Raw genomic sequence first — 144,179 nt, 5'->3', positions numbered from 1 at the left:
AGTGACCATTCAAAGTTACAATGTCACTAAAAAAAGTGACTTATGACCATTTTTCACACTTATGACTTGCAGCATCCTCACAGTCATGAGAGGCCAGGCGAGGAGATGCGTGCCTCGATGTGAGTGATATTGAGTTGGCCACGCCCAGCCAATAACATGGCCACCAAGCCACGTTCACCCAGTCACATGACCACCAAGCCACGCCTACCAACTAAGCCAAACCCACAGAACCAGTTATAAAAAATTTGAATCCCACCCCTGCTTAGTCTGAAGGATGAAACTCGGTATATGTTTGTAAGATCCAGTGGGTTGGACTAGAAGGCCTCCAAGGTCCCTTCCAGCCCTAGAATTCAAATGATAGTGATCTATCCTAGGTCATAGAAAGTGTGTTCCTCTACTTAAAAAGATGTCCAGGAGTAACCCTTTCCTTGAAGAGGTGTTGAGTTGGAGCCTGAAGACAATGAAACTGATAAGGAGGAAGTTGAATGTGACTCTGAGGACAACAGAACTGATAACGAGGAAGCAGAGTCTGTACAGTGAAATTGGTAAGAAGGAAGCTGAAACATCAGGAGATTAGATAGAACATCTAATATACATCATACATGGTCATTGAGCTATTGACCTGCAGGGTAGCACAGGCAGTACTATATCTCATTTTTATTTTGACTAGTTTTTGAGCTTGGCTCCACATCATTGGCAGGACCTTTAAAAAAAATCCGCATCTTGTCCTCTGCAGAAATGCTATCTTCAAATGGACTGTCCTCCATAAAGTGAGACTCTAGGTTGCCTAATAATAATACTAATATAGGAAGATGAAGTTAAAGTTGACCCTGAAGTGATTTAACGAATAGAAACATGACAAATGAAAAGTGTGAGTTGCAGCTAAGAAGATAGTTTTATCTCACTGGCAAGTCTGAAAACAAGCATGTATACATGTTCTATATATCAGAAGAACAGAATAACAAGAGTTGGAAGGGACCTTGGAGGTCTTCTAGTCCAACCTCCTGCTTAGGCAGGAGACTTATACCAGGGTGTCAACCTTGGCAACTTTAAGACTTGTGGATTCAACTCCCAGAATTCCTCAGCTAGCAAAGCTGGCTGAGGAATTCTGGGAGTTGAAGTCCACAAGTCTTAAAGTTGCCAAGGTTGGACACCCCTGCCCTATACTATTTCAGACAAATGGTTGTCCAATTTCTTCTTAAAAACTTCCAGTGTCGGAGCATTCAGAACTTCTGGAGGCAAATTGTTCCACAGAATAATTGTTCTCACTGTCAAGAAATTTCTCCTTAGTTCTAGCTTGGTTCTTTCCTTGGTTAGTTTCCATCTGTTGCTGCTTCTCCTGCCTTCAGGTGCTTTGGAGAAGAGGTTGACTTGAAAGAGAATATCAGAATATCAACTTGAGAGAGAAGAGACTAGGACAGCCGCGTGCCTTGAGAAAAGGGCTTGAGAAAAGGGTTAGACCAGAAGACTTTCAAGATCTCTTCCAGCTCTGTTATTCTATTTTATTAACTGGATCAATGTTCAAGAAAGTCCGGCTAATATAATCCTGTGTGGTCAAGATTAATATGTGACTTAAGGTCTAAAATTGCCATTGCACCAATGCAAATCCAGACATATGAAAGTCATCACTGAGCCGCAAAAACAATTTCATGGCCAGTTTTTTTTTTTCCAGCCTTAGGTAGCTACACTCAGGGCATTAGCTTCAAGGAGACATGGAAATGACTCCCGTGCTCCTCAAGACGGATTGTACCTTTTCTAAAAAATGATATCTTTATTCAAAGCGCTGTCAGGAAATTTCATGAAATGAGCCAGTTCAATGTGGACAGAGCTTCATGTATATTTCCTGCTGAAATTTCCTGAGGCTTGAAAGACCCATCACACGTCTCAGAGATGACCCAAGTGTCTATTTCTTTCAGGAAGGATGAGATATGGAGAGAGATGTGTGTGTTTGTGGGGGTGGGGCTGTGTGTACAATGACACAATGAGGGCCAAACCCAGTGGTGGGATTCAAATTTTTTTACTATGTGTGGGCGTGACAGGGGAAGAAGGATACTGCAAAATCTCCATTCCCTCCCCACCCCACTAACCTGCTTTCCAGCTCTGCTCTCCTGGGAAGGGCAACCAAAGGAGACCCAGCCAATCAGCTGTGGGTGTGGCTTGGTGAGCGTGGTGTTCTGTGGGCATGGGTTGGCTCAGTGGGCGTGGCAGGGGAAGGACACTGCAAAATCTCCATTACCTCCCTCCCCCACTAACCTGCTTTCCAGCTCCGTTCTCCTGTGCAGGGCAAGCAAAGAAGACCCAGCCAATCAGCTGGGACTCGGGAAGCAGAGCATAGATGGGGGCGGGGCCAGTCAGAGGCGGTATTTGCCAACCTACTCAAAATTTCCGCTACCGGCTCTCCAGAACTGGTCAGAACCTGCTAAATACCACCTCTGGCCAATCCCTTTATTATTTTTGAAGGTCAGTCACTGACCATGGACAGTTTGTAGGGAGAGCTGATAGCTGAAGTTCTAGGTTTCTGGAGTTTCATCATTATTTACTTTTCCTGTGATTGGGTTTGCTTCTATCCGATTGAATGACAATGAAATTATTTCAAAGAGTTGGATTCTTTGATCCAAATGGCCCAGTCAGTTCCTTGTGGGTCCAGAAAACAGTGCGAAAGAAATTTTTGAACCAAAACTAGAGTGAAATCTACATTAGAAATTCAGGCTCCATGAAACCTTCCTGCTGGGTATGATAGATTTAAAAATGGAAAAGAAATACCAATATTTAATTTGGCACATTGTAATGGCAGCCAGAATAAGCTATGCACAAAATTGGAAATGGTCTACTATCAGTTCAGAGGAGATGGTCATTAAAAAAATTCACGAGTGTGCAGAGATGGATAGCCTAACTAAATTACTAAAAAACAACCAAGATAGTGACTACTATAAAACTTCGAATTGCTGGTATGAAAGGCAATATTTGACAACTGGATAAGTTATGAAATTATGGAAGACATGCTATTTAATCATAAAGTATTCTGTGAAATTAAAACATTAAAAGAACGAGGAAGGTACTGTAACAAGGTAGATCACATCAATGTTAGGGGGTGAAAAAAATGTGTAACCATTGCTCAACACCTGCTGCAAAATGTATATATGTGTATATATTTGTTTATATGTTTGCTTTTTAAATGTTTTAAATATATGAATCTTAAATAAAGTTTATTTAATAATAAAAGAAAGAAATTCAGGCTCCATCTATATTTATAATCTGGAAGGGTAACAGAACGTTTATGCATGCATCCTTCTAAATGGGTAAGCATTTTGAATGAGAGCAGCTTTGGGGTTTCTGTATAATTTTTATTAAGACTTTTAATAAGAAATAACACAATAACAGAGTTGGAAGGGACTTTGGAAGGGACTTTGGAGTCCCTTTGGTGTTCTAGTCCAACCCTCTCGCTCAAGCAGGAAATCCTACACTGTTTCAGATAAATGGTTGTTCAGTCTCTTCTTAAAACCAAGAAGATAAAAACCGAAGCCACTGAATATAAACGAAGGAAGAAAACAGAAAAAGAAAGGGACCAAAGCAAAAAAGTGCAAGAAAACAAAACAAAACCAGTCCAATTGAAATAGAAAAGAAGGAAATAAAAAAATGATATCATCTTTTCCAAGGTAAGGAGGCCAAAGAGAAGAAGGGAGGGAAAGAGAGAAGCTCTTACAGCTGGAGGCTTTGCTTTGCCTTCCCAGCTTGAGATATAATTTTCCCAGTGATACCTCCCTCCCTCCCTCCCTCCCTCCAATTTCTGAAGCAGAAATAATCACAACAGTTTTGATGCTTTTTCAAAAGAGACCACAAAGCCACAATGAAGCAGGACATCCTCAAAATGATGGGGCACTTTAGCTCTTTCAGTGTCCCACCTCTTACTGAAGAAGAAAAGGGTGCGATCTGGGGGCTGGTAGCTGAACTGAAATTTTCCTAGGGAAAAAAAAAACCCAACACCACTGAAATACATGCTCTCATTAGAGGAGAAGCATCATTTGGCAAATATCGACCTCTAATTCTTTGGGGAAGGGAGTGTGGGAGGAGGAGAGTTTTTTTTTCTTTGTAAGAGATGCCTTTCCTTTGCATATTATCTCCCTATTTGTCTTCTCGAGTAAAAAAAAAAAAAAAAGAGAGAGCAAATCTCCAGATAAATTGTCTAGTTTGGCTGTTGCAACAAAGAGAAATAAACAGGCACTCAAATAAACCCAACCCAACCCAACCCAAATGCCCCTTCTTAATTATTCCGGAGGCATTTAAGGGCTGAGATAGACATTGCAGTGCCATAACAATTGGCGTAGGAGATAATACGTGTGTTGAAGTTTTGTAAATGCCATTTGAATAAAGCTAAAGTTTTCTTTGGCTCTACAGAGAATGGGTGTTCTCTCTCTCTCATAGTCCCTGAATACCTGCTGAAGAGAAGCAAGGCAGATGTGTAAAATCATCAAATGCAACATGTGGAATTAAATTAAATATGATCTACAGAACTACCTTTGGAAAAGCCAGAATGTCATGGTTATAATTTTAATTTCTTCGGGGAAAAAAAAAAATCAAACGGTTCAGTAACCCAATAAATGTGACTCCAGTGTTGGAGGAGAAGACCATTAACTAAAAAGGATAGAAGATTTAGTTTTGGACAAGTAGGCAAAATGTCTAAAAAAAACCCATCTCTCCAAGGTCAACATTTCTCTAGGATCGTTAATGAAGAATCCTTAGTTATCCAGGTCAGCGCCTGGAGAAGGTTCTTTGGGAAATCTTTCCATTTAATCGTACTAGAGGTTCCTTTTATTGTTATGGTCACCGTCATTACTATTCTTCTCCCTTTTTGGCTCATCTGAAATTCATCGACATTTTAAGAAGATGCATAAAGGGGAAAAAAAATCCTAGTTCTTTATCCTTCACACATAAAGAATTGCAGAGTAAAAACAAAAGAATGGAAAAGAGAAAGGTTTACCCCTGGAAGAAGCCACCAGATGCCCCACGATGCTAAACAGTCAAAAGTTATGGAAATAGTCAACTTTTGATTCTGCTTTCACCTAAAAAGATCTGAAGCCCAAGCAGGTAAAATTTTCCTGAGTAAGAACGAGGATGTGAGAGAAAGAAGGAGAAAAACACAGATTGAGATTAAGATGTCTACAAATCACCTCCAAAATCTTTACTATTTTTACAGAATCAATTTTTCATTTCATTCCTGTACAGAGAGGGAAAAAAAACCAATAAACCAGAAAAGTTGTAAAAGTTACCTGGTCCTTTGCACACTTGCTTATTCTAGCATCTATAGCCGGCTACCTTTGCTGTCCTTTTAAAGATCAGAAAAGAGTTTGTACTGATCACTCTTTATGTAGCATCTTTTTTTATATAGAGGTACTCCTTGTTGCTAAGGGATTGGTTGCTAAGCGATGTTGTCGGTGGGTTGTTAGGTTTTTCCCCCACCGTAGGTCAGGGGGCCTTGCAGCCCAAAAGATAATTTTTGTAATTTAACCTGTATAACAGAACGTACTTAAGCCTTAAAAAAAAAAATCCAGAAGGACGAGAAAAAAAAACCCCAGGTGAAAAGAACTTGTTTGAACACAGACTGTGATGCTTGAAAGAGATAAGATGACATGAATTTGATGAAAACTTTGATGTCTTACATGAGGGTCCATGTTACTGTTGTGATATATATGCCTTGTTGTGAGAAGTGAAATGCAAAAGATACGATATCATCGAATTAGGTTTTCCTTGCCTTGTCATCAAGCTGCCAATGGAATTGAATTATGGGGTACTTGGTGCTCTCTGAGCTTGGTGATTTTCTTGCAGATGTTTCACTACCCAACTAGATAATATCATCAGCGCTGAAAGGGAGTGGGGTTTGTGGAGAAGAGGAGGATTGTGGCATCCTTGGTGCTCTCTGAGCTTGGCTATTTTTTCATGCAGACATTTCAATCCCCACTTGGTAACAACATCAGTTTAGTTTAGTTTAGTTTAGTTTATTGTCATTGCACCTCGTACAATGAAATTATTTTCAGTGTACATTATAACTATACAAATAAACACAAACACACATCCTTCATGTTGTATACAATTGAACTGAAAAGCCCTAATATTGCATTAATATTGCACTATACAGCAGAATTCAAAAGAGCTACTGCCCTGGGATAGAAGCTGTTTTTCAGCCTATTTGTCCTTGTTTTTATTATCCTGTACCATCTGCCAGATGGTAATAGTTAAAAAAAAAAAGGGTTCCCAGGATGAGATGGATATTTGAGAATATTTTGAACTTTCTTAAGGCAGCGGGAGCTATAAAGCTCTTCCAAAGAGGGGAGAGGGCAATCCATGATCCTCTGGGCAATGACATTAGCCCTTTTTTTGCCTATGTTTCACTACCCAACTAGGTAACAACATCAATGCTAGAAGAGAGTGGTGTTTAATCCCTGTCGTTTACTGTTTGATAAAGTCAACTGTTAGATAAAGTAAGCAGTAAATCAATCAAGGAGCTACCATTTCAGACAAACAATCAAACACTAAACAACAGCCCAATTAAAGAACCTGACAGGGCAAGCCACTGATACATAAATAGTGAGCAAACTCCACTCCCATATAGCACTGATAATGTTACCTCATTGGATAATGAGATGTCTGCAAAAAAATTAAAAACCAATAAACCTCAGAGAGCACCAAGGAGCCCCACAGCTCAACTTAGGGCTACAAATATTCTTCTCTATTAGAATTGAATAGGGAAGGGCATCACCCAAGCAAGACATCCTATGAGATGCTTTGACTAGTCACCAAGGACCCCACAGCTCAACCCTGGTCTACAAAGATTCTCTTCTATCAGTGATTAGGCATCGTTGAGGGAAAGGGGGAGAAAATATATGGGTCTGCCTTTCCCACTCAAAAGATTGTTTGGGTCAAGTTTTCCCACATGTTGTTTGGATTTATATTTCCCAGAACCTCCTAGAGAGCAGCAGATTGCATTAATTATTCCAGGACTCAAAGCTGAACTCCGAGAGACCACTTTCTCTGCAGCCAGTTAAGAGTGACATCTTGTGCCTCTAAAGTAATGGATGTTTGGGGTTGACTTGAATGGACACTTTACTTTCAAAAAATCTCTTGTACAAGCATCTGTTGAACATCACGGAATGTTCCCATCCATTGTTCGATTGTCCCCATCTTCTGGATCAACCAGGTCATTCCTGAACTATGGAAAGAAACTTTCCCGAAATAGATGGTGCAGCAGCTGTTATAAAAAAAATTATCTTCTAGAACAAAATAATTACTGGCATTACATTCCTTTGGTCTAAGCATTTGCATTTACTTATCGACGCAAATTATTTTGTATGCAAAACATTGGGACACGAGGAAAATGTATCTTTTTGAAGGCTTCTCATGAGGTCAGTATCAAAAAGCTAGACAATGTCTGTGTTTGTGTAGGACTGTGTGTGTGTCTATGGGTGTGTGTGTGTGTGTGTGTGTACGTGTGTGTGCATGAGTTTAAATGAAAGTATATTTACCAACGGTGCTTTTCATGCCAAAGAATCTCTGGAATTTTGTACAAAACAATTAGAATAATTAGGGGTCTTGTTCACAACAAAGAGATCCAGCTGAATGTTAACAAATTCTTCAGTCTGTGTGTAGGCTCCTGAATGAATTAACAAAGTTCTTTTTTCTTTTAATGCCACTATAAATGAGCTAGGTCTTTTCTAAATTCACAATGGACTTTTGTGATAGAAATGAGCAAACTCTCCCCTATGAAAACAAATTGTGGACTTTCTTGCGTCCCAGAAATACTGAGAACACTTAAAGTGGTTTCCCTTCCAAACTATTCATCTTACTGTTAGTAATAACACCAACCCAACCCATGCACAAAACAATAAGGTAAAAAGGTAAAAGTTCCCCTCGCACCTACGTGCTAGTTGTTTTGGGCTCTAGCGGGTGGTGCTCATCTCTGTTACAAAGCCAAAGAGCCAGCGCTGTCTGAAGACGTCTCCGTGGTCATGTGGCCGGCATGACTAAATGCTGAAGGTGCACGGAATGCTGTTACCTTCCCACCAAAGTGATCCCTATTTTTCTACTTGCATTTTTACGTGCTTTCGAACTGCTAGGTTGGCAGAAGCTGGGACAAGTAGCGGGAGCTCACTCCATTACGCAGCGCTAGGGATTCAAACCGCCAAACTGCCGACCTTTCTAATCGACAAACTCAAAACAATATCAGAATACAAAATAGACAAAATGATAAAAGAGTGATGATATCTTCTCTCCAAAGGGGATTCAAAAAAAGTTTAATTTTCACTAGTGTCTTGTGAAAGTGACTTGTCAAATATGGCCTTCCAAAAGTCTCTGAATTTGTAGGCGACTATGAATCACAAACCATCAGTGCTCGATAAAGGGTCAGTGATGTCCATATTTTATGGAGATTATCAAATAGGGCTGCACATATTGTCTCTAATTTAGTTTCACTTGTGCATTTGATTAATGCTGACATGTGGATCAGATTCAACAATTTGAATAGATTCAGGAAATTGGTTTGATTGAATGCTTCAGTTTCAAGCATTGGATTGCATTTGATTTTCTGTTCAAAATCCCTTTGCAAGAGTCCTAATTAACTGCCAGATTATCTCAATAGCATCCAAATCTAATGATTTGAACTGAATTTTTTCCTCTTGGCTGCTGATTTTATTGGATGGGGAGGTTCAGTGGAACCAGCTTCAGAATGAATTTCCACATCACAACTTCACTCAACTCAACTCTCAAATAGAATTGGGGCAACTGCAAAGCTGGAGCAATTCAAGAAGATACAAGGGGCCAAGACTGAACTTCTAAGAGAGGACACCTATAGATAAAGGGAAGGTAGACAAATGCCAAGAGCAATTGTATAAAATCAGAGGATCCCCAGGAAGCCATCAGCTGGAAGTCATCCAGCCCTGAATTACCATGTATAATGGGATGCCTATGATTTGGGGACCTCCCAAGAACGTCGGGAGAAGAACTTCCATTAGGTGTTCCAGATCTATAGCTCTCCAAAGCTCTTAGAACTAGAGTGCCCAGAATGCCTCGGGAGAGGGAAGACTATAATTATTCTAGCCTAATGAATAGAAAGTGGAAGAGAATATTTCTGATTGCTGGATAGTGAATGGTTCATGGCAATTCCTACTCTTGGTTCTCCTGCCAAGATGATCCGGAATCCAGCTGGTAACCTTTCTCTCAAACTTAGCAGCTCCAATAGATAGGGGACAGGGTGAAAATGGGTGATTTATTATTTTCAATTTTTTTAAACGAGAAAGAAACATGTTGTTCAGTTTAGGAGACCTTCTCCAAGTTCTAATTCAGAACATAATGGGGCCTATTCATAACAGGAAATGTAAACTGGATGCAATTGATGTATTTCTTTCCTGGGTGAACCTTAAATGCTCCCTTTCAGCAGGAAGTCAGTATCATGATTAGGATGCATTGTGCCATGGTATGCCACCTTTATAGTTTGATGGCTGTCTGCTTAAGAACCTAAAAAAAAATGTTTTAGCAGCACAGTCAAAATCCAAAATTATGCCTCTGTATGGGATATACCCTTCCACTTTGGATTGTGGCAAATTGGATAAATATTGCCATTAATATCAGAGATTCATTTTATTTTTATCTATTATTCCATCTCATTGAACATAGCCAAATACTATTTTGCTTTCTGTAATATTCACCCTACCTTATCAGAAACGTGTTTTTGATATTTGTTGCTTGGATAAAATATTCTTTGCTTCATTTTGGCCACTGATTCCTAGGGTTGGTTAACTTGGTTTCCCCAGAGATACTGAACTCTCTCTTCCATTTACCTACTTGAGAACGACGCCATTTTAATTTATTATTCTAAGTATTTCTGGAATATTACAAGTCTCAGCCAGGCCTCGAGTATTGAAGATTTGCCTTTAAATGAATCTAAACTCCAGCTCCTCTTTAGGACAATGGTTTATTCAATACATCAGCAAACAACAACTACTCTAATTAGGCAAGAATGGCTAAAAGGCAGGCAAGGTTAGCGTTGGGTTTGAGTTTGCTCTTTTTCCTTTTATTATCATTATAATGAGACACACCCCACCCCACCCAAGCCTATATGCGCTTCTAGTTCTGGCGATGCCTAACCTATTGTCTCGAAATGCTATTATCCCTTTAACATGTCTACATCCCTAACCTATTCTGACCCTCATTAACTGATTCCCCACCTGGTGCCACCTTCACCATGTCTTCACTCAATGCTTAATTACCACCTATATGTGCCTCAACTCCCTCTAACAATACGCACCACATCAATACATGAAAAAAGCCATTTCCAGCCCTGCAGTTGCTTCAGAATCCATCCTGCAGCTCACAGCTCTGCTGAGCCATTCTAAAGCCATCGTCAACATCATCGGTCAGCACACAAGCAGCAATACAGACCCGGTGTTGGCAGAGCTAAGGTGATATTCTCCACTGCCAGCTGACTTGTTGCGAGGTATGTTCGGAGCTGATGGGCTCCGTAGCGAACTCGGAGCCCGACAACAAGTTTCTGTAAGATAGACTATTGAGTAGCATCTCTTCTTGAGAAAAGTATACGCTGCTTTCTTGCCCTGTTCAAAACTCAGAATGACACTTATTATTTCACTGATAAAGTATTAGGAAGATAATTCCATTTCAGGGCCATGTAATATTCTTCCCGATATTGTATGAGCACCTCTTAGGGAATGGCTTCAAGCTCGAAGCCAAGCACAGTTAAATTTCATCTCCTTTCAGAAATTCCACTTATACAGATTCCTCTCCATTCAACAAGGAAGATTCGGGCATCCTTCACATGACTCTTTATTTCACTGAAGTTCAGGCAATACGGCACTTACGGCACTCCTCCTAACAACAAATATATAGATAGATAAGTTTGTAATTTCCTTTGTTCAACAATTGCTTCATCTTCATCACCTTTTCCCATCTTGTTTTAAATCACTTTTGTACAACTTTAATATATTGGAGATCAAAATGACCCACGCCAGTTCTCAGCATCCAGCGTTATCTATAATCTTAGGTGGTTCTATTCTTATTTTTAACTCCCCACTTTATTTTGCAACACTGACCTGAATTTGAGGGCCACTGCTTTGGGTTCAAGATTTGATCCTCAAAGGTGGCCGCCAACAAATATTTGGAGGGAGGCTTTAGAAGAAGAGCAAGTGTTTATTCTGTCATGTTTATGTAGTGCATATTGGAGGGGGTGACCCTTTGAAAGCTATGCAATGAAATGTCATTTTAATGTATGTCAATTAGTGTAGTGACAATAAGGTTATTATTCTATTCTATTCTATTCTATTCTATTCTATTCTATTCTATTCTATTCTATTCTATTCTATTCTATTCTATTCTATTCTACCCTACCCTACCCTACCCTACCCTACCCGACTCGACTCTATTCTTATTCCAATCCATTCCATTAAGTAGAGCTAAGGGGTGGAGTTAAGTGAGTCATCAGCCTAGAATCATTACATTTCCACAAATGGACTAAGTCCGACACCTCTTGAATTCCATTGACTGTTATGCAAGAATCTAGTTAACTAATGTTCAGTGCCAACTGAGCATGTACGCTTGCGCAATAAGTCTTTTGAACTGGAATTTATGTGTGACCCTGATGATTTGTGCTTGCTAGATGCCACTGTTTTCAGCCGGCGTGACCATACTGGCTAAGAGTTTTGAAACATCCTGGGGGCCAGTATATTTATAGAACTCCAGATTGGGCAGGCCTAATGCAAGAGATTGGTTGGTTGGCTGGTTCTCGCTACCCTAATACAACCACCTTAAATCAAGGGGAAAATCATATTTACCACTCTTTCCATGCATTTACTAAGAGCATGGTTGACAATTCTGAACTTCCTTAAAAGAAACACATTAATATATGGAAGGATGATATGTGCACGTAAATCTTTAGATGAGATTAGTACTAACAATACAGAGCAGATGTTACTTTTAAGGAATGAAAATCACAATTAAGTTCTAGTTCTGGTAAAGACATACTGTCAATAGTAAAAAAAAACTGGTAGTATTCAGAATACAGAGTAACAGAGTTAGAAGGGACCTTGGAGGTCTTCTAGTCTAACTCCTTGCTCAAGGAGACTCTATAGCAGGGGTCTTCAAACTTGACAGCTTTAAGACTTGTGGACTTCAACTCCCAGAATTCCTCCTCCAGTCATGTTAGCTCAAGAATTCTGGGAGTTGAAGTCCACAAGTCTTCAACTTGCCAAGTTTGAAGACCCAGGATCTATTCTATCTGCCTGCCTGTCTGTCTATCTATTATCTTTATCTGTCTATCTATTCCAACTCTTTATCTATATATTCTATCTATCTATCTATCTATCTATCTATCTATCTATCTATCTATCTATCTATCTATCTAATCTAATCTAATCTAATCTAATCTAATCTAATCTAATCTATTCTATCTTTCTCTCCCTCTCCCTCTATCTATCTATTCTATCTCTCTTTCTATCTATCTATTCTACCTCTGTTTCTCTATCTATTTATTCCAGGTGTCTTCAAACTTGGCAGCTTTAAGACTGGTGGACTTCAACTCCCAGAATTCCTCCTCCAGTCATGTTAGGTCAGGAATTCGGGAAGTTGATGTCCACAAGTTTTAAACTTGCCAAGTTGGAAGACCTTGCTCTGTAACGTTCCAGATTGTCCAGTCTCCTCTTAAAAACACCCCAGTGATGGAGTACACACAACATCTGGAAACAAGCTGTTCCACTGATCAATAGTTCTCACTGTTAGGACATTACTCCTTACTTCTAGGTCAAATCTTTCTTTTATAAGCTGTAACCTCTTATCCTACCCTCGGGCGCATGGGTAAACAGATTGACCCTCTTTTCTCTGTGACAGCCCTTCAAGTATCAGAAGACTGCTATCATGTCAGCCCATTAGACTAGCCGTATCCGATTCTTGCAGTCGTTCTTTGTATGTTTTAGTCTCCAATCCCCTAATCATCCTGCTTGCTCTTCTCTGCACTCTTTCTAGAGTCTCAAGACCATTTTTGTATCGTGGCGACCAAAACTGGATGCAGTATTCCAAGTGAAGTCTTACTAGTGAAGCATAAAGCTATATAAATAGTTTGCTGTTATGCTACGGAAATATGCAAGGAAGCTAAAAATAGGAGTCCATTTCAGCCGTTTGCCCAACAGATGCTCAATAGCAAAGCTTTTTTTGATGCCACCCAAAGTCTGCTGCATTTATACGGTTTTATCCAAGTTCCTGGACCTCCTCTGTGTCTTTCCCTCCTCCGCCCTGATCTTCTTTGCATGCAAGAATTTTGACATTTTGGTTTTCTTCTCCTACTCCTGCATCTTCCCGGCTTAGTTGGCATGCTGCGTGCGCACCCAACTTCTACACACAATCTGCCTTCATCACCCCCTTCCCGGCATAGCTGGGGTTTCCATGGTTGGGGTGCAGCTGCTAGGAAGGCAAGTAAAAAGCTGAACAGCTCCAGGCCCACCTGGGGAGCTTGAAAAGAGATTTTTTAGCATCCTGGCTTTCTGTAAATTCTTCCTGCTGATTCCCCTCCCCCTCCTTAAAAACAGCTAGCATCCGAAAGGAAGAGGAAGATTTGATTCCGAAGCAAACAAAAACGACCTCCATTCCCTCTCTTTCTCCATATTTCCTTCCCCTCTGAAGGAGTTTAAACATTTGAAATAAAGAAATAAAATGAATGAATAAATAAATTCAACTTGAGATAGGATAGAATAGAATAACAGAGTTTGGAAGGGACCTTGGAGGTCTTCTAGTCCAACCCCCTGCCTAGGTAGGAAACCCTACATCATTTCAGACAAATGGTTGTCCAATCTCTTCTTAAAAACGTCCAGTGTTGGAGCATTCACAACTACTGGAGGCAGAGTGGTTCCTCTGATTAATTGTTCTCACGGTCAGGAAATTGATGGAAAGAAGGTCTCGAGTTCAGATGTACAAAGGACTTTCCATGATCTCTTTCTTAGAAAGCAGCTTTAAAAACCCCTCAAGAAGAGAGAAAAAGTATGAAATTAAAATGGACCTGTATACTGCACGAGTCAAAAAGAGGCACGTGAAAATATCTACAGACCCTCACATCCCAGACATAAACTGTTTCAACTCCTTCCCTCAAAACAATGTTAAAGAGCCCTGCACACCAGAAAAACTAGACACAAGGACAGTTTTCCCCTGAATGCCATCACTCTGCTAAACAAATAATTCCCTCAACACTGTCCAACTATTTACTAAGTCTGCGCTGCTATTACTGTTAATCTTCTCATCACTCCTTATCACCCATCCCCTCTCACTTGTGACTGTATGACTGTAACTTTTTTGCTTGTATCCTTACAATCTATATTGACTGTTTCCTAGGATGATTTGATTGGTTATTGTACCCTATGACAATCATTAAGTGTTGTACCTTATGATTCTTGACTCTTGATGAATGTATCTTTTCTTTTATGTACACTGAGAACATTTGCACCAAGACAAATTCCTTGTGTGTCCAACCACACTTGGCCAGTAAAGAATTCTATTCTATAAAGAATTCTATTAATATTGCACCGTACAGTAGAATTCAATAAAGTTACTGCCCTGGGATAGAAGCTGTTTTTCAGCCTGTTTTTTCTTGTTTTTATTATCTTGTACTGTCTGCCAGATGGTAATAGTTCAAAAAAAGGGTACCCGGGATGAGATGGATCTTTGAGGATGTTTTGAACCTGGTTTGAAAGAGGGATCAAAGAGACCATCTACATTAAGACTGAACATCCCTCTCTGAACTGCTACACCTATCTCCTGTTACAACACAGTGCTTTCAGCGGTTCCAAGAAGGCTCCACACCCATTTGCACTACTCGGGTGACCCCGATGGCAGAGAGAGAAAGAGTGCGAATGACCAGATGACTGCAAGGATTATAAACCTTTCCATTCTCCACCATTCAGTCAGAACTGAAGAAGCTTCTTGGATGAGAAGCGAAACATCTTCAAGGAAAAACAAAGACCGGTTGTCTTTTGAAAAAGCACTTATGGGGCATTGCACTAAATGATACTTTCTTTAACCGGGGTTTGTTGATTGGGTTCCTTCAACACAATCAGCTAGAACTTACGCTTTCTCAAATGATTTTGATACACATGTGAGACAGAGTCCATTTCATGGTTCCAGTGTGCAGCTAAGCTCTCCTGTCCACCCTTCAATAGGACAGGTGACCAAGTTATATCAGTGGAGGAGAAATCCAATACAGTGGTGGGATTCAAACTTTTTTACTACCGGCTCTGTGGGCGTGGCTTGCTGGACATGGCAGGGGAAGGAGACGGCAAAATCTCCCTTCCCTCCCCAGTCCTGGGGGAAGGTTACTGCAAAGTCCCCATTCCCTCCCCACCCCACTAACCTGCTTTCCAGCTCCGTTCTCCTGTGCAGGGCAACCAAAGAAGACCCAGCCGATCAGCTGGGACTCAATGGGAGGCAGAGAAGAGATGGGGTTGGCAGGGCCAGTCAGAGGTGGGATTGGCCGGTTCTCCAAACTACTCAGAATTTCCGCCACTGGTTCTCCAGAACTGGTCGGCACTGGCTGAAGACCACCTCTGATGTGATATGCGAATGCAATAGTTTCGTAGCTGTATGGATTCAGAGACACAGCTTATGAAAGGGCTACAGGATACTCCACAGGAAGCTACTCTTGGTAATTGAACATATTATCCAGCGCAAAGATCTTTACATACTGTTCCTGGCCTAATGTCTGAGAACAATTAATTTAATGGTACTATGCTGTTTAAAAATGAGTTCCAAACTTGCAAGCACAGCGTCTAGTCAACAAGAGCAGTTTGGCTTCTTCAGTTTGTTTTCATCAGCAACGAGATGGCAAGTTATTTCCAACGTGTTTTCTTTCAACAGCAATTGTATTCCTTAGCAGCATCGAGATCTGCCACTTGAACCGATCAGAGGCTGTTCAGAAAACACAGATGGGGCACCATGCACTTCTACACAGGAGAACAGGGTACATCCCCAGGAACGTGGATTTAAATGGGATTGAATTCTTAGCTTGCCCAAAGCGTTAGACATTATCGCTCCAGAAGGAACTTCGTGAAATTGCCTCTCAGGTGAAGGAGAGATTTTTATCCTCTGAAATATTAGCAAGTTGAGAGTCATCGCTATAAAGCACAGCCCCAGATCTGGAGAAGAATGAAGGGATTCTTGAAAAGCAATAAGCTATTTAACTAAAAGAAAAGAAAACAATATTTTCTTAAATTTGCTGCCCTGTGTGACATGCAAAAACTTAGCATGACTAAAGATGCACAGAAAGGTACAGTTTCGTTATTCATCTCACCATCTCACATTCCCTCCAAAAGGTTGAAAGTCCTGAAGTTTCAAATGTTTAAAAACAAAAATAGTTTCATTCCATCCTTTTTGAACAAAAGTGACTATTGCTGTAGCTTTCTAGTAATTCTATCTCTCTCTGGATTTTTTTTTTTTTTTGCGTCTGTATTTATATTGCATTTGTAAAACAAATACCTTAGAGTCTTGCCTACAATTTATGGATTGCATTAGGTTCCCAAAGTTGGAAAGATAAATAAAGAACTTATTTATTCTTTAAATAAATTATTTATTCTTTAAACTATGATAAAACTTTTCATTCCTTGGACCCATTCCAACACAAGATTCTCACACTCTTGATTTCCTTCACGCAACCTGTTAGCCAAAACTCATGGCAGTTGCATTCATATGACACGTTAAGCCACCAAGAAGCAAACCAAGCTAGGTTTTAGCATAACAGATCTAGATTCTGCTTTTCATTACACATTTTTACCCATTCTTTTAAAAAATGATTATTATCATGAGATCAGTCTTGCTGCCTTGCAGTAATTTCCTCACCCCCTTTTCCACACTTGACGATGGATCCAATCTTAATCAGTGAGCTAAATTATGAAATCAGTCCTAACAATAGGGTTTAATCATCAACACACCTCAAAAAGAAATAGCTTTCTTACCTGCTATGTTCCGGGGGAAGAAAAATCCATTCTAGCCCGTGTTAAATCCATCCAGCAAATTTAAGGTTGGGTGATTCAATCTGGGGTAACTATCATCTTTTAATATTTTCCTTCTTCTTAGCTAAAGAACTGTTGCTATTAACAATCCAGAGTTCCCACTAGCTTTATACTAGAACTATTCCGCTGAAGGTTGGAAAACATTTTGGGAAGTAACATCTATCTCCACTTCGGCTTGTGGATTATTGTGAACTCTTGGCGCCATCAGCTCTTGAATTCACAACCTGGTTAAGGCCTCCTTGCTTGGAAGTTTGCAAATTTCTCCCAACTTTTCATAGGAGGATAATTGTTCTTTGATGCATTTGGATTGGGTTGGATCCAGAGTACTTCTAACAGCTTGTCCTGTAGAGAAGCCCACTAAAATAAAATCACCTTCTAGAATAAGCAAGATGTTTCAACTGCCTACTGCAATTCACAGGGATTCTAATAGGCACAGATTGGTTCCCAAATGTATTGAGCTCTCTTGGAGGGATAGGAATGTTCCTATTCCTCTTTTCCCCAAGACATATTTAACAGAATAATAGAGTTGGTTGGGACCTTGGAGGTCTTCTAGTCCAACCCCCTGCTCAAATAGGAAACCCTATACCCTACTTGAAAATATGCAGGATGATTCAGTTAAAAGTTGACATTCTGATACCACCAAGATACATTCTGAAAGATTTGAAAAACAATTTACCAATTGTTTCCAAGTAATCTACATGGATGTGTCCTTTGACCTCACCATACACTGAGTGTGACCTGAAGGAGACATGAACTTTCTGTTCACTTTACACATATGTTTATTTGCCTTTTGGGTGTGAATATCCTGTTTATCTTTGTCCACCAGTAATTATAGAGAGAGACGGCAGCTACAGAGGATAATGACACTTGCTAAGCAGAGCAGGATATTTTTCTTCATCAAGACACCATTACTCACCACTACTCACTTGTAGCTCTGGGCAATGTTTGAATGAAACTAACTATTCTTCTGGAAAACCTCCATTATTCCATTTTTTTTCTTCCTACAGTGATCTTTAAACATCGACTCCTACTTGTTATTTTCAACTTACAAAGGGATGAAGTTACAAGCACCTCTCAAAGAAGCCAAGGACTGACTCAACTGGCTGGACTAGCCTGGAAAAAAAGAAAGGAAAGAAAAGGGAAGGGGGAAAAATCCTGGGAAAACTTCCAGAGAATGAAGTTCAGCTTCACTCCGCTTACAGTACATCCCCTTTCATTGTCTCATGCTGAGACCATCTAACATCCCCTGTTAGTGCTTTTTTTAAAAACGGAAATCTATTACTCACAAACCAAGAATGCTGACTGGTACCAAGTTTGCAGCTATTGGGGTAGTAGACATTGATACAAATTAAGAAATGACCACTGTGTTTGAAATAAGCATTGGTATGTCTTCCTAGAAGAGGAAGAAGGTGATTGGATAGTCTGTGGAATAAATCCTAAATATATAATAGCATGCCTTAGATTTAGGATTAACATAAAAGCAATGGAATAGTCCATGGTTATGCATGATTATACTGAATATATATAGAGCAAATGTATTTGCTTAACATAATTGAGTCTGCTTAGCTTTAGTGCTTAAGATTTATTGTTTGTATGTTATGATTAATTATTGTAACTATGATTTATGATCTATGTCCTACTACTTTGTTGTTGTGTGTACATTGAGAACTTGTGCATTGAAGACAAATTCCTTGTGTGCCCAATCATACTTGGCCAATAAAGAATTCTCTTCTCTTCTCTTCTCTTCTCTTCTCTTCTCTTCTCTTCTCTTCTCTTCTCTTCTCTTCTCTTCTCTTCTCTTCTCTTCTCTTCTCTTCTCTTCTCCTCTCTTCTCCTCTCCTCTCCTCTCCTCTCCTCTCTTTAATTATAATTCATACTTTAATTATGATTCATAGTTGTTAACTTGTTTTTCTACTTAATCTGATGTTGAAACCCATCTCTTTTGAAAACTGAGTTAAATATCTCCTGCAAATCTTAAAGTTTGTGCACAATATGTGTGGACCCATCCCAAAATCACAGCTGATGACTCGTTGTTGCAGGTAAATCCAAAGGTAGTTTCTTCAATAAGCTATGGGTTAGTGCATTTTAGTTCAATCTAAGGATTGTGCTTTGTTGTAGGGGCTATTGGTATGAATTGTGTATTTACATTTTTAGCTAGAAAATCTGTATCTGTTTGTTTCTCCTAAGCCAAGTATGCTGTTGTCTAAGTGTTTCAATGCTGGCAAGAGGATACATTCTGTAATTTAGCTTGTATTTTTCTTTTTCTAATCCGATAAGTCCATTCTCAGGTGGTTGGGGGTGGGGTAAGCACAGGGAAACGGCTGGCATGCAGTGTCTATGGTGGGTGGGATGATAAAGATAGCTTAAGTTCATTGCCCCCTTCTTTCTATAAATATCTTCTCTACTTCATTTCAGGCAAACAGTTAACAGAAGCAAAAGTACAGAAGAAGGATTCTTTCCAAATTCTGTTGAACTAATAAATTCATCTTAATTTACTGTAAAAGGAGAAACAGCACATTATTTGGCTGCCTGGGTACCAATGGAATTAAGTCCTTTACATCAGAAGCAACTGGGCAGGGCTGGCATTCTGAATTGTTGAAGGCATGCCACTCAAATGGCTATCATGAGTCACAAAACAACCAGAAGTCAAACATATTCATCTGCAGATATAGGCTTTAGCATCTACCTGTCTTTTTCAAACAAAGCCATGGGTTTAAACCACTGATCATTATTTTTCAAGTCTGCCTAGGAGTCTATGTGTGGTTGTCTTTGGTATCAAAGATAATGACAAATGCTAATACTTTGGGGTGTTTTTTTTTTAGAACTGTGCAAGCTTCCCAGGGATTTTTAAAAATTAATGTCAGGTAGGAAATGGAGGTCAACAAAGAATAAATTCTGCAGACAATGAGCTCTTCAAAGGAACCAAGTTGATTGGGTTCACAACACCATCATTTGATAGTTGGCTTTATACATTTGATGGTTGGTTTGTATGAACCACATTTGCATGGTGGTTCATGGTAGGCTTGTTGACTGGAAAGCCAGCTGCTCGGGTTCAAGAGCTGAGTACCACGCAATGGGTGAGCTCCTGTCCTCACCCTGTGATCCTAGCAGTTCAAAAGTATATGTTGTGGTTTGCTGGCAGCCAGTGAAGATGGCAGCGGAATTGGACAGTGGGGAAGAATGGACCAGTCCGGGAGTCTGGGGAGGACTCGGACGAGGATCCTGTGTCTGATGCAGAGATGGGGCTAGGACCATCTGGGAGTGGGCTGCTGCCTTTGGAGCCTTCGGAGTCTGGCAGCAGCGAGGCCGAGGAGCAAGGGGAGCCTGTTCCCAATGTGCGTGTGTGCAGAGCTGCTAGAAGGCAAGAGTAGTTGAAGCAGAAGGGGTGACTCGGGAATAAGGCTGGGAGGTGATTGCTCCTCCCATAAGGTATAAAGGACAGGCAAAGGTACAGAAACCTTTGCAGGAAGCAAAGCTGTTCACTCAGTTTGGATTAAATCTTGAAGCTCAGTGTGGACTTTGTACTTCAGTTGGGTTTTTACAATTAATTTGGCACTTTAGTTGTTGGCAGCAATTCAAAGGAGAGAAAGGTGGGTGCTGATCTCAAGAGACTGTTTGGGACTCATTATGGGCTGGGAATGCACATAATTCCCAGCATTGAAATAAAACAAGAGTTGTTTGGACTAAGCGTGTGCTTAATTACAGTCTCAGGAAGCCTTGGTCAGAACAGTATACAAATGCAAGTAGATAAATAGGTACCACCTCAGTGGGAAGATAACAGCACTCTGTAACATCGTGCTGCCCACATGACTGTGGAAATGTCTTCAGACAGCATGGCTCAATAGCCTTGAAATGGAGAAAAGCACCCCCTAGAATTGGCAATGACTGCGGAATAAAATTCTCAGAGGCCCCTTTTATGTTTACTTACTCCATTATAAACCAACAGTGGTTCTTAGAACTTGCTAAACCAAAGACAAACTAACCAATGGCTTGATGGATTGTGTTCATTCAACCAAGAGGGGGGGACAAGGTCACCCACTGAACTTCATAAGCTAAGTGGGGATATTCTCACAAATGACCACATCTGCATACAAAACTCTTTCGACAACAGCATGATATCCACTTCAACTAGTCCCCATGGTTGTCCTCAGGACAGAGGAGTTAAGATCTGAGGACAGCTATCAATCCCCAGGCCGGGTTGTTATGAGTCTCTTGCAATCCAAAAATCCGGCTGAAGTTTGGACGAAGTCTGAGACTCTCTACCACACAAAAGTGAACATCAATTGCTTTCATCTACTACGGTAGAGCAGCTCCATTAGCCTGTGTCGGCTTGCATAATGAATAGCTTGTTCCCATCCCTCTCCTTTCATCCTGCTCGATTCATTCACATGAATCATGTCTTTTCGCTCACTTTGATTGCCCCCTCTGGGTTCTTCTCTGATTCATTTTTCCTGTCCAGAAACAATCCTGTAGTTGTTCAAAGAAACCCAGCCGAAGTTTCTGGGGGAAGCATCCTTCGGGGGCCAATGAGACGATCGTTTTCTTTCAAGCTGTGTGCCCGTTTTTTTTTTTTTTTTTTTTTTGTGAGCGTGTTTTCCTGGCACTTGGGCTATTGAATGCCTTGTTTTGTGTTGTATTGGAGTCCAGTCCAAGGAACTCTTGTCATCACACACACACACACACACACACACAAACACACACACAGACAGACAAAGAAAGGAAGATTTGCAAAGCTCTTTGTACTTAGTATGCACAGTACACATGATTGGGTGGAAATGCCTGAAATTTCATTGAAAAATGAACCAGGTCTGTTATTGTTTGTTTATTTAAAAAAAAAAAAAAGGAAAAGGAATTGGTTCATTACCTTCTTATTGGCCAGACTTGTGTAACCCAGAGACATTTGGCACAGTCTTCCTTTGATGAGGCTTGTTGTAGATTCCTCTAGATTTGTTCTGGATTTCAGGAACCTTGCATCTTATCAAGAATTTTGTTTCTGCAGCCTAGGACATCTGGAGTCAACAGAATTAAAGATGGCAGCCTAGGATGGTGCAAATGGTGTATGCACTGCCACCTCATTAAAAGGGGCGGGGTTTGATTGCCTTGTTTAGGCTGCCATTTTGATTCTTTGGACTTATGCATTTTCTTTTTTTAAAAAAAAGTTTTATTGATTTTAACAACAAACAAAAACACATGAAACATAAAACATGCATTTTCTATCCTCCAACTCATCTCTGTAGCCCTTTTGGTCACAACACCTTCCCAAAATGTCCACCTAATTCATTTCCCATGGTTATTGTTTAAAAATACATTTTCATATTTTGTGAGGGTTTTACAAAGATAATTTGTGGTTTATATGTTAGCTTTTTCCTCCTGGTTGCAAGATGTCTCTCTAGCAAATGTTTGCTAGCATGATGTATCTAATGAAAGAATAGAATGGAATGGAATGGAATGGAATAGAATAGAACAGAAGATAGAATAGAAGATGGGATAGAAGAAGGGATAGAAGATAGAATAGGAATAGAATAGGAATAGAATAGGAATAGGAATAGGAATAGAATAGGAATAGGAATAGAATAGGAATAGAATAAGAATAGAAGATAGAATAGAAGATAGAATAGAAGATAGAATGGAATGGAACAGAACAGAACAGAACAGAATAGAACAGGAATAGGAATAGAATAGGAATAGATAGCAATCCTCAGGCCTGAAACCTTACACCATTTCAGACAAATGGCTTATCCTTAAAATGTTCCAGTATTGGAGCAACCACAACTTCTGAAGGCAAGTCGTTCCATTGATTAACCCATTCTAGCTTTCATGGAATTTCTTCTTAGTTCTAGGTTAACTTCTCTCCTCGATTAGTTTCCATTCGTTGCTCCTTGGAAAAGACCCTGATGCTGGGAAAGATGGAAGGCAAGAGGAGAAGAAGACAGCAGAGGATGAGATGGTCAGATAATGTCATTGATGCAACGAACGTGAGTTTGGACAAGCTCTGGAGGACAAGGGAGCCTGGTGAGCTATGCTCCACTGGGCCACAGGGTTGCAAAGAATGAGACACAACTTAGCAACCAAACGACAACAAAATGTATTTATTTTATCATATTCATATAACTATCTATCTCAGTGACTCGCAAATGATTATCCATCCATGCTGGCTGGGCTCAGATATCAGGCCAGTCCAAAACAGAGTTGGCTTATTTAAGATTCAGTGTATGTCTGGGTCAGAGGTGGTATTCAGCCGGTTCTGATCAGTTCTGGAGAACCGGTAGCGGAATTTTTGAGTAGTTCGGAGAACCGGCAAATACCACCTCTGACTGGCCCCGCCAACCCCATCTATTCTCCGCCTCTTGCATCCCAGCTGATCAGCTGGGTCTTCTTTTGTTGCCGTGCACAGGAGAATGAAGCTGGAAAGCAGGTTAGTGGGGTGGGGAGAGAATGGGGATTTTGCGGTATCCTTCCCCTGCCACGCCCACCAAGCCACGCCTGCCAAGCCAAGCCCACAGAACCAGAAGTAAAAAGGTTTGAATCCCACCACTGGTCAGGGTCCCACCTTAAACTCGCTGTTGGTTCACTCTCAATGGCCCTTGAATCCTCAGAATCAGCAGCCACACCTTTTAAAATTGCTCAGCTGTTCCTGGGTACGGCACAGATGGAAGCGTCAGTGCGTCTCCTTGCTTCCTGCTATGCTCCAAATGCTACGCTTCAAATTGTTGAGGGTGTTTTCTTTCGGCTATCAGGTGCCACACACTTAACAAAAAAAAAAAAACAGCTCCGTTCAAACCCTGGAATCTATTTCTTAATTGCACCCACAGAAGACCAGACAATGTTCGTGGAAGAGAAGTGGAATCATCCAAGCAACGTATTTGTCTTTACAACCTACGAAAAGGCGAAGGAAAAGAAACCAGTGCAGTATTCGCCTGCTTCTCTCCTCCTGTAGCAAACTAATAAAAGGAGAATTATTTGTTAGCACAGGGTTGAAACGAAGGGTCCTTGGTGCTCTCTGAACTGGCCTGTTTTTTTTTTTTTTTTTACAGATGTTTCATTGCCCAAACTAGGTAACATCATCGGTGCTGCCCCAAAGGTGCTTTTTTTTTTTTTTTTGCAAGAGGCAACTGGACTTTCTGGTTTTTCTTCGAAGACGTTTCGCTTCTCATCCCAGAAGCTTCTTCGGCTCTGAGAAGCAAAAGGTCTTCAAAGAAAAACCAGAAAGTCCAGTTGCCCCTTGCAAAAAAAAAAAAAAAAGAACACCTTTGGGACAGCCATGAACCTGGAGAACTGAGAATCTCCATAGACAATCATCAGTGCTACACTCACTAGCACCTAGTTGGACGATAGATAGATAGATAGATAGATAGATAGATAGATAGATAGATAGAATTCTTTATTGGCCACGTGTGATTGGACACACAAGGAATTTGTCTTGGTGCAAATGCTCTCAGTGTACATAAAAGAAAAGATACATTTGTCAAGAGTCAAGAATCATCAGGTGCAACACTTAATAATAGTCATAGGGTACAATAAGCAATCAAATCACACTAGGAAACTGTCAATAAAAATCGTTAGGATACAAGCGACAAAGTTACAGTCACAAGTGGCAGAAGATGGGTGAAAGGAAGGGTGGGAGGATTAATAGTAATAGTTGTGCAGACTTAGGGAATAGTTGGGCAATGTTGAGGGAATTATTTGTTCAGCAGAGTGATGGCGTTCAGGGAAAAAACTCTCCTTGTGTCTAGTTGTTCTGGTGTGCAGGGCTCTATAGCGTGGTTTGAGGGAAGGAGTTGAAATAGTTTATGTCCGGGATGTGAGGGGTCTGTAGATATTTTCACAGCCCTCTTTTTGACTCGTGCAGTATGCAGGTCCTCCATGGAAGGCAAGTTGGTAGCCATTGTTTTTTTCTGCAGTAATGAAACTTTCGCAAGAAAACAAGCAAGCTCAGAGAGCGCCAAAGGACCCCTCATTTCAACCCAGAGCGACCAATATTAGTTTGCTACAGGAACCATTCACACGCTGTTCCGTTTGCTTGGCTGGGGCTTAGCCGGCGGCAAATCCTCATCCGCGACGACTCCTAAACCGCGCTTAACGCGCGTACCCCAACTTCGACAAACTGCAGTTCTTCAGCAAACCATGGTTTAGACTGGCCGGTCGTGGTTTCACCCTTCTCAACTTCACCGTGTAGCAGCCGGACTTTGGGTCCCCCTAGAGCTCCGGAGCCTCGCCCGCCTGCGCCCGGATCCTTGCGCGCCTTTGCAGCCGGGAAGGGACGTGGGCTGCCGGGCATCCGTGCCGGCTCCTTGCCGGCTCCAAAACCCGGCCGGTGCTCCTGGCCCCCGGGTGACTCAGCCGCCCACGGGCCAGAAGAGCCGCCCCGGGGCCGAGCCGCAAGGAGCAGCTTCCCCGCCCTGGGACGCGCACCACAGCCTCTCCCCGGCCGGCGCCCGGAGCAAAGCACCGCGATGCAGGGCCAGGGAAACGGCAGCGGCGGGGCTGGCCGGGCGCTGCGCTGCGCTCTGGCCGCGGCCGGGCTGATCTCGGCTCTGAGCGCCGTCGGGACCCTCTTCTTGCTGGCCCAGTGGCGGGAGCTGAGCGAGGCGTTGCGGGAGCTGCAGGAGGAGGCGAGGCAGCTGCGGGGACCGCCGTCCTCCGGGGGCCCCGCAGCGGCCGCGCTCCGGGCGTTGCTGGCGCCCACCGCGCCCACCGACGGCGCCGTCCCGCCGGCCGGCCGGGCTAAGCGGAGCCAGCAGCGTCGACGCGGCCTCGCCAAGGGTCACCTTCGAGCGGAGAGCGAGGACATGCTCATGCTGATGACTTACTCGATGGTGCCGGTAGGGGCGCCCTGGGGAAGGCACGGGGGGGGGCTAGGGGGGGTAGTGGGGGGTACGGGGTTCCTGGGCTTACAAGTGGGGCCCGAAGCTGCTTGGTGGGGAGGTTTTCCCTTGACTTTGCCTCTTTCCGGTGGGCGACCGTTGCCGACCTTGCCGTCTCTTGAGGAGGTCTGGGGGAAATGTCTCAAGGCGGCTGGACAGCTCTGGGACCAGTTGCGGCGTTCTCCAGCTGAATCAACTCCAGGTTTAAAAGGGGGTGTTCCTGAACTAAGGAGAAGACTTGGGTTCTTGGAGTCCCAGGGGGTCTTCCAACTTGACAACTTTAAGACCTGTGGACTTCAACTCCCAGAATTCCCTCCTCCAGTCGTGTTAGCTCAAAAATTCTGGGAGTTGAAGTCCACAAGTCTTAAACTGGCCAAGGTTGGAAACTCCTGCCATAAAAAATACTCCAGGAATTAGAAGCCACCACTAGACATTCTCCATCCTTATCTGCCATTAATCAAAGTTCCAAAACTTGGGCCAACAGTAGCTAAGCAGCTAATGATCATCTAAGTCAGGGGTCTTCCAACTGGACAGCTTTAAGACTTGTGGACTTCCAACTCCCAGAATTCCCTCCTCCAGTCATGTTAGCTCAGGAATTCCTGGAGCTGAAGTCCACAAGTCTTGAACTTGCCAAGTAACTTCAACACTAACAATCTATCACAAAGCCAAGATGTAAGAAAAAGGTTGACCTAGTTGAGTTTCTGTAGCTCAAGGGTCAAGTTTGAAGACCCTTGAGCTACAGAAACCCAACTAGGTCAACCTCTTTCTTACATCTTGGCTTTGCGATAGATTGTTAGAGTTGAAGTTACTCTAAGTTAGCTGTTTTTCTGGAAGAAAATCTTAGATAACCTGTAAGCGATCGATACTCAATAAGGAATCAACGACGTTTGTTTCTAAAATGGTCAGCAATGATTGTTCATGATACTCAGCAGCTCACTCAAGAGTCAAATGAATGGGCTCAAATCTTCCTATTTTGGAAGAGAAGAAGAGGATGACCAGAAGCAAGACTCAGCACCTTGGAAGAGCTGAAGGACAAGTTAGGTTGCCATGGAGAAAAATCCCTCTAACTTTGGCAATATTAGGGGATAGTAGAATAGAAGACAAAGATTTGGAGAGGACCACAAAGTATCAAGATCTGAACTGAAATTGAAAGATTATGGCATACATTGACCATGGTGTCCCAGTGGTTATTGACACATTGGGTGCCTATACTAAAAAATACCCTAGAAAAAGGGTGTCCAACCATGGCAACTTTAAGACTTGTGGACTTCAACTAACCAGAATTCCCCATCTGGCCATGAAGCCCACAGGTCTTACAGTTACCAAAGTTGGACACCCCTGTCTTAGACAATCTGTGCGTTGACAACATTCCCACCTGCCAATTGCAAAATTGCACACTGTTTGAATCCACATTCCTACTATGCAGTTGCATTACAACATCCCAGGTTCTTGGGAGGAAATCTTGGTTGGGTGAAGGCCAACACCAGCTGAAGAACTGGCACGTGTGACTTCACCTTGTTATGAACAGAGAACAACAATCCCAGAGAGAGCTGGTGATATTTCTGTTCTATATTTTTTTAAAAAGCAAGCTGCATGGAGGTTGACCATAAGTTGAGCTTGGCTTCAAAAGAGACTTCTCTTGCAATGCTATTTCAGGTTTTGCGCCTTTAGGCTTCTATATTTGTCCCAAAGGTGCTTTTTCAACAGGTTACTGGACTTCCTGGTTTTTCTTTGAACACGTTTCACTTCTCATCCAAGAAGCTTCTTCAGTTCTTCTTCAGCTGAAGATGCTTCTCAAATGAGAAGCAAAACATTTTCAAAGAAAACCCAAAAACTCCAGTTGTCTCTTTAAAAAGCACCATGACCTGGATGACTGAGAATCTCCATCGATATTTAGCTATGACCTTTGGACCAGAGCTGAAGACGCTTCTTGGATAGGAACCTCCGTAGACATTTAGCTCTTACGCTTGTGCTTCATCACAAAGCAACGGCATCGTAGGATGAAGTTGGCCTTCAAAGTTGGCCAAGTTGGCCCTATTCTTTTCAATATTGCCTCTTTTCTCGTCTTTTCAATAGCAGTATTGGGGCAAAATCTTGAGATGGAGAGAAATGCCCGAACAACAGAAAATTAGGGCCTTTTTTCTCACTTGGTTGTCTCTGCCAAAGTAATGTGAGAAGATGCAATTTCTGCCCCCTCTGTTTTTCGTTTTTCTTTTTCTTAATGACTCATAGAGTCCTCATCATCTTTTTGGGGGGTGCAATAAGCGAGCAATTAATCTCTCTTAAAACCTTGCTGTGTGTTTGTTGAGAGAAGAAAAGGCATAGGGTGTCCCTGTCTTCACAATCAGGCTTGCTTTGAGACTGGAGGACGTGAAACAATAAAATAAAATAAAAATCGGTATGATTAACCATTGTGGATAAAATGAAAAGCCCAGAGAGTGCAGAGCGGGTGGAACACGTTGGACATTCGGGATTTGACATTCATCCACGCTGCTGCTGCTGCTGCTGCTGTCGTCATTCATTTTCCTCATTCATTGAATCAAGCTTACATGAATGCATAATTGTTTTTTTTTTTTCCTAAGCTGTCCATGGTCCAAGATTCTGAAATAGGTTTGGGCTCTCCGTGAATGACCAACATTGGAGGACCCCACTGCTTTTACCTGCTAATTTTTCTCAATCATATTATATTGTCTTCTTTGTGGATGGAGAATCGGAGTCCAAGAAGGCTGTTATCCCATTCTTACCTGTTGCTTGCAGATGGGTGTCTCCTTAAGTGGTACAGCTTTGGAGCTGTAGGGTCCTGCAAGCTTCCATGTTGGGAGATCTAGATGGAGATGGGCAACTTTTTTAAGGTGGTGAGTCCCATCTTGGGCCTTTGAATGCTACATGCAGGGCCAGACTCAAAAGTGAGCAGAGGTGGGACAAAGAAATGGGTGAATCCAGGGCTAAACAAGCTTTAATTTATTTTCAGGTCCAGTTAAATGCACTTATAGGACTGGACCTTGTATGCTCATGACGGCACACAATCATACGTACTCGATACCAGTGACAGCATCTTTTGAATCTCAACCTTGACGACTGTAACGTCTCCATTCCCACCCCAGTCCAGGGGAAGGATTCCATTCCCTCCCCACCCCACTAACCTGCTTTCCAGCTCCGTTCTCCTGTGCGGGGCAACAATCAGCTGGGACTTGGGAGGCAGAGAATAGATGGGGGCGGGGCCAGTCAGAGGTGGAATTTATGTATTTATTTATTTTTTGTCAATGGCTTACAAGATAATAGGTATAAGTAAAAACATAGTTATGAATACATGGATACATATAAGAAAAATAAAAGAAAGAATAGGACAGGGACGGTAGGCACATTGGTGCGCTTATGCACGCCCCCTACAGACCTCTTAGGAAAGGGGTGAGGTCAATAGTAGACATAGTTCTCTGAACTACTCCAAATTTCCACTATCGGTTCTCCGGAACTGGTCAGAACCTGCTGAATACCATCTCTGCATGGCACAGCGGATTGCCGGGCACCAGCTGTTTAACGCAGAGACATTGCTGGAGAAAGTCAGTAGCAAATGCTCTGTGCGCACACAAAGCACGCGTTCACGGAACCATTTGTTACCCTGGTTGAATCGCACCCCGGATTAAGGACTTCTGTTCTACTGTTCTAGCTTGCAAGCTTGCAGTGGCAAAGAATAGGTTGGGTTGAAAGTTACAGAGTGCCATGCTCCTAGACACAACCATACAAGTCACAACCGTGGAGCGTTGATAGATTTTATATGCTCGGACTGGGCAGAGTATGGGAAGTAGATCGTCCCTAATCACTAATGACTGGTTTTAAAACGATCTGTCTTTCTTTGCTTGGTCTCTTCACCATGGTCTCACAGGGGAAGGTCAACCTGTGGCCTCACTCTGGAAGTTAGTCTGGGTCACATTTGGGAAACATGAGCTCTGTTCGTCATCCTCTGGGACATTGCATTTTTTTCTAAGTGTAAGCAATATTGTTTGCACAAAGACCAGACTCGCTGCCTCCCAGAAGGTCTCATCCGATCCTTATGGGGTGGCAATGAAGAGAGAGAGAGAGAGAAAAGGATTTTTAGATACCTTTCCCTCTCTTTGCCAGCATGATGCAGAAATTGTTTATTCAGGAGCCTGCCGGAGCTATTAAGGCTCATGGAAATTTTAAACCTCCTTTGCTAGGAATTAAAATTAAGACGAAATGTATTACATGTAGGCATGTGTCTTTCTAAGCTGGAAGTTTCTATGAACAGGGCTGTAATCTGAGAACCCTTCTTTATTTTAATCTATATTCTTTTCTTTCTTCACCCCAAAGATACAAAAGAGGAGTATGAAAAGATCATGAGATTACAACCCCAGGCCTACATCTGTTGAAATTATTTCAGTGTTAGGAATCCAAATTTAAATTCTCTAAAATTTCCTGGCAAAGTACAAATCCTGCGCAATGCAAGTGACCTTTGAAATGTCTTCTTATTTTAGGTCCGGGTAATGCTTGAATTGTGCAACAGCACAAAAGGAGTTTGTCTAACAGGTAAGCGAATCAATGATGATGGTCTTGAAGGAAAGAGTTGATTCTCCTGGGATGTGTGTCATGCTCCAACCTGATCTCTTTCAAAGAGAGTTAACAATATGTTCTTAGCTGGAATCGGTAAGGTGTACCCAGTGTCTAAATGGCTCTTGAACCTGGTTGGGCTCATTAAAATGTTTCTCTTGTTTTCTGTAAGATGTTGGCATAGTTCTACATCTAAGCTTTGTGATCTTGGTTTAGTATTCAATTGTGTGATGGCTTAGCAGTTAAAGATGCTGAGCTTGTCAGCTGGAAAGCTGTCAGCACAGGTTCGAGACCCGAGTGCCATGGGACAGGGTGAGTTCCTGTTACTTGCCCCAGTTCCTGAAAACCTAGCAGTTTGAAAGCATGCAAATGTGAATAGATAAATAGGTACCATTTCGGTGAGAAAGTAACTGTGTTCCATGCACCTTTGGCATATAGCCAAAGTGGCACACAGAACCATGTCACCTGGCATGCACGGCATCACCCATTCCTCTTCTAGGTTTCTGGGGCACATGCACACCTCTGATGATCAGCTGGCCTTCATGGGTGCAGCAGTGCTGGAAACCAGAAGAGCTGGTCTTCCGGTTTCTGCCATGCTCATGAGCACCAGCCAACTGATCGCTGGACGCGTATGCATGCCAGAAACCAGAAGACCAGCTGGTCGGTGTGCATGCGCATGCCAGAAACCAGAAGTTGATTTCCCAGTGCGTGCATGCCCCCTGGGCTGCTCCTCTTCCAGATTGTGGCCTCGATGAGTGTGTGCGTGCTCTCTTTTCAGCACATCATCAAGATTCGCCATCACTGGCATATAGCCATGCTGGTCATATAACCATGGAAAATGTCTTTGGACAATGCTAGCTCCCTTGGCCAAGAAATAGAGATGAACACCATGCCTTGGAGTCAGACATGACTGACAGGGAAATTTTTACCGTTTATCTTTACTTTATGCTTGGTCTTGATTTGTAATTCTTTGTTTATTCTCTATTTAGGTCCACCAGGATTATCAGGTAATATATATTTTCTCTTCTGGCTCTATTATCTTGGTCTTACTGAAAAAAAAACAACCCTAATATTAAAATTCTCCTCTGTTTATCCAGCTTTCTCCCTTTGCTTCTCGTTCTTCTATGATTTCCCCTTTGCTGAATATTCAATTGGAAATTTGCTAGTGTTGGCCACTTGGAACTCCAGAATGAGCCTTGGATGTTAATAATTTTAATAAATAAGAGTTTTTATAAAATAATTTTTATAAAATAAGAGTAATGTTATTGAGCCATGGGTAGGTTTGATCACAACTTAACCTGCTGTTGGTTTAGTGTAAATCAAACCCTTGCAACTGCTGAACCATGGCTGATGGCTTTTGATGTGCTCTATGTGTCAATCCTATGAGTTTATGCAATGTAACAAACCATGGCTTAGCCTGATACAATAACCAAAGGATTGGGGGCCTGTTCAGATGACCTTGGTTATGATAGAGAAATGGGCCTTTCCTACTGCCTTCCCCCCGTGACCATCGTTTGTGAAGCACTAATATGGTCCTATGAGCATCTTCACTGGAATGGAACTCCTTCTGTCTTTGAGTTTCCAATTTTCTGTTGGCCAGAGACAAAAACACTAAAAAATATTATTTGACTTCATCAGGTCCCCCTGGAATCGATGGATTGCCTGGTTTGAATGGATCTGATGGTGCTCCAGGGATTCCTGGACAAAGAGGTGAACCAGGAAAAAGAGGGAAAACAGGTATATTCACAAAACACGAGGGATGAAATTGATCTGTCTTCTCTTCTCCAGCTTCATCTTTGGAGCCCTTGAGGAGTTTCAGGCAAATTATATCTGGTGATTTGATTTTTCCCTCCAAGGCCCAAGTAGGGCTGATATTGACAATCCACATTGTCACAGATCTTGGTCTATTTGGTTTTTTTTCAGACTAGATTGTTGCATCATATGGAATGAGATTTATTTATTTACTCCTTATATTTTGTACATTGCCCATATCACCTCAGTGACTCTGTAACAATGAGGTTCCTCAAAGGATTCTTTTGGTCCAGTACCCCAGCCAACATAATTTTGCCTGGGCTTTAAATGAGATGCAACTTAACTGGAATCTGGTTTAGACATAGCATTAGATGTTGAATGCTATGCTCCTCATGATGAGAAGTTTGAGGTATTCTTACTAAGTGATCAATACTTGGGTGTTTTCAAGGCAGTAGCAGATTTTTTTATGGGTAGCCTTAACCTATAGAAGCCCTTTAATGCCTTCAAGGAATCCCAAAGGTGATTTTTCCAAAAGGCAATTGGACTTTCTTGGTTTTTCTTCTTTGAAAACATTCTACTTCTCATCCAAGATGCTTCTTCAGCTCTGAAGAAGATTCTTGGATGAGAAGCAAAATGTTTTCAAGGGAAGAACCAAGAAAGTTCAGTTGCCTTTTGGGTAAAGCACCTTTGGGACAACCATGATCTGCATGATTGAGAATCTCCACAGACACTTCAAGGAAACGTTAATTTCATTGGATTTCTTCCTTTTATCTATGTACGGTATATATTGTTTCGTACATATGTATTAACGTGGGTATTTTTTTAAAATAAATTCTGTAATGGTTTTGACAATAAGTCAACAAATAAATAAAGGAATATTTTCAGGGCAAGGTGGGTAGGGAAACTACTGGGGGGTTGAATTCAGGTCTCTTTGGGATTGCACCGTATTCTCGCCTGCCTGTCTCTTGTGGCATTTAATGTTCTCCTGTGATTTCCAGGACCTAAGGGCGATCCTGGAGAGAAAGGTGAAAAAGGAGATCCTGGCGAAATTGGTGCACCTGGAAAAGAAGGGGGACGAGGTGAAAAGGGCTCCAGAGGGCCCAAAGGGGACAAAGGAGAAGCAACCAATGAACTGGTTTCGGAAGGTAAGGTGAAATGATGGTCTACAGAAAACACATGTGGTAGCAGAGATGATCTGAAGAGAGCCTTAATGGTGATGGAGATGCCCACCTTGTTGTTATTGATGGGTTCTGAGGCATTCTGGATGGAGGGGGAGGAGACGAGTGTAGCAACAAGCAAAGCTTCCAAAATTACTAGTGACCTTGAGCTTCCTCTCAGAAACAGTCATTCTTTCCTCACCTTTTTTTTCATTGGTGCTTCTAGGTGAGAAAGGTGATCCTGGTCCCCCGGGACCTCAGGGGCCACCAGGACCTCAGGGGCCACCAGGACCTCAGGGGCCACCAGGAACTTCAGGGAAACGTAAAGCCAAGTCCCAGGAGGAGAAGATCTACAAGACCGAATGCACAGGTGAGTGTTTCTGGATGCTAACCAAGGGCCATCTTCTGCTTTTTTCTCTCTTCCATTTTGCTTCTGATTCAAATTTGAGATAACCTGTTGTTCATTTGATCTAGACCAGAACTCTCCAAACTTGGCAACTTTAAGACTTGTGGACTTCAACTCCCTGGGAGTTGAAGTCCACAAGTCTTAAAGTTGCCAAGGTTGGGGACCTCTGATCTAGTCTATGGTCTTCAGGTCAAAACAAATGAACCTCTTGAGCTATTTCTCCTTTCAAGCTTTGATGAAGTTCTTCTGCTCCTTCTAATGTCTGGATCATTCCTTAGGTGGCTCCAGGGAAGTCTCTCCGTCCTCCTCCCCACCCCATAAAAAAATCCCCCTGAGTTTAGTTCTGCTATTTTTGGTGGCTCTCACCTTTTTTGTCTTTTTTTCTTTCTTCTGAAGGTGGCCCCTGCTTATTTTCTACCCTGTGAAGTGGGTACATGGCCTTCTTCCAATGCTTGGAACAGAACGTGCCATTTCAAGGATGCTGTGGGGGGGTGGGAATGTTGCGTTCACCCTCTCCTCTATGTACTATTTTGGGGGCTGGCTGATTAGCTCACCATGGAACTGGCGCCCCTACTGGTTCCATCTCCTGCTGTGTCTAGCTTCTGTCTCATCTTATGTGACAGAGGAGAAGATAATTGGGAGTGGATAAGGACTTGAGCCATCATTTGCAAGGTAAGCCTTGATTTGTGAGGGCTCAAAAGAACCCAGAGAGATGCTTAAATCCATCTCTAAGCTCAGAAGCGGAGCAACAGAGCACAGAGTTTTGTATTCAGGCTTGATCCTAGCTAGTTCAAGGACAAGCTGGATAAAACCCGGCACGGAACTCTGGAGAATCTGATTTGATGGAACGTCTGTGAAGATGGGGCTACTGAGAGTTGGGACTGAATGATCTACTTTGGTTCAAAGCAGCTCTTCTCTAGTTCTTCCCGTTGCCTCTTTTGCTTGGAGTTACCAACTTCTGAAGACCAGAAATAGGATGTGAGAGAATTGTAGATTGTACAAACTAACCTTTCTCCTACTTTGAAGGGATCTGAACTAGGTTAGAGCACCAGCATTAGAGGCCTGATTTGGTTTGAACCTCCAGCCTCACTTGTGAGATCGAAAGAATCTTATGTGTAAACTCAAAATTGGATAAAGCAACATCTCTTCCTCCCCATTTTTTTAAGGCTGAAGAACAGTTTTGATGGGGAACCAGGGAGGTTTGGATGACAATACAACCCTTAGAGCAACCTCACACAACACCTAAGGGTGCTTCAGAGTCTGCTTTGTGAGAAGGGGACTACTTGACAATGTTCCTCTACAGATGCAGGGATTCTAGTTCTCAAGGAGAACATAACTACAGGCTGTTCTGCTCTTTTACAAGGAGAGAATGCTGTGTACTGTGAAGTAGCTGCAGTAGGATTCAGGGAGCCTTGCTTGAAACAATAGGGCTTCTTCACCCTGAACTCAAGGTGGCATGTGGGGCAGGAAAGCTTATCTAAGTATGAAGCTTGCGTCTGGTTTGAGATTTGTGGACTTAGTGATTCCTAGGAGTTGGAAGATATCCAATGGAAACATGGACCGCCTTCAATTTTTTTAAATTGTTGTTAAAGGTTATGGCAAGTCACAAATCCTGTTCTTGTCTTCATCACAAATGCTAGTTTGGACCTTGACTTTTTCCACACAGAAAGGTTAAACCCTTGGTTTAAGGGGTGCTTGTCTGCTTTCCTTAGGAAAAGGAACTGTGGAAAGAGACTAGACGAGACGAGACGAGACGAGACGAGACTAGACTAGACTAGACTAGACTAGAATAGACTAGAATAGACTAGAATAGTTAATGGAATAGAATAGTTAATGGAATAGAATAATTAATAGAATAGAACAGAACAGAACAACAGAATAAGAGAAGAGATTATGAGAAGAGAATGCAGAATAAGAATAGAATAACGTCAGGATCATGTCACTATTATCCCAATCAGTCAATCAGAATAGAGCGGGAAGGAACCTTGCAGGTCATGTAGACCAACCTCCTGTACCATTTCTGATAGACGACAGTTCAGTGTCTTCTTGAAATCTTCAGCAATGAAGCTCCCACAACAACTGAAGAAATATCACTCTTCTCCAAACACACAGTTCTGCCACAAGCACAAATTTCTAGGGTTGAATAATCAGGAAGAAGTTCTCACTTAATAGGGTGAAAGGGGTAAACAGGAGTCCTTAACCTTTGAACTGTGAGCTGAGACACTATTGGCTTTGTCTATTGTGTAGCTTGTAAGTCTTAACTTCCAGACGAGTAGCTTAAGGACCCTTGAACCCCTAAATAACCATCAAAATAGGTCTTGGCCTCACCAGATTGTGGTCTTGGCCAAGATGAGGTTGGAATCTGGAATTCATTCTCTACTCCCAATATGGATGTGATAAGGGAAGGTATAAAAGAGCATTAGATAGACTATCATCAGTGATGAACATTGATTAAAAAAGAAAAAGAAATCTGAAGAGTTGAGGGTATGGAAAACATTTTAAATAAAAATAATCATTAAATTTTTTTTTTACTGATTTTCTGTTGTTTAGATTTTGTTAGTGCTTAATAAACACCATGTTGTCTGGGTTATTTTATTTGCTTAGCTGTACAGATTACATTCTTTTTCTCCACCCCTTTCTCCCAACCGCTGGTAGAATAAGTTCCATGTTTGATAATATTCTGTATCTTCTTTCTGTTTAATCTTCAAAGTGAGTCTGTCCATTTCTGCATAATCTGTTATCTTCCTAATGATCTCATCGTCTCGTGGAATTCTTTCACTTTTCCAATATTGCGCAAATGTAATCCTCGCTGCTGTTAATACATGCAATATTAAATATATATTTTGTTTATCAAGTTTTTCTGGTGTTATACCTAATAGAAAATGTTGGATCTGGGAGGATGGGTCCAAGGACGGAGACAAGACTCAGATAGCAACAACAGCTCTTTATTAGTGACTTCAGATCTGAGCGAAATATCCCAGCCGCAGCAGCCCCTTATATAGGGCTGGCTGCGGCTAGGCAGCCAATGAGGGTGATTTGAGTTTGCCGCGCTTGGCTGGACCAATCGTGGCAGCCCATTTACTAGCCAATCGGATCAGTCTGAGGTGACCAATCACGATCCTCTATCAGCGGGCCAATCCGAGTTGCAGGCTTTCGAGCCTGCTAGTCCAGAACAGAAAAAGTTCAGGTTTAAAATCTACATGTTTTCCTATTGTCTTTCCTAACCACTTATGTATTTTTCCCCAATTTTTTAGTTTTTTTTGCTTTAACACAGGTCCACCACATATGGTAATATGTGCCTGTGTTTTGGTTACATTTCCAACATTTGCTAGACATATTTGTAAACATTTTAGCTAACCTAGCGGGTGGTAATAATCATTTTTTAGCCTCATGAAACAATGCCTTTTTTGGGTGGGGTGGGGGCAAAGTTCAGCCACAATCTTTGCTTCTCTCTCCTCTCCATGGTTTTAGGAGAGGCTTGTAGCATTCCAAACGATGATACTCTCGCCGGGAAAGCCAAAGACCCAGCCCATCTCTATCAACGCAGAAAACCCGGTAAAATAATTCATTCCAAATCCTTCTTGAAAATTTATGGGGGTTTGCCCAGTTTCCATTTTTGTTTTTTGCTTCCGGTTCTGTGGGCATGGCTTGGTGGGCGTGGCAGGGGAAGGTTACTGCAAAATCCCCATTCCCTCCCCACCCCACTAACCTGCTTTCCAGCTCCCTTCTCCTGTGCAGGGCAACCAAAGAAGACCCAGCCGATCAGCTGGGACTCGGGAGGCAGAGAATAGAGGGGAGGTGGGGCCAGTCAGAGGTGGTATTTGCTGGTTCTCCGAACTACTCACAATTCCTGCTACTGGTTCTCCAGAATTGGTCAGAACCTGCTGAAGACGACCTCTGGGTTTGCCACCTGCAGTCTATTGCGCTGATTTCTCCTCTCCTTGTTAGAAAACATGATTGAGTCTATTGGGAGCCCTGAAGAGATTGTCAAACTGAAGCAAAGTTACGGAGCGTGGATGGTAGATCTTGGAAACCGCACCGATGAAAAGATTTGGATCGCTGAGCATTTTACGGGTAAAACCTGGAGTAAACCTGCTTGGTCTTGTAAAACAGGACATTCAGTTATGCTTTCAGAATAGTGTTAGCGTTTAGGCTTATATGCCAACCCTATAGCATTTTACAGCACTCTCTGGACAGTTAAGAGTAGTATGCAATATGAAAATAATGTAGAAGCGTTATTTGCACATTGTCCCTAACAATCTGGGTCCTTGTTTTACGGACCTTGGAAGGATGGAAGGCTGAGTCAGCTTTGAGCCCTGTCAAGATCGAACTGCTGACTGTGGGCAGAGTTTGCCTGCAATACTTCACTTTAATCACTGCAGCACCATGGGGCTTTGGCTGTTTAGAAGTCATGTTAATATGCTGTCTTTTTTCTTTTTTATAAAAAAACCCCCAGGGATTCAAATACCATGCGTCAGGATTTCAACAATTGCCCTAATTAATTAATTAAAAAAGGTACATTGTACCTTTTTTTAAAAAGGAAAATAAATTCTTAACGGGTGTGAAAACGGGACAATGCAGACCGTGCCCAGATTCACTGATGCTGCTGTCCTTAGAAAGTTAAAACAAACCCTACATTTTTCGGATTGTGATCTAAGCCGTGGATCTGATGCTCAGTTTTGCTCTTTGTACTCATTCACTGGGCTCATGCACCACTTGAGCCATAATTTGTTTTTTGCCCTAAAACACTGAGTGAGCCCATCCATGGGGGCTTATGAACTGTGATTTATGATTCAGCAGGTTGCATGAAGTCAACTAATCAGGATTTATCCAAGAAACCCTGGTTAAACATAACGGATAAACCTCACCATTGGGATTTATCCAACTGTGATTTATGGCTTAACATTTATGATTGTATTGTGCCAGAATTGAGTAACTCCAGTGTGGCATAAATGCTGTCATCTGTGACTTATTGGACAAATCATAGCCTTGTAAAATATGTGAAGCTAGACAGTGTGAAAATGTACATTAGCTGCTTAATCCTGGTAGGTGAGCTATGTTTGCAAGGTTTATAATCCTACCTTTCCCCAGGAGCTCAGGATAACTTATATATATATATATAGAGAGAGAGATCTCCTTTCCTTTGTGTCCTAGTAACAATCAATCTGCTTTGTAGGTAGTGCTATGAGAGATTGATTTGGCCATAAGTCATTCATGAGTTTCTGTGGTTGTCAACCTTGCGACGTGGCCGACTTTGGAAGCATGCTCAGATGCCCAACTATACCTTATGAGACCGTTTCCAGGGGTGGGCTTCAAATGTTTTAGCAACGGGTTCTCTGCCTGGTTGCTGGATGGGCGTGGCCTAGTTGGCCTCCTGCGCTGGGGTGGGGGTGGGGCGTATTTGCCCTCCCTGGGCTCCGGAGGCTTTCCTTGAGCCTCCGGGAGGGCGAAAACAGCCTCCCCGGGGGCTGGAAGCTCTTTAGAAGCTAGAAACAGGCCCGTTTCCGGCCTTCTTGAACTTCTGGGAGGCTCTTTTTTTTTTGCCCTCCCTGAGCCTCTGTGCGTACCCTGCACTTACCTGCATCCAAAATGGGCCATGTGGGGACTTCTGGGAAGGATGGGCGGGAGGGGGGCAGGGCCAGCCAGGAGTGGGATTTGTGGGTTCTCTGAACTGGACAGATTCCTAGCTAGGGGCTCTCCCGAACCCCTGTGAACCCCCAGCAGCCACCCCTGACTGTTCCCCTCAATTGTCTCCCAAGGCCAATCCCACATACCATTGGATCAGCTGAGGGAGAACTTGAAGTTGAAGCCGTTCTTGGTCTAGAGGAGACCAACATCTTATCTGTTACACTGTATTGAGTTAGAAAAGCCTAGGAATGTCAGTGAGCAGGTACTCAACTTTTGCACTTTGGGTCAACAGGACACACAATCAAGGAGTACCAGGACCTCAACGCATTGTGGAATGGCAACTACACCACCATTGAACTGCCCTGGTCATATTACGGATGCGGCCATGCCATCTACAACAATGCTCTGTACTACCAACGGGTGGGACGCAACATTGTTGTGAAGTAAGTAGCAATGGTAGCTTGACCTTCGCGGATAAGGCAAGAAAGAAATCAGGAGAGAAAACCAAAGAATTGTTTAAGCATTGGAAAATGTTCAGCTGGTGAGTCGGAGAGGTCATCGGGTAGGGGATGTTCATATACCATCCCATTCAGGGTTACTCTAGCAATGGGATTACTGCAGGATAAAGTATCTTAACTTATTGCACCTCTGTATGGTTTGCCCATTGCCCAGTGGCAGATAGGACAACGCTCCAGAGGGTTAATGTCATTGCCCAGAGGATCATGGGTCGCCCTCTCCCCTCTTTGGAAGAGCTTTATAGCTCCCTCTGCCTTAAGAAAGTTCAAAACATTCTTAAAGATCCATCTCATCCTGGAATCCCTTTTTTTTGGAGCTATTACTACCTGGCAGATGGTACAGGACAATAAAAACAAGGAAAAATAGGCTGAAAAACAGCTTCTATCCCAGGGCAGTAGCTCTGTTGAACTCTACTGTATAGTGTAATATTAATGCAATGTCAGGGGTTTTCAATTCAATGCATAGAATGTGAAGGATGTGTGTTTGTGTTTGTTTTCATGGTCATGATGTGCACTGAAGATGGTGTTTGATGTCATTGTACGAGGTACAATGACAATAAAGTAAAGTAACCTAAACCAACATCACTCCCCAGTATTTCCAGGTAAAACGAAACCATGAGGAGGTGTTTGCTCATCAGTGTGGACAGTACTGAGATGGAGTGTTGGTCAGAATCAGTGTGAGGCAGCTTTTCCTGTTCTTGTTCTCTTGGATTGTGTGGCCTTCAAGAGGTCATTTTCTAGGTTTGTAATTCTGGGTCCCTTTGCCAACTGAAAAGCCAGGTGTTTGTGTAGTATTATTGCTTCCTGCTCTGCAGAAATGGACATTGTGTTAGAATCTGGAAGTCTTCTGGGGCTAGATGGACAAATGATTGAAAGAGATTTCTTCCCTTGAATTCAGGCTTGTTCTTGCTCTACAGAACCTATGGATCTCCTTCCAGAAGTTGTGTCTCTGTTCTAGGGGCCAGAACCAGTTGGCTTGTGCCCAGAACTCATCAGCCACTGCCACATGTTCACCTGTCTTGTCCATTAAATTGTACATTTGTTTAGGTAGAACAACATCCTTTGTTCCTCTTATCCCATAGCTACCAAAAACCCATCCCCCTTTTTAAAAAAAACATTGGGTTGACATTGTACAGTTAATTCAGAGCTCCATGTAACAAGCAGGGCTGTCCATCTGGTTGGAAATGTGTGGGAGCTGGGATAGCTCTGGCTTAGTGCTGCTGGCTCACAAGGTCTCAGGTGCAAAGCATGAGTAATTTCCCCACTTCCTTGCCTTTGATGTGTGAGCCAAAAACAACATTGCCTAGTTTGAAAGCAGGTGTGGGTTGCTCCTCACTCTCTTTCTCTCCCCTTGGAAAGGGGGCCACAGCATGGAAACGAAGAAGGGTCTTGAGAGCCTAATTTAGAGCTTAATCTACAGGCTTGATCATTAAGCAACATCTTTTAGTTATCCCTGGCTCCCTAAAAGGGGGCTTCCAATTGCTTCCACGGAAGAAGTGGCAGACAGGAATTTTTGGCTAAAAATTGAAGCAGGAAGTTTTTGCTTGTTGTTTGGATGCACTGAAAGACTGGGGACTCATCTCAAAACTTGCAACTTTTCTCTCAGAAGACACAGAAGAGAAGATGGGTGAAGGTTTGGATAGGAATCTGGCTTTATTTCAGATGTTTAGCTGTCCTCCAAGTGGTGGGTTTTTTTTATTTTATGAGCATAAAAATTTTCCCTGCTGTTTCTCACTCCGCCTCCCGTCCATGAAAGGACCCTTCTACCCGATTGTCGGAATGTTTCTGAGCTGTTTTTTCCAGCTGGTGGGAGTTGATTGTGCAAATCTTCCCGTCACTCTGACATCCACCTGGCTGCCCAGAGAGCCCAGTCTTGAAAAAGCTCCCAAGGAGGAATTTCCTCATTATGTTTTTCCTTGGGATTTATTAGAAGCATGATAAGCAAAGGGAGAGGATAAATGCAGTGACGAACAGGATATTCATCCAGACACCTGGATTGCATTGACAAAAGATAAATGCATGAGACTCTTCCTCCCACTTCCCTTTTCTTTGAATGGAAATTTCAAAAGCAAAGTTTTCCAAGAAGGAAAAAGGAGGATTTCTTTAGTATTTGCTCTTCCCTTCCTTTCCCATCTTCCTGAACAGTGTACAATCTGTTTCCCAACAATGGAGGCTTCCAGATATGTGGACTTCCTCTCCGAGGATCCTCATCAATGTACATGCTGGTTTGGGAATTCTGGAAGTCAGATAACAGATAATCAGAGTTGGAAGGGACCTTGTAGGTCAGCTAGTCCAACCCTACACCATTTCTGACAAATGGGAGTCCAATCTCTTCTTGAAAGTCTCAAGTGATGGTGCTCCCACAACTTCCAAGGGCAACTTCTGTTCCATGGGTTGATTGTTTGCACTGTCAGAAAGTTTCTCCTTATTTCCAGGTTGAATCTCTCCTTGTTCAGTTTCCATCCATTATTCCTTGTCTGGACTTTGGGGGCTTTAGAAAATAGCTTGACCCCTTCCTCTCTGTGGCAGCCCCTCAAATATTGGAACACTGCTATCCTATCACCCCTGGTCCTTCTCTTCCCTAGACCAGCCATGTCCAGTTCCTGTAACCGTTCTTCATATGTTTTAGCCTCCAGTCCCCTAATCATCCTGATTGTTCTTCTCTGCACTTTCTTTGAAGTCTCAACATCTTTTTTATAGTGTGGTGACCAATACTGGATGCAGTACTCTAGGTGTGGCCTTACACCTACAGTCCATACATATCTGGAAAATGCCAAGTTGAGAAACTCTATTTCATTAGACAATCTGTAAGACCTTTCTCATTGTGATTCTATGAAAAACAAAACCAATATATTCAGATTCCTTATTGCCCTTCGCTTAAACCTAAAGAAATCAGAAAGGAATTTATGTGAGGTGCCTTTGTTGTGTTTTTCATAAGTTTTGAAAACCAGGGTGCTGTCTTGTTCTCTTGGATCAAGGATCTTCAAATTTGGCAAGTTTAAGACTTGTGGACTTCCAACTCCCAGAATTCCCGAGCTAACATGACTGGAGGAGGAATTCTGGGAGTTGAAGTCCACAAGTCTTAAAGCTGTCAAGTTTGAAGGCCCCTATCTTGGACGATCATTCTCAGCTCTTTCCCGCCATCTTCCTTGCAGGTACCACTTTGAGACGGGCCTATCCAAAGCACTGTTCATTGAGAACTCTTGGTACTATGAGCGCATGTATCTCTTCAGCACTTCCAAGTCGTATTTCAGCATTGCAGTGGATGAAAATGGTCTCTGGGTGATGTACCTTTCCTGGCCTGATGCGCACATCATGGTGGCAGAAGTCGATGAGGAGACATTTTCTGTATTGCGGCACATCAACACCACCTACCCGCAGTCCAAGGCTGGCAATGCCTTTGTGGCCGGTGGGGTGCTGTATATCACCGATAAGAACCACATGCACGTGGCCTTCGCTTTTGACCTCTTGCGCGAGAAGCAGCTGGATGCTCGCTTTGAACTGAAACTGTGCCTTTCTTTGGAAGGGTTCGAACAGAAAGTGTCTCCTGGTTCAAATGCGACCTTGGTACCGGTGTTGGCCATGCTCTCCTACAACTGGTTGAATAAGCATCTACATACCTGGGAACACGGGTTTCTGATACAGTACCCTGTCCACTTTCTCGTCTAGTGTTGGACAGCCTTTGAGTCACCCACACCTCTACAGAGGGCTTGTTTTCAGAACCTCTTCAAATTTCCATCTCCTGTTCAGAAAATGTCAAAACAAGGAGTGTATCGGGATACAGATTACAGTGGCTGGCGTGTCCATTGGTTAGATCTGAGGACCATGCTTTCAAAGTTGAGGGCAGCTCCTAGGACCCTGGAGTGCTGCTGGTCATCTCTGGTTGTCGGTTGGTTACAGAGATGAATCTGCACCCACCTGCTCATGTTAAGGCAGTTATAATAAGAATTCCCTATTAATGTACCCTGCAATCCTACTGTTGCCTGATATGAAAATAATACAAGATATGTGTCCTGTATTTGTGTCATTCCTTTGCCTTCCTCTGTTTTTGTGTTTGCTGCAAAGACCACGTGCACATACACACCAAAGTGCAAAGCCAACCTTATGATGGGAGAGAAGCAATAATCTTAAAGTGTTAGTGGAGTGCTCTGTATAAAGATGCTTTTCTCACCCAGGGTATAAAAACATGTCGGGCAAAGCAAATTTTGCCATCACATAGTTGTACTCACATGGGATAAACACACCAGTGGTGGCTTTTATGGATCGATTAAAAGGTAAAGGTTCCCCTCGCACATCAGTGCTAGTCGTTTCTGGCTCTAGGGGGCAGTGCTTATCTCCGTTACAAAGCCGAAGAGCCAGCGCTGTCCAAAGACGTCTCCGTGGTCATGTGGCTGGCATGACTACATACCAAAGGCGCACGGAATGCTGTTACCTTCCCACCAAAGTGGTCCCTATTTTTCTACTTGCATTTTTACACGCTTTTGAACTGCTCAGTTGGCAGAAGCTGGGACAAACACTCCGCTACATGGTGCTAGGGATTCGAACTGCTGAACTGCCGACCTTTCTGATTGACAAGCTCAGCGTCTTAGCTACTGAGCCACCGTTTCCCTATATTGATTGATTAGGAACCTCTATAAAATAAGCTCCTTAATTGTGGGTGATTTTGGCCAAATCCATCCCTATTTTCTTTACAAAGACTTGTCTATGACTTAAAAAAAAAAAATCTGTTGGAGCTTCCTTTACCTCATCCATTATGTAGACCAGTTCTTCCCAGATGGATTCCTTCCTCATAGGTTGGAACTACAAGTCCCAGAATACGCTAGAAAACATGTAGATGTTACCATACTGGGATAAATCTTCTTTAGATTAGCTGAAAGCGTTCTCCTTGCAAGTTTGCATATGTCTTTTGCCTAGCACGTAATTATATTTCTGTGCTTAAAAAAACACACACCCAAATGCCTGAAATTCTAGAAGAAGGATTTTCAAATTAACACGGTATCAGTTAAAAGCTTATTAAAAAGCAGAAATTTAAGGTAGGAATGCTATCCTAGTAAGATGAAAGTCTTGCCCCACAGCATTTAACTTTTTTCGACCCTTCTAGGCAAGAAGGAAACCAGTCAAAACCAGTCTTAGTATCAACAACTTCCAAAGCCCCCTAATAAAATGCCAACTCTACATCCCTGAGGCTGAGTCCTGTGAAATAAAAGGAATTTATTTAATTTCCAAAGATAAAACTAACAAATGATAGTTGCTTTCTTCTCATATACATACTTCACAGCTTGCAGTTTAAAATTGCTTTTAGGCAAAGGTGCAATTTATCCCACCGGCTTCTGTTTCGCTTGTACAGTACAGCACATACACGAACACTCACAAGAGGGAAAAAATAATAATAATACAATTCATCAACACTGAAGTACACAGACATCGGCTGTTTCTCTTAGTAAGAATGTGTTGGCTTGTTTAGAACAGAGAAAATACGTCTAGATATGACAAGAGCTAGTATATTACAAGCAAACAAGAGTGACCTCTGCATAGTTTATACAATTACGCTGCGGAAGTTGGTTTAAATTTGTCAACTCTTTCTTAGCTGGCCAGGTGGAAGGCTGATATCAGTTTCTCAAATGAGCAGTGGATATGTTTGCTACTGCATTTTCCCATAGTATTATTCAATTAAGTGTTGTGTGTGTATGTGTGTATGTGTGCTTACTGGCCCAAATAAAACTCAAGTCATGATGAGATGCTAGCTATAGTTTCTTGAAAACTTTTGGTGTCCACAATACATTCCTGTATCAAAATGACAAGGCTGAAAATAAATAGAGGGAAGAGGAGGAACACTAAAAGTAGAATGTAGTATGAGATGAAGGTCTTCAGAAAACACACAAGTCCTTTCCTCCTCCGTCATCTCTTCTGTCACTTTTCCCTCTTGATTCTTCTTTCATCCAGGGTACTGAGAAATGAGGACACTCACAGCAAACGAGGGGCTAAATATTGCACAAAGATACGCTGGGAACATGGAAACACCAGGATTTGATTTTGGATGGCAATATTATGGTTCAAAAATGTTGACCATCCATAGCGATCAACATGAACGTGCAATTTTGGAAAAAAAAGAAACTGATACTATAGTAACTGCGTAATGTAGCGTATCTCGGTTATTATGTGCATTGATGCTAACTGGAAAAGGATCTCAACATTAAATAAAATTAAAAAATCAACAAACCCTCAACATTAAATTAAAAACAATAACCCTGCTGAGCCACCAAATCATTCCTCATTGCACATTAGCCCACAAATAGTGCATTCGTCATATTGTCATTCGTTATAGGACCCCAAGAAATGATTACGAATATAAAAAAAAAATAACACCATAAAACTTACACTCCCTCAGAAATCCTTATCTCCCCTTTCATAACCAGAAGGGAAACAGACACTATTCAAGTGAGGGAGGACATGACAGTTGAAAGAAGAACACTGAAAAGGCCCACTATGTATCCCCCGGAAAAATCTAACTCTGAAATAGGGCATGCTTTCCCCAACAAACCACGATTGGTGCCCCTCCTAGAGTGCGCCACTGCAGTGCTTGGAACAATATGAACGTGCGTGTGTAAACCTTGCTCTTCCTGCTACTTCAATACTGGTATTAAATGTTGCACTAATTTCTCGGGAAGCCAAGTGTATTCTGCATTCCTTGTAACTCTTGAGGGAAGGCCAGGCCTTCTCCTTTCGATGGGGCGGCTGCCGAGGCTACATAATGTCACAGAGGTCTGAGGGGATATTGAAAGCGTTGGGTAAAACCCTCATTTTCAGAGTGCCGTCTGCGCCGCAGGAGAAAATGCGATTGCCCGGAGCCATTTCGATCTGCATGACTCCTGTACTCAGGTTGCGGAAAATGGATTGCTTAGCGTGTTCGTGTTTGAAGGAATGGATCAAACTGTAGCCGGTCAGTCTCCAGACCTAGGGTAAAAATGTTTTTGTTAAAAAGTAGACAGGCAGGAAAACCCGACAGTCAATATCCAGGAACTGACTTGTTTAACTATTGTGGAGTCCTTGGTGTCCAAGATCAACCAAGCTCAGAGAGGATCAAGGACTCTTCTCTGAGCTTGGTTGATCTTGGACACCAAGGACTCCACTGTTCAACCCTGAGCTAAAAATTTTCTCTTCTATTGCTTAACTGTTGTCTGATGAATGGATGAGCTGTGGTGGCGCAGTGGTTAGAATGCAGTATTGCAGGCTAATTCTGCTGACTGCCAGCAGTTCAATCCTCACTGGCTCAAGGTTGTGTCAGCCTTCCATCCTTCCAAGGTTGATAAAATGAGGACCCAGATTGTTGGGGCCAATGTTCTCTGTAAATTGCTTAGAGAGGGCTGTAAAGCCCTGTGAAGTGGTATATAAGTCTAAGTGCTGTTGTTATTGGTTCAGACCTTCCTTATAATTAGGAATCAAACTATCAAACTATCCACTATCAAACGGATGGAATAACAGAATTGGAAGGGACCTTGGAGGTCTTCTGGTCCAACTCTCTGCTAAAGCTGGAGACGCTAAATCAATCTGGACAAATAGCTGTCCAATCTTTTCTTAAAAGCCCGCTGTGATGGAGCACTCATAACTTCTGGAAGTAAATAATTCCACTAGTTAACTTCTTCTTGTCTTGCTTTCAGGTGCTTTGGAAAATAGTCTGACGCCATTCTTTGTGGTGGCCCCTTATATATTGGAACACGGGTATTATGTCACCCCTCGTCCTTCTTTTCATTCAACTACTCTTAATGTTAAGACCTTCTTCTCTGTGCCATCCCTTCAGGGACATGGAAGGGCCATCTTGGTCTTCTCAAAGCTCAACTTCACTCATTCCCTCCATCTCCCTTCCTAAGACTTGGCTTCCAGCCCTCAATCCCTCTTGTTGTCGTTCCTGGATTGGAAAAGTGGACAAACTCACCTTCACGTTCCCTTCTGCAGAACCTGTGCAGAAACATTCTTCTGAGGAGTCCAAGGCGAGGGCCTTGATTGCAGAATCATGTGCCTGAAATGTGTGAAGGGCTTGCCTTTGCCGAATGTCAAAGATGGAGATATGGCCTTTCCTGCCTCCGGAAATCAGCAGCTGATGTTTCGGTGCATACTGAAGCACTGTGGCGCCATGTTCATGACACGTGAAGGCTAAGAGGGAAGACAATCATCCAGAGGGTTCTTAGAAATGGTCCTAAGCCTCAACATGTCCCTCAGCTGAGTAATGTAAGAACAAGGGAAGTCAAGGAGATAGCAAATAGGTGGAACTTGTATAGCTGTATCAGCTTTTCCCATCCTGGTATCCTTCAGATATGTTGGAAAAACAATCTGCAGAATTGTCCCAAGGGTGCTCTACAAAAGGCAGCAGGTCTTTCTTGTTTTTGCTTGAAGACCTGTTTTGCTACTTCAGAACTGAAGAAGCTTCTTGGATAAGTGAAATGTCTTCAAGCAAAAAGAAGGAAGTCCAGTCGCCTTTTGAAGAAGCACCTTTGGAACAACTATGACCTGGATGACTGAGAATCTCCATCGACAATCTGCAGAACTCCCTAACTAGCATCTTGGTTCATCTAGTTCAGTGGGGGCTAACCTTTTTGGGCTCCTGTGCCAAAAATTGTGTGTGTGCTTGCCCCAGAAAGCAACACGCGCACAAGCCCTACCCCCTATGCATAAGAACGTAATTCCCCCCCACCGCTCCTTTACCTGCACTGCGTCTCCCAGCTGATTTTTGGCCCATTTTTGGCCTTTTTTGGCCTCCTAGAGACTTGAGGAAAGCTTCTGCAGGCTTTGCAAGCTGAAAAAATGGGCCTGTTTCGTCACTTCTGGTATTTCCAGAAATATAGGAAGTGACAAAACGGGCCTATTTTTCGGCCTGCAAAGGCTTTCCTCAAGCTTCTGGGAGGCCGAAAAAGGCCTCAAACGGGCCCAAAATCAGCTGGGAGGCACGCGCATGAGCAGTGAGGTGAGTTTGCCTGCGGCTCGTGTGCCAGCACAAATGGCTCTGTGTGCCACGCCTGCCATAGGTTCGGCATCATGGATATAGTCTGTGGGCAATTGTCCTAACATATCTGGTGGGCAGCATGTTGACACAATTTGATTGTGGGTTGACTGTGGGAATATAGATAATCTATATTCCTATTTTTCAAAGGTGTCTCCCAACAATCTATTTTTCTAAAGTCTACTTTGAAATGCATCTGGAGTGTACATCAGAGGCAATATTCATAGGATATGACTTGTCCAACCATTGTGTATGGATTAAACCCTAGTCATCTAGGTTCACACAATGTGCTAAACCATGATTCACCAACTAGAGCGGCAGGACTGACATAACACACATACAAGCAAGCCCACCTTATGGCTTAGGACAGGAGTCTTCAAACTTGGCAACTTTAAGACGTGTGGACTTCAACTCCCAGAATTCCCCAGCCAGCATAGTTTGGCTGAGGAATTCTAGGAGTAGAAATCCACAAGTTGTAAAGTTGCCATGTTTGTAGACTCCGGCTTAGAATGTCTTCTGAACCTGGTTACATTCAGAAAGCTATTCTATTTGCTAGAAGGTAGAAAAAAACAACAACCAACATTTGGAGGATGAGGAGTGCTTTCAGATGATTGAAATTACACAATTATTTAACCCATTGCTGTCTTCTAATGTTAGCTATGCCCAAATGCAAATTCCAGGCCAATCGAAGAGCAAGAAAAATGAACGATAAAACAATGGATTGAAAGCCCCCCACCCCCAGGTGACTGCAGTGGTAAAAGGAATGCATTCTGATACTCCGCATTTCTGTCTCAGGGTAAGCCTGCAAATTCAGGATTTGTTTTCTTTTTAAAAGAAAAGTTCAGACTGCAATTGAAAACCTGGAGCCCCCTTTCCTGCTTCTTCCCCCAAATTCCTTTGCATCTTCAGAAGAAGAAAAAAAAAATCCATCAACCACTTCTGTCAGGGACAGCTGGTTGCTCTCTTAACTTTTCATATTCTCTGGCCATGCACAGATTATGGGTCCTAGAAGCTATCTCCTCCTCCTCCACATTTACGCATGGCTTGGGCTCTTATCATGCTGATTAGCTGGTGTTTTGTCTGCTTCAGAGACAGGCAAATTCTGCCGACTCTCTTTCCAGATCTTTCCGAGCGGAGGCTGTGGGGCAGGAAGCAATGGCTCACTCAAGGAGAGGAAAGGAGAAGGGAGAGGTTGGTGAGTGCCAAGTTTTATAATGGAAGTTTTCAAACGGATCCGGTTGATTCGGGAGGGTTTATAGGCCACCAAACTTCTGAAGGAAGACTTTGGTTCTGCCTGTGAGAAACACACAGGATGGTTAAGGGAGCAGGATAGAAAGTGGGGGACTGGGAGTTCTAGTCCTGCCTTAGCCCTGAAAGACAGCTAAGTGACTTTGAGTCAATCACCAGGGGACTGGAAATTCTAATCCCACCTTAGCCATGAAAGCCACCTTTGGGCCAATCACCAGGAGACTGGGAGTTCTAGTTCCACCTTAGCCATGAAAGCCAGCTGAGGGACTTTGGGCCAATCACAAGATGACTAGGAGTTCTAGTTCCGTCTTAGCCATCAAAGCCAGCTGAGTAACTTTGGGCCAATCACAAGGCGACTAGGAGTTCTAGTTCCCCCTTTGCCATGAAAGCCAGCTGAGTAACTTTGGGACAACCATCAGGTGACTAGGAGTTCTAATTCCACCTTAGCCATGAAAGCCAGCTGAGGGACTTTGGGCCAATCACAAGGTGACTAGGAGTTCTAGTTCCGTCTTAGCCATGAAAGCCAGCTGAAGGACTTTGGGCCAATCACAAGGCGATTAGGAGTTCTAGTTCCCCCTTAGCCATGAAAGCCAGCTGAGTAACTTTGGGCCAACCATCAGGTGACTAGGAGTTCTAGTTCCACCTTAGCCATGAAAGCCAGCTGAGGGACTTTGGGCCAATCACAAGATGACTAGGAGTTCTAGTTCCGTCTTAGCCATGAAAGCCAGCTGAAGGACTTTGGGCCAATCACAAGGCGATTAGGAGTTCTAGTTCCCCCTTAGCCATGAAAGCCAGCTGAGTAACTTTGGGCCAACCATCAGGTGACTAGGAGTTCTAGTTCCACCTTAGCCATGAAAGCCAGCTGAGGGACTTTGGGCCAATCACAAGATGACTAGGAGTTCTAGTTCCGTCTTAGCCATCAAAGCCAGCTGAGGGACTTTGGGCCAACCATCAGGTGACTAGGAGTTCTAGTTCCACCTTAGCCATGAAAGCCAGCTGAGGGACTTTGGGCCAATCACAAGATGACTAGGAGTTCTAGTTCCACCTTAGCCATGAAGGAATGGAAAGCCAGCTGAGACTTTGGGCCAATCAGGCAGGTGACTAGGAGTTCTAGTTCCAGGAACTGACTTGTTTAGCCATTAAAGCCAGAGTCCTTGGTGTCCAAGATCAACCAAGCTCAGAGAGGATCAAGGACTCTTCTCTGAGCTTGGTTGATCTTGGACACTCCACTGTTCAACCCTGAGCTAAAATTTTTCTCTTCTATTGCTTAACTGTTGTCTGATGCATGGATGAGCTGTGGTGGCGCAGTGGTTAGAATGCAGTATTGCAGGCTAATTCTGCTGACTGCCAGCAGTTCAATCCTCACTGGCTCAAGGTTGTGTCAGCCTTCCATCCTTCCAAGGTTGATAAAATGAGGACCCAGATTGTTGGGGCCAATGTTCTCTGTAAATTGCTTAGAGAGGGCTGTAAAGCCCTGTGAAGTGGTATATAAGTCTAAGTGCTATTGTTATTGGTTCAGACCTTCCTTATAATTAGGAATCAAACTATCCACTATCAAACTAGCAGAATAACAGAATTGGAAGGGACCTTGGAGGTCTTCTGGTCCAACTCTCTGCTAAAGCTGGAGACACTAAATCAATCTGAACAAATAGCTGTCCAATCTTTTCTTAAAAGCCCGCTGTGATGGAGCACTCATAACTTCTGGAAGTAAATAATTCCACTAGTTAACTTCTTCTTGTCTTGCTTTCAGGTGCTTTGGAGAATAGTCTGACGCCGTTCTTTGTGGTGGCCCCTTATATATTGGAACACGGGTATTATGTCACCCCTCATCCTTCTTTTCATTCAACTACTCTTAATGTTAAGACCTTCTTCTCTGTGCCATCCCTTCAGGGACATGGAAGGGCCATCTTGGTCTTCTCAAAGCTTAACATCACTCATTCCCTCCATCTCCCTTCCTAAGACTTGGCTTCCAGCCCTCAATCCCTCTTGTTGTCGTTCCTGGATTGGAAAAGTGGACAAACTCACCTTCACGTTCCCTTCTGCAGAACCTGTGCAGAAACATTCTTCTGAGGAGTCTAAGGCAAGGGCCTTGATTGTAGAATCATGTGCCTGAAATGTGTGAAGGGCCTGCCTTTGCCGGATGTCAAAGATGGAGATATGGCCTTTCCTGCCCCCGGAAATCAGCAGCTGATGTTTCGGTGCATACTGAAGCACTGTGGCGCCATGTTCATGACACGTGAAGGCTAAGAGGGAAGACAATCATCCAGAGGGTTCTTAGAAATGGTCCTAAGCCTCAACATGTCCCTCAGCTGAGTAATGTAAGAACAAGGGAAGTCAGGGAGACAGCAAGTAGGTGGAACTTGTATATCTGTATCAGCTTTTCCCATCCTGGTATCCTTCAGATATGTTGGAAAAACAATCTGCAGAATTGTCCCAAGGGTGCTTCTACAAAAGGCAACAGGTCTTTCTTGTTTTTGCTTGAAGACCTGTTTTGCTACTTCAGAACTGAAGAAGCTTCTTGGATAAGTGAAATGTCTTCAAGCAAAAAGAAGGAAGTCCAGTTGCCTTTTGTAGAAGCATCTTTGGAACAACCATGACCTGGATGACTGAGAATCTCCATCGACAATCTGCAGAACTCCCTAACTAGCATCTTGGTTCATCTAGTTCAGTGGGGGCTAACCCTTTTGGGTTCCTGTGCCAAAAATTGGGTGTGTGCTTGCCCCAGAAAGCAACACGCGCACAAGCCCTACCCCCTATGCATAAGAACGTAATTTCCCTTACCTGCACTGCGTCTCCCAGCTGATTTTCCACCCATTTTCGGCATTTTTTGGCCTCCTAGAGACTTGAGGAAAGTTTCTGCAGGCTTTGCAAGCTGAAAAAATGGGCCTGTTTCGTCACTTCCGGTATTTCCGGAAATACCGGAAGTGACAAAACGGGCCTATTTTTCGGCCTGCAAAGGCTTTCCTCAAGCTTCTGGGAGGCCGAAAAAGGCCTCAAACGGGCCCAAAATCAGCTGGGAGGCACGCGCATGAGCAGTGAGGTGAGTTTGCCTGCGGCTCATGTGCCAGCACAAATGGCACTGTGTGTCACGCCTGCCATAGGTTTGGCATCATGGATATAGTCTGTGGGCAATTGTCCTAACATATCTGGTGGGCAGCATGTTGACACAATTTGATTGTGGGTTGACTGTGGGAATATAGATTTCAGCACTAAACAGTGCTGAAATCTATATTCCTATTTTTCAAAAGGTGTCTCCCAACAATCTATTTTTCTAAAGTCTACTTTGAAATGCATCTGGAGTGTACATCAGAGGCAATATTCATAGGATATGACTTGTCCAACCATTGTGTATGGATTAAACCCTAGTCATCTAGGTTCACACAATGTGCTAAACCATGATTCACCAACTAGAGCGGCAGGACTGACATAACACACATACAAGCAAGCCCACCTTATGGCTTAGGACAGGAGTCTTCAAACTTGGCAACTTTAAGACGTGTGGACTTCAACTCCCAGAATTCCCCAGCCAGCATGGTTTGGCTGAGGAATTCGAGGAGTTGAAATCCACAAGTTGTAAAGTTGCCATGTTTGTAGACTCCGGCTTAGAATGTCTTCTGAACCTGGTTACATTCAGAAAGCTATTCTATTTGCTAGGAGGTAGAAAAAAAAAATAGATAACCAACATTTGGAGGATGAGGAGTGCTTTCAGATGATTGAAATTACACAATTATTTAATCGATTGCTGTCTTCTAATGTTAGCTATGCCCAAATGCAAATTCCAGGCCAATCGAAGAGCAAGAAAAATGAACAATAAAACAATGGATTGAAAGCCCCCACCCCACGTGACTGCAGTGGTAAAAGGAATGCATTCTGATACTCCGCATTTCTGTCTCAGGGTAAGCCTGCAAATTCAGGATTTGTTTTCTTTTTAAAAGAAAAGTTCAGACTGCAATTGAAAACCCGGAGCCCCCTTTCCTGCTTCTTCCCCCAAATTCCTTTGCATCTTCAGAAGAAGAAGAAAAAAATCCATCAACCACTTCTGTCAGGGACAGCTGGTTGCTCTCTTAACTTTTCCTATTCTCTGGCCATGCACAGATTATGGGTCCTAGAAGCTATCTCCTCCTCCTCCACATTTACGCATGGCTTGGGCTCTTATCATGCTGATTAGCTGGTGTTTTGTCTGCTTCAGAGACAGGCAAATTCTGCCGACTCTCTTTCCAGATCTTTCCGAGCGGAGGCTTTGGGGCAGGAAGCAATGGCTCACTCAAGGAGAGGAAAGGAGAAGGGAGAGGTTGGTGAGTGCCAAGTTTTATAATGGAAGTTTTCAAACGGATCCGGTTGATTCGGGAGGGTTTATAGGCCACCAAACTTCTGAAGGAAGACTTTGGTTCTGCCTTGTGAGAAACACACAGGATGGTTAAGGGAGCAGGCTAGAAAGTGGGGGACTGGGAGTTCTAGTCCTGCCTTAGCCCTGAAAGACAGCTAAGTGACTGAGTCAATCACCAGGGGACTGGGAATTCTAATCCCACCTTAGCCATGAAAGCCACCTTTGGGACAATCACCAGGAGACTGGGAGTTCTAGTCCTGCCTTAGCAATGAAAGTTAGCTGAGTGACTTTGTGCCAATCACTAGGTGACTAGGAGTACTAGTTCCACCTTAGCCATGAAAGCCAGCTGAGGGACTTTGGGCCAATCACAAGGTGACCAAGAGTTCTAGTTCCACCTTGGCCATGAAAGCCAACTGAGTGACTTTGAGCCAATCATCAGGTGACTAGGAGTTCTAGTTCCACCTTAGCCATTAAAGCCAGCTGAGGGACTTTGGGCCAATCACAAGGTGACTAGGAGTTCTAGTTCCCCCTTAGCCATGAAAGAGTGACTTTGGGCCAGCCGTTCTCTCTCAGCCCAACTCACCTCACAGGGTTGCTGCTCTGGGGAAAACAGAGGAAGGATTATTAGGCATGTTCACCCCTTAAGTTATTTATAGAAACAATAAGGCTGGGATACATGGATGAAATAAACAAAATAAAGCTAAATAAAATAGGATTCCCCTTGAATCATTTTACTTACATCAAGATGTTTGGCAAGAAACCTACCATGTATGAGGTTGTTAGAGGATGACACCAAGGTGTCCCACAAGCACACATTTCTATAAAAGAAAACACACCCATGTAAGATCGTTAGTGCTCAACAGTCACTGAACCAGGAGCAGGTGGTTACTGGTTCACACCGGTTTGGGTGAACCGGGTGTTAATTTTATATCTGGTTCACCGAACTGGCAGTTGCAACGACTGGCTGGCCCTTCCCAGCCCCTCCCCTCTCCTCCGTGAAGTCTCCACACAGCCTATTTTGGATCCCAGGTAAGTGCAGGGCTCAGGGAGGGTGAAAAACGGGCCACCTGGAGGCTCCAGAAGGCTGAAAAATGGCCCTGTTTCTGGCCTCCAGAGGGCCTCAGGACACCAGGGAAGCCTCCAGAGTCCAGGGAGGGAGAAAACGCCTCCCCCAGGCCAGGCCCACGATGGCCACATCCACCCAGCAGAAAACCAGTTGCTAAATTTTTTTGAAGTTCACCCCTGCACCAAACCCACATGGGGTGACTGTCCCCGCCCGACTTGTTTTTCTGAACACACCGGTTGTCGTTGGACTGTCCAGATGTGGCCACTAGACTCGAAGAGGTAACGAAGGCGAAGTCACTTGTGGTTTTGCTGTGGCACTGCCAACTCTGTAAAAACAACAACACAAGAACAACACCCACAGACACGGTGCGTTCAGTGGTCGGGTACAAACCACACATCCTACATTCAGATGGTCCAGCCATCCCATCTTCTCAAGCCAAACAACTGGAACCCCCACGAGAGCTAACAATTGCCTATATATATATCTGTAACAGACGAACACAATACAGAAGCCTGATGGTGGCAGATGAGATTCTGCCGAAACGTTGCTACAACTTTAAAAGCACAACTACAATGATGTGGGAAAATACCCGAACAAAGCTGAATGCCATACATGTAAGTACCCGCGAAAACTTAAGAAAACATACACACATACATACATACATACATACATATATATATATACACATACACACATATACATATATATATTCCCAGCTGTAAAGCCCAGGGAATGAAAAAAGGAGCTTAATTAACACTCTCATTCATAATTATAATCTTTTTCTTGCAATCGCTAAGGGGAGAGAAATCTAATTAAAATATGACACTTGGAAAGGACAAGATGTTTCCCTCGTCTCTGTGTACCATCTAAAATGGATTTCAAGGATTAGAAATCAATGCACATTATTGGCCATCTGGAAGTTTTGCAGCTGATAGGATCCAAAAGTGGAGCGATGAAAGTCCAGAAAATAAATAAATAAATAAATAAAAAATAAGCAAGCAAACAAGCAAGCAATTTGGCGGGGAGGAGGCAGAAAAACACGGAAAATAATTTTCTGCCAATGTTGGGTGATTCGTTCCTTCCCTCCTCTGAATTTTTCCGAGGTTTTCCTTCTCTAGATCTTCTCAGCCCTATCAACAAGCTTTAACTTCTATCTATCTATCTATCTATCTATCTATCTATCTATCTATCTATCTATCTATCTATCTATCTATCTATCTTCCAGTAGTATTTCCCCCTTCTAGGCCAGATATAGCTCCCGAAATTGTCTTCTGATTTCCAAAAGTTCAACAAATGGACATTCTATCACAGGGATGGCTAACCTTTTCAGCACTGAGTGCCCAGGGGTGGGATACGACAGGGTTAACTACCAGTTCGTTTGGTCATTTACGAGGTTGGGTGATTTACGATGTGCTTCCTGCACGCTGCCGGCCTGAGCCTGTAAATCGTCATCAGCATGCCACGTGCAGAGAAGTAGCCTTTCAAAAAGCCCCTTTTCCCTGCTTTTTTAACTGCAGCGATGCCTCGCACGGCAGCTGAAGTTGAAAAATCAGGAAATAAAGGTCGGGTAAGAGCCCGGGCGGGCGGGTGGGCCAAAACATCAGCAGACATAGAACCGGTTCTATGTCTGCTGCTCTTCAGAGCTACCGGTTCTACAGAGGTGGACAGACCCAGTAGAAACCCACCCCTGTGAGTGCCCAAAGCACCTGCGTGCGCGCATCCCGAAAATGCAATGCGTGCGCATCTCCGTGCATGCGCCCTGTCCCTGCGCATGCACCCTCCCTCCACGCATGCACGTTCCCTGTGCATGCATGCAGGTCCTCTGTGCATGTCTCCTGCACATGCCCCCAGCCACCCCTCCCTCATACGCACAGCAGATACCCAAAGACCAGCTGGCTGGCGGGAGGTGTGCGTGCATGCATAGCAGAGCTGAGCTGGGATGACAGCTTGCATGCCCGCAGAAACGGCTCTGTATGCCACCTCTGGCACGCGTGCCATAGGTTCGCCATCATGGCTTTATCGGATGAGAAAGAATGGAATGACTTGAGGTCTCCCAAGAAGACACCAGAGCAATGTTTCTCAGCCTGGACAACTTTGTGATGGGTGGACTTCAACTCCCAGAATTCCTCAGCAAGCAAGCCGGTTAGGGGATTCTGGGATTTGAAGACCACAGGTCTCGAAGTTGCCAACACCGCACCAGACAGGTGCAATGCTTATAGACGTATATACTGTAAATATGCACGCACGTTTGACTAACAATTAGATTCTAATAGCTTGGAGAGCAAATGGGGGCTTTATATAGTTCTTATAGAGTGGGGTGGAACTAGAAAATTCAGACTCATTTAATACAAATTGCCCAGCAATCTTACTTTCCTAATCTGGCTGGATGTCCACTTCATCAGATGGGTTAATAAAGTAAGATTACTGAGCAATTTGTATTAAAGGAGCCTGATTTTCCAGCCCTTTCTCCTCTATTTTCTACGTGTCTCAATCGAAAGAGAGAAGCAGAATTTTTTTTTAAAAAAATGTGCAGATTTCTCCTGATTACTTACCAGATAGGGTTTGGGATTACTTGAAGTTTGGTTTACTTGCCAAATGCTTAAGAATCCTTCTCCGTCAGCCACCCCACACTGCAAGAGACAGATTTCATGCATTCGTGGCTCTGTAAGCATATGCTCCAAAAAGCCACTCATAAATGTTCATTTATCAAGAGTGATTTTACTTTTTTCGACCCCCTAATTGAAAGTTGGACCTAATTCAATCTAGTGATCATGTCCAACGTTTAGGGTTTCTGTCATTGAATACAAGGCTGAGTTCATCTTCTCAATTTTTGTCAGCTTTAAGACATGTGGTGGTGGAAGAGCTGCCCTGCTGGAAAATTCCCCCTTTCAGCTAAGAAAGAGAGAAATTTAACTACTGGTGGAGCACTGATGATGTAACCTAGTCAGATAATTAAATGCCTATAAGCAAACAACCCAGCTCCGAGAGCACCAAAGACCCCATAGTGTGCTTCACTGCTCTTTTACCTTCTCCTCTTCCTCCACTCCATTCTGCCACTCCCTTCTAACACTGATAGCAATAGCGCTTAGACTTATATACTGCTTTATAGTGCTTTACAGCCTTCTCTAAGCGACTTACAGACTCATCCTATTTGCCCCCAACAATTTGGGTTCACCTTTTACCCACCTGGGAAGTATGAAAGGCTGAGTTAACCGTGAGCCTGGTGGGATTTGAACTGCCAAACTGTAGGCAGCTGGCTGCAGTAGAAGTAGCTTGCAGTACTGCACTCTAACCACTGCGCCACAGAGGTTCCTGATGATGTTACATAGTTGGGTAATGAAACATCAGTTTGAAGGGTCTTGTGGTCTTCTTTACAATGGTTTTCCTAAAGACTAGAGTTACTTCCGATTTTGCCTAAAACTGCACTATAGTTCGCTTAATGGCCGTGTTCATTTAATGACCGCAGTCTTTCATTTTATATCTGTTTTATAAGGGAAAGCCCTTACCTTATTGCCCTGAGGATTGAAATACATTCTGGTCACCCTGGCGTTGCCTGCTTGACGGAAGCAAACCAGCTGCTGAGGCCTGGTCCATTCAAACATTCGGACGCTGCCATCCTGGGCTCCAGTAAGATCTGGAAAACCATCCCAAGTGCCCAAACAAGAAATTGTGATTAACACATCATAACAAAACAGAGAAACTGCCACAGAATAACAAGAGTTGGAAGGGACCTTAGAGGTCTCCTAGTCCAACCCCTTGATCAAACAGGAAACCCTGTAACATTTCAGGCAAATGAAATGAAAAGTGAAAAGGAAGGAGAAATGCAAAAACAGATCTCATGTCTAAGGCTCTTCTTTAAGTTGCTGTAATTAATTCAGCTGATATTCCACCTTTTCTCAAATTTAAAGTTTGATGCCAAGAAGTAGAAATAGTGAATTCTGCCTCTGGTTTTAGGTTTGATCCTTTCATCACCTCCCGACCTTATTTCCCCGTCATTCGGGCTGTCAGTCAGAAGAAGTACTTACAATATTGATGGAAGGGGTGAGATGTCATTCTCTTGACGTTGTTCAAATTCCGTTTGATGAGCTGCGTGCGAAAGCAATTAAATTCACCATCGGCTTGGTTGCTCAGAATAGCTCGCGTTTGTAACAAAAATAAAATGGTATGCCCTTACAATGTTTCATATTAAATCCCCAGTGTATATAAAAGTGAATCTTGGGGCCATTTGCTGCTAAGATATCCATGAAAGAAATGTTAAGGTTAGAAGAATCTGGTAATTTACTACCATCTAGTGGCTTAGTAAATGTACATCATGTATCAGCATTTTGCGGTCCTCATATAACAAGTTTACAGGATCGATGCTCCATCCATCCATCCATCCATCCATCCATCCATCCATCCATCCATCCATCCATCCATCTATCCATCCATCCATCATGTATGTATAATACAAAAATGTCCTAGACATTGGTATTTGAACATAGATCTTTTTAACAATTGTATTTTATTATGTTCTACTAATCTAGATGAAACGCTAGTATATATTGTTAGTCCATGTATGACATGCCATATGTTAAATAGATCGATATCTATCTATCATCTATCTATCTATCTATCTATCTATCTATCTATCTATCTATCTATCTATCTATCTATCTATCTATCTATCATCTTCTACTATGTGACCGGGCTTAGTTTTTGGGGAGGAAAACAAGGGGGAAAAAATTCTGCCTCTGCCTACCAGCACCCATCAGTATTCATCTGGCTAGCATCCTGTCAGTGTGTAAGAGAGTTTGAGGGCTGTTTGGAAACTGAAACAGTATTTGCTGTGTGAGCGAGAAGGAGACAGCCTGGGCGTGGCTTAACTCAACTGTTCTGTACTAAAGCTGTGTGTTGCTGTGAACCTAAAACCAAAACTGATACTCCTCTCCTCTGCTTGTGTTTTGCATTTGGAAGATATTTCTTTTCAGGTGGGGAGTGGGACTAGAACTCCTTAGCATCAGAGCGTGTTAATAACAATATACGATATACTAAGGCTCTGATGGTCATTTCGAAAAATCCTTTCTTAGTGAGCACCTAGAAACCAAGAGGAACATACGTGCCAAATTTCAATTTTGTAGGTTTTACAGTTCTGGAGGTTTTGTGATGATGCACGATGGTATTTCACTTTTATATATATAGATAAGTAACGCAAGGCAGCAAACACACACACACACACAAATACGTGGGTCACCCTATGTAACATTGTGGAGGGAAGATGAAGAGACAAAATATTTTATGGTATTAAAATGGGGAAGAATGTTCAAAGAGAAGTTACTTACTATACCAGCTCCGGTACTGGTTTGCCCGCTGCCCAACCACGGCATTGATGAAGTGGACAGATTCGAAACGTGCTGCATTTGAGCCATTGCAAAAGATGCAGCGCTGGGCTGTGTCAGCGTGGTGGTGGAGCCACGAAAGTCCACATCGTCTGAACTACCAAAAAAAAAGGTGAAAAACAGAATATTGGAATCTTACACGGCTAAGATTGAAAGAGTAGCAATTTCGAGCATTCAGAATCTTGGTGAGACTTCACTCACCTAAGCAATCTCTCAAAAATGGGCAATTTACGAAAAAACAAAGGACAGATGTTTAATTTGGACCAAAATTAAGGATTTTTTGGAAGGAGAACAGCCATAACAATAGTAGGACAAAGACACAATTTCAACATGGGATGGTACAGAACAGAAACGATTGGAAAGAGTCTATCTTTTGCCCTGTGAGATTTGTCTAAATCTTGTAAGAATTAAGAAGTTGGATCACAACTGGGTTAGGATCTCTGCTTAACCATGGCTTAGGAAGAACTGGGTTAGTTCTTTGTTGACCATGGTTAGGGAGAACTGGGTTAGATCTTTGTTGACCATGGGTTAGGGAGAACTGGGTTAGATCCTTGTTGACCATGGATTAGGGAGAACTGGGTTAGATCTTTGTTGACCATGGTTAAGGAGAATTGGGTTAGATCTTTGTTGACCATGGGTCAGGGAGAACTGGGTTAGATCTTTGTTGACCATGGGTTAGGGAGAACTGGGTTAGATCTTTGTTGATTATGGGTTAGGGAGAACTGGGTTAGATCTTTGTTGATTATGGGTTAGGAAGAACTGGTTTAGATCCTTATTGACCATGGGTCAGGGAGAACTGGGTTAGATCTTTGTTGATTATGGGTTAGGAAGAACTGGCTTAGATCCTTATTGATCATGGGTTAGGGAGAACTGGGTTAGATCTTTGTTGATTATGGGTTAGGAAGAACTGGGTTAGATCTTTATTAACCATGGGTCAGGGAGAACTGGGTTAGATCTTTGTTGATTATGGGTTAGGAAGAACTGGGTAGATCCTTACTGACTATGGGTCAGTGAGAACTGGGTTACATCTTTGTACTGATGAGCTGACCAATAGGCCAAGCTACCCTTTTGGATTGGCCAAAGGAAGGGGAGGCTTTCCCTTGAGGCCCATGAAAAAAGGGAGATGGATTTATACATAACAACATCAATAAAAACGGGTGAGAGTATCAAACCTTTTCGATTCCCTGTCAAACTCTTCTCCAATCCATATGTACGGCTGTGCGGCCAAGAGAGCAGACACGTCCAGTTCTTGCACGTCATGGGTGGAAGCTAAAACGATCTCATTGATGTTTGCCTGCACAAGACCCCATTTTCCCCCCCAGGCCAAAGCTTAGGTGTTAGAGGCCTTGAGTCAAGCCAAAGGTTAATGCAACAAAGGCAGCCGTGGCTTCAGCGGGCCTTACCTTATTCACCGCAAACGCGAGGATCATATCCGATTCCTTGTGTATGATTTTGGCTCTTCCTCCTGGGTAGCCAAGTTCTGCCTCCACCTGGAAATTATGGGTTAGGAAGAACTGGGTTAGATCCTTGTTGACCTTGGGTTAGGGAAAACTCGGTTAGACCTTTGTTGACCATGGGTTAAGGAGAACTGGGTTAGATCCTTGTTGACCATGGGTTAGGGAGAACTGGGTTAAATCTTTGTTGATTATGGGTTAGGAAGAACTGGGTTAGATCTTTGTTGATTATGGGTTAGGAAGAACTGGGTTAGATCCTTATTGACCATGGGTTAGGGAGAACTAGGTTAGATCTTTGTTGACTATGGGTTAAGGAGAACTGGGTTAGATCCTTGTTGACCATGGGTTGGGAGAACTAGGTTAGATCTTTGTTGACCATGGGTTAAGGAGAAAAAAAAAGGGAAGCCCCTTTTGCAACAGGTGCATTGAAACAGGTCACAGAAGTGAGTAAACACCCATGAGAGAAGCCTTTAAGTAAGAGAAGCCCAGCAATTATGGCTCTTTTTTTATGTGTCTTTCCAAGGAAATTTTCAGATGCTCCAGTGTGAAGCTGGCATGCAGAGGTGGGATAACCACCTGTCTGAAACAGTTCAGGGTTTCCTGACTGAGATTGAGCAGGGGGAGTTAGACCAGAGGTCCCTTCTAGACTTCTGTTATTCTGCAAGGATTCTGCTATTCCGTCTAAGATTTGGTCCTTGGTTTTCACGTGGTCCCACTTGCATTGCCTCCAACGGTTAGTAGAAAGAGTTAAAACGTCTGGGAGAGAATCTCAGTGCGCTTGTTAATTTTGCATTAGGAAAAGGAAGGCAGGAAAGCAAGCTACAGTATAGTTTCCTTTTTCTTTTTAACTATAGTAAAGATTTAGGGAGATGGGATAATACCTTGGCTTTGCCATCTTCTGCTGGGCTGCTCTGTTTTGGGACATGCTCCTTGCTGTCTTCTACAGACTACACAACAGCATAGATGAACAACACATGCACAAAACACACATGTATATAAAAAGGAAAAAAAAATCAAAAACCTTCCATGCAGTGGTGAAGTGGACATCTTCATTTATTTATTTGTGTGTTTTTTTTCTTCCAATCCCGCCTTTATTCCTTTCATAGGTAACTCAAGAGGGTCGGCCTAATTATTTTTAATGAAACTACTACACTCAAGCCCTTTTCCTATTTTATAATCTATCAGGGATGACCCAGGATACAGCTGCATTATGGCCAAAATATTTGGAGGGCAAAAGTGAAATATTTTGCCTTAAACAAAATTAAAACGAGTAGCAATTGATATAAATAAAAGTAACATAAAGTGTCCCTGGAAAAACAGAACTTAATACTTGGATTTCTTTCACTAACCTCACTTTGCTTTCTCTTCTTGGTGAACGTGTATCGAATGAAAGTATCTTGCAATAATTCTTGTTTCACCAGAAAATGCCACAATCTCTTAGCTGGCAATGCTGAGTAATCTTTTGATCTATGCGGTGGTGGAAAAAAAAGGAAGGTATTTTATTTCTTTAATCATGTCAAGAACGGATAGAATCAGAACAGTGTTACAAATAGTCACAGATTCTTAAAATGGATCGCCTTTTATTTTTTTGCTGTACAAAAAAAAAATACTGTTTCCTCTTCGGAAATCTCATTTAAGAAGCTGACATCTGCTGTTAAGAAGCATGAATTTAATTCCCTGGAAATAATTAGGTTTAAAACTCAGAATCCTGGCTGCACAAGATCGAGAAGGTTGTTGTTTTCAAAAATGATCAAAGTTGATAAGTACATTCTAAGCATTCCCAGAATAGGGTTTTCAGGAAAAAATGACTTTAACGAGCTGTACTCGTTAAATAATGTCTCAGCATCTGATAGTAAAAGAATTAAGTTACTGTAAGTTGAGTGTTAAAATTTTCTTGGCAAGTGAGGTCAATGTTCCCAGATCTGGTACCTTCCTAATGAGACCACCCCTATTTCTCACTGAATGGTCAAAAGCCATCCTAATTGACCACAGTGATCAAAGGCCATGCTGATTGGAATTCCAGAAGCATCCAAAGGTGCTTTTCCAAAAAACAAATAGATTTTTTTTGGTTTTTCCTCTGAAAACATTTCCCTTCTCATCCAAGAAGCTTCTTCCATTCAGTTCTTCGAAGAACGGAAGCTTCTTGGATGACAAGTAAAATGTTTTCAAAGGAACAAAAAAAAAATCAAGAAAGTCCAGTTGCATTTTGGAAAAGCGCCTTTGGGACAACCCTGGATGGTTCAGACTCTCCACAGACATTCCAGAAACTGCGTCTCTAATTCATCTGGAGAAGAATGGTTGGAGGACATGGATTCTCATCAAAGCTTAGAACAGATTCCTCCTGTAAGTCCCTTCCAGTTGTGCTAAGAAAATGGTCCTAGCCAGCTTGGCCAGGAAATCTGGAACTTGGTAGTCCAGGAACAGCTGGAAGATCAACCTCCTCTTTTAAAATAGCGCCTTTCTTACTTAAACGGTGTGTTTTCAGGATCAACCATTGCTTTGATTCGGGCCGCAGCTGCGCCGGCTCCCATCCCATGTTCAGGAAAACAAGTATTGATGTAATCTGGTGGGGGACCTTCAAAGCGATCCATTCTGTCTTGTAGGATCTGTTCCCAATTCTCCAGATTTTTAATCACAGCGGTACCCAGAGGTGATGTGACGGGAAGTTCTGAAATAGGAACATATGTTTGTGGTTTGTTTAATCCCAAACAAAACACACACGCGTTTCTGGACACCTCTGTTTAAGGAAGATTCAAATTCCCAAACATCTCTGCTTTGCTTTATTTATTTAAGATATTTATATTGCCATCTAAATTATAGGGAGCATCTTCTCTGTGTTGTGGTTCGCTCGCAGCCTGTGCAGACAGCAGCGGAATTGGACAGTGGGGAAGAACCAGTCAGGAAATCTGGAGAGGACTCAGAGGAGGGTCCTGCATCCAATGCAGAGATGGGGCCAGGACCGTCTGGGAGTGGGGTGCTGCCTGCGGAGCCTTTGGAGTCTGGCAGCAGCGAGGCAGAGGACACAGGGGAGCCTGTTCCCAGTGTGTGTATGCACAGAGCTGCTAGAAGGCAAGAGCAGCTGAAACAAAAGGGGCGACTTGGGAGTAAGGCTTGGAGATGATTGCCCCTCCCCTAAGGTATAAAGGACAGGCAAAGGTAGAGAAACCTTTGCAGGAAGCAAAGTCATTTGTTGTGTTTGGATTAATCCTTGAAGCTCTGTGTGGACTTTGTATTTTGGTTGGTTTTTTTTATAATTCATTTGGCACTCTAGTTGTTGGCAGCAATTCAACGGAAAGAAAGGTGTTTGCTTATCTCGAGGGACTGTTTGGGACTCATTACCGGCTGGGAATGAACATAATTCCCAGTACTGAAATGAAACCAGAATAGTTTTAACTAAGCGTGTGCTTAATTACGGTCTCGGGAAGTCTTGATCAGAACACTCTGCTATTTTGTGTTTGTTTTGCAATTTAATCTGGTCTTCAAAATGGCCTCCTGAATGGGGAAGAGTACAATTTGTGACGAGAATAAATTAGACACATTCCATGAATTCATTATTTTTTAATTTGTTGGGTTGAAAGATACAAAGCAAGTCCATCTGATCATGAAAAGATGAATGCAACTCACCAGATAGTTCTAAGCCGGTAATGGGGAAAAAGTTCTTAATATTGTTCAGTGCAAGTTTGACCATTGCCAAATGGATGAGAGCCCAGCTGCAGAAAAGAGGAAATTTAAATGTTTATGCCGTGAAAGGGGGAAAAAAATAAGATTTATACTGTGTTCAACTTTTATCATCCAAGCATATTTAAAAAAAAATAATAAGAGGAAAGGAATATGTTGAATATATTGAATATTATGGCTACTTGCTCAAAGGTTATGTTTTATTTTTGGATGTTCCATCTTTTACAAGCTAATTCAAGTCCTAACTTTATATACTAGGCTTTTCCAAAGTTGTATAGCTGTATAGACTTCAATTCCCAGAATTCTAGTGTGTCCACTGCTGAGAATTCTGGGAGTTAGTCCTTATCTTTGGAGAGTCCCCAGGATAGGGAATATTTACTGCACCTGTTATTTGGAAAGTAGGTCCCACTTTATTTACTTAAATAACTGCAATCTACCTCTATTTAATGGAGACTTTCTCCTAGGTGAATATCCATTGCATATAGCTATACAATAGAGAGTTTGTATATAACACCAAATTGCATAGAAGGATCAAAAGGATGCGCTCATTTCACTGCATCTTAGCTAAAAATTCAGCCTTTTTTAAAAAAAAAACAACAAACACCCTCCATAACTTTGAGAACTGCTTATAAGTCTCTTTGTTCAATGCTATTATAACTCTGAATGGTTGAACAAGTGATTGATAATCAAGGACTATCTGTACTTGAACTTTCCAACCCCGCCTACAAAACGTCAAACAAATTTGCTAGATGATTCAACTCTGGGACACCTCCAACATTTCCCAGAAAACCAGTGAATCTTGGGAAATTTTGGCTTGGAAAATATGTCTGTTTATTCATTTGAATGAATGATGGTCTTCAATCATTCATTCAAATGATGTGTTTCCAACTCCTACCACCAAGTGCCAAGACAACACAACAGTGGGCTAGAATTACAAGTGTCAAGGCAACACAACCATGGGCTAGAACGACAGGCGCATGTAGGCTTTGGGTGAGCTTCTAAATGCTCCAGCTTGGTAGTTTGCTACCTGTATGAATTGGCATCCTTGTGCTCCTGAAGCTGCGCATCAGAGAGGAAAGCATCCTCGTCTTCATCCTCGCTATGGATGCTTTCATCAGAATCGTACATCACCCCACTGTCTGAAAAAGGAAGGAAGGGCTGTAAAGGAAGGACAAAGAGAGAGGTTTCAAGACTTGCACTTCCAGAACTCATCCGCACAAATGAAGTTGCTTCATTTCAGAGACACAGGAGGACTTCAGATGTCATTAAAAAAAAAAGTGCCCTTGTGGGAAGAGATGTTCAACATCAGAGGAGGTAACTTAGGAGATAATGGACTCTCCTTCAGGGGCTGGATGATGATGAGGAGATGCCATTCATCATAATTCCTACATTAAAAAAGGGGTTAGATGATCTCGGGATCCTTCTAACTCTTCCCTTTTAGGATTCTATGAAAAGGATCAGAAGGGATTCCCAGAATTGAACCGGACCTACTTCTTGGGAAGAGTAGAAGAGAAGAGCAACAATGATAATTAGGAGATTGGAGGCTAAAACATATGAAGAATGGTTGAAAGGAATTGGATATGTCTAGTTGGATGAAAAGAAGGACAAGGAGTGACATGATAGCAGGGTTCCAATAATCTAAGGGGCTGCCACAAAGGAGGGAGGGTCAACCTATTCTCCAAAGCACTGGAGGCGAGACAGGAAGCAATGGATGGAAACTAATCAAGGAGTAGACAAGATGGACAAGAGGTCAAATCAAGGGGAGAAGCAACTGGGAATTAAGGAGAAACTTCCTAACAGTGAGGACAATTAACCAGTGGAACAGTTTGCCTTCAGAAGTTATGGGTGCTTCATCACTGGAGGTTTTTAAGAAGAGACTGGACAGCTATTTGTCTGAAATAGTATAGGTTCTTCTGCTTGAGTAGGGGGCTCGACTAGAAGACCTCCAAGGTCCCTTCCAGCTCTATTCTGATTGATTGACTGATTGCTATAGGGTTTCCTACTTGAACAGAGGATTGGAGTAGAAGACCTTCAAGATGTCTTCCCACTTTTGGTCTTCTGATGTTCAGGGGTAGCTTACCTTAGCCACAAAATAATCTAACATGCTGAGTTCTGGAGGGATGAATTTTTCTTTGTAAGAAGGTCTTTCTGCAGGGACTGGGGGAGGGACCACACTCTCTTTGACGGGTCTTCCAGGCACCAGCATTCTCATGTTGAATCTCCGCCGATGCTTGTCTGTCTCTTCTGAAGGGACTGGAGGAGCTAAGCCGAGAGAGAGAGAGAGAGAGAGAGAGAGAGAGAGAGAGAGAGAGAGAGAGAGGGAGAGAGTTGAAAGAAATACACGGATTCATGATAAGGACAAATTGGCACATTCATCATTGATTCCATAGTGTCAATTTCAGTCTTCAAAAAGAGAGCACATCATACCAGTTGTAGAGGTGCAAATATAGGAAGATCACATGGAAACTACACTTAGAATTTAAAAACAACAACAGATTCTGGTAATCTTCAGGAACAGCCTATGAATGAGGTTCACCAGATTCCTGGAAGCTGTGGGTTATTCTTGCAAACGTAATCTTTTGAAAATAATCAATACTTGTTCATTGTCAACCACGCAAAGTGGAATCTTTTCAGAAGAATTAACAAGGCAGCGCTGAAGATTACTCTTATTTTACTGCAAACACGCTCAAATTTCAACAATACAGATCTATCTACATCGGATCTACCTATCTAATGCAAACTACTAGCAAGTTGATCAAATATTGTCAAATCTCAGTCAAAACAGGATTAAAAAGAATCCCTTCAGCAAGAAATTTTTTTTTAAAAAAGGCAGAATTTCCTCCTGATTACCTCAAGTGCAAAACATTCTTATTCTGAAGTTTGTTTTTTCATCTCTTTTTAAAAGAACTGTATGAGCAGGGGCAGGTTGAAATATTTCTTCATCAAAATAAAGATTCAATGGGTTCTCTCTCATGGGAATACCTTGTAAAGCTCAGTGGTAAAATAGTTTAAAATGCAAAGATAAAAATTGATGTGTGATTTTAGAGGTCTGTTCTTAAATGTGACAAAGTAGGTGATCTAATGCAAATTTATCCTCATATAGTATTGTATCCTAGAAACTTATTTCTTGAACAGATTGTATAGGCTATTGGTCTTCTACAAGCCAAGAAATTTTGATTTAAGATATTGGAGATGGAACAGATCAACAGCCCAGTTTTATCCTCACATTGTTTATAAGGCTGTTCTTTGCTGCATACAATATTTGACAACATTTGACTACACTACAAGCTGCCTAAAACTTGATTGAACAAGTTTCATTCTTCACACGAGTAGGATTAGACTACATGGCAATCCCACACAGACCTTCCATAGTGTCCTGTGTCTCACCAGAAACTGGATCGGCTACTGGATTTAAAGAAATGTTAGAGGTGAAAAACAAAACAAAATAATGTAGAAATTAGAAGAAAAGGAAGCAGTGGAATATAATTTAGAAGCTAGCTTTTAAAACACTGTTTTAGAAAAGTGAACAAGGTCTAATCCAGGGGTGGGATTCTACCAGTTCGCACCTATTCACTAGAACCGGTTGTTAACATTCTAAGCAGTTCGGAGAACCGGTTGTTAGAAGAAATTACTGGACTAATCCTGTACGGAAGGCAGGAAGGAAACATTCTGGTGTTGCTTACAGAAACTGCCTCTCCATTAACCCTTATTACATTCTTGGCAGGACTAGACTTCCTGTCTCAGGAATGTCTCTGGAGTTTTTTTCCCCTCCTTTGCTGGTACTTTGCTTGTGTGGAGTGACCGTTCAAAGTTACAATGGCACTGAAAAAAGTGACTTATGACCATTTTGCACACTTACGACTGTAGCAGCATCCCCACAGTCATGAGAGGCCAGGCGAGGAGATCTGTGCCTTGATGTGAGTGATATCGAGTTGGCCACATCCAGCCAGTCACATGACCACCAAACCATGCCCACCAACTAAGCCATGCCCACAGAACCGGTTGTTAAAAAATTTGAATCCCACCCCTGGTCTAATTGTATGTCAGGATTTGCTAACCCACTCTAATTCTAATCTAATCCCAATTCTAATGTCTAGATTAACTCTGGAGGGAAGAAAAATCTAGACAACATGACACCCCAAATTGTTTCTTAAAAAAGAAAGGATAGAAAAATAACACACAGTCCCTATTATGGTTCATAAAAGGTAAAAAGGTTCCCCTCGCACATACATGCTAGTCGTTTCCGGCTCTGTGGTCATGTGGCCAGCATGATTAAATGCCTTCAAAGGCGCACGAAACGTTGTTACCTTCCCTGTTTTTTCTACTTGCATATTTTTTACATGCTTTTGAACTGTTAGATTTGCAGAAGCTGTGACAAGTAATGGGAGCTCACTCTGTTACACGGCGCTAGGGATTCGAACCACCGAACTGCCGACCTTTTGGATCGACAAGGTCAGCGTCTTAGCCACTGAGCCACCGTGTCCCTGTTATAGTTCAAAAAAAATCTCCAATTATGAAAAAAGAAGACAGAATAACAGATCAAGGAGAACAGGTGATGCATCTCAGACCAAAGGGAAAGATTAAAACCCATGCAACAGATCCAGGACTGGACCTGTTTTTAGAGGAGGATAAAGCACACGCCCACCAGCACACGTCTTCCTCACCATCCTGCTGCAGCAGAGAGCAACTATCACAGCCAGCAGTGGTTTGGTTGATGCCTGATAAAGCTGTGTGGTGAGGCAACTGTGAATTGCCAAAGGGCGTTATGGTTTCTGCATTGGTCGTTAAGTGTGGCGGTTTATCTGAATTGAACAGATTAGAAGAGGAGTGGTTTTCACGGTCTGTGGAATGGAACCATGTATGTTTGCGTTGTGATAGTGGGCAGAAAACAGGGATGTTTGGTTAAAAAAAACTTAAGCTCTCTCTTCCTTCGCAATAAATAAACCTCCAACTCTCTCTCAATGTAAGAAAGTTTAGTTTAGTTTACTTTCTTGTTATTGAGCCTCGTACAATGAAATCAAACACCATCTTCAGTGCACATCATGACCATGAAAATAAACACAAACACATATCCTTCACACTCCACACATCGAACTGAAAACCCCCAACACCGCACCAACACTGCACTATACAGTACAATTCAAGAGAGTTAGTGCCCTGGGATAGAAGCTGTTTTTCAGCCTATTTGTCCTTGTTTTTATTATCCTGCACCATCTGCCAGATGGTAATAATTCAAAAAAAGGGTTCCCAGGATGAGGTGGATCTTTGAGAATGTTTTGAACTTTCTTAAGGCAGCGGGAGCTATAAAGCTCTTTCAAAGAGGGGAGAGGGCAACCCATGATCTTCTGGGCAATGACATTAACCCTCTGGAGCGCTGTCCTATCTGCCACTGTGTAATTGGCAAACCCTACACATGTGTAGTAAGTTAAGATACTCTCTATGGTGCAGAAGCAGAAAGTCACCAGCAGTTTTTCATTCAGTTGTTGTTTCCTTAAAAGTCTCAGGTAGTCTAATCTTTCCTGGGCCCTTTTGACCAGGGCTGCAATGTGAGCACCCCAAGTCAGGTCCTCTTTTATGGTAACACCCAGAAACTTAAATCTGGCCACTTGTTCCACTCGGTCTCCATTGATAACCAAGGGCTGGATGTCTGATCTATTCCTTCTATAGTCCACTATAAACTCCTTGGTCTTATTGGTGTTGAAGATCAAGTTATTGTCTCCACCCCACGAAAGCAACCGGTCCACCTCATCTCGGTAGACTTATCCATCCTGGAGATGAGTCCCACCAAAAAAGCCATTGTTTAAGTGCTGGCTCTTTTGTCCTGCTCTTGTCACATGTTTAGACAGGTAATATTGAAATGAAACCACGGTGTGATTTGTCTAATGTGGTTTGAGATGCTGTGGCTTGCTTAGAACCCACACAAGGCAGCTGTCAGGATTCCAGCAATCATGATTCTAATGAAATCATGATTCTTGAGCCAACTTCAAAAAACTTCAAAGGATTTATTAGAGGCGACATACTGGCACTGCCCTATATGCAGCCAACTCTGGCATATGTAATTTACAGTCATCTGTGATCTTGTTTCCCCCCTCCCCCCATCTCATAAACCAGTTTCTCCAATTGAGCACGTTCACTGGCTGAGTGTCATCATTCACGTTCTACAATTAAATATATATGCGAGCAAAAACTCTGGTATTTTAGTTACAATCTTTTAAAGATAAGAGTTGGAATGTACTTTCGCCTTCAAACTGCTGCACTGCTCTTCCAGATCTCCATCCTCTCCACCCCCCCTACTTTTTAATGGCAACTACTAAAACAGGCATAGGAATGTTTTATGAGTTGACAGCCAACAGAGCTTAGCAGAAGGTCAGTTGAAGGTCCAACCCACCAGACTTCCAACTCAACATCTTCTGAGGTTCTACCAACTTCTGCTTTATGAACTGTTGCTTATTGCTAGACGGCCTAGAAACTTACAAAAATGTTATGTATACTCCATATTCAGTACTTCTGACAGTAGTTAAAACCTCTCTTGAGCATAAGCTGTTGACAACACAATTGTGTTCTCATTCCTCCAATTTTTCCCCATAAAAACAAGAATTGGGGGTAGGGCCAAAGTTCCTTAGTGAGCTTCCATGGCTAAGGTGGACTTCAACCAGGATCTCCCTGCTCCTAGTCTCACCCCTACATCAGTTCTCCATAGACCTTCAATTTCCCGCTGTCTTCTTCCAAGAGGTTTTTTTCCAACTCTAGACCCGCTCATGGTCTTCCTGTTAGTGTTCTCTTGTCCAAGTTTGAATGAAATCTAACCCCGATTTATGCCTGCCAGCACACTGCAGACTACGAGGAAGAGACACTATGAAGTGAAATTCATCCACCTCAAAAAAAAGTGCATTAATGTAATTTTTTCAATAGGCCTTTTGAAAACCACCTCTTTAAATCTCGGCATAGGAAAGATGTAATTTAATCTTGGGGAAAGAGCCTTGGGGAGGCAGAAAACTCAACCTTGATTTCAGGACTAGGTAGGCATCCATTCTGATTGTGAGAACTTCTCCTTAATCCTTGGAAGAGTTACCTGGAATATTTTCTGATTGCCGCCTGGGTTTAACCACAAGTTTCACGCCTCCTCCAAAGATGGCTGCCCACATTCGATTGTTCAGAGGATGTGCTGCCAGCCGGAATAATTCATTGGAAGCATTTATCGCCAGAGCATGGATGAGAAGACTCAAATACACGGCCACCACAGCTTCACAAAGCAAGATGTTTAACTTTGGCTGATCCTCATCTTGGGCTGAATTTAAGAGATTGAGGAGGGAGCTTACACCTGGGAAAAGAAAACAGTGAGCTGGTGATGGGCACCATCTAGACCAGGGGTCGGCAACCTCAAACACTCAAAGAGCCACAAAGGTCCTAACCGGATGCCTCCCGTTCAATTCTGGAGCTGACCAGAAGTCCGTTTCTCCCACCATAGAGTCTTCCAGTGCAGCATCCTTTTTCCTCTGCCAACCGGAAGTCCAGTTTCCCCACCATAGAGTCTCCTAGCAGGGCGTCCTTTTTCCTTTACCTGTCCTCACTGAAAGCCCTATCAATTGTGGAGATGACCAGCAACCGGCAGCAGAGGGATGAAAGAGCCACATTCACATTCACCGTGAATGATTTGCCATGGGCCAACTTGTCATGGGACAATTTAACAATTCAATTTAATTATTTTAAACAAATAAAAAGTTATTTTAATTTTTGTCGTTCACATATCAGTTTGTCCTTCCTTTTGCATCTTTTCTTTAATGATTCTATTCCACCATTTCTTTGATATTACTGCTAACTTTTGTCCCATGGCAAGTTGACTATGGCAAGTTGGCTGAGTTGGCCATGGTGAGTTGGCCATGATGAGTTGGTGGATTATCGTAGACCCTCATCTAAAGGTGGCTTCTTCTGCCTGGATTAGTCTGCAAGGCCAGCCACAGGACCTCATTAAAGCATTGTTCAAAATCTCAACCTATCAAAAGAAGGACTTTTAAACACATGCTTCATGTACTCAAAAAAATGAGTGAGCTAAATTTAGGGAAGAAAGGTTAACAATCCTTTTCAAAATTAGAATAGAATAGAATCTTGAAGGGATCTTCGAGGTCTTCTAGTCCAGCCCCTTGTTCATGTAGGAGAACCTATACTATTTCAGATAAGCGGCTGTCTAGTTTCTTCTTAAAAACCTCCAGTGATGGAGCGCACCCACGATTTCTGGGTGCAAGCTGTGCCTACTGGTTAATTGTCCTCACGGTTAGGAAGGTTCTCCTTAATTCCAGGTTGCTTAATAGCTTTCTAGAAGCTCAGAGCAGATCAGTTAGCAATCAATTAGATTGCTTCTAAGCAATCAAGAAGATAAGCATAAGGGCAGGCAACACAATTCCAAAACAGAACTTGCCTGATTCAGCCGTTATTGGAAAAGTTCTGAGATTAAAATGGTACCAGTGCAGCTCAAAATCCTCGTTTTCAGAGTGAAATCTAACTAGCATGACAGTTGTATGGAGATGTTGACATGGGCAACTTTTCTTACCAGGCCACTGGGCAGGCAGTGAATTTGGCGTGACGTGTTCTTCGATGCTCTCTGTCCTCAGACGCCGACGGTCGCTTAACAGCAGTCCTTGGTAAGCCATTCCTGTGAACTGATTTGTTTCTGTCTGACTGCTAAGAAGAAGTTTTAATTTTTTCTTCACCTCAGAATAGAAAATCTTACACCAAAGCAAAATTGGCAAATTAGTGGCAGGGTGCAGGTCAGGGTGGGAAGCATAAAAACTCGTGAGCCAAAAGCTCTAGAATGGCCTAAATAAGATAACACACACACATACACACACACACTATAAGCAGCTTTTCAATGCGTATTTCTGCAAACAAAAGCAGGTGAAACAGACTGGGCTCCGTTGATTTATTGACCAGGATGCTGCAATGCTTCGATTGGATGATTCTATTCAGGGGTGATTTGATTGCAACATCCTGTGAGTCCTTGCAAATAGTTCCAACCAAGAAACCAAGGTTATCAATAGCAATACTACTTTTATTACAGGCAATCCTTGACTTATGGCCACAATTGGGATCAGAACCTCCGATGCTAAGCAGGGCAGTTGTTAAATGAGTTCTGCCTGCTTGGAAGGTAAAAAAAAAAAATGGTGATCACATGACCTCCCCAATAGATGCCAAACTCCTGAATTTCAATCATGCGACAATGGGGAATGCTGTGATGGACATAAGTGCAAGGACTGGTTGTAAGTCTCTTGTTTTCAGTGAGTTTGAACCATTGCTAAGTGAATGGTTGTAGATTGAGGACTACCTGGGTTACAGTAGCAAAATCTAATAATTCTGACTGCACCTGTCCTTGCCTTTGCGTTCAAGAGGAGCAGGAAGGGTGAAATGCAACATGCTTTCTCAAAAGTACACAACTGCTTTGGACTCAGTTTTCACTTATCTAACCTTTGTTTTCATTGCAGTTCTTGTTCCTGTTCCTCAAGGTTATTCCTAGAGACCCTTGCATATCCTTTGAGCCACACCTTTACCTCCATCAAGCACATGCCTTCTAATTATCTGAGCCGCAGTGGCGTAGTGGCGCAGTGGTTAGAGTGCGGTACTGCAGGCTACTTCTGCTGACTGTTGGTTGCCTGCAATTTGGCAGTTCAAATCCCACTGGGCTCAAGGTTGACTCAGCCTTCCATCCTTCCGAGGTGGGTCAAATGAGGACCCAGATTGTTGGGGGGCAAAAGGCTGACTCTCTAAACCTCTTAGAGAGGGCTGTAAAGCACTGTGAAGTGGTACATAAGTGCAATCGCTATCGCTAACTGGAAGATTGAATGGATTTCCAGGTAAGGCTGGAACCATGGTGGTCAAAATCCACAAGACGAAAGGTGCAGTGTCACAGTTCCAATCACAATTTGCAATGTGCGTAGAAAAGGGGCAGGACCTGGATCAGCTTCCATCCTGCAGATTTTGACTACCAGCCGCAGAGCCCACTAGATGGGGACAATTCAGATATTTGTTTTCAAATCTCCGAACTCAAATTACCTGTTTTGGTAACTTGAACTCAAACCAAAGCGACTCATGAAATGAATACATCAAGCTAGCTCTTGTTTACCGCTCAACAAAACAACAACCCCAAAACGGTCTCTATCCTTCCATCCAGGTCCTGCCTTTTGCTCCAAGGGAGCACAATTAGCATTGCAACACATCTGTGGCCACCTCATGTTTCATCCCACAAAGGAGAACAACTGAGCCATGCTGGGGAGAGGAACACAGCGAAGGAAATCTTACCTGTAGCTATGGCTGTCACATAAGGCTTGATAAATCGATGCAGAGAGGGAAGCAGCTAAAGAATAAAGAGTATGGACCTAAAAAATGGAAGCAGAAGAAAATGGATTAGGATATCACGAATACATTTCCAGGATGAATTGTTGCCTCTAGGCTTGAAATGTTGGGCTTGGACAATCTGGAACTGTACTGTCTGCGCTCCGATCTAAGCATGGTACACAAAATTGTCTGCCTCAATGTCTTGCCTGTCAACAGCTTCTTCAGCCTCAACCACAATAATACACGGGCAAACAACACTGCTCCAACTCAAGGTAAACTGCTCCAAACTCAATTGCAGAAAATATGACTTCAGTTACAGGATGGTCAGTGCCTGGAATGCCCTACCCGACTCCGTTGTTACAGCTTCAACCCCTCACAGCTTCAACCTCAAACTCTACCGTGGACCTCACCCCATTCCTAAGAGGTCCTTAAAGGGGGCATGTATAAGTGCACCAGCATGTCTACCGTCCCTATTTTACTGTCTCCATTTATCTGTATTTACTCCCTTTGTTCTTGAGTATGTTCATACTTATACATGTTATCTTGTACATACAAGATAACAAACAAACAAACAAATAAATATTTGACTTTCCAAGCAAAAGTTCTCTACAAAGAAAGCAGCTGTATTCAATGCTGGATCAACAATGCTGGGTCAATGCTGCTTTAATAAGTCTGCCACCTCTTATATATGAATTGGCCTGGTGCAACAATCAGAATGTCAGACCTGGAACATGAACAGAAGCCGAATTGTACGTCACAATCTGGTAGAGCGACTGGACCAGTTAACATTTTCTCAGAAGGGATTTAATTTAGGTTGGGAAACTGGAGCTTGTCGGGCAGGGGTTCCAAACTTAGCAACTTTAAGACTTGTGGGCTTCAAGTCCCAGAATTCCCCAGCCAGCACAATCTCCATAATATAAGGAAAAATCCTAAACTAAACAAACCAGGTATTTTAAAGCAGAAGGCTACAGGGAGACATGAGAGTAATTTTCCAAAAGTTGAAGAGCTATCCTAGGGAAGAAAGTATGGATTTATTTTTCGTGGTCCCCAGGGATAAGACAAAAAAAAAAAAAAAAACAATTGGTGGAGGTTTTACAAAGAGAGAGAATCAAACTTTGATGATCTTGGGAGCTCATAAGCATGAAACAGTCTGCCTTTTGCAATTGGAGTTCTCAATCACTGGAGGCTTTCAAGCAAAGGTTGGACAACCACTTGTCTGGGATAGTGTGATTAGTGCTTTGCTTTGGGCAGAAGGTTGGATGAAAAGACTTCCAAGAACTCTTCAAACCTTATGATTCAGCTGGATCTCTACTATATGTAGCACCTGCCAATACAGCCAACAAGGAGGAATGCTGGGAGTTGTAGTTCAGCAACACCCAGAAGACCATGCCTTCCAATTTTTGCACGGGGGAGTGATGCGGCAGTGTTGTGGTTAGCTGGCAGCAGGTGCAGATGGCTGAGGAGGGTGATGACTCTGATGAGGGGCCAGGACCATCAGGGAGTGGACTGCTGCCTTCAGAGATTGTACGGGCTGGGAGCAGCAATGAGGAGGTTCCCGAGGAGCCTGTGCCAAGTGCGTGTGCGCGCAGGGCTGCTTTCAGGAAAGAGCAGCTACAACAGCACAGGCGACTCGGGAGTAAGGCTGCAAGGTAATGGCCCCTCCCTCAAGAGGATAAAAGCCAGGTTTGAAAAAGTGTTCTTTGCAGAAAGCAAAGAAGCTCTGAAGCTCAACTTGTGGGTATCTTAGTTCGTGTTTGGAGAATCTTGTAAATTAGTTCTTATCTCTGGGTTTTTGGTAGCCTTGACGGACAACTTGGCAAGGCTCTTTTTTATCGGAGCTAATTAGTGGAAAGCAGCCTTTAATCTGTAAAGGAACAGAATTCGTCATTAAACCTTAAAAGGTGGGGGCTGCTGCCTTTGTCTGTGTTTGCTCTTTGGGGTTCCAGTTGGGTCAGAACAGGCAGATTCAATCCAAACTCATATAGACCAGACGTTAAATGTCCACTTCTTTGAATCTGCCCCTTCGGCACTCAAGGCGGACTTTCCCATTTGATTACCTTGACATCTTCGACGTTGGGATGTGGGGGCATTTTCATCTGGACAATCGTGTAGAGGATATCGTGGATGTGGTTGTTTAAGTAGAGGACGGGGTTGGCGATCACAGTTTTTGTGGCAGCGATGCTGGCTGAGAGCAGCGGTAACGTTGTGGGCAGCGGAAGTGGCGACTGTAGTTGTTTGACAGTAGTTTCCTGATGGGAGGGGGGAAAAATGGCAGAACTGGGAATATATCATTGCTCTTTAAAAATATATATATATATATATTAAAAGCTTTGCAAAGGATGTAAAAACCAGCAAGAACAAATAGTATGCAAAAGCAGTAAAGAACCAGAAAGGGAAAAAAATCAGAAAGAATAAAAAGAAATATAGAGAAGCAGCTTCTTACTCTACAGCAGGGGTCTTCAAACTTGACAGCTTTCAGATTTGTGGACTTCAACTCCCAGAATTCCTCCTCCAGTCATGTTAGCTCAGAAATTCTGGGAGTTGGAATCCATAAGTCTTAAACTTGCCATGTTTGAAGACCCTTGTGATAGATGGTAGATAGATGATAGATAGATAGGTAAATAGGTAGGTAGGTACAGAGAGAGCGAGAGAGAGAGAGAGAGAGAGAGAGGGAGGGAGAAAGAAAGAGATGATAGAAAGATAGGTGATAGGTGATAGATCAGGGGTCTTCAAACTTGATAGCTTTAGGACTTGTGGACTTCAACTCCCAGAATTCCAGTCTGTTAGCTGAGGAATTCTGGGAGTTGAAGTCCACAAGTCTTAACCTTGCCAAGGTTGAAGACTTTTGCTCTACAGTTACAAAAAAAAAAACCCTTCACATTTTTCTATTATCCATTTCTTTCTGATCTTCAAAACACAAATCATAAATGCATCTTTTTCCTTTTTCCTTTAGGCAAAGAGCTTACCAGTAGAGTCTTCGAATTAGGGCCATAACTGAGCCCCAAAATTTTCCGCTGCTAATCATGACAATGGTTCAGTGAATTTTGCCTCATTTTACAATGTTTCTTGCCACAGTTGTTAAAACGAGTGACACGGTTGTTAAGTGAATCTGGCCTCCAGGTCACAAACAGGGATCATATGACCCCAGGGACACTGCGACCTCATAAATATGAGTCAGTGGACAAGCATCTGAATTTTGCTTTATGTGGCCATAGTGATGCTGCAACGGTCTTAATGTGAAAAATAGTGCTTTTACATCCCTCTCTAAGCGGCTTACAGAGTCAGCCTCTTGCCCACAACAATCTGGGTCCTCATTTTACCGATCTCGGAAGGATGGAAGGCTGAGTCAATCTTGAGCCGGTCAGGATCGAACTGCTGGCAGTGGGCAGAGTCAGCCTGCAATCCTGCATTCTAACCACTGCGCCACCACAGAAGGAAGGAAGGGAGGAAGAAAGGAAAATAGCAGTAGCTCTTACTTATATACTGCTTCACAGTGCTTTTACAGCCCTCTCTAAGCAGTTTACAGAGTCGGCCTCTTGCCCACAACCACCTGGGTCCTCATTTTACCGACCTCGGAAGGATGGAAGGCTGAGTCAACCTTGAGCCTGGTGGGAATTTGAACTGCCAAATTGCAGGCAGCCAGCAGGCAGCAGAAGTAGCCTGTAATACTGCACTCTAACCACTGCGCCACAGAGACTCCTGCTAAAATGGTCCAAAGTCACTTTCTTCAGTGCTGTTGTAACTTTGAACGGTGACTAAATGAATAAATGTAAGCTGGGCACTACTTGCATAAGGGGTTTCAATGCAGAAATGTAGCGATGATGCTACATCCTCAGGTGAGCCTTCTTACCTGCTGAGATTCCTGTAACAAGAACTTCAGCTCCATTCTGACGGAAGCCAGGCCGCCCCCCTGTGCCCCGTGAAGGCTGCAATAGCTTAGGAAAACCCGGAGAAGCGCCTGGTTTTTCTGCAGCCACCATTTCCGCCGCTCTGCGTGCTCTCGCTTGCTTTGCAGCCGCCGCCGCTCGACCTGATGCCACTCGTAGGAGCCCGACGGCATCTTCTCCCCCATCTCTGGGTGGCCCAAGAGATCCCCGCTGACTTGGCTCTCGGCTTGGCCGTCGTCTTTGCCCTGGGTTGCCTCGTGGTTGCAAATTTCGTGCAAGGCGGCGATTTCTTTCTCCAGCCAGTTGTACAACTGGAACCGGAGCTTCCCGCCATCTACTTCGTAGCCAGTGGCCAACGTTCTCAACTCTGTCATGAGGATTTTTAGGCAGGCCCGGAACTTGAGCTGTTCGGCAATCACGTCAACCTCCGTTTTGTCGATTTCACCTTCCTCACCTTGACTGGGGTCAGGACTTTTGACCTCTTGTTCTTTACTTTCTAGGTCGTTCATCATCAAACCTTTCTCTTCTTCCTCATCAAGTAAACTGCTTTGGTCATTCCCCCAGTCTAGTTTCAGAGGTTCATCTTCAAAGGTTATCAATGGTTTGCTCCAGTCAACCAGGGAGGAAGCTTCCGTAGTGCCCACCGGCTGCGACCAATCTGCCGTGCTGCCTTTGTCTAACACATTTGGGTCTGCCTTCAGACCATTCTGCATTAGTGGAGTGGGTTCTCCTTTCTTGGCTGTAAGTGTGGACTTGCTTCTTATTTTGGGAAGCTTTGAAAGCACTTCCAGAGCCAGGACAGGGCAACCGACTTTGAAATGAGCATTTGCAGTGGTGAAGAAGAGTTTTCGTTCAATGAGATTAATTTTGTCCACAAAACTTTTATCCGCTTGCAACCCCAATGTTGCTAATGTCCCATCGGGCGAGCAGAAATTCCTTCGGATGAGCAAAGGGTGGGTACGCAGATAGTTGTAGAAACTGAACACCACGGGGTTGCAGGATTTGACAATAACTAGGGAAAATGGAAACAAATGGCCGTTGAGGCTTACATTGAACATCTGTCACATCAAATTTGGCAGCTTAGTGGACCCTTTGAAAAATACCTGTGGGTCCAAGTCAAGAAAGGCACCAAAGGTGTTTTTTTTTCCCCCAAAGATCGCTGGACTGGTTTTTTTAAATTATTTTTTCTCCTTTGAAAAACATTTTGCTTCACATCCAAGAAGCTTCATTGGTTTCTGGTGGGAATGGAAATAGTTAGAATGAAGAAGCTTCTTGAATGAGAAGCAAAATATTTTCAAAGAAAAAAAAACCAAGAAAGTCCAGTTGCCTTTTGGGTCAACCAGGACCTAGATTGGGGTGTCAAACTCAAGGCCCATAGAGGCGTTCTGGTCTACCCAGTGCAAAGATGAAAGATCAGGCCAGCCTGGCTTCGGTCCAATCTACCCAATGCAAAGAGGAAACTTGTCAGACATTTGGGGAGTAGGGTCAAGCTGGCCATGCCCACCCAGTTGGCCACACTCAACCAGTCAGCCACACCTACCTAGCCCCCCAAGGTCAACCACAGCTCTGATGTGGCTCTCAATGAAATTGAGTTTGACATCCCCTGACCTAGATGATTGAGGCTCTCCACAGAATGTTATTTGTTGGCTTTGAAGCTGCTACAAGTTCTCTGTGTGATCTATGGCAGATGGGTGGCTAGTTGGTTAATTACACACTCTTGCAATTTCTGGTAGATCTTGCAAAGCTGCTGATATGTAAGTCTTCACCCAAATGAATCTAGAGTCGATTAAGACACATTTTTCTGAACACATTTATGAATGAACGTATTCAGAAGATCCCCAACAATCTCCTCTGAAGTGACCCGTAATTACGTAAATCTGAATGACTTTGTACAAAGCAATAGCAAAGTTAACCACATTAAGGGTGCTGATAAACATACTACGTGACTACTAGCATCTTGTGCAACAAATACATCTTTAGAAGAGAATATTTCTGGCTCACAATTGAACTCTGGAGCCCTTGTTGCTCTCTGTCTGAACTTGGTTGCCCTGATGATGTTACTTAGTTGGATAATGAAACGCCTGCAAGAAACCAACCAAGCTCAGAGACCGCCAAAGACTCCACAATTCTATCTTTCTACATTGCCTATTCAAGCCTGAGCTTTTCGACATTTCTTCACCTGGATTTTCATCTTCTTCTTTGGGGGTTTGTTCCAGTAAGGTGTCAAGGGCTCTTGTGTACTCTTTCATTACCCAGTAGGCCAGACTTCTCAGGAAAGGATCTGGATGCAAATTTGTGCAACAGAACCCAGTTCCATCTTTCTTACAGCCCAAAATTTTTTCATAAAGAATGGCTGTGTAGGCGGAGGAGATTTCAAACTCAGACTCATACAAGCGAGCAATTATTAAAGCCAGCTGGATGTCTTCCATCTTCTCAAGACATACCTGTGGGTGGGAAGGGAAACACAGACAAGGTCTCCTATATTTCATGTAGTTTATTTATATTTATATATATAAAAACAAAATTATAACACCCCTTCCGGTTTGACAGGCTTCGGAGGCAGCAGGAATTCGCGTTTGTGCGCGATCCCTGCTGCGCTCGCTGCTGGAGTGCCTTCGATCCAATTGGATTAGGAGGCTATAGTTATCCTGTAGGGATAGCTGAAGAGAGGGGAGATCCGGGCAGGGGTCGGGGGATATCACACATCCCCTTCCCAGCCGGCTTAACTCCCTTTTCCAAAGGTGGTGGAGCGACAGTCAGCAATGGCCGTCACAAAGAACCTCTCAGCCGGACAAGTTAGGTGCTGGAGGAAGTGAAGACAGAGAAAGCTTTTGGCTGAACCGGGACGACAATTAACATCTGAATACCCTGGAACTTTGGCTTTTTAAGTGATATAGAAGACCGTTAAGCTGCGGTGGAAAGTAAAGGAAAGTTTTTTTCTCCTCACTTTCCTTCCCACGGAGACAGCAGATGGAAATCGGAAATACCCTCTTTGGCAGCAGAAGGTACTAACTTTCAAAATTGAAGCCAAGGGGACATTAGATTTCTAAACACTGATATTTAAAAATTTAAATCTTTTTGCTTTAAGTGGGAAGGAAGAGAGATAAATGATTTATACTAATGTTTGTTGAAGGAGACTGCTTGGAGTTTTATAAGATTAGAGATTAAATCGCAATAAAACTTCAAAAAAAATGCCTTGGAATTGTGTAATTGAATTTTGCCCCAGGAAGAGAAAGTAGAAGAAAGTGAAACAGACTGTGCTGATTGTACTGATTTTGATTGCTTGATGACTTTGGGACCTTAACTATCTTTTGAAAGACTAAGAAAACATTTGGATTGTCTAAAAAAAAAATTTCTTTCACAATGGTATCTGTTGAAGAACTGAAAATGCAATTTGAAAGATTAAGAGAAGAGGAAGAGGAAGGCAAAGGTTCTTTTGGATCTATCCTTTGCTTTTTAGAAATGGCGATTTCTGCTTACCAGGAAATGCAACAAGAAAAAGGCTGGGATGATGATGAAGAAGCCATCTTTAATGGACATATGATTTTAAAAAAGGGTAAAAAGGAGAAGAAAATGAAGAATTTAAGTTCTAAAAAAACAACCAAGAAAGGGAAAAGTAAGGTGAAAAATCGATACAATTATAGAAAGCAACAGAAAAGAGGAATACAACAGAGAGGGAGATTAAAAGTTGGAGATTGAGAGAGGTGGGGGTAAAAAGGTTAGATTTGACAAGGAAGGAAGGGATAAAGTGAAGGGAAGTTATAAAGGCTTAAAACAAGATGTTAATAAACAATTTTTTTCAGAGATAAAGAGTAAAACATAATCTAAAAGAGATTCTGCAAAAGTACATAAGATTGTATTTTAGTATTTGTATTTGAAATATGTGTTAATAGAATACTGTAGGGATTGTGTAATTAATGTGTAATTAGTTTAATTAACTAATTTGTTATGGAACACTATTTTTAATATACTATAAGATCATTATGTTTTATATTTTAAAATGTTATGTAGAATGTACTAAGCAGAATCAGAATAGAAACTATGTATTATTTTAAGTGTTAAATTTTGGGGAAAATAGAAAGGTGTCATACTTCAACCAGTCACTACAGGAAAAAGTTTGTGTTAAAGAGAAAGATAAATGGATAATTGAAAAAGAACGGACAAAAGATACAAGTGTAATGATTTAAATTGAGATTAATAAATAAAATAGAATTAAGAGAGTGAAAAGAGGGGAGAAGATATATGCAAAATATAGAATTTTAAATAAGATATGAAATAGTATATAAGCTGAGCATGAATTTGATTTACGTCTGTACAAAAAGTTATAACCGGGGTTAAGCTGCTTTCTAAAAAGAAGTTTTATGTTTTTATGTTATGTGTTTTGTTAGTCTGTGTTTGTTCATTGAGGAGTAATGATGTTGGATAAGAACATATGAAATAGTAATAATATGAAATATAGTAATATGAAATACATGAAAGTATAAGTTTAATGAATAAAATTGAACAGAAATAAAGGAAGAAACAGTGAGAAGATGGAAAACAGTAATAAGATATGAAGTTGAATATATAAGATGCATATTAAATTGTGTGTGGAAACGTGATAATTTAGAACTATATAGTACTTAAATGAGATGTCTTATTTGTTTTGTTAAGTAGTTGTTAGAAAAGATGTTTTATGTTCTTATGTCTTATGTTTTGTTTGTGTACTCTCTTTGAAAATTAATAAAATTTGTTTAAAAAAAAAAATTATAACACCGAAGCCAACATTAAACTAAGAGCAGTGATAAACAAAAGGAAGTCTCCATTTGATGATCCACTAACACACTCTCCATCTATCTGTTCATCCATACACCCACACATACCCATCTGCCCATCCATACAACTCTCTCACCTGTCTCTCCATCCATCAATAAACCCACCCATCCATCCATGTCCATTGACACACCTATCTGTTCATCCTTCTACCCACACTCACATCTGTTTGTTCGTCCATCCATCCATCCATCCATCCATCCATCCATCCATCCATCCATCCATCCATCCACAGACCTACACATCCCTCTGTCTGTCCAACACACTCTCCCATTTGTTCATCCATCCAACAAACCAACCATTGGTTCATCAGTCCATTGACAAAATCACCCATAGACCATCAGTCCATCCATATATGCACTTATCAGTCTGTCTGTCCATCCATGCAGCTAAGCACCACCTGTCTGTTTGTCCATCAACACACTTGCCTGCCCATCATCCATGCATCCATTCATCCATGCATCCATTCATCAGTCCACTGACAAAATCATCCATCTATCCATCGACGCACCTAACCATGCATCTATTCATCCACACAGTCACCTACCAATCCATCCATCCATCCATGCACACACTTATCAGTCTGTCTGTCTATCCATGCAGCCAACCACCCATCTTTCCGTTGGTCCATCAACACACTCACTATCCGCGCAGCCAACCACCACATCCTTTCCTGACCACTGATCCCCATTCAACACACCCACACCTATCCATCCTTCCATCTACACAACTATTCACCCACCCATCCACCTGTCCGCTGCCCATCCATCCATCCACCCACCCACCCACCACCCACCCTCCCTCCCTCTGAACTCACACTGTACTTTTGAACCCATACCTCAATGGCATCCTTTAATGATCAATCCAAGCTAATATATCCTAAAAAAAAAGCTATAATGACTACCGGCTGCTCAAAGCGCTTGTGTTTTGTTTCACCCAGGAGGGCGAAGGCATTTTTCAGGGCAGCTTTGCGCCATCTGTCCTCACTGAAATTATGGCTGAAGAACTGGGTCATTTTCTCATCATGCTGGGAACTGCAGGAAAAAACATCACGCTGCATTTTGAGCCCCCACAGTAGATATCCATTGACTGCACCAAACTGAGCGGGATTTACCTCTAAGTAAACACACCCTGGGTTACGCCGCTGTTAGCATCCAAAAGCTAAGAGTTTCTGTCGTTCTGCAGAAGCCTCTTCTAAACCATGCCTTACCCTGGACCAATTTCCTTGCCTCACTTACCGAAATAATCCCCAGACAACAGCCTTCTTCTTCATTGCAAGATAAAAAAGAGCAGCATCCAATGCATCGTTATTCCTCTGGAAGGCAGCTTTCGCAACCTGTTTGTGTTGAACAGAAGGGTACACAGTGTCATCGTCATGCAGTGTCACTCAGGGCAGGACACCACTGTACAATGTACAGGTATTTGAAAAATACCCTGATTCCATCTCCTCCGGGAAAACCGTTCACAATCTATAGTTGGTATCAGCTGAGGGATTATTTGTCTGACATCTGCAACAAGGTTATTGTAGGCACCAAGATGGCGGAATAATGAAATATCTCTATGAGATGGGTTGGGCTGAGAGAGAATGACTGACCCAGCTGGCTTTCATGCCTAAGGCAGGACTAGAACTCTCAGTCTCCTAGTGATTGGCCCAAAGTCAACCAACTGGCTCTCATGCCTAAGGAGGACTAGAGCTCCTAGACTTCTGATGATTGGCCCAAAGTCATTCAGTTGGCTTTCATGCCTAAGGCAGGACTAGAACTCTCAGTCTCCTAGTGATTGGCCCAAAGTCAACCAACTGGCTCTCATGCCTAAGGAGGACTAGAGCTCCTAGACTTCTGATGATTGGCCCAAAGTCATTCAGTTGGCTTTCATGCCTAAGGCAGGACTACAACTCTCAGTCTCCTAGTGATTGGCCCAAAGTCAACCAACTGGCTCTCATGCCTAAGGAGGACTAGAGCTCCTAGACTTCTGATGATTGGCCCAAAGTCATTCAGTTGGCTTTCATGCCTAAGGCAAGACTAGAACTCCCAATCTCCTGGTGATTGGCCCCAAATCACCCAACTGGCTTTCATGCCTAAAGTGGCGCTAGAATTCCCAGTCTCCTGGTTTCTACCCTGGTGTCTTAACCACCAGACCAAGCTGGCTCTATATACTAGCTCTGATTACCTTTTCCATGCATCGTCGAAGCGTGTTGATGTTCCTGACCCACCAGCCTATCCCCATGGCTCTTAGCTCAGACCACTGGGGGTCTCCTCTTTGAATGGCAGGAATCGTATTGATCAGTTCTTCCTCTGCTTCTGAATGAAATGCCCAAGCAAAGTGGCACGTTGAAACCCCTGCACAACGATCAAAAGAAATCTGTTTCCATTTTTCAAAATATAATCGTGTTAATTCTTTAAAAGTATATAGAAGGAATAAATTCATATTTTTTCTTATTTATTACTTTTGTTACATTCTAAAATATTACCTTGATGAAGTAACTGGACGCGATATAAAGGTGGAAGGGATGTTAAAAGGCAGGTGTGTAAGCGCATGGCTAGTAGATACCTCAGACCACACTCATCTAAAGTGTCTCTCCCTGGAAGAGCAAACCAAGTATTTTACTACGGTGCAAACAAACAACATTCTGTACACTTTGTGAAAGGATCATCTAAAATATGTAATATCTATGGACCCCTCACATCCTGGACATAAATTGTTTCAACTCCTTCCCTCAAAATGACACGATAGAGCACTGCACACCAGAACAACTAGGCACAAGGACAGTTTTTTCCTGAATGCCATCAGTCTGCTAAACAACTAATTCCCACAACACTGTCAAACTACTTAGTAAGACTGTATTACTATTCTTCTTCTCATCCTTCCTATTACCTATCTCTTCCTACTTATGGCTATAACCGTGTTGCTTGTATCTTTACAATTTATATTGTTTTATTTGTTTCCTAGTATGATTTGATTGCTCATTAGTAACCTATGCCTATCATTAAGTGTTGTATCTTATGTTTCTTAATGAATATATTTTTATTTTTTTCTTATGTCCACTGGAGCCTATGGACCAAAGACAAATTTCTTGTGTGTCCAATCACACTTGGCCAGTAAAGTCTGTTCTGTTCTGTTCTGTTCCATTCTATTCCATTCCATTCTCCTTTCTCCTCCTCCCTATTCTATCCTATTCTATCCTATCCCATCCCATCCCATCCCATCCCATCCCATCCCATCCCATCCCATATTCTATTCTATTCTATTCTATTCTATTCTATTCTATTCTATTCTATTCTATTCTATTCTATTCTATTCTATTCTATTCTATTCTATTCTATTCTATTCTATTCTATTCTATTCCATTCCATTCCATTCCATTCCATTCCATTCCATTCCGATTAGACCACTTATTTACCTGAGTAGTGCTTGTCTCGGTTTTCATCCAGCTCAGTACTTGTGGTGGCCACAGTGTCTGCTAGGGCTACCAAGAACATTTGCTCCAGCCGAGTCAGTCCAGGCAAACTTGAGTGCATTAAATGGCTTGACAGGACACTGGCATGTTCTTGGCCAAAGTACGTTGGACCGTATTGGGAAAGGTTAATCACTTTGGATTTATGTTCCCTTCTCTCTGGCTCGAAATCAATGAAGTCATCGGTTGTGACCTGCTGGACCTGGAAAAGATCAGAGTATTGATCCTCAGCCTTCCTCTTCCTATGATGTTCCAGGTCTTTGGTTTGTTTAGGAGCTTCCTCTATTTTGTAGGTAGAGTCTTGGTCCGCTGCCAGCAAGGCGTACAACGGTAACGGTGGGATGGAATCGATTTCTGTGTAATCCCGTGTGCCTTCTTTCCCGGTGGTGACCGCATCCTTTGCTGTGCTACCACTCACGCTGATGGTGCGGGAGAGATGGCGCTTGGAGCCCCCACCGGCCGATTCTGGGTCTTTCACGATAGCGACTTCGCCTGCGATGCATTTTACAAGGTGGGAGAGAATAGCTTTCGCCCTGCGGACTTTCCCCAAGTCCATCAGCTCTAGAAGCTGGGTGGGATGATACTGGGGCAGAGTTGGCGAAAGCACGAAAGCTGCTTCGAAGAGCCCGCCATCTTGAATGACGGTGGGGGTTCCGAAGACATCATCCACCATGCCCGCACCGTCAATGATGCTGGCTTTTTTGGCTAGCAAGCTAGCCTTGAGTGGGTCTGTAATGTGGGAATCATCACGGGGAAAACCATTGCTTTCTGCATTCCTAGATTTTAGGACGTGCTTCCACTGGGCATAGACATGCATTTCACAGTCCATTCCCACCACCAGGATGCCATCTCTCACCCAAGAAAGGGAAACGGGCAAGGACGGGGTGCCATCGACTGAAGACACCAAATCAATGGATCTCAGAAGGATCCATCTGGACTTGATGCCTTGCTTGATGCTCCCGCCGAGCGGTAAGGTAATGACCGCCAGACCATCTTTGCTGCTGGTTTGTTCTGTCACAATTCCCGAGACACGTCCGTACATGAATATATTTGCACCAACCCCGACTGTAAGTATATGTGAACCATCTTCCTTGGAAACCCAGTCTAAGTGGACCAGGTGCTTGATGTTTGGGATAAGGTTCCGGTCTTTGTTCAAAAAGATTTCGGATTTACTGTAGACAAATAAGTTGCTGTCTACGCTAACCCTGGAATCCAGGACGCTCCCGACTTTAACGAGGTCATCCAGATGGATGGTCTGTTCCAAAACCCATTCCGATCCTCCAGTGGACTCGCACTCAAAGATACACACGTGCATAGAAAATTCTTTGGAAACAACTCCACTCGGCTGAATGGGTTGCTTGTAGGCTACGGCCAAGCGGCCAGTGTAAGAGCAGCTAACTGCAACTGGTCTCCCCACAATGCAAACGGTGCTGGTGGCATCTTCTTGCTCATCGTTCATCAAAGGCCATTTTTTCCAGGAATAGCTTTCTTTTGACCCACCTTGGCCATTTTCTGTAGTCTCTAGGGAACACCTCCAGAATCGAACTCTATTGTCTGAACAGGACGTCACCAACAAATAAGGGGCCAGACAGACAGGATAGATGGAGGAGGAGCTCAGGTGCCCTGAATTAAATCAGATAATTGTTAGGATTAGGAACAACAGTTGCATGAACACAAACTTCAAAGCAAGTCTATTGTCAGGCGTGAACAATCAGACTGACCCATGCATGTAGAGTTCAAACTAGCTACTTTATTGTTTTGTGCCTATTCTACAGGAATCTCTACAGAGTCATGAATGCAAACTTCAAAGGAAATCTATTGTCAGGCGTGAGCAACCAGACTGATCCACGCATGTAGAGTTCAAACTAGCTACTTTATTGTTTTGTGCCTATTCTACAGGAATCTCTCCAGAGTGGTAGCTATATAAGTGTCGAGTCCGAAATTGACATATGTGTAGCCATTTTATTTAGCTCTATATTCTAATCATATATTCCTTTTCTTTCTATCTCTTTGCTGGTAAAGGGGGGAGGGTTTTGGGCTCGCCACATTCCTAAGGTGGGAGGAGTGGTTAGATAGTGAGGATTGTTTTGGCTAGGTGACTTCCCTTCCCGTGGGGACAGGTCCCTGCTGAGACCTGGAGGTGGAGATTGATGACACCAGGCAACATTGATTTACTCCTATTGGGGAATGTGACTTTTGGGAGGTTGTTTCTAATTTCCAATATTATGTGGTGTAATCCTGGTGTCAGATCCGGAATTACAACAGACGTTGCCAATTTGATGCTTACCTAAATAAAAGAAATTTGTTTTGGAAGATGGACTTTGCTTATTTCTTTTTGAATGGGTTTCATGACTTGGAAACCTGACAATAAGTTTATATAGTTATTTTATATATAAATGGCTAAATGTATTCATTTAAAACATTTATATACCCCCCTCATTTTATAATAAACTTGGGATGGCTCCCAATCTATTTGCATAATTTGCTAGTAATAACAAGGGCCCATCCACAAAGGGTATCACTAATTAGTTTGTCCAGCCTCCTATTTTACCTGCAGAAGGAGTAGCTCGTACCACCTCCACCCCAGGGGGCAGATCCAAGGGGCAACTGTAAACCAGGCTGGAGCTCAGTATAAGTTTACTAGCCGTCTGAAGGTTAGCCACCGATGAAGAACGCAGCATCGGCATGGTGCCAGGTGAAGTTTCTGGAGAAGAATCAGCCATTGGCTGCCCAGGAACAGTTAACTGGTGTCCCAACGAATGAACATCAACAGAGGATCCTTTCAAGAAGCATAACGGACAAACCATGTTAATGGAATGAAGACAGACTGTTTTTATTTTATTTTATTTTTAAATTAAACATTCAAGGCATATGTGAACAGATCAAAACAAAGTCATTTTATGTTATGGGTTTTTAACGGTCTGCAAACATACTTTAGGGATGAGCTTCTGGACTTTCCATCTCTATGTTTAGGACTAAGCCTCCTCACACCGTAGGAGATGATGAGGCAAAGCTTGAGGGAAGGATCAAGCATGTCATTTGTCTTGAATACTTTTGTGCCCAGAAGACATCTAAGTCTAGCTCACCTTGAATTGCATTAGCTCTTATCTACCGCCAACCCGCTCTGACTGTTAATAGTTCAGATTCTTGTAGAGAGTATCTTAGCATGCTATAAATGTATGCATTTGAACCGCTTTGACTCCTGATTTCCTGTGCATGACATGCACCATGTTCAATGGGACTTATTCCTGATATATGTGCTTAAGATCACAATCAAGGTAATCAAATTCCATAGGTGCACAGGTACAATCTGACTTGAGTTAATGACCATTCCGTTATAGCCTACGAGCTCTTCAGCAGTCTGATCTGACTTAACAGCAGGGTAAGGGATCTTTTTTTCCAGATCAGAAACAGTATAAAAGTGGTTAAACAGGTGAACACACCTACAGTTACAGAGATCATGAAATCAACTGTATTAATCTGCAAGAGCTTCACTCACCTAAACATGCTTGGACAGACTTAAGGTGCAAATGCCACATGTTAAGAATTGAGCAGCCATTGGTGTCCTTCTCAATTACAATTAGATAGAACTTTTCAGAGAAGGGTGGAGGCCGATAGCCTGTTGAGAAATAAAACGTACTGCACAGTTGATATTGCAATAAAAAATAAACATTGTGCCATCTCACAAGAATAGATATCCTTCCTTCTCTCTCTCTCTCTCTCTCTCTCTCTCTCTCTCTCTCTCTCTCTCTCTATCTATCTATCTATCTATCTATCTATCTCACAAGAGCATCACAGTAGTGGGCATTCTCTGGTTGAGCCTGCAGTGATCATAAAGAAGGCAAGCACGTGGCTATTTACTCTGCTAAACTTCTCTGAAATTGGCTTGGTTGAAACCTGAAATAACCAGGAACTACTGGATTATGGCTTGGCCAGATGGTGACTCTCCCCCTAAAAGCAGTCTAATCAAATCCTGCTTGCGCTGCCTTTGTTATGCGTATGAAAGAGAACACAGTTCCCATCCTGTACATACATCTACTCTCTACTCGCACAAAAAATCTCCACAGACGGTTCTCATTCTGGCCATTCATATTTCGAATTGTTACCATCAGGGAGACGTTATAGGTGTCTTAAAATGAGGACTAATAGACTGAGAAACAGTTTCTTTTCCAAGGCAATAATTGTCTTGAATCAAACAGTACATTTGTAATTTAGTTCGATATATAAAGTGGCATTTTTAAACTATAACTATTATTATTATTATTATACTTTTTAAATACTGTGTAGTGTGATTGTGATGTGGTGTTTGGGGCACTGTGTTGGAGTAGCTTTCAAATTTCATTGTATTTTGAATGCAGTGACAATAAAGGTATTCTATTCTATTCTAGAGTAGAGATTCATCTGAGATTGCAACCCTACCCAACCAACCATGTCATGTATTTCATGACTGAATGAGACTTTGATCCATAACCAAGTTCCAAATCCTCATTCTCCTTTCCTTCATTACAACGGCTCAGCAGTTGGTTGGACAGCCATTTTTTTTTAATCGGTCATCATTAAATCTCATATAATGCTTCCATCAGATTGCTAGTCTTCACACCTCATATCAAGCCACAGACTGGAAACCAGATTAGAGTTTAGCATTGTATATATATATTTTCTTTTAAAGACCCTGCAATCTCTTGCATCAGGGTGGAATCTGTTACTGAATGGAGCTGAGCATTTACTGGCCAGATGCCCTTCCTGATGCCTACATGGAGCTCACAGCAAATATATTTTCTCTTTGTGCCCAGAGAGAGAAATATCTACCACTACCTAGGATTGAACTCGCTGCCTTCTGATTGTGAGGTGAGAACTTTACCTCTAGACCACCACTCTGCTCACTTTAGCATTATGTATAAACCCCATCATTCTGAAAAGCCAGGTTTACAGATACAATTAGCTTACAAAAAGCATCACAAGACCTGTAGAAGGTTGGAAAAATATCTCCGTTTCCTTCCGCTCCACCTCTTCCTTCTTCAGCTTGTACCCCAAAATGAAATCTTCTTGAAAGACATGAAGTAATTGTGTGTTGGACCCACACTGGAAGCAGAGTCAAGAAAATATAAGCAAATTAGAACTTTCCAAGTAATTATTTACAGTGCTATTCAAGGTATTAGGCATTTTGGCATATGAGCTTTACACAAATAAGTCAGTCTATCATTGAACACAAGGCTCTTCAAACTTGGCAGCTTTAAGACTTGTGGACTTCCACTCCCAGAATTCCTGAGCTAACATGACTGCAGGAGGAATTCTGGGAGTGGAAGTCCACAAGTCTTAAAGCTGCCAAGTTTGAAGACCCCTGATTTAACATGTCAATGGAGATTCTCAGTCACCCAGATCATGGTTGTCCCAAAGATGCTTTTTCAAAAGGCAACTGGACTTTCTTTGTTTTTCCTTGAAGACGTTTCGCTTCTCATCCAAGAAGCTTCTTTATTTCTGATCCAAGAAGCTTCTTCAGTCAAAACTGAAGAAGCCTCTTAGATGAGAAGAGAAACACCATCAAGGAAAAACAAGTTCAGTTGCCTTTTGAAAAGGGATTATCATTTAACACTTTCATGCTCAGGTAATGGAATTCCCCAAGGTATGAAAAAGGAACAAATTGCAGAATATCTTTATACCAAGATATTTTACTGTTTGTTTCTTCTTGAAGCACCCCTTACAATTACTATGAGAAGATTCAGGGCAAATAAAAGGCAGACATTTCTTTACATTTTGCGTAGTTGAGCCATCTAAGTTTCTGTCCTTGGATCTAAGGATGGTCACCAATTAAGATGGATTTTTAAAAAAATTAAATACTTTTTATTGAAATTAAGCTTGAACGTGGTGGTCTTTTTGACATATATCTCAGTCTTTACATTGTTATATGAACAAAATATCATCAAACAATACAAAAATATTTATATACAGCTATATACATATTTACATTTGCTCTTTGTATCGATTACTATCTTAGACATTATGTAGCAATACAATCTCTTCTTAAATTCTAGTTCACATTTTCTAGATTTCCTTTCATATCCCTCCATACATAACATTTTTCCCATACCGCATACAATTCTGAAGTGTCTAGCTCCTTCAATTCTAATGTCATACTATCTAGCTGAGTGCACTGAAAAAATTTTTCTATTACTGACTAAATGTTCGGTATTCCTTTTAACTTCCATGTTTGGGCAATTAATAATCTTGCAGCTGTAATAACACGAATGATTAGGTACCAATTTAGATGGTTTTAAAAGGGGTGGTAGGCGAACAGATTCATGGAGAACTTGGTGGTGCTGTGGTTAGAATGCAGTACTGAAGGCTAACTCTACCCACTGCCAGCAGTTCGATCCTGACTGTCTCAAGGTTGACTCAGCTTCCATCCTTCCAAGGTCAGTAAAATGAGATTGTTGGGGATCATATGCTGACATTGTAAACCACCCAGAAAGTACTGTAAAAAGCTACGGAGCGGTATACAAGAGCTATTGCTATTTAATTGCTTCTAATACTGGCTGTCAGGTACCTCTAGAATCTTAAGAAGTAAAACTTAAGATTTGTTGTCTACGCTACAAATAGGTAAGTGATTTACCTGGTCAGTTATGACATCCAGCTCAATAATGCATCCTGGCCGAGCTGTGGACTGCTGGCTTACAATGTTGAACACTTCTCCGATCAGTTTCTAAAACAGGAAACATGAGCAAAGCCAGCACCGTCAAATACTTTAAATAATATTGGTAAACAACAGCTTCAAGTCTGAATCTACATTGGGAGTAAAATAAAGCAGAGCTGAGTAGGATACAGGTACCCCTCGACTTAAAACCATCCGTTGAACCATCGGTTGACATTACAACATTGAGGAAGGTGACTTAAAACCAGGGGTGGGCTTCAAAAATTTTAGCAAAGGGTTTTCTGCCTAGTTGCTGGGTGGGCGTGGCCATGGTGGGCGTGGCCTAATCAGCCTCCTGCACCATGGCTGAGGGGAGGGGAGCATTTTTGCCCTTCCTGGGCTCTGGAGGCTTTCCTCGAATCTCCGGGAGAGGGCGAAAATGGCCTCCCCGGGCTCTGGAGGCTCTCTAGAAGCCAGAAACAGGCCCATTTCCGGCCTTCTTAAACTTCTGGGAGGTTGCTTTTTGCCCTCCCGCGCCCTGCACTTAACCTGCATCCAAAACGGGTCATGTAGGGTGGAGTGGAGTGGTCAGCCGGGAGTGGGATTTGGGGGTTGCTCCGAACTGCCCAGAATCTTAGCTAGGGGCTCTCCCAAACCTCTGCGAACCCCCAGCGGCCCACCCCTGCTTAAAACCAGTCCTCACACTTAAGATGCCACAGCAGCCTCATTGTCACGTGATCAAAATTAGATGCGGCAGCCATGATTTGTTTATGAGGGTTGCAGCAACCCTGGGATTACAATGATCTCTATTTGTGACCTTCTCAGCGGGCTTCCGACAAGTGAAGTCAACAGGGGAGAGCCGGATTTTGGGCAACGATCCTGTGATTGACTTAACAACTGCCACGATTCACTTAACAACCGTGGTTAAAAAAAAGTCTGGAAAATTGGGCCCCTCTCACGTAACTGCTGCCTTGCTTAGCAACAGAAATTCTGGTTTCAAGTACGGTTATAAGTCGAGAGCTACCTGTGCTATACAGTAGAGTAGAATAGAGACTAGAGAGTCGAAGTCAAGTCATATCAAATCAAATCAGCCCATGAAACTTACAGAGGCTCCGGGATCACTGAGTTCATCTAACAGCTTCCGAGCATCGACCACAGCTTGATACAGCCTCAAGTTCTTCCCGTCGGACGCCACGAAGCAGGCGCTGGCCGAATTGCAGTATGTCCCTAATTCAAGAACAAGTTAGCGTCGAGTAAGAGCCGTGCAGTTCAATGATTATTATTAGACAAGCTGTTGGTTATTTCCTACCCTGTGGAAAGTGAAAACCCCCAAAGATCTAATTGCAAAAGGATAGCAGCCTTTTCCCTCCTTGCAATAAAAAAAAAAAAAACCAAAAATCAAACATCTGGTTTTAGAGAAAATAAAAACAAGGGTATGTCAGCTCCAGCATTTGAAACCTTCAAGGACTGTTGTCATGGAATATGAGAATGAAAAGAGAGGAAAGGTCTAGGAAAAAAATAGAGAAGAGAGTGAGGAGTTCCCACAGTTTAAAGTTAGAAGAAGAAACTTAGGAAGGACCTGCTGTGATATATTAAGGAGTTCAAAGTAGCAGTGGGAAGTTTTGTACTTTTAGACCTGCAAGATTCTATTGTAGCCTTACAATAAATCAGATTTAGCTTATCAGGTCGTATTTCCTGTCTGGTTTATCCAGGAGAGCTGACAGTTGTACAACTAGCATGTTAATCTCTCTTCTACATATACAGTTTAGGACTTTGTAACAGAATAACAAAGTTGGAGGTCTTCTAGTCCAACCCTTACTCAGGCAAGAAACCCTGTAACATTTCAGACAAATGCTTGCCTAATCCCTTCTTAAAAACCCTCCAGGGTTGGAGCACCCGCAACTTCTGAAGGCAAGTCGTTCCACTGGGTGTAGGAAAGGAGAAGGCTGGGCTCAAGGGCAGAGTTAAACACATCATCAGCTTGTAGTCCTTATGAAGCTACATGACACCTCAACCCTTCATAAATTCGGCTGATCTTTATTTAAGCACCAATTTGGCATGACTGTTACTAGATCAGATTCTGGTGTAGAAGTACCGGTACCATGTAAGGTGAAGGACCAGGGGAGACATGATAGCAGTCTTCCAATATTTGAGGGGATGCCACAGAGAGGAAGGGGTCAATCTATTTTCTAAAGCACCTGAAGGCCAGACAAGAAATAATGGATGGAAACTGAACAAGGAGAGATTCAACCTGGAAATAAGGATAAACTTTCTGACAGTGAGAACAATCAACCAATGAAGTGAAGTTGTCTTCGGGAGTTGTGGGAGCTTCATCACTTGAGACTTTCAAGAACAGACTGGACTGCCATTTGTCAGAAATGGTGTAGGGTCTCCTACTTGGGCAGGGGGTTGAACTAGATGACCTATAAGGTGCTTGAGCGGGGGCACCTGAAGGCCAGACAAGGAATAATGGATGGAAACTGGAGAGATTCAACCTGGAAATAAGGAGAACTTTCTGACAGTGAGAGCAATCAACCAATGAAGTGAAGTTGTCTTCGGAAGTTGTGGGAGCGTCATCACTGGAGGCTTTAAAGAAGAGATTGGACTGCATTTGTCAGAAATGGTGTAGGGTTTCCTGCTCGGGCAGGGGGTTGGACTAGATGACCTATAAGATCCCTCCCAACTCTGTTAATCTGTATCTAATAAACTTTTAGAGCTTTGCACTCAACTCCCGTTCTTGGTTACTTGCATGTGACAAAGGGAGAATGAACAGCCTTACTTCCTATGTAGGGAGAGATGAGATTATCGTACTGACCTAGACAATAGCTAGGGATAAGAGTTGGGAGCCAGGCCACGTTCGAGAAAGCAGAAGTATGGAGAGAATTAATGCGTGCCAGTTCCGATACTCCTCCCGTGTAGGACAAAGGCCCAATGGGATCCACTCGCCAAAGGATCAGCTCACTGTAGATCGCATCCGGGTTGTAGAACGTACGGGTGGCTGCATTTTGAAGGTGCTGCTTGGCGGGGGTCCTCAGAGTGGGACGCACGGGATCTGCCGATTTACTCGGTCCTTCCAAATCCCACGGGGCATCAACCTCGGGAGTCAGAAGAGCGTTGTGGTGGGACGAGGTCAGCAGCAGTGGGAGCACCGAATGGCAAGCCAGGTCATTGAGGTGGAACCGATGGCCGCAGTACCGAAACTTGTGAGTTACGGTGTGGACCGTGGTAAAGGTGGATTTGTCCGCGAAAGAAACGGCCCACTGGTTTAAAGAGCCGTCGATGTGTTTGGAGATCATCATGACGGTGGGAGCGGACAGGTTTCCACTGGACTGATCCTGGAATTTGCTGGGTCTACTTCCAGAAAGGCTGTCCGAAATGCTAGTTCTTTTCCACGCTGGGACACCACTGCTTTCCTTCGAGAAGGTTGGGCAGGCATACATCATGATATGTTTACTGAGGGAACTGGCGTCGCCTGACGGGAAGGCCACGGGAATCTGAGAAGAAAAGGATACCTAGAAAGAAGAGGAAGGAAATTTACCTGTTTTATTTATCGCATGGTGCATTTGCATCACATTTCGATGAAAACAAAAGGAGATTAAAAATACAAACTGCAAAATCTATCTATCTATCTATATAAAAGTGAAATATCACTCACGCATCATCACAAAATCTCCAGAACTGTAAAGCCTACAGACTTTTAATTTGGCACGTATCTTCCTCTTGGCTTCTAGGTGCTCGCTAAAAAAGGATTTTTTGAAATGACCATCAGAGCATTAGTATTTCCTATGTTATTATTATTAATATGCTCTGATGCTAAGGAGTTCTACTCCCCCTCCCCACTGAAAAGAAATCTCTTCCAAATGCAAAACACAAGCAGAGGAGAGAAGTTTCAGTTTCGGTTTTAGTTTCAGTTTCAGAGCACCAAGCAGCTTTAGTATAGAACAGTTGAGCTAAACCACGCCCAGGCTCCTTGCTGTCTCCTTCTTGCTCACACAGCGAATACTGTTTCAGTTTCCAAACAGCCCTCAACTCTCTCACACACCGACAGGAGGCTAGCCAGATGAATACCAATGGATGCTAGTAGGCAGAGGCAGATTTCCCCCCTTATTTTCCTCCACCAAAACTAACCCCAATCACATAGTTTCGTAGTGAAGCACAGGTATCCAGCTAGTCTAAAATATTATAAACCTATGTCTAGATTACATATATAAATTTTTGCTTCACTTGCATACCCAGGAAATCTCTATAATAGGCTCTGTTTTGGCACTCTGCCTCTATAGGTTGGATAGTTTGTTTTTTGGCCCCAAATCACAATTTGGCGATGGTATTTTGTCTCACTTATAGTGGGTGTCTGCATATGTACCACGGCCAGTGCAAATTTGGTTCAGTGTTGGGCATATCGCACGGGGCTAGTCAAATCCAACTGTTTTTTTTCAAGGTACAAGGCAAACTTTGACATTGTGGGACAATTTTCTATCCAATGTTTGCTTCCACACATTATCAGAACAAGATAGAAGAGGAATAGGGAGAGGAGAGGAGAGAAGATAATTCTTTATTGGTCAAGTATGACTGAACACACAAAGAATTTGTCTCCGGTGCATAAGCTCTCAGCGTAACAACATACAACAACGAGGTTCTAGATCATAAATCATAGTTACGATCATTCATCATAAGATACAAACAACAAATGATAAATCATCAGACACCAACAGGAGAAGATAGTAGCAAAGATGAGAAGGTGAGAAAGATGACAATAGCAATACAGCCTACTACATGAGTAAATTTCTTAGGCCTAAGACAGTGTTGGGGCAATGAAGCGTCCAGCAAAGTGATGGCCCAGGGGAAAAAAAAAACTGTCTTCGAGTCTAGAAAGAAGAAATACCCTCTTTTTTTAAAGAAAGAACAACCCTCAACATCAAACCCAACCACCTCTTTCCTGTGAATCGTATTTTTAAAAAATCCTATGAATTGTTAAATGCTAGGGCAAAACTAGAGGCGGCCGTTCAATGCATCATTGCTTTTAACCTGCACTTAGAAAAAAAAAATCAGTAAATAGCATCTGCGGGCAAGTGGACATCAAAGAGTAGACCACGGGTTTTAATACTCCCTTCCTCTTCTCTGAGTAGAGGAACGAAGGGCTTGGAAGATGCATCTACCTGGACTTGCCGAAAGATGCCTGGGCTGTATTCGTCTAGATGTTTCACGTGCCACACTAAAAAGGTCCCATCCACGGGGTGAATGGTGAAGAGCATATCTGGATTTTGGTTCCATTCTTTAAGCAGAATTTCAATCTTCCGGTCAAGCAAGACGGTAGGAAGAGGAACTGGTGAAGCAGCCGGAGAAAGGATTTTGGGACTTCCCTCCTTTTCTCCATCCTCATGATCTGAGGAGCCAGTCCCCGTTTCGGACTCTCTGTCCAGAGACAACTCTAGAAGAAAAGATCAAAAGATCAGGAGCCGTTGTGTTGCCTGATGTTGCGTTGCGAACAACGAAAAAGAAAGGAAGTGGGATACAAAATACCAGACTACCCTCATTCAGCATTTCCTATTCTGAGGACTGAGAACGAATTGCTACGAAAAAGGTTTAATAGAAGCTTCTGGGAGGGAATATATAGAAACAAGGACAATTTTGCCTAATTATTTCATTGACTTGCGAGAACTTGAGTTGGTTGATCATAAAAGTGCACCAAGGTCAGGAAATCTGAATACTTATTAAACATTTCTCACTTCATGTGGTCTTCAACTTACAATCCCGATTGAGCCCCAAATTTCGGTTGCTATGACCTTTCTTGCCACAATCGTTACAGTTCTTAAGTTAGTAACCTCATTGTTGAGTGAATTTGTCTTCCTCATTGAACTTTGCTTGCCAGGTTACAAAAGCTGACCATGTGACACGGCAACCGTCATAAATATGATTCTATTGTCCGGCGTCTGAATTTCAATCACATGACCATAGAGATGGTCTTGAGTGTGAAAAACAATCACGAAGCACTTTTGTCCGAGCTGTTGTAAACTTTGAACGGTTACGAAATGAACCATGTCAAGGACTACATGTACAACCAGATCAGAGGTGGTATTCAGCAGGTTCTGACCAGTTCTGGAGAACCGGTAGCAGAAGTTTTGAGACCTGGCAAATCCCACCTCTGACTGGCCCTGCCTCCATCTATTCTCTGCCTCCTGAGTCCCAGCTGATTGGCTGGGTCTTTTTTGGTTGCCCTGCGCAGGAGGACGGAGCTGAAAAGCAGGTTAGTGGGGTGGGGAGGGAATGGGGATTTTGCAATAAGCTTCCCCCAGGAATGGGGTGGTAATGAAGATTTTACAGTATTCTCCCCCTGTCACACCCACCAAGCCACACCCACTAAGACACACCACGCCCACTGGTAGTAAAAAATGTTTTAATCCCACTACTGAACCAAATGAACCGTGTCAAGGACTAGAAGTCAAAGCAATATTGTTAGTCAAGTGTAACCATCTTCATCCTCAGCTACAACTAACTCGGGTGGTTGAGGAAAAGAGACAAATCTGCAACTAACCATGATCAAGTTTCATGAGCAAGCCTCTCTCTTTCCCTTCGCCTCTCCTTTCAAACACATCTTCTTCCGCTCCTTTCATCTGCTGATCTGCCAGTTCTCGTAAGTGCTGCATAAATATTTCCGTGGAGGATGTAAAATGGAATTCCTTATTATTTAGCCAATGAACCACAAAGCCTTCACTGCCTTCGTCGAAATTAAAAGCAGTCTTCACCAAAGCCGGCGGAATATCTGAAGAAGGGACAGTTTGGGGTGGAAAAAAACCCAGATTGATTTAGACTTTTACGAAGTTATTGCATGTTTTTAGGCACTTGGGAAATGGGTTTCCTTACAAGGATGTTACAACAGCTCGGAACAGTTATCAACCATTTCCCCAGTGCCAAACCTGCTTTTAAGAGGAAATTAACACAAGCTATCAAATTCAACATCTGCAACTATTGTCCTCGGTCACTAGTTATTGAAACTGGGTGTATATAAGACATCTAGGTAGGGGAAGCCTACACATATATTTATTTGCAAAATGACAGAAGCAGCAAAGAGAGAAAGTGCATGTGTTTGAGTAATATTCTCCACCTCGCTCCCTGTTCCTCTTGTTCTTTTTTTTTCCTTCTGCAATTTTTTTAAAGTCATCCTGCTAAGAGTTTGCTCTGCACTCCAAGTCTAAAAGCAGAAGCTACTGCTAAACCGCAATTTGCAAATAATAACTAAAGACGGTCGGTTGAGACGCTGAGGAAATTATACAAGACAGGAGAAAGAATTTATATCCATATTATTATAAACTATACAATTTTATCTTTTAAGGCCATAAGCTGCACAGAGTTACCATGTGGCAAAATGGGCGACTAATAAGTGTTATAAGTAAAACAAATACATTTGTATAAATTAAGAGCCCCGGTGGCGCAGTGTTAGAATGCCGCACTGCATGCAACCTCTGCCCACCGCCAGAAGTTCAATCCTGACTGGCTTAAGGTTGACTCCGCCTTCCATCCTTCCAAGGCTGGTAAAACAAGGACCCAGATTGTTGGAGGAAATACGCGGACTCAGTAAACCGCTTAGAGAGGGCTGTAAAACACTATGATATATAAATCTAAGTACTATTCATCATCCCCTTTTAACAATCCCATAACCCCTTGCGGGGTGAAGTCTGGGCAACTGAATGGAGCTGAGTGTTTCCTGGCCAGATGCCCTTCCTGTCACCAATGTGGAGTTATATTCAGCAGATATATTCTCATTGTGCCCAGAGAGAGAAATATCTGCCTCTACCTAGGATCGAACTCACAGCCTCCCGATTGCGAGGTGACAGCTCCATTTCTAGGCCACCGCACCACTCTATATAAGTCTAAGAGCTGGTACTAAATTTAAAAGTCCATTGCAAAGTCTGAAGCACCACCAAGCCTGATCTTATACTGTAGAGAAAGCTAAATTCTTCTGCTTAGCGTACATAGAGTATAGAGAAAAGATTGACAAGCTTCTACTGTCAAACCCGAAACTGACCTACATGTAGCCATTTTAGTTAGGCTTAGTATATATTCTTTTTCTTACTTTGGCAGTTATGGGGGAAGGGTTTCAGGCTAGCTACATTCTTAAAGGGGGAGGAGTGGAGATAGAGAGAGTTGTTTAGGCTAGGTGATTCTTCTTCCCGTGGGAAAACGAGCTGTCCATGCTTAGGCCCCTTGAGGTGGAGATTTATGATATCAAGCAACGTTGAACTACTTCTATTGGAGAACGTGACTTTGGGGGGTTGCTTCTAACTTCTAATATTGTGGGGGTAATTCCGGGTTGTATCAGATCCAGGATTACCGCGGACTTTGTCAATTTGATGCTTTCCTAAAAATAAAAGAAATTGTCTTGGAAGATGGACTTTGTTCTTTTCTTTTTAAATGGATTTCAACACTTGGAAACCCGACATCTACTTTGTAGGATAGGCAGAAAATACAAATACAGAATTCACCAGTGTTGGGGTTAATGCTTGCAGCTATGTGGAAATGGCAGAGCGCATTAGCATGGTGAGAGATATGGCGCTGCACTTCATGGACTCCCAACTGGTTGGGTAAGTCTTCCGCATGAGTGATAAGCACCGAAGACCTTCGCTGACCCTTCCTCAGGTTTTTCAGATGATGGATTGTCTGAAGCAGAAGAAAAGAAGAGAAGATTAAAAAAAAAAAAGTATTTTTTAAAAAAAAGACCAGAACAAAACCCCATCAGGAAGGTCGTTTTAATCCAGAGTGAATATGCACTTCCGAAACATAAACCGGTTTTCTTGCTAAAATTGGGCTAAGCTAGCAACAGACAGAGAAGGTGTCACTAATGACTAGGGAGCAGTAGCTATGTGGCCTGGTGTCTTATCTTGTCCACCTTTTAGTTGGAGGTCACATCTTGGGGAAGGAAGGAAGTTACAAAGAAAGGAAGGAGGTTACAGAGGAAGGAAGGAAAAAAGGAAGAAAGGAAGTAAGGAAGTTACAGTGGAAGGAAGGAAGGAAAGAAGTTACAGCAGAAGGAAGGAAGAAAGGAAGGAAGTTTCAGAGGAAGGAAGGAAGGAAGGAAGGAAAGAAGTTACAGCAGAAGGAAGGAGGATAGAGAGGAAGGAAGGAAGTTACAGCAGAAGAAAGGAAGGAAGGAAGTTACATCAGAAGGAAGGAGGATACAGAGGAAGGAAGGAAGAAAGGAAGAAAGGAAGTTACAGCAGAAGGAAGAAAGGAAATTACAGTGGAAGGAAGGAAGAAAGAAGTTACAGCAGAAGGAAGAAAGGAAGGAAGTTTCAGAGGAAGGAAGGAAGTCACAGCAGAAGGAAGGAGGATAGAGAGGAAGGAAGGAAGTTACATCAGAAGGAAGGAAGAAAGGAAGGAAGTTACAGCAGAAGAAAGGAGGATACAGAGGAAGGAAGGAAGATAGGAAGTTACAGCAGAAGGAAGGAAGGAAGCTACAGAGAAAGGAGAGAAGGAAGGAAAGAAAGAAGGAAGGAAGGAAGTTACAGTGGAAGGAAGTTACAGCAGAAGGAAGGAAGGAAGCTACAGAGAAAGGAGAGAAGGAAGGAAAGAAAGAAGGAAGGAAGGAAGTTACAGTGGAAGGAAGTTATAGCAGAAGGAAGGAAGGAAGGAAGGAAGGAAGGAAGGAAGGAAGGAAGGAAGGAAGGAAGACAGACAGACAGACACATGGACAGACAGATACTTTAATAGATTCTGACATTGCTGATTTTGAATCTCTGCTACTGAGAGATGATGTTAATTCCAGATAAATAAAAGGGAGCATCTGACACCCAATTCTTTTGTTCATCATACTTCCAAAGCATGCTGAATGTTGTCTTTGTGCCTTCCTGAATGCGAGAAGCTGGTGCTGGAACCGATGCTTGACGTGCTGGTCTCACAGATCTGCTCTCCCAAAAGCGTATCTTCGGGCAACAACGTCTCCACCCACAGCCTGCAAACACCATCCTGACACGAAGTCAGGAGCACGTTGCAAACAGATCCCCTGAGGAGAACAAGCACAGAGAAAGACCACGTCAGATCGCCATCCGTGGCGGGTGTCAACTCATAAAATATGTCTCTGGTCTTTTAGAGTTGCATGCAGAAAGGAATGGTTTCCAAGGCTGACGCTAACCTGGGCATAAACTTGCTAGTGTGTCGCCATGAAAACCCCGTCACTGCCCGGGGATGCGAAAGGTAGACAAATGCAAAGTGGGTCGAGGCAGATGTTTTTTTGGTTTCATCTCCCTCTTGGGGACGTAGAGACGATTTCCAACCCATCATGGGATACCAGACTTTTAAGAGGCAGTCATCCTGAAGAAAACAAAATAGGGGAAAGGTCATTTGCACTTCGAAGTCTTGTGAGAGCTGTGTGGAAGCAACACTGCAAAGAGGCAGAAGAATGGAGACCAGCCTTCTTCTTGATGCTTTTAGTCGTTCAGCATCTCTCTTCATCCCAAAACAGGTGCTATATTGTAGGAGGAAAGGAAGAACAAGAGAAAACTTGGTGGGGTTATTTCCTCTGCGGCCCCATAGCAGGTCTAACTTATGGCGAAGCATGTTTAGATGAACAAATAGGTCATTGTTTTTGTGTCTGCTCTGTTGGAGTCCTTACATAGTGACAGCAAAGATTTTCCCCAGCATGACCTGTCCCATGTCTAGCTCTTTGGCTTTTCCAAGGGTTTCCATTGCCACTGTAACCAAATCTACCAAAGCACCTGAAGGCAGGACAAGAAGCAATGGGGAACAACTAATCAAGGAAAAAAACTATCTAGAACTAAGGAGAAGTTTCCTAACAGTTAGAGCAATTAATCAGTAGAACAACTTGCCTCCAGAGGTTGTAAATGCTCCAACACTGGAAGTTTTTAAGAAGAGATTAGATAACCATTTGTCTGAAGTGTTGTAGGGTTTCCTGCCTAAGCAGTGGGTTGGACTAGAAGACCTCCAAGGTCCCTTCCAACACTGTTATGCTGAATTCTGCATTCTATCCACCTTGCTGTCTCCTTCTCTTCCTCTTCTTCCTTTCACCCTCAGCTTCAGAATAGCTGTGTCTAAGAGTGTAGCCCTTGTTTGTCTGTATTTTTTTTTTAAATTAGAAGCAGGCTATGGTGCAACATGAGTGCTTTTGGCTTGCCGAAGCTTAAAGTACCCATTTCAAGTATTGGTGGTCCTTGGACATTTCCTTCAAACAAGTTCTGGCTTGTACCAGTGTTGACTTGCCATGCTGGTGCAGCCCCTGGAAAACCTTATACTCTCCAAACTTAAACCATTATTGGCAAATGACAATGTTCTAAAGCAGGGGTCTCCAACCTTGGCAACTTTAAGCCTGGAGGACTTCAACTCCCAGAATTCCCCAGCCAGCAAATCAAAGCTTTGCTGGCTGGGGAATTCTGGGAGTTGAAGTCCTCCAGGCTTAAAGTTGCCAAGGTTGGAGACCCCTGTTCTAAAGAACCTCTAGCTAATAAAGCAGACCCCCCAAACACAACAAAAGGAAAGTGCTTGCCTTCAAAAAGAACCTGACTAATCAAACGTGACTGGCAGACGGGAAGCGATCAGCCATTGGGCTCAACCTATTCTGGTTGTAGATAACAGACATGAAGAAACCACATCTAGGCAGATACAAATCAAGGGAGCCACAAATGATCTGCCACTAGTGGCTTCTCGGTGTTTGGTTCTCAATTGAACCATCTGAGAGGAAGGATCTGAGGAGGAAGGAAGTTCAGGAATTTGACTGATCATATATGTATCATGCATGGTTGCATTAGAATGCGTCAGGAAGTTCCCCATTCTCTTACAAAAAAGTGACTTCCTCTTCAAGCCAGAAGATCAATGTTTTGGCCTTATTAGTGGTCTTCTACATTTCACCATCGAGGGTCATTTTCTTTTACATTTTTTTTTGCATTGGAAAAAAAAAATCAAATTTACTTTTTTTTTTTTACATTTAAACCTGCATTATCTATCCAAGCTAATTGCCACAACCTCCAGGGTAAGTCAGATGAAGTGAGTAGCAGTAACAGCAATTAGAGTGGAAATGTTCTCTGGCCAAAGTAGAACTCGGCTCCCAAGAACATCCACTTGAGTTATTTAATCGCAACGCTTATGGGTTACCCATGAATGTTCGCATAGATGGAAAGAAAAAAGAAAGCATTGACTTCCTCCCTTTATATCAATAAGTTAAGGTACTCTATGGTGTAGTGGTAGAAAGTCACCAGCAGTTTTTCATTCATTTTACTGATCACAATTAATATACTTCAGAATCCGACTGATTGAAAACAGGAATAAATCTTTTTTTTTTAAAAAAAAAAAAGCTCTTTACCTTCCCAGCTGTTGCAAAATATTCGCCATCCAGCGACCACTCCATCAAGTGGACAGAAACTGCCGTCCTAAAGAACAACCAAAAAGGCAATTCTCAACTACAAAGGCTATCGCTGTTTCAAATCGCTATTGCTATAAATATTGCAAAGCTTTACAATGTCAAGGTAGGTTATCCATGTCAGGCTGTTGTCATGGACACTCAAAATCTTGTTATCCACACAGAATTAATTGCTGCCCAACATGATGCATTTTTTAAAAAACTAATTACATCGCCAAAGTTGAATATAGCCTAAATCTTTTTGGGTGGCTCGGTAGAATAGTTACAGTGCCTTTGTTCCTTTGGCAATTTGGACACCTTGTCAGTCAAACAGTACTGAGAGATCTGTACGAAGCTACACCTAACTGTGCTTTATTTAACAAACTAAGATTAAATATACAATTGGGGCCAAGTTCTCCATGGTTTAGCAGTCTGAAAAGGAGCACTACTGACTTCTTTTTTTGTTTAATCAAGTACCTTTTCTTCCCTCTTAAAAAGCAAACAGCTGACATAAAAACCCCAAGAAGCCAGGCATAGCTTCTCCTCCCTCCTTTTCCCCCACTAAAACAGAGTCTCTTAAAACTTATGGCTCCCAACTCTTTGCTGGGAAGGTTGGAGTTCCTCACAAACTCTAGTTTTAACAGGACTGGAAATAGCAATAGCACTTAGACTCATATACCTCTCCATAGTTCTTTACAGCACTTTCTGAGCGGTTTACAGAGTCGGCACATTGTCCACAACAATCTGGCTCTTCTCTTCATTTTACTGACCTCGGAAGGATGGGAAGGCCGAGTCAACCTCGAGCCAGTCAGGATCGAACTGCTGGCAGTCGGCAGAGTTAACCTGCAATACTGCATTCTAACCACTGCGCCACCACGGCTCATGGATAGAGAAGTTCCTGCAGCGTGTTTGAACTTTTTGGCTTTCTGAAGAAGCTGAGGTTTTTAAAATAGCCTCGTTCTGGAAGAAAACCCTTTGCAATTTGAAATGCACTGGGAAATGGTTGCTGAGGTAATTCCTCGTCAGGAGAATGAGCGCATACAGGGCGACGTAGTGAGAGTAGTGAAAAATAACACACACACAGCACACAAATACACTGTACAGTAAATGTAGGTTTTTACTTCCAATAAAGCAAATTCCAAAATAAGTATTCCAAGTCATTCACAGGTAAAGCAGTCGGTTTTCAGTTCAGAGATAATCCAAGTATCAAAGTCCAGTATCAGAAACAGTTCAGGAACAGACTTATATCAACGATCAGTAACAGTCGTTAGGAGGAACGGCAACACTTCCTATCAATGTTTTTTTACTATCCTGAACTGGGTTTTTTTAGCAACAAATCTGGAATCCCATCTGGATGACTGGATCGCTAGTAAGCTAAAGACACAAATGTTTCCTGAAGCTAATTGCTGTTTTTGTTTTCCTTACCTGCACTGCCAGATGCATTTCCAATCATTTAGAACAGGGTGGATTTTCTCATCTTTGACCCCGAGGTTGGGGTCTTCTCCTTCCTCGTCTTCTTCTTCCAACACATCCTTGGCAGGAGGAGCCCACAGCTGCAAATTATCTGTTGCAGTGAGCAAGCGATTCCCTAGGAGCAAAGAACATTTTAAAGACAACAGTCAGCTTCTACAACAGCCTGCTTATCTGATATAGCTTGGGATAATATGGGAGGAAAAAAAATATACTGGGAAAAAAATAAATACATTTCCACAGAGAAAATAATTCTACTAACACAGGAAGTGGTTTGGTTATCGTTGTTTGCAATATTACTTAATACATTCCCGTTGGTAGCTCCGAAGTGCTTCCAAGTGGAAAGCTGGTGACATCACCGTTGCCCTGGGGGTACCCACTGGGGGCTCCTTTCACGTCCCCATTTAGCTTCCCTTGAACTGGTACCTATCCATCTACTCACAGTCACTCACTTTCGAATTGCTGGGTTGGCAGGAGCTGGAGCGAGTGACAGGAGCTCCCCCCGTCCCGCAGGATCAACCGTGTCTCAAACATGAGCTTGACAATTGTCAGGCCAATGTACTAACCACGTGAGCCTCCCCTGTTCATTGTTCTCAAAGAAAATCAGCAACACAGTAGTTTCTCTATGAAACTTGGTGCTTCCTCCAAACCGGCCTCCATGTGAATATTTGAGGTGTGGTTTGTGCATTGCCGGAAGTGGAAAAAGTTGTCTCCCCAAAAGAGGAAATGACTCTTGGTGTTTCAAATATGGTCTCACTCAAAATAGCCTGTGCTTCTGAGCTTTTATGCTTGCAATTCCTGGCTCACATTAAGAGGTCTCTATATGGCACCCTCAAATTAATTTGAGGCTCCAGAAAAGCTACCATATGTGTACAGCCCTTCGTGGATCACAGTCTACTTTGTTAACAGTACAAGGTGGATAGTATAATTAATGGATTAGTCTCACGATTGTATCAAGCCCCAAAACATATACATAATGGAGTCCTGAATGAGCTTTTGACTCTTATTGTCTTCTACACTATGGGAATCAAAATATTTTCCCCTAAAGGTGACACCCTAGATCAAGGGTCTCCAACCTTGGCAACTTTAAGACTTGTGAACTTCAACTCCCAGAGTTCCTCAGCCAGAAAAGTCTTCAAGTTGCCAAGGTTGGAGACCCCTGCCCTAGATTAACTCTACACTTCTACACACCTGGAGACGTGACCGCATTCACACCTCGTTACCTTGAGGATCCCATGCCAAGTTGAAGGTCATGGAAGTGAGGAAAAATTGTCCAGTTTTCTGCCATTGACACTTGAGTTGCTGTGAGACAAGGGCAAAAATTAATCATCGGAGAGAACGAATGATATCAGACGTCATTCCTTTTTTTTTTGGACTAAATTTGGTGGATAGAATGAAGCAATCACACTGTTGGCCAAGAGAACGCTTCAGTGCTAATAATGGATGCCAACCACATCTGCAAATTAAGCACCTTTGGAAATGGAACGCAATCACAGCTCTGAGATTTTTTAAAAAAAACAAGCCGAAAAAAACATGTCTACACTCCTGCTGTTCTCCATGAATAGCTAATTCTTAATACATCAAGAAAAAGGCGGAGAAAATTAGCTCGATGCCCCATTGCTTAATTAGGAGGAGTGAAATTAAAGATTTGCATAGAAAAGTCATACGCAGAGAGAAAAGAGACACATTCCTGGGCACAAAAAAGATGATTACAAGAATATTACCTTTAAGGACAGGCATTCTCTTCATTGTAGAGAAGTTACGGTAAGAATGCCCACATAAAATTGTTTCTGGTTGCAAATTTTATTATATCCTGGTTTTGTAAGGTTCTGTGATTAGAGTGGGAAAAACCTACCCATTTATCTATCTATTCAATGTTCAGCGTTTTTTGATAGTGTTGCAATGACCTGTTGAATAAAATCTCATAGGCTATTATGTTACCCAAAGTAATGTAGACTGATCAATGGCGTGACTTAATCAATGATGATTATGACCCTAACAACATGGAGAAATCTTTAGCGCTCATCTTAGATCAGATGGATCAGTTTCACAAACATTCTGGGTCTGGAGCAATAGCCAGGTGGAAGTTCTAATACCTCCTTACTCCAGACTTCTCATGTCTCTAGACCTTTTACTACAGCCAACTTCACTTGGCAGCTGACATGTCGTAATGGAGCTTTCACAGCTCATGCGCTGAAGTTCAACTTTCGTAAGGGATTATGACCAAAGGCTCAAGGGAGTGAAAGTCCAATGCATCTTCCTAGAGGTTGTAACAGCCACGCAATGTAGGTATGCAGTAATCCTCATTTAACGATGGCAATTGGGACGGGAATGTCCATTGCTAAGCAACAATCATAGAGTACAATGTCACCTGATTGTGCCACTTAATGACAGCAGTTCCTGTTGCCATTATTAAACAAATCCTGCACCTTTGTTAAGCATGATGTCACATAGTGATGATTTGCAACTTCCTGCTAGCCTCCTCACTGCTTATTGCAAACTGGCAATGAAGGCCACAAATGATGAGGGATGCTATGATATACAGTACTTTCAAGTTGGTTGCTAAGCACCCAGATCATGGTCACATGATCACAGAGATACTGCAACAGCTGCCAATCAGTGGAATCAACCGTCAGTACTTTGTAGTTTCAGATGGTCACTGAATAAGTATTCATTAAATGAAAACTACCTGTAATAGCAATAGCACTTATATATTGCTTTACAGCCCTCTCTAAGCAGTTTACAGAGTCAGCCTCTTGCCCCCAACAAGCTGGGTCCTCATTTTACCGACCTTGGATTGATGGAAGGATGAGTCAACCTTTGAGCTTGGTGAGATTCGAACTGCCAAATTGCAGGCAGCCAGCAGTCAGCAGAAGTAGCTTGCAGTACTGCATTCTAACCACTGCGCCACTGTGGCTCATGACCCTTTATTCTGCTTCTTCCCACCTGTTTTCCCTTCTACTTCTCAGCTTTGCTTCCAAACCAGCATGTGAGATGGTTTTAGATTTTATATAAGGTCCTGGTTGGAAAGAAAGTATCGGGGAAGTTGGAGAAAAAAATTCGGAAGCAGGTCAACTCAAATATGCACTTAGGATCTTGAAAGTATTACTTTTCAGACCAAAAAAAAGCTAAGCATAAGAGCTGGCTGCGAAATATGTAGTTCTAATCTTAAAAACAACATTGGGAAAGAAATAATCCATGAGCAGCGGAAGGTAAAAAGGACAACGGAAACCACATAATACTTACACAATTTCTCTTATGAGAATTTACCCCCAGGGGCTCAAAAATACACACAGTGTTTCCATAAGACGCAGCAATCTGAGGAGGGAAGAAAAAGCAAAAAGCGAATCTGCATTTAAACCCACAATATATGACACTGAGGAAAAGAAAAGAAAGAAGAAAGCATCTCTCAATATTTTTCTAACAATCCTACCACCAACGAGCGATTCAACCCAGAAATGAATTATCTTCTTTTTAAACAGGGTGGAACTTTCGCTGCAAGCTTCAACCTTGACATTTAAAAACAGGACTGCTTTTTAACAGCACGACAACACCTCAAGATTTCAAATCTCTTACCCTGCCTTGCTGGGAACATTCCACACAGCTGACCTGGATGTTTCCATGCTTAGCACCAGGAATAATTTGCACGCATTCGAAGTCGTTGGCCAAGATGACAATATCGCACCCAGAGCCATAAGCCTACAAGAAATGTACAAAAGGAAGAGAGAAAGAAACTTCTTGTCTATATTTGCTTGAAAAAGACCTGGTGAGAAGGGCATAAATTTAATTTAGTTCCTTGTAAGGCTCTTAAATATTAGATGCACAAAGAATAGGCAAAGGTAAAGGTTCCCCTCACACATACGTGCTAGTCTTTTCCAGCTCTAGTGGGCACCAGTGCTCATCTCCATTACAAAACTGAAGAGCCAGCGCTGTCCGAAGACGTCTCCGTGGTCATATGGCCAGCGTGACTAAACACTGAAGGCGCACAGAACGCTGTTACCTTCCCACCAAAGTGGTCCCTATTTTCCAACTTGCATTTTTAAACATGTTTTTGAACTGCTAGGTTGGCAGAAGCTGGGACAACGAACGGGAGCTCACTCCGTTACGCGGCGCTAGGGATTCGAACCGCCGAACTGCCGACCTTTCTGATTGACAAGCTCAGCATCTTAGCCACCGAGCCAATGTTTCCCTGCACCAAGAATGCTGTTGCTTTAATACACCTCCAGGGTTTGTAAAACGCAACCTGTTTTTTTTTTAATAACGCAACCTCTGCTAAGAATATTGTACTATAAGGGATTAAAAATGTTTAACTCTATTGTTCTTCTTAAACTTCACTCAACGCTTCTAATGCCTGTTCTATGACCCCTTTTGAGTCAAAGGGGCTGCTATTCCTTGGCAGAACCAGCGAAGTAAATCAGCAAAAATTAAGCCCAATGTATTTTTTTTTTTTTCCTTCCTTACATTGAATTGTGTCTAATTCTTGGAGACTGCATAAGTTCCTGTAATATTCTGGGTGAGGTTTTTCAGAAGTGTTGCCATTGCCTCCTTCCTAGGGCTGAGAGAAAGTGACTGGCTCAAGGTCACCCATCTGACTTTGTGCCCATGGTAGGACTACAACTCACAATCTCCTGGTTTCTTGCCTGATGCCTTAACCACTATACCAATCTGATTTCCTAGGTCCGACTTACCCCAGCGCTTTTAAGACAGAACGAGACTGATTTATGATATCTGATTAAGTAATTTCCATGCAGACTCTATAGAGGCAGGCATCTTTGTCCACAGAAGAGGTCGTAAAAGACTACAATACCCACAATCCTTTGCTATCAGCCACGTTGACAGGCATTAAAATCAAAACGTCTGGACTATGCAACTGTTTGCCTAGCCTTGAACTGCAAGCAATGTCATTTTTCAGGCCGAAAACATTCTGCTTCTGTTGACAATTTTCTGGCTTGCCTATTCTGAGTTATTATCAACATGGTCCTTATCTGCAGAGGGTATTTTAAAGAGTGGGTCTGGTTATATTTAAGCCACGCTACAGAAGAAGCAGGGGAAAAAAAAGATAGAATAGAATAGAATAGAATAGAATAGAATAGAATAGAATAGAATAGAATAGAATAGAACAGAACAGAACAGAATAGGAATAGGAATAGGAATAGAATAGAATAACAGAGTTGGAAGGGACCTTGGAGGTCTTCTAGTCCAACCCCTTGCTTGGGCAGGAAACCCTATACCATTTCAGACAAATGGTTATCCAACCTCTTCTTAAAAACTTCCAGTGTTGGAGCATTCATAACTTCTGGATGCAAGTTGTTCCACTAATTGGAACTGTTACTGTTGTAACTCAGAAAATTTCTCCTTAGTTCTAGATTGTTTCTCTCCTTGATTAGTCTCCACCCGTTGCTTCTTGTCCTGCCTTTAAGGTGCTTTGGAGAATAGCTTGACTCCCTCTTCTCTGTGGAAGCCCTGAGACATTGGGATGCTGCTATCATGTCAACCCTCTTCACTAGACTAGACGTACCCAGTCCCTGCAACCATTCTTCATATGTTTTAGTCCCCAGTCCCCTCATCATCTTTGTTGCTCTTCTCTGCACCCTTTCTAGAGTCTCAACATCTCTCTTACATCGTGGTGACCAAAACTGAATATTTGCTAATGCCGGCTAAGCTTCTAACCATTAAAACTGAATCAAAACAAATATAATCTTCTGGACTTTAATGCTGTACAGTAAGTTAGAAAAGCAATACTTGTTGATTGCACCTTAAGGGCAACCGGGTTTGGGAATTATAGCCTTTAATACATTTTGCATTGTATGCAAAGGCAATTAAAAAAAAAAGAGTTTAAAAAAAATCAAAACATTTGCATAGTTGCAGGAAGTTCTAAGGATTCGTGAAACATCACGTTCGTTCTTCCTACTCTGTTCAGGTTCTTTGCATTTTAATAGCAAGACCGCTAATATATTTTGGTTCATAGGCAGAGGAGGTAGGAAAAGAAACTTAAAGGTGTTTGGAAAAGAACAGAAGCAGCGAAGAAAACCAAGTTCTGTTCCTGCAACCCTCACAATACCAGTAGGCAGTGACTGCAGACCGCAAACAGCTTTGCAGAAGCCCAAAGTACAAAGCCTCGTAACCACCCACGCAGATTTAGTGCCAGTTGAAAAATGAGATGGAATTTGCAAGCTGCCAGAAAAAGCAGAATGACTTGCAGGATCTTCAGAGGCAGCGGGAAAATAAATGACATTTTGCAAAAAGCTTGGGGAACAAAAACCTCCCCTATTCAAGGATGGAGACTGCTCCACATTTAGTAAAAGGTACAGTTGGGCCCCCGATTAAAATAATGACCGATGACCTACGTCCTTGCACTTACAACCGTTTGCACCCTCCCCGTGGCCACGTGATTAAAATTGGTGTCTGGTGACCTAGAATACTGCATCCAGTTTTTGGTCACCACTCTATTAAAAAAAGAGGCTGAGACTCTAGAAAAAGTGCAGAGAAGAGCAACCAGGATGACTAGGGGGCTGGAGGTTAAAACATACGATGAACGGTTGCAGGAACTTGGCCTGGTTAGTCTAGTGAAGAAAAGGACCAGGGGAGACATGAGATCAGTGCCCCAATACTTGAAGAGTTGGCACAGAGAGGAAGGGGTATTAAGGTATTTTCCAAGGCATCTGAGAGCCAGACAAGGAATAATGAATAGAAACTGAACAAGGAGAGATTCAACCTGGAAATAAGGAGAAACTTTCTGACAGTGAGAACATGGAACAGAAATTGCCTTCAGAAGTTGTGGGAGCTTCATCACTGGAAGCTTTCAAGAAAAGACTGGATTGCCATCTATCAGAAATGGTGTAGGGTCTCCTGCTTGGGCGGGTGGTGGTGGACTATATGACCTTTCCAGGGTCACAAGGTCCTTTCCAACTCTGTTAATCTAAAGACCTTCCCAGCCAGCTTCTAACAAGCAAAGTCGGGGGCGGGGGAAGCCAGATTTGCTAAATGACCGCGTGATTCACTTAATGACTGGGTCGACTTCTTTAATGACTGCAGCAAAAAAGGTTGTACTAGCAGGTGGAACTCACTTAACAAGTGCCTCGCTTAGCAACGGAAGTTCTGATCCCAATTATAGTCATTGGGTTGAGGACTTTCTTGAGCTGACGTTCTTGAGCTGAGCTCAACTCCTGGGGTTCCGTGACCACAATCAGTTTTTTTTTACGGGTGGCATTATAGAGGTGATGTACTGTTGCATTTTCCTGGGATGTTTTTATGACTGCACAGAATAAGTTGCAACCTTCCCAGCTGGCCTTCCAGTCATATATTGTATAGGTTTAGCCTTTCAGGGTCAACTAACATTGGCTTTCCACTACCAATTGCTATGACTGTGCTTTCTCTTAAAGAATAGAATAGGGAATAAGAATAGAATAAAGAATTAGAGTAGAGTAGAGTAGAGTAGAATAGAGTAGAGAATAAGAATAGAATAAGGAATCAGACTAGAGTAGAGTAGAATAGGGAATAAGAATAGAATAAGGAATTAGAGTAGAGTAGAGTAGAGAATAAGAATAGAATAAGGAATCAGACTAGAGTAGAGTAGAATAGGGAATAAGAATAGAATAAGGAATAAGAGTAGAGTAGAGTAGAGAATAAGAATAGAATAAGGAATAAGAGTAGAGTAGAGAATAAGAATAGAATAAGGAATTAGAGTAGAGTAGAGTAAAGAATAGAATAAGGAATCAGACTAGAGTAGAGTAGAATAGGGAATAAGAATAGAATAAGGAATAAGAGTAGAGTAGAGTAGAATAGAATATAATTCCTTATTGGCCAAGTGTGATTGGGTACACAAGGAATTTGTCTTTGGTGCATAAGCTCTTAGTGTACATAAAAATACATTCATCAAGAATCCTAAGATACAACACTTAGTGATAGTCACAGGATACTAAATAAGCAATCAAAATCACACTAGGAAACTAAATAAACAATATAAATCATAAAGGTACAAGCAACAAGGTTATAGTCATAAGTAGGAGGAGATACAGTAGGTAATACGAAAGATGAGAAGAATAATAGTAATAGTCTTAATAAATAGTTTGACACTGTTGTGGGAATTATCTGTTTAGCAGAGTGATGGCCTGTGGGGGTGAAGAAAAAGTAAATGTGTCTTTGAATTGGATTGGACTCCCAGTGTCTCACACCTGTGCAGTTTTCCTGGCCACAACACTGAAATGAATTGTTTTCTGCTGGGAAGTTTCAATTCCCCAGTCTAAACTGCATCACGGATAGTAGCTATAAATAAAATATGAGGCCCCCAAGGACACCACGTCTTAAATAATACAGACACCAGATCCTCTCTTGACCCCGACACAAGTTAAGACTTCTTCAGAGGTTTCTCAGATGCCAAACACATCGATGTTCCAAAGCATTGTTGCTATCGTTTTCAATACGAAAGATACTTTTTCTTCCGTTGTTTCTATTCTTGCTGATGGTGTACGCTACTTTTTGTAAACAATCCCAGAGTGACTTGTAGGATTCAAGGCAGAGAATAGATATTACGCAACCGACAAAATTATAATGCCGATAAACCTCAGTTGGAAGCAAATACCATTGCAAGTGATCCCTAGCTGTCTTCAAACAGTTGAGAAAATAACACTCACACCCAAATCACTTCACAAAGCAGGGCATTGACTTGGCAGCTCATGTACACCTGGAGTGTCATGCCCCTGTCAGAGTCTGAATCCGAGGAGGAAGACGAACAGCTGACAGGGAGTGGGAGTGTGGCTCCGTTGGCTGTGGAAGAGGCTGGGCAGAGCAGTGGAGATTCAGAACAAAGGAGAGGGAGTTCAAAGGAAGCCCCAGGCCTGCCCACCCACCCCCTCTTCATCCTAGGGCATGCAGGGAGGAACGCAGAAGAGAGCAACGTGGGTTGCATGGCTTATGGGGGAGGAAAGGGCCCTGATTCCCTTCATTAGCCACACCTGGGAATGAAAGTTTATAAGAACTGAATGCTGACTGCAGCAGCTGCTGGGAGCAGATGTGACTTGATCTTGTGTTGTCGTTGCTTATCTGTGTTCCTGGTGTCTTCCCAACCATATGAGTTTTGCCATGCCTTCATGTCTAGAATTCTTGCTCCTGCTCTGCCAAACTAATGACTTCAGTTTGGCTTGACTGGACTTAGAAGTTACAGTTTGTGTTGACCATGTTTTGGACTTAATTCTTCGCAGTCAAAGGCTGGTCCTGGGAGAGTTTTTCTCCAGCCAGAAAGTAACCTGGACATTGGGGGCAAAGTTGGTGCTAATAAAGGGACTCCTACTGATTATCTGCTGTGTTGCCTCCAGGTCATCAGATATTCCCGTGATGGTGAACCTATGGCACTCGTGCCACAGGTGGCACGCAGAGCCATTTGTGCCAGTGCACAAGCTGCAGGCAAACTTACCTCACTGAGCATGCGCATGCATCACAGCTAATTTTTGGCTAATTTGAGGCCTTTTTCAGCCTCCCAAAGTCTTGAGGAAGGCTTCTGCAGGCCGAAAACTAGGCCCATTTCATCACTTCCTGTTTTTTCTGAAAATACCGGACATGACAAAATGGGGCTAACTTTCGGCCTGCAGAAGCCTTCCTCAAGCCTTTGGGAGGCCGAAAAAGGCCTCAAACCAGCCGAAAATCAGCTGTGAGGTGCAGTGCAGGTAAGGGGACAGCGGGGGTGGGTGGGAATTACGCGCACATGTGTAGGGGCGTGGGGGGGCTCACATTGCTTTCTGGGTGCTGGCACACAAGTGCGAGTGTGCGAGTGTGCAAGCGTGCGCACAATTTTTGGCACAGGAGCCTAAAAAGGTTAGCCACCACTGACATAGACCAAGGTGTATGGGCAACTGGTGTCTATTTCTGCCCCTGCTTTCCATCATCTCTGGGTTCACAAAGGAATGGCGGTTAGAATAGATGGAGTGGACTGGGTGTCCCCAACTAGATCTGAGGCAAGTACAGGTGGCCCTCGACATATGACCACAGCTGAGCCCCAAATTTCTTGCCACAGTCGTTAAGTGAATCAGTCACCCGGTTGTTAAGTGAATCTGGCTTTCCCATTGGCTTTGCTTGTCAGAAGGTCACAAAAGGGGACCATAGCCCAGGAAGCTGCAACTGTCATAAGTATGAACCAGGTGCCAAGCGTCTGGATTTTGATCACGTGACCATGGGGATGCTACAAAGGGCGTAACTCTGAAAAATGGTCATAAGTCACTTTTTTTCAATGCCATTGTAACTTTGGACAGTCACTAAGTGAACTGTTGTAAGTTGAGGACTACCTGTACAAAGAAGAACCTAGAACAGGAGTCTTCAAACTTGACAGCTTTAAGACTTATGGACTTCAACTCCTGGAATTCCTCCTCCAGTCATGTTAGCTCAGGAATTCTGGGAGTTGCAGACCACAAATCTTAAACTTGCCAGGTTTGAAGACCCTTGCTGTATTCTGTCTGTCTGTCTGTCTGTCTGTCTGTCTGTCTGTCTGTCTATCTATCTATCTATCTATCTATCTATCTATCTATCTATCTATCTATCCATCTATCCTATCCTATCCTATCCTATCCTATCCTATCCTATCCTATCCTATCCTATCCTATCTCTTTCTCTGTCTATTCTACCTCTCTTTATCTATCTACCTACCCTCCCTATTCTATTCTATTCTATTCTATTCTATTCTATTCTATTCTATTCTATTCTATTCTACTCTACTCTACTCTACTCTACTCTATCTCTCTTTATCTCTTTCTCTATCTATCTATTCCAAACTTGACAGCTTTAAGGCTTGTGGACTTCAACTCCCAGAATTCCTCCTCCAGTCATGTTAGCTCAGGAATTCTGGGATTTGAAGTCCACAAGTTTTAAACTTGTCAAATTTGAAGACCCTTGACCTAGAAAATAAGAAAACTAAAGCTTACAAGAAACAAAGAAAACAAGAAAAGAAAGTTAACAGGAGTTTAGCTGCTGACTTCCCTTAAGGTCTTTCTACTGTTTCTTTAGTTGCCATGGGTTTAATTATTCAGATATTCCAGGATTGCGCCCAGACTAGTTTTCAAAGAACTTGCATGACTTCTGAAGTTCATCATCAATTTTCATGCAAATTAGGCTGTGTTACGGAACCATCCCTTCCGGTTTTGAGTGGCACTTTGTTGGCCAGATCCAAATTCAATGACTGTGCAGACTTTATATGCAAATATGAACTTGCTTCTCCAAAGAACTAGATCATCAGGTGTTTTCAACGAAACATGTTCCTAGAGATATCATCAACCGTATGTAGGGTTCAAACAAGTCTCACAAGTTTGGAACTACTGTTCTGGCAGCAGTGTGGGAAATAGAGCCAGTTTAATTTGGTAGTTAAGGCACCAGGCTAGAAACTGGGAGTTCTAGTCCCACCTTAAGATATGAAAAACCGGCTGGATGACCTTGGGCTGGTCACTCTCTCTGAGTCCAACTCACCTGAAGGGGTTTGTTGGGGTGGGGAGAATAGGAGGAGGAAGGAATATTAGGTATGGTCATTGTCTTGATAAAGATGGGATACAAAATATTGAAAAACAAAACAAAACATGATTTCATTTTGCAAATGATCTGACTTATATGCTTGCATCAGCTGTACTCAGGGGTGGGATTCAAAATTTTTAACAACTGGTTATGTGGGTGTGGCTTAGGTGGTGGGCGTGGCTTGGTGGTCATGTGACTGGGGTGGACATGGCTTGGTGGTCATGTTATTGGCTGAGCATGGCTAACTTAATATCACTCATATCGAGGCATGCATCTCCTCGCCTGGCCTCTCATGACTGTGGGGATGCTGCAACAGTCGTAAGTGTGAAAAATAGTCATAAGTCACTTTTTTCAGTGCCATTGTAACTTTAAATGGTCACTCCACACAAGCAAGGTACCAGCAAAGGAGGGGATAAAAACCCTAGAGAGGTTCCTGAGACAGGAAGTCTAGTCCTGCCAAGAATGTAATAAGGGTTAAGAAAGAGACAGTTTCTGTAAGCAACTCCAGAATGTTTCCTTCCTGCCTTCCTTACAGGATTAGCCCTGTAATTTCTTCTAACAACCGGTTCTCCGAACTGCTTAGAATGTTAACAACCGGTTCTAGTGAATAGGTGCGAACTGGTAGAATCACCCCTGGCTGTACTACCACATTGCTATTTGTGCAGTGATGTAATTTTGGCTGTCGTTCTGATGTCACTCTGGCTTATGACAAACACCTGGGCATTAAAATAAATACATTTGTAGATCATGGGGCTTAATGCTAGGTCATCATTGATGGAACGGATGTCCACCATCTTTAGAAGAAACTAAGTTGAGTACCACGTGTGCCCTACATCTCTTATTTTAATACCTTGTGCATTCTGACCTTTAGCCCAGTGTAAAATTTAAACATCTAGGACCTGCAGCTTCAGTAGCATCAGAAGACCCAATTTCTGTTGCTAGAAATGGCGTGCTGCACAGAAATAATAATTGCTATCAAACCCAAGAAAGCAAATAAAATAAAAATAGTATTACTGAAAGAGAACAGTCACCCAAAGACTTTAATCAACAGCATTATCCTTTCTGGTTCAACGGATTATATCGGTGTCATAATTAGCTTTACACTTTCTGACCAACCAAGACCTCACACCACTTCCTGTTCTTTAGCCAAGATGTCTCATGAACCTATGACACTGAGGCTAAGAATAAGAGATGAGACGCAGTTGATGTCTCATCATTCCCAGCTCCTGGCCGGCTGTTCGCAAATCGTCATCCCATCCACCATCTGGAGCTGCAATAGAGCCTACCCATTTTGATCTGATAAAAATGTGGGAAAGCATTCATGCCAGCAAGGGAGGAAAAAAAAAGAGAGAGAGAGAGGGAGAAGGAGAAAGAGAGAGAGAGGAGAGAGAGAGAACTACCAGCATCTACACAATGCTGTTCATTTATATTATGAACTGGACAGTGGTGGGATTCAAAATTGTTTACTACCGGTTCTGTGGGCATGGCTTGATAGGTGTGGCTTGGTGGCCATGGCAGGGGAAGGTAAAATCTACTGTAAAATCTCTGCTCCCAACCCACTCCAGAGAGAAGGCTATTGCAAAATCCCCATTCCCTCCCCACCCCACTAACCTACTTTTCAGCTTCGTTCTCCTGTGCAGGGCAAGCAAAGAAGACCCAGCCAATCAGTTGGGACTCAATGGGAGGCAGAGAATAGATGGGATTGGCGGGGCCAGTCAGAGGTGGTATTTGCCGGTTCTGTGAACTACTCAAAATTTCCTCTACCGGTCCTCCAGAACCGGTCAGAACCTGCTGAAGACCACCTCTGGAACTGGAGCTGAAGGTCCCTGCATTAGAAGAGATGACATCGGCTGGCACAAGTGGCCAAGGAATGTCCAACTTGGTAGTGACCTCCAGTATCTTTAGAAGTCAAGAGAACTGCATAGCAGCAAAAAAAAAAAAAAGGGGGGGAGAAGGAATTTGTGATTTGTTTCTCTTCTGTCTCCAAGAGTATGGCCGTGGCTTTGATGAATGACTCTTAAAGACATTGCTCTCCTGAAATCCTAAAAAGATGAATCAACAGGGACTCAGGTTGACTTAGCGATGAAAACTATATTCTGCATAGTTTGGACAACTAGTAGTAGAGACTTTCTACATCAAGATAGTCCTGTTTCACCCTTTGAGGTTGTGTTTCTCAACTCCCAGAATTCACCAACTCCTGGAATTCTCAGGCTGGTTGGTGAATTCTGGGAGTTGAAGTCCACATCTCTTAAACTTCCTGAAATCGAAAAACACTATTCTAAAAGCTGCTCTTGGTGGTATAACTCTACAAATTGGTAAATACTTAGAAGCCAAGCTTGTTGGGAAGTTGTTCAGAGTGGGTTTTGCCTTCCTTTTCATTTCATTTTTTAGAAAGGAATATTAATATCCCATTTTATACCACACAGAAACAGCTTATCCACAATCAAGGAAAAGAGGCCTTTGAGATGTTCGCAACCAAATAGCTTCATTAGGAAAGAGGCCAAAATCTTTTTATAGAATCAGAATTAAGCCGTTTCTTCAATAAATAAGTGAAATCCTTCCTATTCTCCTAGATCCTGTTATTAAATGAAGGGTCAGAAGTACACATTTGATTATTTCTCAGATACACTCTTTTCTTCTACAAGCAAAAAGCTCTCAGACCAACTCAGAATAAAAACTCAAGTAAACACCACAGAGACTAAAACAAAACAAGGCTGCATTTTAGGCGAGATTTAAAAGCGACAGAATGTTACTGCAGTTAGGAAAACACCTTTATATTTTGATGTATGTGGATGCACGTTATCTTTTCCCACTTTTAAAAATATAAACGTTATTAAAAGTTTTAAAGAGATCATAAAGATCAATGCGAACTAACACAGGGTGAAAAAAACAAAAGAAAAGAAAAACACAAATGTGCAGAAATAAAAACGTAAACAGAAAGAAGAACCTTCTGATTTTCTTTGCAGCAAATATAAATGAAATTTAAAAAGTTATCTCTATGATTGCAAGAAAGCTTCACTTTCTTCTAATTGTCAATTTTTCCTTCCTAATCATCAAAACCACAACAGTATTTTTGTTCTGTTATGTGCAAAATATCTATAAAAGGTTTCCAGACAGTCATAACTGTAAATATTGCCTTCTCTCTAATCAAGGAAGCCAAGTTAACCATCTCAGCAAGGTCCTTCACCTTCACCTACCATTTCTCTATTGTGAGTAATGTGACACTTTTAAATATATAATAATCTTGCCCCAGTTATAACTTTTTCCAGTCGAACTCAACCTGTCTCGACCTGTCTCTGTATCATCTTGGCAATAAGACAGAAGTGGTCTGCCATTTGGCTAAATTTGTTTTTTTCTTTTTCAATCTAGCTACAGCCATGGATTTTTCATGTGGTCCCCATTCAAACACCAACCAAGGCTGAACCTACTTAGCATTGAAAACAATCAAGGCTGGCTAGGTGTCATAACCATCTAGCACAGGGGTCTTCAAACTCGACAGCTTTAAGACTTGGGGACTTCAACTCCCAGAATTCCTCCTCCAGTCATGTTAACTCAGGAATTCTGGGAGTTGAAGTCCACAAGTCTTAAACTTGCCAAGTTTGAAGACCCTTGATCTAGCACATGTGTCTTAGGATCCTTGTTGCATTAGAAACACATACAGAGAAGGCCTTGTAACTTAACATCTCTGAATCAGGGAATCCAATCGAGTTTGGTCTCATGGTTAAGGCACCAGGCTAGAAAGTGGGAGACTGTGAATTCTAGTCCCACCTTAGGCACGAAAGCCAACTGGGTGAGTTTGGGTCCATCACCAGGAGATGGTGAGTTTTAGTCCTGCCTTAGGCATGAAAACTGGTTGGGTGACTTTGGGCCAATCACCAGGAGGCAGTGAGTTCTAGTCCCACCTTAGCCATGAAAGCCAGGTGGGTGACCCTGGGCCCATCACCAGCAGATGGTGAGTTCTAGTCCCACCTTAAGACAGGAAAGCCAGCTGGGTGACTTTGGCACATACATTCTCTCTCGGTCCAAGCCACCTTGGGGTTGGGTTGCTGCTGAAGATAGGAAGAAGAAGATGTATTGGGTATGTTCACTGCTTTGAGTTGTTGGGAAAAAGTAATAAGGGCAGAATACAAGCTAACAAAACAACCAAATAAATAAACCTAGCACTATCTGGTTTCTGCTCTTATTAGCCTCAATGCCTCTTGGCCAATAGGTTTTGAAAACTGGAAATCCTGCCTTATCTGCTCTATGCAAATTTGGCCCACAAAGAAGTGTTCACCAGGACTCCTTTTCAATCTACAGGTATATTTACCTTTCCTTATCTAAAGATAGTGATTCCTGTTTGGGGAGAAAGATCACAAGACACGCATAGCATCAGCAGCCACTCTCTCTAGGGCTGAGACCCGTTCGGCCTTGTCTTTTCAAAACTACCATGTCCAGATATCCGAAGGAGTGGAGTGTACTTTTTGGCATTTGATAACTTATTTTATTTTATTTATTGAGTCAAGCGGTTATAAGATAAGAGGTATAAGTATAAACATAGTCATGAATACATGAAATGGATACATATAAGAAAAATAAAAAGAAACAATAGGACAGGGATGGTAGTAGGCACGTTGGTGCGCTTATGAACAGACCTCTTAGGAAAGGGGTGAGGTCCATAGTAGACAGTCTAAGGTTAAAGTTTTTGGGGTTTAGGGAAGAAACCACAGAGTCAGGTAGAGCTGGGAGAGAATATGACTTTTGTCAACACTTTTGCCACCTTCCCAAATTATTCCACCTTTTCCCTGAGTAGCAGTAGAGCAAACGCCTTTCTCCGATCACCCCATTTCCTCCCCCTGCCCCCCAAATCCACACAACACACAAAAGCACACTCAGGGTAAATCTCTTGGGATGGGAAAAAAATTTAACCACGTTTTCTGTAGAGCCAATAATGTGTTATTTACAAATACAGCAGCATGCATTTTCTCTCTTGCCCCCAACATATGAAGGTGTGTATACACACACACACACCCTGTTTGCACAGCCTCACTTCTCCCACCTAAATACACATCCATGTACAATTTTCCTCTTGCATACCCCATACTAACATCCCCTGATCTGCAAGTAAAGGGAAAGTGGCCTATTCATCCACAGAAGGCCAATTTTCGGACAGACGAGGGACTTATTTTTTTTCTTTTGACAATTTACTTGACTCGAACACGAAGACTCCGGGGGTGCACACATCTTGACACAGTGGCACCCAGGGAGGCGCGCACCTTCAATCTCCGTACGCAGGCAACATTGCACCCCCCCACGCCTGCGCAGATGCCCACGGAGGGGTGCGTTGGCCGTACCGTGTACTCCTCCGTGTGTCCCGGGAAAGGGAGGGGAGAGGAGGCGAAGTAAAGCTGGTCCAGCACCTCCCGAGCTTCCCCTCCCTCTCCCCACCCCCTCACCCCCCAACTCCCGAATGATGATGCTGTTGGTGCTGCTTGGTGCAAAACGCTGCCCGGCCCTGGAGCGCAGCCTTGCAGGGAAAGCCTGGCGCGGCGCTCTCGCCAAGCGGGCAGCGAAAGAGCCCCCTCAATTCCCCTCCCCTCCAAGCGATTCATCGGTTAATCATCAATCTCTTGGCCCCCTCTCCCCTCCTCCTCCTCCTCTTCCTCCTGGGGGCCTCGGGATTGCCGGCTGGCCTCGCCTCTTCCCTCCCCGCGCCCTTACCGTGAACGGGGTGTCATCGACGCTGCCCACCGAGTAGCAGTTGTCGCCCGGGTTGACGGCTCCGGTGAGCACCTGGTGCAGATGCATCACGCCCGGCCTCGCTGGCCAGCCAGCCAGCCAGCCAGGCAGCAGCCGGGCAGGGCTCCCTGGCTTGCTCCGCTCCTCCTGTGCGCAAAGAGAGAGGGGGAGAGAGAGAGAGGAGGAGGAGGAGGAGGAGGAGGAAGGGAGGGCTACGACCCGGCCAGGCCCGCCTGCCTTTCAGATCTCGCCCCGCCACCCCAGGAAGGAAGCAGCAGCAGTAACAGCAGCGGAGAAGGGAAGCCTCTTTGCAGGCAAGGCAGGCGGGCGAGCTGGCCAGCGGCCCGGCGCGCGCTCTCGTGGAAGCAGCAGCAACAGCAGCAGCAGCAGCGGAGGCGGAGAAGAAGAAGAAGAAGAAGGAGAAGACGGGGAGCGCGCGGCGCGCGAGGGAAGCCCGGGAGGAGGGCGAGGGCAAAGCGCGCCCCCGCGCGCCCTCCTGCCAGCCCTCCCTGGGAAAACCCTCTCGGGGTCGCGCGCGGGAAGGAGATCAAAGCGGCCGCCCGCCCGCCGCCGGAAGGTTGGGCGGAAAAGAATTAAAGGAATGAAAGGAATGGAAGAAGGGGGAGAGAGGAGAGAAACTGCGCTTAACTCTCCTCTCCTTCTCTCTGTTTCTATCTATCATCTGTCTGTCTATCTGTCTGTCTGATCGCTGTTGTACGTCTATTTTTATCCCTTCCTCTCTCGCTTTATTTTTGTTTTGTCAAGCAAGGTATAAGTATAAACACGGTTATGGATACATATAAGAAAAATCATGAGGACAGTCCGTCCATTTTTTTTTTTTTTGGTTTCGTTTTGCAAAGGCTTTCCTGCCCTTTCTGTCCTTACACCTCTAACTGACCCACAAACCAAAAGACAATTGCACAAAACCCAACAGGAAGTAGCCCAGCCATGAAAAAAGAGAATTAATCTGGTGAGCCAAACTAATCTGGGTAAAGCTTAACCATATATTTATTCAGTTATCTCCAAATGATTCAACGCTGCTGATCAATGACAACAGCACACCCAGACGTTATTGTGCTCCCTTTGGAAGGGCTGGACTTTTGGAGCTTTTCTTTTCTTGCTTCAGAGTAAACCCCAGGGCAGTGTTTCTCAACACTGGCTGCTTTAAGATAGGTGGACTTCAACTCCCAGAATCCCTGAGCAAAACTTACGGAAGTCCGCCATCTTGAAGCTGCCAAGGATGCTGGCTGGGGAATTCTGGAAGTCGAGGTCCACCTATCTCAAAGCGGCCAAGTTGGGAAATTTTGCCCTAAAGTAGGAGGTGGGTGGAGCATTGTGCTCACCAATTTGAGTTATTTATAAAAGCAATAACAGTGGGATAAAAATAAATAAACTTTCATGGTTTCATTTTGCAAATGATCTGACTTAGTAGCCATGCTAATACAATATTTTTGTGTGCGACAACACAAATAATATCACCGGTTGTCATTTTGATGTCATTATGGCTTGTGACAAGGACTTGGGCTTCGTAGTTTGCTTTGCTTCTTTGCTGTTTATTTCTTCTTCTTCTTGTGCCATATCCATCATCGGATGTTGGCAGTCATGTTGGCGATCCTGTTTTTATCAACAGCCACATGAAAAAGTGCTGCTGAGTTTAGTCCAAACCAGTCCCTTAGATTTTGAAGCCATTAAGTTCTTCTTCCCCTTCTACCTTTGTGGTTTGTTTATTTAATGGGCAACAATGAGCTGAGGTCACAGAACACACTAAGGCAGGGAAGGCAGCCTGCAGCTTCCAGTTCTTGGAGGCCTTTTTGAGCTTGGCTGATGAAAATGGAAGTGACCGTTTCCTATCTTCTTTTGAGGTAGAAACAGATGAACACTGTCATTCAAATCCTAAATAACACAAGGTTCAAAGAAAATCAACAGTGTAAGCATTATTATTATTATTTTTGCATCTTGCCCACTACAACGATCTGGGTCTTTATTTTACCAACCTCAGAAGGATAGAAGGCTGAGTCAACTTGGAGCCCCATCAGGATCAAACTCTGGGCTGCGAGCAGAATTTTCCTGCAATGCTGCACTTTAACCTCTACCTCAGTGGTCTCCAAGAATTCTGGGAGTTGAAGTACACAAGCAGGGGTGGGATTCTACCAGTTTGTACCTATTTGCTAGAACTGGTTGTTAACATTCTAAGCAGTTCAGAGAACCGGTTGTTAGAAGAAATTACTGGCCTAATCCTGTAAGGAAGGCAGGAAGGAAACATTCTGGTGTTGCTTACAGAAACTGTCTCTCCGTTAACCCTTATTACATTTTTGGCAGGACTAGACTTCCTGTCTCAGGAACTTCTCTGGAGTTTTTTCCCCCTCCTTTACTGGTACTTTGTGTGGAATGACCATTCAAAGTTATAATGGCACTGAAAAAAGTGACTTATGACCATTTTTCACACTTACGACTGTTGCAGCATCCCCACAGTCATGAGAGGCCAGGCGAGGAAATGCATGCCTCAATGTGAGTGATATTGAGTTGGCCACGCCCAGCCAGTCACATGACCACCAAGCCATGTCCACCCAGTCACATGACCTTCAAACCATGCCCACCACCTAAGCCACACCCACAGAACCAGTTGTTAAAAAATTTGAATCCCACCCCTGTCCACAAGTCTTAAAGCTGCCAAGTTTGGAGACCTCTGCACTACAACAACAGTATGGAACAAAAAAGAGATTTATGCAGGAGTGGGATTCAAACGGTGTTACTACTGGTTTGGTGATTACGTTTTGCATGTGCTTGCGCTCTTCATGCACACACGTGCCAGTTGTGTGCTGCATGCGTGTGTAATAGACCTTAAACTGTGCTGCCTGGAAAGCTGATAAGTGCTGCGCATGGGTGCACAGCATTTGAAAAGGCTCTTTTTTCCTGCTTTTTCAACCTCAGCTGTGCTGCACAAAGCAGCTGAGGTTGAAAAAGCGGGAAATAAAGGAGAGGTAAGAGCCCAGGCAGGCAGGTGGGCCAAACAGCAGCAAACACAGAACCGGTTCGGTATCTGCTGCTCTTCAGAGTTGCCGGCTCTATAGAACCGGGCAGAACTGGTAGTATCCCATCCCTGGATTTATGACTAGTTCTTGAGCTTACAACAGACCCAGTGTCCTCGTGATCACATGATTGAAATTCGGGCGCTTGGCAACCAGCATGTATTTACAACGGCTGCAGCCTCCTGGGGTCACGTGATCACCATTTGTGACCTTCCAGGCTGGGTCAATGGGAGAAACTGGATTCACTGAAAGACCATGGCAATAAAAGGTAATAGTAATGTAGAATAGAGTAGAGTAGAGTAGAGTAGAATAGAATAGAATAGAATAGAGAATAAGAAATAAGGAATAAAAATGTAATGGAATAAGAATGGAATAAGAATGGAATGGAATGGAATAGAATAGGGAATAAGGAATAAGAAATAACAATGGAGTAGAGTGGAGTGGAATGGAATCGAATAGAATAGAATTAGAAGAGAAGAGAAGAGAAGAGAAGAGAAGAGAAGAGAAGAGAAGAGAAGAGAAGAGAGAATAAGAATGGAGTGGAGTGGAATCAAATAGAATAGAACTAGAATAGAATAGAGAATAAGGAATAAGGAATAAAGAATAAGGAATAAAAATGTAATGGAATAAGAATGGAATAAGAATGGAATGGAATGGAATAGAATAGGGAATAGGGAATAAGGAATAAGAAATAACAATGGAGTGGAATGGAATGGAATGGAATGGAATGGAATGGAATGGAATAGAATAGAATAGAATAGAATAGAATAGAATAGAATAGAATAGAATAGAATGAGCTGGAAGGGACCTTGGAGGTCTTCTAGTCCAGCCTACTGCTCAAGCAGGAGACCCTGTACCATCTCAGACAAGGGACTGTCCAGTCTCTTCTTAAAAACCACCAGTGATGCCCACAATTTCTGAAGACAAGCCATTCTGCTGGTTAATTGTCCTCCCTGTTAGGGAGTTTCTCTTTAATTCCAGGTTGCTCCTGTCCTTGACTAGTTTCCAACCTTGTCCTGCCCTCTGGGGCTTTGGAAAATAATTTGTCCCCCTCTTCTTCGTGGCAGCCTCTCAAATGCTGGAATACTGCTCTCCTGTCAACCCCTAATTCTTCTTTTCTTTAGACTAGCCAGACCCAAAACCTGCATCCATTCTTCCTATGGTTTAGTCTCCAGGCCTTTGATCATTTTAGTTGCTCTTCCCTGAACCTTTTCCAACGTCTCAACATCAGGGCAACACAAAAACTGCTCCACTTAGCGATGGATGCCCCATCCCAATGGTGGCCGTAAATCAAGGACCAACTGCAATGGACCCAAAGAGTTAAGCTAGATTATAAACCTAAGAAATAAGGTGTCTATGTATCATGTGTTAATATGGGGAACAGAAGCCATTTGATTGCAGATGACTTGCTGGGAAATTGATGAGTAATATCAGCCTTACCGTGTGCTGCCTTCGATATTTGCGTTTGCTGAAAGAGGTGTGTTATCATCTGCGCTGAATCTCATTGGCTGGATCAAACAAGTACATAAAACTCAATCTTCTATTGAGTCAGAATCTGAATATAACTACCCATTAAGCCCACACCAACTGGCAGTGGATAGGCAGGCTTTCAAGATGGAGATTCCCACCCCAAAAAATATGGTTTCACGCTTGGCAGATGAAGAACTGATTTGTTTACCAGTGGGTCAGATTTTATCCGTAGCTGCATTAAGGAACCTGTTTCCCCTTTAACGCTCTTGAAAAAAACACTCCCCAAGACGGCTTGTTTTCAGGGTATGTGTTCTTTTGCCATCTGTTGAATAAATATTTAAAGAAGCCCCAAAGCTGCCTTGGTTTATAAAGGACTTAAAAATCCCATGTAGCCTAAACGTACGAGGCCTGTTGTCTTTGCAGCATCAACAGCAGAGGAAAGAAAAAACAAACAAGCCCCCAACTGATCAAGATACAAAAATGCTTCAACTACAGAATTTACCAGGTCCTTACAATGCAACGTAGATTAACAAGCGTCCTATTGTTGATTGCAGGCAGGTTATTTTAGAGCCCGTGGCCGACAAGGATCCTCCAATTTCCAGATTTTGTCCCCAGATTTTGTTCTTTAAGATCCTCTCTTAGGGGAATTTCCTTGTTCTCTGGTTGCTTGAGAATTCCTTCTCAATTCCTCAGGGCCGTGTTGGCAGAACTCACATACTGGACGTTCTGGATTCTTGCACCCGTTTCTGGTTACTCCAGCTTGTTATTTGGAAGTTTCCCCCTCCTCAATTTCCTAATCCAAAAAAGCCCCCAAGAGAAAGGAAGAAAAAAAAAAAAGAAACTGAATGCAATCTAGGCAGTATTAAGAGAGGGATCGAATCAAGATGATTAGGGGACTGGAGACCATGACGTACAAATAACTATTTCAGGAATTGGGTGCATCTCACCTAGTGAAACGAAGGACTAGGGGTGTCATGATAGCAGTGTTCCAATATCTGAGGGGCTCAAAATTTAAAATCAGACACGACTCACCGAATAACTGCCTTGCTTAGCAACAGAAATCCTGGTCTTAATTGTTATAAGTCGAAGACTACCTGCACCGATGGCATTTGGCATAGAAGCCTTCCATAGCGAGAATGACCTGCTTTCTTTCCACACATGTGATGCAGCAGAGGTCCTGGGGCTGAGCCCAATTTTCTCTTACTCAATAATGAGATCTTTGCCAAGAATTTCCCTGCAAGATAATTTTCTTGATTGGTGCTTTTACCAGACTCCTGCAGATAGGGGGAAAAATGCCTTGAGTGTTTTTATGTTTTAGACATTTATCATCTGATCTGAGCTGGGCTGAGCATAGCCAAGCCAAAACAGGAACTCTGGGACATTGCTGATGGATTGGGATGTTTTAGAAGAGTTCTATCCAGATCTGGAGGCTCAGATCTCCAAACTGGCTGATTTCAATAAGGAATAGATACTCCTCCCAGCAACAGCCTAGTTCTTGTCAGAGTCAGGCATAACCAGTACAAGCAATGCACAAGGAGAAGGCAGGTGGAGAAATGAGGGAGGGAAGGCCCAGATATTCATGCCTGGAGGGATGGAGAATCTTTAGCTCTCCAAATGATCTAGAAATGATCTAGAAATACAAATCACAACAACCTTGGCTAATGCAGCTTAGGATGAGAAGTGCTGGGGATTCTAGCTCAACCACGCGAGAGAGCCAGTTGGGTCTAGGGGTTAAGGCACCGGGCTAGAAACTGATGGTGAGTTCTATTCCCACCTTAGGCATGAAAGGCAGTTCTAAGTAGTTCTGAGTAGACAAAATAAAATTATTTTCTTAGTTCAAGGTTATTAAGTGTGACACAGCAGAGAAAAGAGGATCTTACATTGGGAGAGATCATGATTGGTCCATGTGATGTGACGATGGGAGAAAAGGGGATGGATTGTAGTTTGGGACATTGTGGGAAGTCCGGGAAAGTTTTAGTTTCGAGATTCCACAGATGTGCCAGGTGCTATTCTACTAATAAAGGTACTTTTGAGATTAGGCTTGTCTTGGAGTTATTGATTGGAATGGAGGCTTGCTGGAATGCTGACATTGACTTTGGACCAATCAACAGGAGACTGTGAATTCTAGTTCCACCTTAGGTATGATAGCCAGTTGGGTGACATTGGGCCAATCAACAGAAGACAATTAATTCTGGTTCCACTTTAAATATGATTAGGTGACTTTGACCAATCAACAGGGGACAGTGAGTTCTAGTTCCACCTTAGGTATGAAAACAAATTGGGTGTCTTTGACCAATCAACAGGAGACAACAGGAGACAACAGGAGAGTTCTAGTTCCACCTTAGGTATGAAAACCAATTGGGTGTCTTTGAGACAATCAACAGGTGGAATTATAGTTCCACCTTAGGTATGGAAGTCAATTGGGTGACTTTGGCCCAATCTGCAGGAGACAGTGAATTCTAGTTCCACTTTAAGTATGAAAGCCAATTGGGTGATTTTGAGCCAATCAACAGGAGATGGTGAATTCTAGTTCCACTTTAAATATGATTAGGTGACTTTGACCAATCAACAGGAGACAGTGAGTTTTAGTTCCACCTTAGGTATGAAAACCAATTGGTTGTCTTTGACCAATCAACAGGAGACAACAGGAGAGTTCTAGTTCCACCTTAGGTATGAAAACCAATTGGGTGTCTTTGAGACAATCAACAGGTGGAATTCTAGTTCCACCTTAGGTATGGAAGTCAATTGGGTGACTTTGGCCCAATCTACAGGAGACAGTGAATTCTAGTTCCACTTTAAGTATGAAAGCCAATTGGGTGACTTTGAGCCAATCAACAGGAGATGATGAATTCTAGTTCCAGCTTAGGCATGAAAGCCAGTCACTTCTCTCATCCCAACTCATCTCCTTGTAGGGAAAATGGAAGGAGGAAAGGATATTGTGTATGCTCGCCACCTTTAGCTATTTATTAAAAAAATAATAATAAAGGCAGTTGCATACATTCATGAATGAAAAGCCATAAAAATAAAATAAAAAAATCCACATCTGGAGTGAGACTCTAGCAAAGCTTTGCTCTTAAGACTCAAAAGAGTTAAGACGTCTTTTCTAAGGCAGGTCGCCATCGCGCTTCAGGCATCGAGGGACGACGGGAGCTGTCCAAGGTCCTGCAACTCCATCTGTCCCATGACTCAGCATTTTCCTGCGGTTAGAACGGTTGCCGTCCTCTGATAGGTAGTCAGCCTCGGTGCCCTCCGAGGTTTCCGGTTGCTGCAAACCTAGAAGGGCGTCTCTCTGCCTTTCTTGTATGACAGCAAAGCCAGATACTTTCCTCTTTAACTCTTGCTCAGCCGAGAGGCTTTAAGGGCTCTGCAAGGAGAAAAGCAAATCATTTTTGCTCCCAAAGGCAGACCGATATCCTTATTTTACTTTTTTGTTAACATAAGGGACCCTTCAGGTTGAATCATTATTTTATTTTGTTTCTCATAATCAGGTTATCAACATGTATATTTAAACAGTAAAAACGATAAAATGATAAAAAGGAAAAAAAATAGAAGAAGCAGCTGAAAAGAAAAATAGAAAAGAAGGCGATAGGTGTAAAGCAGACAAGGGGACATTGTTCATTATCTTTATTCATGTAACAACTAGCAGGTTCCCTATTTTTTGCAGATCCTGCTAACATCCTTTTGCTTTCCATCTTGGGCAAAATTTCTCCACTCTCTACAAAGCAGTAGAGAGAAGTCAGTAGCATTGCGATGAAGTTGTCAATAAACCACCCTTCTATAGCTTTAAGCTTTCATTATCCATGCGTCTGCTCATTCTACCTAGGCAACAATGCTTTGGGTTGCAGAAAATAGTTTATTATTCGGGCTGGAGTCTGGGTTCTTTCTGTGGAGGAACACTGCCATCCTGTGGCCACATGTGTGCATTTCATCCCAAACTCCAAGTTGACCAAAACCATTCCTCTCCATGGTATCTTAACAGAATAACAGAGTGGGAAGGGTCTTCTAGCCCAATTCCCTGCCCAAGCAGGAGACCCTATACCCAGAGGTGGTATTCAGCAGGTTCTGACCAGCTCTGGAGAACTGGTAGCGGAAATTTTGAGTTAATTCGTAGAACTGGCAAATCCCACCTCTGACTGGCCCCGCCCACATCTATTCTCTGCCTCCGGAGTCCCAGCTGATCAGCTGGGTCTTCTTTTGTTGCCCCGCACAGGAGAACGGAGCTGGAAAACAGGTACGTATGTTTTTGTGTTCCGTAGATAAAAAGGGGAAAGGTTTTTGAATGTGTGGACATGGCTGCTATTTTGACTTTTTTTTAAATCTGGGACACCTTGACTGAATTCTTCAGTAGAGCACTTTTTTTTGAATCTGGGACACCTTGACTGAATTCTTCAGTAGTGCAGCCAACAAGACCACCCTGGAAAAATTTCAATTCCCATCTTGGATGAATGGCTGTAGAATAGAATAGAATAGAATAGAATAGAATAGAATAGAATAGAATAGAATAGAATAGAACAGAACAGAACAGAACAGAACAGAACAGAACAGAATAGAATAGAATAGAATAGAATAGACTAAGAATTCTTTATTGGCCAATTGTGATTGAACACACAAGAAATTTGTCCTGGTGCAAATGCTCTCAGTGTACATAAAAGAAAAGATACATTCATCAAGAGTCAAGAATCATCAGGTACAACACTTAATGATATTCATAGGGTACAATAAGCAATCAAATCATACTACGAAACAGTCAATATAAATCGTAAGGATACAAGCGACAAAGTTACAGTCATACAATCACAAGTGGGAGGGGATGGGGGATAAGGAGTGATGAGAAGATTGACAGTAATAGCAGTGCAGACTTAGTAAATAGTTGGACAGTATTGAGGGAATTATTTGTTTAGCAGAGTGATGGCGTTGGGGAAAAAAACCTGTCCTTGTGTCTAGTTGCTCTGGTGTGCAGGGCTCTATAGCGTCGTTTTGAGGGTGGGAGTTGAAACAATTTATGTCCAGGATGTGATGGGCCTGTAAATATTTTCACAGCCCTCTTTTTGACTCGTGCAGTACACAGGTCCTTGACTGAAGGCAGGTTAATAGCAATTGTTTTTTCTGCATGGAATTGACAGAAATGGATCAATTGACCATTTGGATTAAAGAAAAGATTACAAGGGTCTTTGTTGACACATGGACACCACTTCTGAACTTGGTACTTGAGGTGGAAGAAAAATGACACTTTGATTTTGGGGTTTTATCGATTAGATTGGTAGGTGTTTATAGAAATGACTAGTCTATATTACTACAGAAAAGCAAACAGTTGACATTTGATGTTAATGCTTTATTTTACTGCAACAGAGGGGATTGGAAGTCACTGCTTTTTTTCTCTTTTCCACATCCCTCCTTCATTTCTCTTTCCCTTATTTCCCCCAACTGTCATCCCATTTACTTTTGTATTTTGTATCTTATTTTATAATCTAATAATTTTTTTTTTTAAAGAAAATTTTCAGGACTGTAGTTATGGCTTCATCTTGATGGAAGGTTGTAAACTCTCATATACCTGATTTAGCTCTTAGGAAAAAAAGACATACTGAGTGGTATTGTGGTGTCAATGGACAGTAGGGTTTCTTTGATCTTCAGATCACCACATTATCAGAAAGTGTGTTTGCTTGTCAAATTCATCCCGGGTTATCTTAGCCCTGGTTTACTCAGTTAAACCAACGTTGAAGATTTGCATGGTGTACACCAGTGGTGGGATTCAAGTTTTTTTTACTACTACAGTTCTGTGGGCGTGGCTTGGTGGGTGTGGCAGGGGAAAAATATTGCAAAATCCCCATTCCCTCCCCACCGCACTAACCTGCTTTCCAGCTCCATTCTCCTGTGCAAGGCAACCAAAGAAGACTCGGCTGATCAGCTGGGACTCGGGAGGCGGAGAATAGATGGGGGCGGGGCCAGTCAGAGGTGGGATTTGCCGGTTCTCCGAACTACTCAAAATTTCCACTTCTGGTTCTCCAGAACTGGTCAGAACCAGCTGAATACCACCACTGTTGTACATAAATATAAGCTAACCTAATATCAAGTTTATGCAACACGTAAAGATGTGTTTTGATAAACAAGCCATATAAATGTATGTCACATTCTAGAGGAAAATGTACTTTATTTGGATTTGGGTTGAGTGAACCCAGCCAGCTGTGACTTAGTCAAAAATACAGTTAATAAAACTGCAGAGTTAATTATATCTCAACGACATCTGTGCCTATCTATTATTCTTTTTTATTTAATTTGTGTTTAAATTTTCACTTGTCAAACCTGGGGAAGGAACAATTATTTTATGAAACTTTAATAGGTCATATGAGATCAGCACATAATGTTCTTGCTGTAGACCCATTTGCTTTCTGATTTGTTAAAAATATTTCTGATTAAACATTAAAATATTGCTTTGTTAGTAGGGTACCACATTCTGAAAATGTTGTGCTGCTCTGACACCACTAAGGGGCACCATCCGACTCTCAAATCTACCTTTGATTCCTGAAATGACAGTTTGTATATTTATTCAGAGATACTTAGCTGTATTTGTTTATCTAAGTTCCTGAACTCAATGGACCTGACATAAAAACAAAGCACCAGAAATATATATATATATAAAAATAGTTTAAAGATGCCATATCTAAGAACTAATCTATTTTCAAAGAAATATTAGTTAATATTTGAAAATGTGTACCGGGTATTGTCAAGCTACTTTCTACAGAGGAAAGAAAGGAAAGTCTTAAGTGATCTCTTCTTGAAAGCCTCCAGTGATGAAGCTCCCACACCTTCTGTTCCATGGGTTGATTGTTCTCCCTGTCAGAAAGTTTCTCCTTATTTCCAGCTTAAATCTCTCCTTGTTCAATTTCCATCCATTATTCCTTGTCCGGCCTACAAGCGCTTTAGAAAATAGCTTGATCCCTTCCTCCTCTCTGGGGCAGCCCCTCAAATATTGGAAGACTGTTCTCATGTCTCCCCTGGTCTTTCTCTTTACTAGACGAGCCAAGCCCAGTTCCTGTAACTGTTCTTCATATGTTTTAAGCAGGGGTGGGATTCCACCAGTTCGCACCTATTCGCTAGAACCGGTTTTTTAACATTCTAAGCAGTTCAGAGAACTGGTTGTTAGGAAACATTCTGGTGTTGCTTACAGAAACTGCCTCTCTGTTAACCTTTATTACATTCTTGGCAGGACTAGACTTCCTGTCTCAGGAACATCTCTGGAGTTTTTTCCCCCTCCTTTGCTGGTACTTTGCTTGTGTGGAGTGACCATTCAAAATTATAATAGCACTGAAAAAAGGGACATGACAATTTTTCACACTTATGACTGTTGCAACATCCCCACAGTCATGAGAGGCCAGGCGAGGAGATGCGTGCCTCGATGTGAATGATGTTGAGTTGGCCACGCCCAGCCAAAAACATGACCACCAAGCCACGCCCACCAACTTAGTCACACCCACAGAATTGGTTGTTAAAAATTTGATTCCCACCCCTGGTTTTGAACCTCCAATCCCCTAATCATCCTGGTTGTTCTTCTCTGCACTTTTTCTAGAGTCTCAACATCTTTTTTATAATGTGGCGAACAAAACTGGATGCAGTACTCTAGGTGTGGTCTTACTAAGGCTTTATAGAGTGGTATTAGTTACCTCACTTGATCTTGATTGTATCCCTCTGTTAATGCAAGTGATAGAAATACTATTAGAAATGTTGCCTTCCAAGTGTTTTTCAAATTAATGCCTGCTGATGGTGCAATTTAATATTACTTCTCTGACAGTAGAAATAACCAAGATAAAGACAGAGCGAAATATCCGAAGCCAGTCTAAAACCAAGTATCCCATAAAACCACACAAAAGTATCCATGAATGATGTGTCCTCTATCAAGAAATTTAGGTCCCGTCTCAGAGATATGGAAAGCAAGCTGAACTAACAGATCTGTGGTCAGATTTGACTTGAGGTGAGCATAAATCCATAACAATAGTTTGGAAACAGGAGCTGGTAGACTCAAAATCAGTCCGTCATAAACTTCTTAGTGTCTATGGAGATTTTCCATCATCCAGGTCATGGTTGTCCCAAAGATGCTATTTCAAGAGGCAGCTGGACTTTCTTGTTTTTCTTTGAAGTCGTTTTGCTTCACATCCAAGAAGCTTCTTCAGTTCTGACTGGTTGGTGGAGAATGGAAGGATTTATACTCCTTGCAGACAGCTGGTCATTTGCATCCTTTTAGAAGGTCATCGAGGCCACTTGGAGGTTTGTGTCTTCAGGATCAAAGAAGCCATCAAGCTCCAAACTGAACAGCTCTCTCTCAACAGAGGGGGGCGGGATATGACATCTATATCATATCATCAGTCTACAACACAATGCTTTCAGCAGTTCCAAGAAGGCTCCACACCCATTTGCACTACTCATGTGACTCTGAGGACACAGACAAACCTCCAAGTGGCCAAATCTCCAGCCGGAGCTGAAGAAGCTTCTTGGATGGGAAGCGAAATGTCCTCAAAGGAAAACCAGAATGTCCAGTTGCCTCTTGAAAAAAAAAGCATCTTTGGGATAAATGTCTTAGGTGTCTTCCAGCTGTTTGACTCCAAGCTGGAGACCAGATGTGGTCCACATCGCAAGGGTGAGCATTTGAGAACATCATTGTACTATGAGTCAAAACAGAGAACATAAGAAGTATTTTGTCCCCAGAATGGTCTTCCTTTAAAGATAAACATTTCCCTGTCTTGTCATGTCTGACTCCAGAACTTATAAGTTTAAGTCCCACCTCTGTGCCAAATCTGAGACGACAAGAGACCCCGAGATCACTGAAGTTAAGCAGATTCAGTTGGGTAGGAGAATCTTGAGTCATCTGTCTTTCTTGTCTTGAGTTCCATCATGGGAATAAAACACAGAACGGGCACATGAAAAACCAATCTGGTAATTTCTATGGAGCTTATAAAAGGAACATGGACTTCAGACTTCCTAATTTCTTGATAGTTCTGCTTGCAGGAAATCCATTCAAAGGCTAGGAGACATGCCATGAACTCATTTCTTAAAATCTCGTTTTTGAAAATCTGAAATCTTTGTATATAGAATACGTTCATCTTTTCCTCAACTGTGCTGTGTAAATCAAAGCCAACACCCATCTAGATCACGGAGATCTTCTTCCACAATCAATGTAATTCAAGGGAGTTTCGACTTCATTTCTGTCTACGTAGGGATTCGAGGCTGATTCCTCTTTTAACTGCCCCCAGATTCTGCCAGTCCTTGTCAATGTATAGAATGTGAAGGATGTGGGTTTGTGTTTACTTTCATAGTCATAATGTACACTGAAGATGGTATTTAATTTTATTGCACGAGGTGCAATGACAATAAACTAAACTAAACGATCTTTATTGAAGGAGGAAACCTCAGGGCCTTTGGAAGAAGAGGATGGAGTTCTGCACATTTAAGGTTGGCCTTTCCAGAAAATCCACGTCAGTTACGAGATTCTGGCCAACAGTTGTTTATATTCCCGTCCGGTTTCTAAAACATTTGCAAAGATGTTCCTTAAGCCAGAAGGAAATTCAATTAGCTGACAGGGCATCGTCCATTAGCAATGCATCCATCTATGTCAGGGTGAAGAAGTCGTGACCTTAAACTCTAAGCATAAGCTGTGAAGTGTTACTGCGCACTTAATCCATAACACCAAGCCAACCAAACACCACACTATGAGATCACTGTGGGTTGGTGTTTTTTCTTCTTTCTAACCCCCAGGATGACAAAGGCTTACTAGCTGTGCAAACCACTCTGTTTTTTTTTCTCTGATTGGGGACGTCACGCTCTGAAAATGCTTCAATTGCGACCAAGTGGCACCACTGTGATTTGATTCAGCGCCGGGCTTGGAGATGCTTCTGGCTTTGGTGAAAAAGAAAGCTCATTAGAGAAGGAAGCAGAGTGAAACCAAATAACAGGGCGGTGTTACTTGAGTCGCACAGAAAGTGTCCTGGGTTTTGGGTTTTTTTGACGATGGAGCAAAACCGCCAGGTCCAATTGAGTCCCTGCTGCTTGCAATTTCTGCCTGTTTCTTGGAAACAATACCGAAGGGATTTTTTTTGTCGTCGACAGCTTTTATTTTTTTAAAAAAAGCCTTTCAGCCCCAAACTCTCCTGGTGGCCTTCCATCCCCTCTCAAATATCCACACAGCTCTTGGAGCCACAGAAATAGCATCTATTTCTGTGTTCTGGGTGGATCAAATGAAAAGATTTCAAAGGTAACAATGGCGTTTTCCCCCTCCATTGAGGGTCACATCAGGGTTGTGTTTGACCTCAGGAGGGGCTATGGGGCCTGGCCAGGGTGGTCATGGCTGGGGTAGGTGGGGCCAGGGTAGGCGTGGCCAGCTCGATGTCACTCGTGTCGGGAGCACCTGTGGTGGCCAAATGCTAAGGCAGGACTTCGGTGAGACTTCCTTCCCTCCCTCCCAGTGGTTATAAGGCAGTATTACAGATTATCTATGCCCACTGCCAGGAGTTCAGTCCTGGCTGGCTCAAGGTTGACCCTTCCTTCCTTCCTTCCTTCCTTCCTTCCTTCCTTCCCTCCCTCCCTCCCTGCCAGTGGTTAGAATGCAGTATTGCAGGCTAACTCCGCCCTGATCAGGAGTTCGAGCCTCACCGGCTCAAGGTTGACCCTTCCTTCCTTCCTTCCTTCCTTCCTTCCTTCCTTCCTTCCTTCCTTCCTTCCTTCCTTCCTTCCTTCCTTCCTTCCTTCTTCCCTCCTTCCCTCCCTCCCTTTTCTTTTGCTTTCCCTCTTCATTCTCCTTTCTTCTTCCTTCCCTTCTTCCCTTATTTTTCCTTCCTTGCTCTCTTCCCATCTTTTTCTTTTCTCTTTCTCCTTTCCTGTCCCTTCTTGCATGCTCAAATGCAAAAGGGCAAACATTTCTCTTTTTATTTTGCTTTTAGTTTGTTTTGATAGCTGTCACGCTCCTGTTGGAGTCTGATTCTGAGGGGGAGATTGAGCAGCTGACAGAGAGTGGGAGTGTGGCTCCGGTGGCTGGGGAGGAAACTGAGGAAGGGCACAGGCCGGCTGGGCATTCAGAGGAAGGCCCCGGGCCACTCCGTCTTCATCCTAGGGCATGCAGGGAGGAACGGAGAAGGGAGCAACGTGGCTTATGGGAGAGAAAAGGGACCTGATCCCTTTCATTAGTTGCAGCTGGGAGAACAGGATATAAGAAGGGCATTTGCACACAGCACCTTGCTGGAAGCAAAGCGTGCATTATCTTTGTCAAGGCTTATCTGGGTTTTAGTGTCCTCCCAACTGTGAGTGCTTTGTTGTCTTTTGGAAGTCTGCAATGTATTATCCTGGCCTGTTGTGTTAATTACTTCAGCGTGGTTTGTGTTGGTTTTTTTTTTATTTCTAATTTATCTGTACTTTGGGTTCGGACTGCATTTCTTTCCTTTGTAGACTGTTTTTGGAAGAGTTTGATCTCCAGCCAAGGATAACTGGACATTGGGGGTCAAATTGGAGGTGTTAAAGGGACTTGACCTATTTTTATGACTTTGTTGCTTTTGTGCCATGTCCATCACAGTAGCCCTCTGCTAGCGAAAACAGAGCCTGTATGTGTGTGTGTATGTGTGTGTGTGTGTGTGTGTGTGTGTGTGTTTTCACTAGCAGAGGCACCACAGGCCGGTCCTTTACTGTTTCCAAGGCGGCCTTATGGGCCAGACCTAAGCACCCCGCAGGCCAGATCTAGGCCGTGGGCCTTGAGTTCGACAACCCTGACCTAAAGTGACAGTGGAATGCAGCCCCTCCCTCTTGGGAATCCAGGCTTCATTCCACCACATCTCCCTTGTACAGGTACCCACAACTGTTTTTCGGTCCTCAAAATACCCCAGATATAAGGGAGATATTTGCATCCAAGAACATTTGAGAAGGTGGAATTTTTGTCAAATCCAATATCCTTCCCTTCTTTCATTCTGAAAAAAACAACCCAAAGGACAATTCCCTCAAATCAGGATGAATGAGAGAGAAGAACCATTGATCTTGCTGTGCATTTAAATAATGTTTTGGTTGATGTTTTTAAAGCAGAGTGCATCATTAGAAGACCTGGAAGATCAACTTAGGGACAGATTGCAATGGTGAAGCTCTGTCTGTGAGGTTGCTAAGAGTCAACAACAACTTGATGGCACATCATTAATCCATCGATTCAAAAATAAGTTTAGTTTAGTTTTATTGTCATTGCACCTCGTACAATGAAATCAAACACCATCTTCGGTGCACATCATGACCATGAAAATAAACACAAACACGCATCTTTCACCCTCCACACATTGAACTGAAAACCCGAACACCCCACCAACACTGCACTACACAGTAGAATTTAAAAGAGCTACTGCCCTGGGATAGAAGCTGTTTTTCAGCCTATTTGTCCTTGTTTTTATTATCCTGTACCATCTCCAGATGGTAATAGTTCAAAAAAAGGGTTCCCAGGATGAGGTGGATCTTTGAGAATGTTTTGAACTTTCTTAAGGCAGCGGGAGCTATAAAGCTCTTCCAAAGAGGGGAGAGGGCAACCCATGATCTTCTGGGCAATGACGTTCACCCTCTGGAGTGCTGTCCTATCTGCCACTGTGCAATTGGCAGACCATACAGAGGTGCAGTAAGTTAAGATACTCTCTCTGGTGTAGCAGTAGAAGGTCACCAGCAGTTTCTCATTCAGTTGTTGTTTTCTGAGAAGCCTGAGGGTAGTATAATCTCTGCTGGACCCTTTTGACCAGGGTTACAATGTGGGCACCCCAGGTCAGGTCCTCTTTTAGGGTAACACCCAGAAACTTAAAACTGGCCACTTGCTACACTTGGTCTCCACTGATAAGCAAGGGCTGGATGTCTGTTCTATTCCTTCTATAGTCCACTATAAACCCCTTGGTTTTATTGGTGTTGAGGACCAAGTTATTGTCTCCACACCACGAAAGCAACCAGTTCACCTCATCTCGATAGGCAGACTCATCCCCCCACCCCGCCCCGAGATAAGTCCCACCAAAGTGTCCTTTGACATGAGTTAGACTTAAGAGTCTTGACTGGACCATTTTGCTCCTACTGGAAAAATCCAAGTTTCTTGTGGAAAACACAGCTGCAAAATCCTAGGAGCTTTTGATCTTGTTACGGGGTGTTGTTACAAAGCAATAGAGACTAATTGCAGCAGACGGGGCCTAAAAGGGTTAATTGGACCCTGGAGATCAATTGAGGTAGTCGTGCAAAACTGTTATGCCATGTCAAGGTTGCTTTCAGCGGGCACAGGGGAGCCCACCGAACAATGAAACGGATCCTACCTCAAATCCCACAATCAATAGCCCTGCCCTGAAAGCGGAGGATTGAACGCCTATCAGATAATGGGTTTGTGATTTCTCAAAAACAACGGCCTTTTGTTTTTCTGCCTTAGCCTCAAGGTGCTTGCAAATTTTTAAAATTTGCACAGCGGAAGGTGTGAGCCGACTTTCTCCCTGGCAGGATGGA

General features: G+C 42.8%; 2 protein-coding genes across 2 annotated transcripts; one reads left to right on the top strand and one right to left on the bottom strand.

Annotated features, from left to right (window-relative positions):
* The first annotated feature begins 25,471 nt into the window (after window positions 1-25,471).
* On the top strand, window positions 25,472-43,949 carry GLDN (gliomedin). Its single transcript, XM_087941890.1, has 10 exons — window positions 25,472-25,864; window positions 30,400-30,451; window positions 31,462-31,479; window positions 32,111-32,209; window positions 33,223-33,369; window positions 33,608-33,751; window positions 37,259-37,342; window positions 37,736-37,861; window positions 39,708-39,858; window positions 43,086-43,949. Exons 1-10 carry the CDS (start codon window positions 25,496-25,498, stop codon window positions 43,597-43,599), a joined length of 1,704 nt encoding a protein of 567 aa, XP_087798016.1. The 5' UTR covers window positions 25,472-25,495; the 3' UTR covers window positions 43,600-43,949.
* Window positions 43,950-45,121: 1,172 nt separating this feature from the next.
* DMXL2 (Dmx like 2) lies at window positions 45,122-126,556 on the bottom strand. The gene is given in 44 exon segments (XM_087941888.1): window positions 45,122-46,884; window positions 47,864-48,081; window positions 55,266-55,318; window positions 55,800-55,891; window positions 58,119-58,196; window positions 59,073-59,200; window positions 59,592-59,652; window positions 60,888-61,041; window positions 62,117-62,238; window positions 62,348-62,434; window positions 63,280-63,345; window positions 63,748-63,865; window positions 64,865-65,066; window positions 66,023-66,108; window positions 67,104-67,234; window positions 68,157-68,338; window positions 73,149-73,397; window positions 74,625-74,755; window positions 76,367-76,443; window positions 78,460-78,651; window positions 80,253-81,301; window positions 82,469-82,733; window positions 85,940-86,135; window positions 86,340-86,437; window positions 87,271-87,440; window positions 87,572-87,682; window positions 88,502-90,178; window positions 91,107-91,334; window positions 92,055-92,174; window positions 93,520-93,637; window positions 95,166-95,255; window positions 96,289-96,410; window positions 97,999-98,695; window positions 100,340-100,611; window positions 101,716-101,943; window positions 103,664-103,838; window positions 104,991-105,180; window positions 105,310-105,488; window positions 107,491-107,557; window positions 108,952-109,114; window positions 110,220-110,298; window positions 112,243-112,314; window positions 112,573-112,695; window positions 126,187-126,556. Coding segments are annotated over 44 exon segments (9,213 nt in total). The 5' UTR covers window positions 126,274-126,556; the 3' UTR covers window positions 45,122-46,674.
* Window positions 126,557-144,179: the final 17,623 nt, after the last annotated feature.

This window comes from Pseudonaja textilis, chromosome 13 (assembly GCF_049901715.1).
Source record: "Pseudonaja textilis isolate UNSWEBS1 chromosome 13, rPseTex1.2, whole genome shotgun sequence".
In the NCBI taxonomy this organism is placed as follows: domain Eukaryota; kingdom Metazoa; phylum Chordata; class Lepidosauria; order Squamata; family Elapidae; genus Pseudonaja; species Pseudonaja textilis.
The sequence above is the reverse complement of the archived record's forward strand: the minus strand, read 5'-3'. Positions and strand labels throughout refer to the sequence as shown.

What these genes read in the sequence shown, in the direction of transcription:
- GLDN (XM_087941890.1), top strand. Translation starts at nt 25,496, where the DNA reads ATGCAGGGCCAGGGAAACGGCAGCGGCGGGGCTGGCCGGGCGCTGCGC. An exon ending in CAATGAACTGGTTTCGGAAG is followed by an intron (nt 33,370 to 33,607) that starts GTAAGGTGAAAT and finishes TGGTGCTTCTAG; the next exon opens with GTGAGAAAGGTGATCCTGGT. An exon ending in GATCGCTGAGCATTTTACGG is followed by an intron (nt 37,862 to 39,707) that starts GTAAAACCTGGA and finishes TTGGGTCAACAG; the next exon opens with GACACACAATCAAGGAGTAC.